The sequence below is a fragment of the Coregonus clupeaformis genome, chromosome 7 (assembly GCF_020615455.1).
Source record: "Coregonus clupeaformis isolate EN_2021a chromosome 7, ASM2061545v1, whole genome shotgun sequence".
In the NCBI taxonomy this organism is placed as follows: Eukaryota; Metazoa; Chordata; class Actinopteri; order Salmoniformes; family Salmonidae; genus Coregonus; species Coregonus clupeaformis.
This window is the reverse complement of record NC_059198.1, coordinates 7702122-7838674: the sequence shown is the minus strand read 5'-3', so window position 1 is coordinate 7838674 and position 136553 is coordinate 7702122. Positions and strand designations below refer to the sequence as shown.

Sequence of the window (136553 nt, the reverse complement as noted above, 5' to 3'; positions counted from 1 at the left end):
CTTCCTCAACACTTCAGTTAGACTGCAGAGAATCTCAATATCTTGTCTCCTCTGCCTGTCTCTCTGTTAGGACTCCCCTTTCTCTCTATCTCTTCTTGCTATCTCTCCATTTTCTCTCAACATTTCCACCTTTGTCATGTTTCTTCTCCTCTCTTCCCCTCTTTCCTTCTCTCGTTCTCTCTCTCCTCCAGACAAATGCCACCAGTGGCAGAAACAGCTCTGCTGGCCTGCTCTTAATTTGCATACTGCATGTAAATGAGTGCCAATGTTGTTCATAGATCTGTAATTAACCAAACAGCTGAAGCTTACAAACAAACGTCGGTCTCCATTACTTTTCCAATAATAGAGTTTCTGGTGCGCCGCTTTTAAGTGGCAAACCCGATTACCTTCTCTCTCCTGCCTCTCCACGATTGGTTGAAACTAATGTCCTAGACGGGACTGTAGGTCTTTGACTATTGGAGCTCGAGATTGTTTCAGGATGAAAAGAAGCTCCCCACTCTGAATGCCTGAACGGAGGCATTTATATTCACAATAGGCTCTAGGCCAGAACATTTATATTATTACATTTTAGTCATTTAGCAGACGCTCTTATCCAGAGCGACTTACAGAAGCAATTAGGGTTAAGTGCCTTGCTCAAGGGCACATCGACAGATCTTTCACCTAGTCGGCTCGGGGATTAGAACCAGCAACCTTTCGGTTACTGACACAACGCTCTTAACCACTAAGCCCCCTGCCGCCCATTATCATGTGATACTTTCATGTTTTTGATATACCACTGCCTGAGCATATGTGTCATCTATATGAATTGTGTGCTGTACAAAGAAGACTTAAGCCATTCCCAGTCTGTCAGTTGATATGAGGTAGGACACAGTTTGATCTGGTGATGCCATGTGAGAATGGCCCTAGGAGTGGTTCACCAGATAGGTGCAGTGAAATGTGCTGTTTTACAGGGCCAGCCATAGTAGTACCGCGCACCTGGAGCAAATTGGGTAAAATGCCTTGCTCAAGGGCACATTGACAGATTTTTCAACTTGCCGGCTCAGGTATTCGAACCAGCAACCTCTTGGTTACTGGCCCAACGCTCTAACCACTAGTCTACCTGCCGACCAACCAACCCTCTATTTGTCAGTAGCATGTGTGATGATGGGTCAACCCAGGTCCTGCTAGTCCAGACTATGCGTGAAGATTTGAGGTCAGTGTGACCTGTCCCATGTGTGAGGTCTATGAAGGTTTTCCAATAACACCTTGTCCCTGGATAACTCCACTACAGACTGGGATTTAAAGCCCATTTGTGCCTGGGGAGTCAACGTCTGAAGCTATCCAAATCCAGGTCATGCATTTCTGATCTCTCTTTCTCTCTATACATCAGTAATGTGATTGATGGCTGAGGTGAAAAGGGAGCGGTAATAAGAAAAGTCAGTATTGCTTTGGGAGATGATGAGGCATTACTAAGACACTGATAACAGAGACGTTAAATGTTTCTGTTTCGGCTCTTCTCTAAGACACTGAAATGAGAACACACTCTTCTCTGCTTCTCTGAACACACAACCGAGATAGGATGGGCTTTACTCTGTATCACTTGATAGTGCCTTAATGTGTGACGAGGTGTGAATGAAGGAGTCAGGCGCAGGAGGTAAAACACCGAAGTCCAGAGTTTATTCTGTTTACATATATCAAACGCTCCCAGCGTGAAAACGAAACTAATACAAGGGAAAATATTCCATCTTGGCAAGTACAAATAGAAGAGTAGCTCAACCGAGCTACTCGCTCTCACAATAAACAATCACTCACAAAGACAAGGGGAACACTTATACACATACTAATTAAGGGAATGAGCACCAGGTGTGTGTGATTGACAAGACAAGACATGACAAGTGGAGTGATGAGAATGGGATCGTCAGTAGCTATTAAACCGGTGACGACGAACGCCGAAACCTGCCCGAACAAGGAGGGGAGGCAGCCTCGGCGGAAGTCGTGACAGTACCCCCCCCTTGACGCGCGGCTCCAGCAGTGCGCCGACCCCGGCCTCGGGGACAGCCAGGAGGACGCGGAGCAGGGCGAGTCGGATGGCGAAGGTGGAAATCCCTCAACAGGGAGGGATCGAGGATGTCGCTCCTTGGGACACAGCACCGTTCCTCCGGACCGTACCCCTCCCACTCCACGAGATACTGAAGGTCCCCCACCCGATGCCTCGAATCCAATATGGTACGGACCGAATTCGCCGGGGCCCCCTCGATGTCCAGAGGAGGTGGAGGAACCTCCCGCACCTCAGACTCCTGGAGCGGACCAGCTACCACCGGCCTGAGGAGAGACACATGAAACGAAGGGTTAATAATCAGGGGGGAGTAACAACCTGTAAGTAACCTCGTTTATCTTCCTCAGGACTTTAAACCGCCCCACAAACTGCGGGCTCAGCTTCCGGCAGGGCAGGCGGAGGGGTAGATTCCGGGTCGAGAGCCAGACCCGAAACCCCGGTACGAAAACCGGGGCCTCCCTGCGGTGGCGGTCAGCGTTCGCCTTCTGACGACGCACAGCGCGCTGGAGGCGAACGTGGGCAGCGTCCCATGTCTCCTCCGCGCGCTGAAACCAGTCATCCACCACAGGAGCCTCGGTCTGGCTCTGGTGCCACGGTGCCAGGACCGGTTGGTAACCCAAAACACATTGGAAGGGTGTTAGGTTAGTAGAGGAGTGGCAGAGAGATTTCTGAGCGTATTCTGCCCATGGCAGGAACACCGACCACTCCCCTGGCCGGTCCTGACAGTAGGTCCGCAGGAACCTACCCACATCTTGATTCACCCTTTACACCTGCCCATTAATCTCGGGGTGAAATCCAGAGGTCAGGCTGACCGAGACCCCCAGACGTTCCATGAACGCCTTCTAGACTCTAGACGTGAACTGGGGACCTCGGTAGGACACTATATCCTCTGGTACCCCGTAGTGCCGGAAGACGTGAGTAATCAGAGCCTCCGCAGTTTGTAGGGCCGTGGGGAGACCAGGCAGCGGAAGGAGGCGGCAGGACTTCAAAAAGCGATCCACAACGACCAGGATGGTGGTGTTACCTTGGGAGAAGATCAGTAAGAAAATCAATGCTAAGGTGAGACCATGGTCGTTGTGGAACTGGTAAAGGTTGTAGCTTACCCGCTGGGAGGTGCCTAGGTGCCTTACTCTGGGCACACACTGAGCAGGAGGAAACATACACCCTCACGTCCTTAGCCAAGGTAGGCCACCAGCACTTCTCGGTCAGGCAGCGCATTGTACGACCGATACCTGGATGACCAGAGGAGGGTGACGTGTGTGCCCAGTAGATCAGACGATCACGGATAAGCGCAGGCACGTACTGCAGCCCAGCTGGACACTGCGGTGGGGATGGATCTGTGCGTAATGCCTGCGCTATATCCGCGTCCATCGCCCATACTACCGCCGCCACAATGCATGAGGCCGGGAGTATGGGGGTGTTGTCTCTGGGCCTCTCCTCTGTGTCATACAGCCGAGACAGTGCGTCTGCCTTCACGTTCTTCGTACCCGGAATGTATGAGAGTGTGAAATCAAATCGGGTGAAGAAGAGGGCCCACCTGGCCTGGCGAGGATTCAGCCTCCTCGTTGCCCAAATGTACTCCAGGTTACGGTGGTCTGTCCAGACGAGGAAAGGGTGTGTTTCGCCCCTTCGAGCCAATGCCTCCACACCGTCAAAGCTCGGACAATAGCCAGCAGCTCCCGATCACCAACGCCGTAGTTCTGCTCCGCCGAGCTGAGCTTCTTCGAAAAGAAGGCACATGGGCGGAGCTTGGGTGGTGTGGGGATCTATTTTCTTATAACTAGATGTGATGCCTAGCTTAGAAAGAATACATTAATGATTAAACATAATAGGTTTGTGCTGTACTGATATAGATTGTTTAACATAACAAGCTGTGATTAATGTGAGGAACCGTTATGGGGGTAGGCTGAGACAGACTTGTGACATACACACACACTGCCTCTTTGTTAAACCGCTCAAGGACAAACTGTGTCTGGGGTTGCTGACTCGAGACAAGTTGTGGAGATAACAACTAATGCCTGGCAAGAGTGAAGCGCCAAGGGGCTGGGACCAGCCTGTGCGCCAACGATAGGCTGAGTAAGTCTAAACCACGCTCAGTCTCTACTCTGATAGGCCAGCAGGGAGCGGGAACTATCTCTGTCAGAGTATTTAAAGAAGAACTTATAACAATGGCTCAGTTCTCTGACTGCCCTGCGTGGTTTTTCAGTGGGCCCGTATATACGAACATCATACTTACCATTCAAGTGTTTGCATTAATTAAAATACTAGAAGACGTGTATTGACCTCTTTTTGTTCCTATACCAGATTTGAATTGACGCAACTTAACAGTGGCGTGCCCGAGCGTTGGGATATGACAGCGCCTATCCCTACCTCGGACGCATCCACCTCCACTACGAACGGTAGTGATGGATCGGGGTGAGCCAGTACCGGGGCGGAGGTGAACAGATCCCGCAATCTACTGAAGGCAAAATCAGCCTCAGCAGACCAGCAGAGCCGGGACGGCCCACCCTTCAACAAGGAGGTAATGGGAGCTGTGACCTTGCCAAAGCCCCGAATAAACCTCCGATAGTAGTTGGCAAAGCCAAGGAAGCGCTGCACCTCCTTCACTGTGGTTGGAGTCGGCCAATTACGCACGGCTGAAATGCGATCTCCCTCCATCTCCACACCTGTGGTAGTAATGCGGTATCCGAGGAAGGAGATTGACTGCTGGAAAAACTCACACTTCTCTGCCTTGGCATAAAGATCATTTTCCAGCAGTCGGACCAGTACCTTGCGAACCAGGGACACATGCTCGGCGCGCGTAGAGGAATACACCAGGATGTCATCGATGTAGACCACCACACCGCGACCAAGCATGTCCCAAAACACCTCGTTCACAAAGGACTGGAAAACGGATGGAGCAGTCATCAAACCGTAGGGCATCACCAGGTATTCATAATGCCCCGAGGTTGTGCTGAATGCTGTTTTCCACTCATCCCCTTCCTGAATACGCACCAGGTTGTAGGCACTCCTGAGGTCTAATTTGGTGAAAAAATGGGCCCCATGCATTGACTCAATCACTGAAGGAATGAGTGGAAGAGGATAACTAAATCGTACCGTCACCTTATTCAATGTTCGATAATCAATGCACGGGTGTAAACCACCATCTTTCTTCTTCACAAAGAAGAAACTCAAGGAAGTATTTGAAGTGGAGGGACGTATATACCCCTGGCGCAGGGACTCGGTGACGTATGTTTCCATAGCCTCCGTTTCAGCCTGCGACAGCGGTTACACATGACTCCTGGGAGGTACAGCGTCTACCCATAGGTTTATCGCGCAATCCCTCTCCCGATGAGGTGGTAATTTAGTCGCTTGCGTCTTGGAAAACGCGAGCGCCAGATCATGGTATTCGGGAGGAATGCGCACGGTGGGAGTACCGTCTGGACTTTCCACTGTCGTCGCACCAACGGAAACACCTAGACACCTACCCGGACACTCACGCGACCACCCCGTAAGAACCCTCTGCGGCCATGAAAAGTTGGGGTTGTGAAGGGCTAACCACGGAATACCTAAGACTACAGGGTAAGCAGGAGACTCAATAATCAAAAAAGTGATCTGCTCAACATGCGTCTCCTGTGTAATCATGGTGACTGGTACAGTAACCTCCTTAACCAACCCGGACCCTAAAGGTCGACTATCAAGTACTCTGATGGGGAGTGGAATGGATAGGGGAACCAATGAAATGTCTTGACGGTGTGCAAATGCCCTGTCCATAAAGTTCCCAGCTGCGCCTGAATCGACTAGCGCCTTACACTGGGAAACTACCAGGTGATCGGGAAAGGAGATAGATAGGGTACAGTGCGCTGCAAAGGGCTCTGAACAAGTTTGGGTGTTCGTTACCTGGGGTGATGCGTGAGTACCCTGCCTACCGCCTCCAATTTCAAAAGAACGTTGACTGCGACGTGAGGTGGATTGTCCCTTTGTGCCACCAGAGTGGCACTGTCGCTGTCCTCCTGCGCTCTCTCGACCGGCAGCTCCCCCCCAGCTCCATCTGCTCGGGGTCAGAGTCGTCCGGAGTGGGAATGGGCAGACCCCTACCAGGACGTCCTCTGGCTGCTAGCAGATTGTCCAGCCGGATGGCCATGTCCACCAGTTGGGAGAACGATAGCATGGCATCACGGCAGGCTAGCTCCCGTCAGACGTCCTCCCTTAGGTGGCACCGGAAATGGTAGATCAGAGCCCGTTCGTTCCACCCGTACCCCGCTGCCAGCGTCCGGAACTCCAGCACGTAGTCTTGTGCGGTCCTCGTCCCCTGCCTCAGATGGACCAGTCGTTCGCCCGCCTCTCGACCCTCAGGCGGGTGATCAAAAATGGCCCGAAAGAGGCGAGCAAACTCCCCGTAGTCCTCCAACGCGGCACCTCTCTCGTTCCACACCACGTTGGCCCACTCCAGGGCTCTCCCACAAAGGCAGGAAACTAGGACGGATACCTTCTCCCACTCCAGTGGCGCCGGCCTGATGCTGGAGAAATACAGCTTGAGTTGGAGCATAAATCCCTTACATCGCGCTGCCGTCCCATCAAATGCCGGTGGCCGGGATATCTGGATCCCTCCAGGGGCTGGGGTGTAGGTGGCTGGATCCGGTTGACCAGCTGGTCTCGATAGATCGGGTCCTCTCCTCTCCAGGCGTTCTACTACCTGAAGAATCCGATCCATCGCTTCCCCCAAGCTGGCCAGCATCGAGGAATGCTCCTGGAACCTTGCCACAACTCCAGGCATGCGGTCTTCTCCTGCTGACTCCATTCAGCGGGTGAGTGATTCTGTGACGAGGTGTGAATGAAGGAGTCAGGCGTAGGAGGTAACACACCGAACGCGCCTGACCGAAACCTGCCAAACAAGGAGGGGAGGCAGCCTCGGCGGAAGTCGTGACATAATGAGACTTAATTAAAACGTAGATGGCATCTTTAATGGCCACAACAGTTTTTGTTTGTCTATAAGCACTGCTGCACTAATGGCCTAATTCGGGGATGGACGTCACACCCTGATCTGTTTCACTTGTCTTTGTGATTGTCTCCACCCCCCTCCAGGTGTCGCCCATCTTCCCCATTATCCCCAGTGTATTTATACCTGTGTTCTCTGTTTGACTGTTGCCAGTTTGTTTTGTGTCGTCAAGCCTACCAGTGGTTTTCCCCCTTGCGCCTGTCTTTTTCAAGTTCCCGGTTTGGACCATTCTGCCTTCCATGAGCCTGCCTGCCGTTCTGTACCTTGTCACACCACCCTGGATTATTGACCTCTGCCTGCCCTGATCCTGAGACTGCCTGCCGTTCTGTACCTTTTGGACTCTGATCTGGATTACTGACTTCTGCCTGCCCTTGACCTGTCGTTTGCCTGCCCCCTGTTTTTGTAATAAACTTTTGTTACTTTCGACACTGTCTGCATCTGGGTCTTTTCCTGAAACGTGATAATGGAAGAGAAGAAAAAGTGCATTGACCTGTGGCTTAGGGTCGCCCTTTCAGTGTCAGGAAAACAGATTGATAAAGACAGGTACAAACCCATACTGAGCTGATTGGTATCTACTGCAGTGAGCAGACATACAGTATGGGCTAAACAGTGTGAAGAACATTACTTGTGTGCCAATGTGTCTCAGTTGGAAGTGCAGCAGTGCAGGTACAGTATCTGGCATATAGCCCTGAGATTCACCTTGCTGAGAAGTCAATCATAGCAGAAAAAAATGTATTCCAGGCTTTATGAAGCAATTCTAATTCCAATTGCATAGTGCTGGCTACAGCTTAACTGTGTCCGAGCAGCTTTCATTTCAAATATTTCTCCCTCACTTTTCATCTCCTGGTAGCTAATTAAGATATCAATAATTGGCTCCTTTGACAAGCAATGTGGGGAGAAAACTAAAATAGCAAATAGGACATCTATCTGGGAAGCATTATATTAGTTGGATTGTGAAGAGATCCCCTTCCCATCATGGGCAAACTGAGAATCTGGTTCCCACAAATGTATGCTATATGTCTCAGCGCACACAAACTATCTTGTTATGCTGTCAGCCCTCGACGCCTTTCTGGAAATGTTCAAACTATCTTTTCAACGTAATAAGTTTTCCACCCGGCTGACTGATTGAGTATGCATTTCAAGCTTATTCAAGCTCGTCATAAGAGAGGTAGCAAGCACAAACAGCGCTGCTTTGTTCTCTTCAATAAAGAAAACGACCATCGTTTGGAATAGTGGGACAGTCTTTTAATGGTTGCCTCTAATTGGAGGAGAAAGAGTCCCTTTCTAACTGCATTGGGATTTTGAAAAAGTCAATTTGCCAGAGTAAGGAATCATTAAACACGCCATTAAAGCCCTCTCCTTTAATAACGTTGAAGGGAGTTTTTGCCCATTTAGTCTGTGGATTGGGCTTTGTGAGCTTTATCTATTAATATTTTCATTTCTCTGGTAAGGAATTCAAGGATACAAGCCTGATCAGGCAAACACACACACTGAATATTTAGTCTTGCAGCCTGCATTCTCCATTGAGTGTAGGCCTAAAGTCCAGCATTCATTTCCATACAAACCACAGTGAAATAAAGTAGAATACCATATGACAGTAGGCATCTAAAAGACAGACTCATTGATCCCAGACTAGCTGTGTTCCTTTGTCTGACTTTGCAGTTGATTTTTTTTCTCTCAGCGGTCTGACTTGGCCTGCAGCGAGCGGCTGGTGAGTCTCGGTGGATATGTCGGCCTAAGCAGCCGGGTCTGAAGTGATTATGTGAGTGCGGTGGGAGAGACTCCTTCAGGGCTTGTGGGAAGACTACACACAAGGCTACACGGGTCTATGTTGATGGTGGGCCTCTATGTTGACGAGAGAGAGATCTGATCTGATGTGGGCTCAAATCCCTGACTAATTAATATTATGCACAGCATGTGGACAATGGAAATATCATTTTAGGCCTATTACTTTCTAAATGAGTACAGGAGGCTAATAAGCTTCAAGTCATTCCTCTGTGTCTGTTCACACATTTTGTGTAGGCATATATAAAAAAAATCATGAATTATTATATATTATTATATAAGTTTGACTCTGTCTCAGATTTTTGCCACTGTATTGCCTCTGTTCAAGTTCTCCCTTTGAAATGTTTAATCTGAGTCTGTCTTGATTGTGCAAACAACACAAACAGTAATTAAGTAGTAAAAGCTTGTCATAATGACCTGTAACAATTCATTATTCATATTATCTCGCTTTGTCTTTTAAAGTGAAGCCAAGTAATGAAATTAGTTTATTTTTCCTTTTTCCATTGCCTTGTTTACTCTATAAACACGTCCTTCAACGTTCTCCTTTTCAGAACGGAGGAGCTAAGCAGAAGAAAGGCTGTCGTTTATCGCTGCCTAACAGACAAATCCACTCTAAATGGCTGGAGATATTCACTCATTGGCTCAATAATCCATTTGTGAATTTACCCAGGGACTCCGGCGCATTGTTGTGGTTGATGTTGTTGTTTACGCTCCTTTTTTACTGACTCCTCGGTATAGCCTCTTCAACTTGAAGGAGAACTATGTAAATAAACAGCATAGAAATGGAAAATGGGAAGATAAACACTTAAACAGGCAGAAAGTCATCACTGTTGGACTAAGTGGTTGGTATCCACTTGCTTTTAATAAAACCTAGAGAAGTGCACTGGGAATGTATTCAACCTTCCTCTCTGCTCAATGTTTCATCATTCTCTTCATTTCTTAGGGTCTTCCTTTTGCCTACCCCACCCATTCTTTATCCCCTTTTCACTCTCCTCCCATGTCCTCAGTCCAGTCCACTGAATGCCCTTAACTGCACCTCAGCGCCTCATCCTGTCATATCCAACCTTCGTCATTTCCTCCTGTACCTTCTCTCTCCTCACCCTAACCCTCCCGTTCCCCCTCCCTGCTGTCCCTCCTCCCATGGTGTGGTTGGTGTAGTAATTGAGTGAGAGCGGTGGCCCTGGAGTCCTACGTGTAATCCACACTCTATAAGCACTCTAATTGAAGTGCAAATTCAATACTCCCTCATCAACCTTTTACAGGCTGTGCATTTGCTCGCCTGACACCACTCAGGTAATTACAGGGAGACTGGCAGTTCAATCATTCACCAGAAAAAAACATGAACAAAGAAAAAATACAATGTGCTGCCTTTTTATGGTGTGGGGATAGGAGTGCACAACTAAGGCACACTGACTGTACCACCACTTGACTTGCCTCCCGGCCATCTTGTCTTCACTTTCTTCCCCATTCAGGTAATCTAATTCCTTTCTGTCTAATGATAATGATTACATTATCAAAACCAATGAAGTGATAAGTGTGGCCACATGAGAAGATATTCTCTAGATGTTACACATAATGAAAGTCCATCCATGAACACACAGGCACGTGCGCATGCACACACAAAGATTTTTCGCCAGCATGTGTTTGTTTGTGTGTTTCACTATGTGTGTGTGTGTGCTTGTGTGTGTGTGTGTGTGTGTGAGTAGGAGTATAGTTTTGCAGCTTTAATTAAACTTCCTCTATTTTCTCTCAGCTTGTCCCCAAAGGGCCCCGTCTTCTTCCCCGCCACATGCTTATTTATTTATAATTGCATTAAACTCCTTCAGAGTGGCGCTACCGGAGAACATGGTGCCAACCCTGCAGACTGAGCAGACACTGTCACAGGGTAATACACTACTATGTGGTGACTGCATTCTATTGGCTTGGAATAACAAGGATTTTGCATGAAAAAAATATAATATATAATGTATGCACTCACTAACTGTAAGTCGCTCTGGATAAGAGCGTCTGCTAAATGACTAAAATGTAAAAATAACTCATGATCATGTGTGTTACGATTGGTAGTGAAAACCACCAATAAAATATGTAATGGTATTGCTGTTCCCCTTGCTATGAGAGTGGGAAAGAGCGAACACATCCACTGTTTTGGGAACATCACTGATGTTCAAGCCAACGCCCAAATTCTGGTGCCAATGCACTTTGAAGTTTTAGTAAGAGTTCAATTTTACATTTCTTTACTGTATTTCTATGAACGTCTTCTGCCTTCAGAACCATATATCCCGGTAGACAACTGCTTCAGAACCATATATCCTGGTAGACAACCTCTTCAGAACCATATGTCCTGGTAGACAACTGCTTCAGAACCATATATCCCAGTAGACAACTGCTTCAGAACCATATATCCCGGTAGACAACTGCTTCAGAACCATATATCCTGGTAGACAACTGCTTCAGAACCATATATCCTGGTAGACAACTTCTTCAGAACCATATATCCCGGTAGACAACTGCTTGGAAGAAGATCACAGAAATAGAATCTAAGAACTTCAGTTTAAGATAAATAATCTATGAAAGATTAAAGTCCACAAAATAATTTGCAATTTGTCTGTGAAAATCACATCTTTAATTTCAACACTGTGATATTGTCACTTGCTGCTTATACAGTTTTCACCACCACGTTCAGGAGGACACAATGTTTTGGAACGTTCAGATAGAAATATACTATGTAGAACAAACATGCCTCTCTGACATGTAGAATAAGAAAATAACATCAGCTCTATTTGTGGCATTTCTATCTGCAACGTTTCGTAATGAACATGGCCCTGGAATGAGAACAAGACAAAAGTATAGGCACAAGAACAAGACAAACAGTTTTGTTTTGTAATTATATTTGAGTACACACACACACACACACACACCAAAGACATGATGTACCATGTAAATCCTCCGTTATAGTTTTTTTCGACTATTCTACTATTTTCTCTGTTACAGTTTGTAAGTGTTGAATGTGTCAGACTGTATCGCCAGGTTAATGGCGGGTGGAAATGGCGGTGAGTAGTACGGACGAAGTGGAGGAAATTGAGATAAGTTTGGAGAAGCAACAGCTGTACTGGAACGGGATCAAAATGAAGGACAGTTCTGATGATATAGAGCGGAAGGATGTCTGTAGTAGAAAGACATAGGAAGAAGAGAGATCATGATACAGAAAGCAGTGGAGCGTCTAGTACAGAAAGCATAAAGACCGCCAGGGTAGGAAGCAAGAGTAATAATGTGTCGGAGTGGAAAGTTGTGATAGTGTTTGATGAGACCACAGGGCCTTATTTACACCCTATCTGATTAAGCAATTCCGTAGAGAAAGAGATAGGTGAAGTCAAACTAGCCCGGTTCATTGGAAATGGTAGATTGCTAATATTTGGTGGTAGCCATGGTCAGCAAGGGAAGATTCTGCAAATGGAAAAGCTTAATGGGAAGAAGATTAAAAGCCATGTAGCTGGTGCTTATGCTAGTTTGAAGAAAATGTGAAAGTTAAAGAAAATGTGAAGGGAGGTAGACTGATTAAGGTCCCGTTTCGCTCAGTTGGTAGAGCATGGCATTTGCAACGCCAGGGTTGTGGGTTCGATTCCCACGGGGGGACCAGTACGAATGAAAATGTATGCACTCATTACTGTAAGTCACTCTGGATAAGAGGATCTGATAAATGATAAAACATGGAAATGTAAAAAAAGGTTGATCAGTAGGAAAGAGGGTCAAAGAAGTGAAAGCTTATCAGTGCTGCTGAGGTTTGAAAAGGTTTTGCCTGTAGAAGTACAGATATGATTCCTTAGTTTCAATATCAGACAATTTATCCCATCTCCATTGTGGTATTTTAAATGCCAAAGAATGGGACATGTAGCTGTTCAGTGTTAAGAAAGAAAAAGATGTGCCAAGTATGGAGGGGAATGTGAATGTGGGAGCGATGTGAAGGTTAAGTGTTGTAATTGTTGGGTGAACACAGTGCAGCATTTGGTGGATGCCAGGTGCAGAGAGAGGCTCAGAGATATAGAATCAGTCATGATGTATCATATACAGAGGCTGTAAGACAGATTGGTGGAACTACAGTGCGGACTGATGGAGCTTCCATGGCTGCTCCTGTAGTAAGTGGACCTACTGTCGGGGCTGGTGCTTCTGCTGGTCCTGGCATGGTTTCGAGACCTGTTCAGAAATCTTGCACTCATGAATGTGCTTTGTCAAAGGACACTTTAATGCCAGGTTGAAGGTTATTGTGAATACGGCAAAATAGTTATTGGGGGTAGCAGATGTTACTGTTGAAATGGTTGTTAACATGCTGAATTGTTTCACAATTGTTTCACAATTCCTCGAAGCTGAAAATGTCCCAGTTCTTCCATGGCCTGCATATTCACCAGAAATGGGACCCACTGATCATGTTTGGGATGCTCTGGATCGAAAGCGTGTTCCAGTTCCCGCAAATATTCAGCAACTTCGCACAGCCATTGAAGAGGAGTGGGACAACATTCCACAGGCCACAATCAACAGCCTAATCAACTCTATGCGAAGGAGATGTGTCGCGCTGCATGAGGCAAACAGTGGTCACACCAGATATTGACCGGTTTTCTGATCCATGCCCCTACTCTTCTTTTAAGGTGTCTGTGACCAAGAGATGCACATCTGTATTCCCAGTCATGTGAAATCCATAGATTAGGGCCTAATGAATTTATTTCAATTGACTGATTTCCTTATATGAACTGTAACTCAGTAAAATCTTTAAAATTGTTGTATGTTGTGTTTATATTTTTGTTAAGTGTATTTTCTTAGTAGTACAGAATTAGGCAAACCATGATTGATCGCCCACTCCAACACAGTAGGTGGCGGCATGCACCTTAAATGTTTGTTTGCAGACCGCCATGATAACATAGAAGAAGATGAAGAAGACTGTACCATCATGCTTTTTCACATACTGACTGTCCTTCTATTACAGCATGGCAATTATATATATATATATATATATATATATATATATATATATATATATATATATATATATATATATATATATATATATATCACACACAGTACCAGTCAAAGGTTTGGACACACCTACTCATTCAAGGGTTTTTCTTTATTTTTTACTATTTTCTACATTGTAGAATAATAGTGAAGACATCAAAACTATGAAATAACACATATGGAATCATGTAGTAACCAAATCAAAATATATTTTGTATTTGAGATTCTTCAAAGTAGCCACCCTTTGTCTTGATGACAGCTTTACACACTCTTGGCATTCTCTCAACCAGCTTCATGAGAAATGCTTTTCCAACAGTCTTGAAGGAGTTCCCACATATGCTGAGCACTTGTTGGCTGCTTTTCCTTCACTCTGCGGTCCAACTCATCCCAAACCATCTCAATTGTGTTGAGGTCGGGTGAATGTGGAGGCCAGGTCATCTGATGCAGCACTCCATCACTCTCCTTGGTCAAATAGCCCTTACACAGCCTGGAGGTGTGTGTTAGGTCATTGGCCTGTTGATAAACAAATGATAGTCCCACTAAGCGCAAACCAGATGGGATGGCGTGTCACTGCAGAATGCTGTGGTAGCCATGCTGGTTAAGTGTGCCTTGAATTCTAAATAAATCACAGACATTGTCACCAGCAAAGCACCCCCACACCATCACACCTCCTCCTCCATGCTTCACGGTGGGAAACACACATGCAGAGATCATCCGTTCACCTACTCTGCGTCTCACAAAGACACGGCGGTTGGAAACAAAAATCTCAAATTTGGACTCATCAGACCAAAGGACAGATTTCCACCGGTCTAATGTCCATTGCTCGTGTTTCTTGGCCCAAGCAATCTCTTCTTCTTATTGGTGTCCTTTAGTAATGGTTTCTTTGCAGCAATTCGACCATGAAGGCCTGATTCACGCAGTCTCCTCTGAACAGTTGATGTTGAGATGTGTCTGTTACTTGAACTCTGTGAAGCATTTATTTGGGCTGCAATCTGAGGTACAATTAACTCTAATTAACTTATCCTCTGCAGCAGAGGTAACTCTGGGTCTTCCTTTCCTGTGGCGGTCCTCATGAGAGCCAGTTTCATCATAGCGCTTGATGGTTTTTGCGACTGCACTTGAAGAAACTTTGAAAGTTCTTGAAATGTTCCATATTGACTGACCTTCATGTCTTAAATTAATGATGGACTGTCGTTTCTCTTTGCTTATTTGAGCTGTTCTTGCCATAATATGGACTTGGTATTTTACCAAATAGGGCTATCTTCTGTATACCACCCCTACCTTGTCACAACACAACTGATTGGCTCAAATGCTTTAAGAAGGAAAGAAATTCCACAAATTAAATTTTAACAAGACACACCTGTTAATTGAAATGCATTCCAGGTGACTACCTCATGAAGCTGGTTGAGAGAATGCCAAGCGTGTGCAAAGCTGTCATCAAGGCAAAGGGTGGCTACTTTGAAGAATCTCAAATATAAAATATAACACCTTTTTGGTTACTACATGATTCCGTATGTGTTATTTCATAGTTTTGATGTCTTCACTATTATTCTACAATGTATAAAATAGTAAAAATAAATTTGAATGAGTAGGTGTGTCCAAACTTTTGACTGGTATTGTATATATATATAAAAAAATTGTAAAGCAATTCAAAATGTTTCATATAGAACAACAAAGAGTTTACAACAGTATATACAACATTACAAACGACAGTCAGGGTAATACATACAATACATTATATAAACACCTTGTTTTGATTGCTTTTTTGTTATGAGAAGAATCTCAAATCTCAAACGACAGTCAGGGTAATACATACAATACATTATATAAACACCTTGTTTTGATTGCTTTTTTGTTATGAGAAGAATACATTGTGTTTATATATTATTCAATTTAATTCTCAAAAAGAATAAACAGAGGTTTTCTACTCATACATTCACATTAATAAATGTTTTAATAATACATTTACATTTATGAATAACACAGCATGGCAATGTTTTGGTATGGGCGTGCATGTTTTCGTCACAGGCATAACCCGGATGTAGAGTGCCAGTGCTGACAAAAAATCCTGTCCTGGAACAGACTGAAGAAAGGTGAGTTTTAAAACAAAAGAAAACCTTTCTTTGAACAAATACTAACTTTGCTTGTACTCGCTTAAATTCTGAGACCAAACACCAGTGAACGTGTGAGTTTGGTATCTGACAGGAATACGGAAGGCACTTAGCTAACTTGTATCTATTTTACTGTCTCGACTGTTGATGTTCAAGCTAGCAAGCTACACTTAGCTAGCGAGCTAATGTTAGCTAATGCTAGCTAGTTAACAAGCCAGCAAACTGCTAGCTAGCTCGTCGGAAGCAAGCCCTGTCAAATCGTTAACCAAACATTAGCTAATCGTGCTAAAATGTAGCAAACTACTTGGTGTAGCTTCCTAGTTAGCCAGTTTGCTAGCTAGTTAGCCAGCTGAGCTAGTTAGCTATCTAATCTACGCTGCCTCGCGCTTGTCTGACAATGGTTTGACAGCTGGTTTTAGTTTGACCGTTTGTGAAGGAAAAATGAATTTGATGCAGTTGGTGTGCGGGTAAAGAGTTGGGTTATTCGTAGAAATGAATACATGAGTAATTCTCACAGGGGCCCTGTGCGTCAGTAAAATATTTGTTTTGCCAGATTATGAACCCACTATTTGTTCTGAAGCCACCCTTCCACAGCTGCCTGTATCCTGCCAAATAGTAACCATCACTTGTCTCCCGTATTTGTTTGCATGAGCTGTGTCCTTTGCCAGAAACTGAGCAGTGTCCTTTGCCAGAAACTGAGCTCCATAGAGAATGTGAAGAGCCAGGCTGAGGGGTTGCTGCATTGCAGAATAAGGTCCTGCCTCAAGATGAGCAAGCAGTGACATTTTCGATAGGGTTACCACGCACAGACTGAGAGAATTACGGTGGCAGATGTCTTTTAAGTGGGTGTTTTGGGGCACAGCTGGTATTTCAGCAAAGAAAATTGACGGAAGATTAGTTTTAGTACATAAAGTGATGTGGGAATTCTCAATCATTCTTGTGTGGTCCTTCAGCATTTTTCCAGATTTTAAACACATGCAGGTTGAAACTGAGGGAGCCATGTTGGAGGAGTTTAGTTGAGCATCTGAGTGGTTTAGTGAGGAATGCTGTGAGACATCATAGATAACAACTACTGGGACACCCACTACAGTCCCAGTCCCAAAACTGCCTTCAAGGAGCAGCACTAGAAGTACTCACTCACCTGCCACACACCTGCTACCACAGACACACTATTTCAGTGTAAGTGAGAGTTTTGGCTCCATTGATGAGAAAAGGGGGCCTGTGAAAGCCTGAAGACAGGTGTTTAGTTGTGGCTTGAGTGCAGAGACTTCCTCTTGGCAGCTGTTTAACTGGAAAAGTCATTTTGGTGTGAGTGGAGTACTTGTCTGACTGGAGTACTTACCTTGATTTGACATGCTGGCCTCCTCAGTCAGTGTGGTTGTGCTGAGAGACAGCCATCTCATCACGGTAAGGAAAACCCTGTGGTTGTCAACAGGAATGTGCTTCTCTGTTTGAAGACTGATTTTGTACATGCTTCCAGACTGCGTTGACAGGAGAGGATCCTCAGAGCAGGCACAGAGTTCCATTGTTCCATAGTTAAAGTCAGGCTGTGGTCAGTGATTAGGCCAAAATGGTACAAGACAGGCTAGTCATTTTCCGTAGCACAACACCTTCATGACCATGACTGGCGATGGAACACTTCAACAGTTACCGGTACTGCAGTGCCTACCTACAGACGTTTCACTGCACACAAACTCATAACCAGCCATCACTTCCCAGCCAACTCCATCCATTCTATGTTATGTAATGTTATATTGGACTGCTCTGGATTTAGCGGAGATGCACTCTATACACCATCCCCCAGCCCGGCCCTCCTCACCCTCCATAGGACAGAGCCCTTTGGTTTATTTACGCCAGGTGCTTCTCTAACTTCTAGGAATAACAGCCAATCGAAGTGCATGGCGGAGGGCAAGCTAATGGAATCTGACAGCAATGGAGTGGTAGAGGCAGCTCAGGCATCGTAAAGCTGTCGCTGTTTAAGCCCCTAAATTTGTCGCTAATACCCGCCTGCCTCAGCTCCCAAATGGCCACAGAGCTGTGAGGAGAAGAGCTCCGGACTGTGCAACCAGGCAGTTTAGTTGTGTAACTGTGTCTCTCCACCTGTGTTAAGTATATATGTGGATAAGGGTGGTAATAGATGTGTGTGTATGTGCAGCTCCAGTAAATGTGTGTGTGAGTCAGTGTGACATTACAGGTGTAGCTTTAGAAGAAGCCCATTTCTCACATTGCTGATCGCTTGTGTGGGAATGCAACAAGTATTGAATTAGTTTGCTGAGAGGATGGAAATTGAAATATGGATTGGGGTTGCAAACACCTGCCTGTGCTATTGGTTGTTTCGGATGTGCGGGATGAAATGTATTTTGTGTGTGTGTCAGCATGTGACTGATGCAGACAGTGGCGGTATCTAATGGTTTTCCACTGCTCGTTCCTGCATTCCAATAACAGGATGGGAGCAGGAGTGACACAGACAAAGTGGATGTTTTCAGTCACCTTAAAGAGACGCCAGACTAACACCCAGCCTGCTGCTCTTCCATTACATTATGGCATCCATTTTAAAGTGAAACACAAACCAGGGCCCGGTTTCCCAAAAGCATCATAATGCTAAGTTCATCGTTAGATCCTTCGTAGGAGCATCGTTAAATCCAAGCTTTTTCCGCAAACCATCGTTATTAATGTTGCATTTGAAAATGCTCGTAATTTATCGCCAGCTAACAGCTAAGTGCGTCGTTTGATGCCCACCCACGTCACTTTATACACAGAAGATCTCCACTAAACATAGAATCAAATGGTTTATCTGTCTCTCTGTGACCGCTGATAACTTCAGAACAAAGTTGATTACAAATACAAAGTTGTCAATGTCTATGCAATTGATTACAAGCTACGTATAAAAAGATTATTCAAATAAAAACCGAGATGACTGCATTCAAATACAAACAGTAAGCTATAGGCTTATTTCAATCATATTGAAATACATTTAATGTTCAATTGAGTTCTATTTTGCTACTTGTAGGCTACTCTAATTTGTCTCAATATATTTCATGATGTGTAGACTAACGTGCGCAATGATGTGCCAAATCGGTGATTTAGCGCCTCAATATTTGCAGCCTTAGATGGTAACTTCTCTCTAGGAACTGATCCGTCGTCAGTATTGGGAATTCATTCTAATGTTAAGGCAAGATTCCAATGTTAAAGTTGATCCGAGAGCAGCACTCCCTTTCTATTGATCCTATCAGTATCGACACATGCTCCAACGACGCACTTAGCGACCGTTCTCTCTGCGTGGTGTTTTGCGAAACGCTTGTTACATCTTCGGCTGTTGTAGGAAAAATGCATTGTTAAAACACTCGTAAGCCTGAATTCCATCTCTATCGAGAAACCGGGCCCAGCTCACTCCATCAGCCATTTAGATGTATTTAAATGTGCTGCTGTGCTGGTTGCGGTTTAGTTTAGTGAGTGTGTGTCTGGCTGGCTGGGTGTGGAGAGTGTGGGCTGGAGGCCTGCCTGGTCTGGGGGCTGGAGGCCTACTTCTCCCTGGCCGGGTAGCCTTGCCACTGACCCCGGGAAGCTATCTGAATATCAATGACAATGCAGTGATTTAGAAGTGGCCGTGGCCCCAAAGTCAGATCTAATCCTGCTGGTATTTACTGCCATTTGAGCTTGGAAAGCAGCAGTAGACCATCTTGCTATTGTGATTCGAGGCCAGTTGAATTCTAAGTTAATTTCCATATGGCTGTTTGGTATTTGGGGAATGAATCACCCATCTAGGGGTAGTATCTCTGAGGATTGGGTGAGAGACGGGGTTTAAGCGCCGTGCAAATTCGAGGTCAAAGGTGAAATGATACAAAGAGAGGCCCAGCAAGACAGAGAGAGAGACAGATGGAGAGAGAAAGATAAAAGAATGAGACTTTACAGAGTGAGATACTAAACTATCGTGGAGTAAACTGGGAGTGAGAGCAATGGGTTTAATGCAGGAGGAGTGTTATGTGTAAAGATGGAGATTTAAAAAAAGAACATAATGAACAAATCTAGATGAAGATGGAATGAGAAAATGAGTTCTATAGTAGGTGAGGTGGAGGTATAGAGAGAGAGGGTGGAGAGAGCGAGAGAGAGGGTGGAGAGAGCGAGAGAGAGGTGGAGAGAGAGAGGTGGTGGAAGAGGATTGCGGTAGTGAAATCGATAGTTCATACGTTTCTGAAATGGAGTTTTTTTTGGGGTCAGAGAACCAGGTATGGAGGGTATAATATGAAATGGCTCTGGCTGAGGACCGTTACTCTAGCAGCAGTATCGATTCCTGGGCCGTGTTCCAATTATTGTTGGCTGTTTTTGTCCGAGGCCCTTGCTCTGTGGCCCTTAAAGAGCTGGGGACAAGGCCGGACAAAGTTTTTGGGTGCCGACTGACTCTGTCTTATCGCTTCCCCAAAGCGGCCCACTTTTTCCAGTCATCAAAGAAGCTAGCTGGGAAATATAATGTGCTGTCTCACTGGGTCTCTCAGAGGACATCACTAGAGAATGGAGATTTCCCCCATGGCTGTCCCTCTTCAGAGATTCACTGGCATTACAGCATAAAGAGAAAATAATCCTGTTTATGTGTTTGTGTGTAGGGTTGTCAGTGTGTGAATCTGTGTCTGTGGCTAAGTGGATTTGAGTATGTCTCTGTTGTGGGAGTGGGCTTGCATAGCCTATGTGCAGGAAACATACGTTCTTTGCACACTTGTGTGATTGAGTGTGTGTATTTGTGGGGGCAGGTTGGAAAAAGAACCCCAGGTTGCAGACTCTTTTCTCTGGCTGAATGGCAGTAGAATGACAGCAGATTGCTCTGTGGATTCCTCCACGCTGCACTTAGCTGTTCAGTGTGTGTTCAGCCAGACATGAGCAGAGAAATTGCAGCTGTTTGTAGCCTTTGTTGCAGGAGGATTTCGAAGGTAAAATGGCATGTAATTCCCAGCCTGCTGTCCTTGCCTCTGCTTCTGCTTTCAGAAAGCCTTCTCTGGGTTTGGAATTGGGGGACAGGGGGCTGCTTGCTCTTGGAATAATGTAGGACAACTTTCTGGTACTCCTTGAGGTTCAGTAAAGAGTTAGTGTTGTCTGTCTCTACTAGCAGACTCTCTCCTCCCCTCCTCTCTCTAGCGTCTGTCCCATCTGTATTTTCATCCTTCTCTCTCTCCCTCCATCCCATCTCTCCGTCTCTCCAAATAATGTCAGGCTCATGCAATATGTTGTTTCCCCACTTGTGTGTTAATGAGGTGGATGAATATTCATGAGGCAGAGCTGACATCGCTGTGGAGGTCTTGTCGAGGGAATATGGAGTGGCAGGGCTAGACATGTACTTTTTTTGCTTGTCATGTCACTAACACCATTTTTACATCATTGTATGATGCAAGGAACCACTTTACGAAATAAAATGCAATACTATCTTTTTTACCATAAAGAATCAGACAGAAATCTAGGCTACATTCTTGCTATTGGCTTCTTTGCATATTCAAGCCTGTCTCAAAATATAACACTTCCCCTTTAAGGCTGTCCTGGAGGATGGTTGGCCACCCTTGGTAGCCTATAAAATATTGCAACATTACAATTACAACCAAATAATTTTTTTGTCTTTATAAAAAAGACCGTTAGTAGAAAGAAAGCACTTCTAGCTACCCTACCATAAATAACAGCATAAACTACACAGCCGCACATCAATCAGCAACGTTTATTGTTGTCAGGGCAACAATAGAAGCTTTCATTTCTAAAACTGGAGCAGAATTCTAGTGTCTGAAAAGGTACAGATGACATGTTACTGTACTGTGTTTTATGTCTGTAAAGGGTCGCGGTAGATATAACTTCCTTGCCCGGCCCTAATGGTCATACATATGTAATAGGACCATTATTCTGCATTATGAATTAATTAATTTTTCTTATCATTTTAAACGGAAAACCGGCAGTTTAAACGTTAAGAAAAATTGTCCATTTGGCACATCCCTAAATAAAACTTTAAAATATTATTCCAATATTGGCCTCTGATCTAATTCTGATCAGAGTAATTGTTTTTATATTGTGATTTTGTGTGGATATTTTTTTTTCTTGTCGTTTCAGACAACTTGTCCTAATTGTTTTTTAAAACTTGTCCCGGACAAGAGGACACGCGTTAATGTCGAGCCCTGGACTGGTGTGCGTATTGAGATGGAAGGATTGATACTTTCACTTCATATTTGTTTTCTACATTGAGTTTTTAAGTTCTTGTTGCATGTTTTTCAGGACATTTGGCAGGGATTTTTTTGTGTTGTGTAGCGTACGTATTGTGTGTGTTTGTGTGATTGCAGGTTGAGTGTTGACCCCATGCCCCCCTCTCCTGTCCCTGCTGAGGGTGTCTGTGCTGGGGCAGAGCAGCCAGGTAGCAGAGGACATAGGGGTTACCACTGAATGGGCCTCAGTCTATCCCCCTCTCTTCTCCTGCCTTGGTCTCTAGACAAAATGACACCCTGGGAAGTCTCTCTCCAGGGAACCTCCACGCTTTCACCGTTCCTTCTTTCTCCTTCTCTCCGTCTTTCTTATTTTCCTCCTCCAAGGCTATTTTCTTTCAGAGAACAGATCGCGCTCAGTGCTGTGATGTTTGGAGCAGCTTTACCTTCTGAAGGACATGTGAGAAATACAGCGCTGCCCATTTTAGAAATGAAAGCTCAATGTATTTGATGTATGCTGTGCTTACATCTCTCCTCTCACACGTTGCCAACATACCTCTCACTTTCCCCTCCTCTTCTTTCATTATGTCAGCTTTGTTCTGCTTTTCATTTTAGAGATACTCTACCTCTTTCTTTTCCTTTTTCTTTTTGCTTGTCAGCCTTTCATTTGGATTATCTCTCTCTCTCTCATTCTTCCTCGCTCTCTTCCTTTGTCTCTCTCCTCCCTTGCTCCATACCTCTGTCTCCGTGGCAGGGGATGTCAGACCCCTGTAGCCCACCACTAAAGCAGCTCATACGATCTGTAAAATCTTTGATCTCACGCCATCCTTGCACTGAGCCACGACAGCGAAGTGTATGGATGTTGCGGCACAAGAAAGAAACATGTGACTGTGTGTCAATGTGTGTGTGCTCAAAAACCTTTCATTTGGCAGTGTGAGCCTGTCAGCATTTGTGGGAGAAACTCTTAATAAGAGGGAAGATATTGTCCTCTCTCTGCTTGTTCCTGTTGGTCTTTTTCCTAGTGTGTCCTTTCCTTTGTTCTCTGTCGTTCGATAGAGCAGTAGTTTTGTCAGATGATATTTAACCTGTCAGCTCCAGACAGTATGACAGATCTCCAGTCTCATTCTCCCAGACATGCTCCCTATGGTCAGGGAAGGGTGGGGGCTGGTCAATTCATCAACACTCTATTACAGGACCCCTCCATCTTCATAAATCCACTCACCAGCTATCTATAGGCTATACACAACCCACTGCTATAGGCTTTATACAACCCACTGTCACTTCACCTGTCTCATCACTCAATAAAACTGCTGCTGGGATCACTAGCAAGAGCATGTGTTGTTGCTCAAGTTGATGAGAGTGAGGATAATATTCAAGGCCATGGAATGGGGTTGCACCCTGACTTTGGGGGGTTGCACCCTGACTTTGGGGGGTTGCACCCTGACTTTGGGGGGTTGCACCCTGACTTTGGGGGGTTGCACCCTGACTTTGGGGGGTTGCACCCTGACTTTGGGGGGTTGCACCCTGACTTTGGGGGTTGCACCCTGACTTTGGGGGTAGCAGCCTAACTTAAGCCATTACAGTGTAATTGATCCAACCTTCTTGGGGGCAGCTATGGAGGCAGACGGCCCTTTGAATATGCCCCACTGTCATCTCCTTGGACACCTCAGGGTCCTGATGACAGGGAAGGACACTCATCTTGTCTGTGTGTCTGTCTCTCTGTCCCTCGCTCCTCTGACAGTGTGTGTGGGCCGTGTCCTCGCCCCCCTCTGTCCGTTCGCTCTCCTCGCCCCTCGACTGATCAAAGCCCCTTTGAGGGTCCTGAGTGGTTCTGAGCTAATAGCCGATAGTGATCTGATGTGTGCGTGTGTCTCCTTTAGTGATTAGACACCCAATGACAGGCTGAGCCAGCCCCATTAGGCCCCAGCCAGCCAGCCTGCTGTTTTTATCCTTTAAAGGGGCAATCTGCAGTTGCGAAATCCATTTAAAAAAACGTATTAATGAATGATAAGTACCCATTGATTCTTGAAGAATATAGCTTATAAATGCCTCATGAGCTTAGTTCAACTGTCGTAGCCTATCAAAACCCAAAATATAAGCTTGTTTTACTCCACTGTTTGTAAACTAAGTGTAAACAAACACTGTATAGCCTTGCATCCATAGCTCTGCTTATGAATTTGATAGTGGTAAAAATTTTCCAGCCCCATCCCTCAACTGCGTATTACCCCTTTAATGTTGCACCTTCCCCACCAGTCGAATCAATTATCAGTGATTAAGTTAGTGTCAGTCTTTAGCGCTGAGCCATACCTCTCCTCCCCGCCGTGTGGCACAGAGGCCCCGAGCAGAGCTACTGATCCCAAGCCAGCGCTGTGAAGGTACGTATGTAGACCGCTCTAAGTATAAGCCCTGTCCTCCACTCTGATCCCCAGACAGCAAGGTGACAGCGTACTGAAAGTTGGCAACACTCCCAAAGCCTTAACCTCCGCGAGGAGGAAGAGGCGTTGCATTAAGTTATAGGATAACTGTATAAAGCTATTCTTTTGCTTAGGTTCTTATCCAAGCTGAGATGACCCTGCTTTCAGAAGGAGATACAAGGACAGGGCCTTACATTGCAGAATGGTATTAGTGATTCTTATTATTCCAGTTAAAGAGATTTTGGACTTGCAGGGGGTTATAGAAGATGGCATAGAGATATATAAGATCTGAGCCCTTGTCGCTCAGTCCTCACACCCTTCTCTCCCCCCTCTCCACCAGCCTCTCTCTAGAGTAGAGGACTGGCCTTGGGGGTGGCACAGGCGTGTGGGTGTGGGTGGGTGTGGGTGTGGGTGGGTGTGGGTGGGTGTGGGTGTGTGTGTGTGTGTGTGTGTGTGTGTGTGTGTGGGTGTGTGGATTATTGTGCGGCAATACAGCGCAGTGAGGCGTCTTGTAAAAAAAAAAAAAAACTTGGCTGCAAGGTCACGTCTCTTCTCTGCCTCATCCCCTCATCCTGGCCTATAAATATGTAACACCCCCCACACTAACACCATAATACCTCCCCTCAGCTACACACACCCCTAACCCTCTCTGTTCTGCCCTGAAATCTCGGGAGGCACACCTCCCACACGCTCACATGTCTTTGCCTGTAGCATTTTGACAAGTGAATAAACATCAGCTGCTTCATTGCCCCCCTGCCTCCCAGCCTCTACCTAACGCATAATGCTCTCCTCTCTTCCACCTCTATCTTATCTCCCCCCCACTTGTCCTCTACTCTCCCTCTAACTCTACCATATCTGACAGGCTGTAAGTGGAAACCGATCTGTGTAGGCTGGTTATGGATCCCCACCATCACTGGGCTATTACCTCTACCCTGTCATTACATATAGATAAGACCCACCTCTAGTCTTTAGTCTATCTATAGAAAACCTAGCTAACCGCTCTCTCCTTAGGCTCTGAGACAGGTGTGGGTTGGACCGGTAGGGAGTTCTCAGTTTGGATTTAAATGTGTACACCTCTGAATTAGGATGTAAATACCTTTTGCAGATTTGGTGGGTGTAGCTCTCTCCTGGTTTGGGGCTCAAGCCACGATCTCCCTCCCTATGCCTCCCTCCCTGTGTTGTCCAGTGAGCAGCAGCAGTGTTCAGTAAGGAGAGATGGTAATCTGCCCTAACCTTGGCACTCTCTGGCTCTCTGCTCTCGGTGAAGAAGATAGATGGCCCTCCTGGAATGGCTGGTATTGTGGACGGGCAGAAAAAAAGAGAGGAGGGAGAGAAATGGATTTAGAATGGGAGATTTGAAGGAGAGGGATAGAGGGAGCTAGTCTGATAGTGGAAAAAGGGGAGAAAAAATGATGGAGAAAGAGATGGCGCTTGAGAGGTTAGGAGATGAAGGGAGGATGAGTTGGGAGTTTATGAAATGATGTGAAGGAGAACGGGTCAGGGGGACTGTGTTTATCTGAATGTGTGTATGTCTAAACATGGCCAAGGATTAGGCTTGGATTAGCACTCATCTCAGTCCTCACCCATTATCTGACTCCCACACACGCAGTAGTCGTACACACAAAATTGTCTGTTGGTTTAATCCATTTGAATTCAATCACTTTTTGACAGCATCCCTTTTGATTTAAACAAAACTTTCCATACATGTTTTCCCATGGAAGAAGTGGTCAGAAAGTGACTTTTTGGACCTGATTGCCAAAACATTAAGAAGATAACGGTGCTCAAAGTTGATCACTGGAAAAGATAAACGGTTGAGTTTAAATAATATCAAATGCTTACAAACAGGGTTGTCAAACTATTTAATAACTGTTAATAAAAAATGTAATTGACCAATTATCCAAAAATGCGCAAACTCCAATTTTTGGGATATTCCCGTATGTTGTAGTTTAGACCCTACTTTACATACTGGAGTTTTTGTGTTGTGCCGCCATCGGTTAAGACACAACATGCTCTTGAATACAGGCTGGTTGGTGTCATTTCAATCATAGAACAATTATTCATAGAATGGACCTATCACTTCAGACCACTGCAATTTAGCTTGTATACCATTGAAATGTAAATTTAATTGAAATTGTAACGTCTAATTACTACCACAAAGATGGCCGCTGGTCCACCCACCATCAAATGTCAACTTAAATGGTAATGTCTATTCTATTATCTATATTTCTATGATTTCAATAGGTTTCCTATGGAGGATTGACAGTATAATTTAAAACAACAGATATTCCCATTCAAGGCAACATTCCCTCTCCAACCATCTTTGTGGTACCATTTGTAAGTTGAAATGTCCATTTTATTCCCATTTCAGTACATTTAGAAGCCAAAACATGACACCTATTCAAGAACATGTTGTCTCAACCGATGGCGGGCACAACACAAAAACTCCAGGATGTAAAGTAGGGTCTAAGCAACAACATATGCGAATATGAAAACAAACCAGAAGTTTACGCGTTTTTAGATAATTGAAGTTTTAAGAAGAAAAAGAAAAAGACCCCTTGACTTTTCCCACATTTTGTTAAGTTACAGCCTTATTCTAAAATGGATTCAATTATGTTTTTTCCTCATCAATTTACACACAATACCCAATAATGACAAAGCAAAAACACGTTTTTAGAATTTTTTGCAAATTTATCAAAAATAAAAAAACAGATACTTTATTTACATAAGTATTCAGACCCTTTGCTATGAGACTCGAAATTGAGCTCAGATGCATCCTGTTTCCATTGATCATCCTTGAGATGTTTCTACAACTTGATTGGAGTCCACCTGTGGTAAATTCAATTGATTAAACATGATTTGGAAGGCACACACCTGTCTATGTACGGTGCCTTCGGAAAGTATTCAGACCCCTTGACTTTTTCCACATTTTGTTACGCTACAGCTTTATTCGAAAATTGATTAAATTCACTTTCTGAGCACTTCTACAATGGGCAAATATGTATGTAAGGTTTTGTTCAAATCAAAAGGGGTGCTGTCAAAATGATATTTTCACTAATAAACAGATTTGTACTACAGTTCCTGTCAAGATGCATATTTGCATACACAAAAGGGCTGTGCATAAGAACCATGTGTATCCATAATGTGTGTCTAGGTCTGTGAGCACATACTGTTCCATTCTACATGTTCCATTTTAGTCATTTAGCAGAAGCTCTTATCCAGAGCGACGTACAATTAGTACATTAATCTTAAAATAGCTAGGTGAGACAACAACACATCACAATTGTATCAAGTACATTTCCCTCAACATATTTCTTGCAGACGTTTTCGAAAGATGGGCAGGGACTCTGCTGCCCTGACTTTAGGGGGAAGCTTATTCCACCATAAGGGTGCCAGGACAAGTTGCAGGAGTTGGATGGCAGAAGCGGGTAGACCAGCCAAAAGAGAGTTGCAGTAGTCTAGACGTGCCTGGATTAGGACCTGCGCTGCTTCCTGTGTGAGGAAAGGTTGTACTCTGTAGAGCATGAACCTGCAGGAGCGAGTCTCTGCTTTGATGTTTGCAGAGACTGACAGAGTGTGGTCCAGGGTCACGACAAGGTTATTTGCACTCTGGGAGGGGGGCACCTTGGAGTTGTCAACTGTGATGGAGAGGTCTTGGAGCGTGCAGGCCTTCCCTGGGAGGAAGAGCAGGTGCTTTTTGTTGAGCTTGAGGTGGTGGGCCGACATCCAAGCTGAGATATCTGCCAGGCACGCAGAGATGCGTGTCGCCACCTGGCTGTCAGAAGGGGGAAGGAGAAAAGTAGTTGAGTGTCATCTGCATAGCAATGATAGGAGAGACCATGAAAGGATATGACAGAGCAGAGTGACTTAGTGAAAAGAGGTGAGGGCCTAGAACCGAACCCTGGGGGACACCAGTAGTGAGAGTACGTGGTGCAGACACAGAGAGTCCGCTTTGGCAGAGTGAAGAGCCTCCGTGACACAGAGGAGAGCGGTCTCGGTTGAGTGACCCAACTTGAAGCCTAACTGGTTAGGATCAAGAAGGTCATTCTGAGGGTGATAACGAGTGAGTATTTTATTTTACTTCTGCTCTTTTTTTCTCAAAACTTTTTTTGTTGTTGTTTTATTTTTACTGTTGTTTTATTTTTTTTGTTAAAAATAAATGCACTGTTGGTTAAGGGCTGTAAGTAAGCATTTCACTGTAATGTCTGCACCAGTTGTATTCGGCGCGTGTGACCAATAAAATTTGATTTGATTTGAGACAGCACGCTCAAGTGTTTTGGAAAGAAAGAAGGGATACCGGTCTGTAGTTGTTGACGTCAGAGGGATCAAGTGTTGGTTCTTAAGGAGGGGAGCGACTCTGGCCATCTTTAAGTCAGAGGGGACGCAGCCAGTGGTCAGGGATGAGGGAAGTGAGGAATGGGAGAAGGTCTGTAGAGATGGTCTGGAGAAGGGAGGAGGGGATGGGTCAAGTGGGCAGGTTGTTGGGCAGCCGGACATCACTAGTCGCAGGATTTCATCTAGAGAGAGAGGGTAGAAAGAGGTCAAGTAGTTCTGTGTGAGTGGGACCAGTGGACTAAGTAGGCTGAGTGAATGAGGAGCGGATGTCGTCAACCTTTTTTTCAAAGTGGTTGACAAAGTCGTCCGCAGAGAGGGAGGGAGGTAGAGGATTAAGGAGGGAAGAAAAAGTGGAGAAGAGTTTCCCAGGGTTGGAGGCAGAAGCTTGAAATTTAGCGTGATAGAAAGTGGCTTAAGCAGCGGATACAGAGGAAGAGAAGGTAGAGTGGAAGGATGATAGGTCCTCTGGAAGTTTAGTTTTCCTCCATTTCCGCTAAGCTGCCCACAGCCCTCAGTGTTTAAGTAGTGATGGGGGAAAAAATCAATACAGTTGCATGTTGGGATATTATTTTTGACGATATATTGTATAATTTTTTTATTAGTTACGATCTTGTCTCATCGCAACAACTCCCCAACGGACTCGGGAGAGGCGAAGGTCGAGAGTTATGCGTCCTCCGAAACATGACCTGCCAAGCCGCGCTGCTTCTTAACACACTGCTTGCTTAACCCGGAAGCCAGCCGCACCAATGTGTCGGAGGAAACACCGTCCAACTGACAACCGAAGTCAGCTTACAGGCAGCCGGCCCTCCACAAGGAGTCGCTAGAGCACGATGAGCTAATGAAATAACCCGGCCAAATCCTCCCCTAGCCCGGACGTCGCAGGTCCAATTGTGCGCCACCCCATGGGGCTCCCGGTCACGGCCGGCTGTGACACAGACTGGGATCAGACTGTAGTGGATGTAGTGGTGCCTCAGCACTGCGATGCAGTGCCTTAGACCGCTGCGCCACTCGGGAGGCCATATTGTATTGTTTTGACAATATCGCAATGTTATTTTTGCGCTAGTTGGCTGTACCTGCACCAAAACTCCCGTATTTTTCCTTCATATGTTGTTTTCTAACTTCTTTTTAAATAGGTTTATCAAAACTCATTTTCTCATGGCTCTCTGTTGTCCCTCTGCAGCAGAGATATGGTGAGCAATATGCTTGGAACATCGACTTGCAATAAAATCACATTATCGAATCGCAATACATATAGAATCGTGAGAATCGCAATACATATCGTATCAGCACCTAATTATCATGATAATATCGTATCGTGAGGTCCCTGGCAATTCCCAGCCATAGTATTAAGTAGCCGCCGGAGTGGCAGCTCACCTGGACAGGAAGCTAGTCTATCGTAGACGACCTCTTTGAATTACTCTAGGCATATTAGCTTAGTGGTTAAGAGCGTTGTGCCAGTAACCGAAAGGTCACTGGTTCTAATCCCTGAGCCAACTAGGTGAAAAATCTGTCGATGTGCCCTTGAGCAAGGCACTTAACCCTAATTGCTCCTGTAAGTCACTCTGGATAAGAACGTCTGCTAAATGACAAAAAAAAATAAAAAATAATATTACTCCTTTATGGCCGTGTGTGTGAGTAACCCAGAGCCTTCACTGTGTGTGTGAGAGTAACCCAGAGCCTTCACTGTGTGTGTGTGTGTGTGTGTGTGTGCAGTAGTACTAGTAGTAGCAGCACAGGGTTGACTGGCCCAGTTGGGCTCATAATTATGACAGTTATTCACGCTTAGTGGCTCTTTATAAACATAGTCAAGCGCTTGATGTGACCCCCTGGCAAGCTGCCACTCTCTAAATATTCCTATTTTTCAAGTCTTGGGGGGTTTCAGCAGCAGTGAACCTGTGAGGAACAGTCTTTTCTTCCTCTCTTTTTTTCTCTCCTTCATTTTCCCCGTATCATGGCTGACGTTTCTTTTTATGTCTATCCCCATCTCTCCCTGTCCCTTTCCGCCCTCTGCTTAATTTGTCTTCAATCCTTTCTCGTGTCGTTTTTTAAATCCTCTCCTTGTCTTGCCGTTTGTTTGAGCTGCTGCTCCCCTTCTCTGTCTCTTTTTCATCAGCCTGTAGTACATCCACCCATCTTTCATCCTGCCCCCTCCTCCATCTCCCATTCTTCCTCTCTCTTTGCCTTTTCTGCTTTCTATTTTTTTTTCTTCTATTTTCTTCTTACACTTTTGTTTCCCCACTACTCTCCTGTCTCTCTCAGCTCCATCTTCCGCTCTTCTCCTCCCTCTCCCTCATTCCCCTCCTCACCATCCAATCCCTGCTCTCTCAAGCTGAGGGATTGAGGAGATGTAGGGTGGCTCTGCCATGGAGTTTTGACAGGATGGATGGCAGTGGGTGTCTGTGTTGTCATCTCATCTCCCCTCCCCTCTCCAACCTGACTAAATGATCAGCCTCACTGGTGGACAGACAGACAGAGAGGCCGGGGCAGGGAGTACAGAGGCAAGGAGGGTGGCAGGGTTAGGCCCCAGCGTTTACCCAACCTGATTACAGGATCACACACTGCAGGTCAACCCTCATTTCCTGGAGTCACAACTCATTACCACACCGCTGACCAACGGCTATCAGTCAGGGAGGGAGGGCGGGAGGAGAAGAGAAGGAGGACGGGAGCGTGAAGGAGTAAGGCTGGAGAAGGATACATAGAGAATGAGTACAGGTCAGAGAAGGAGGGAGTGAAGGAGGGATGGCCAGAAGAGATTTGAGGAGGTGAGAGAAAGCACAGTCAGAGTAAATGATCATCGGTCATAGACAGGGAGAGGAGGATAGCTGTTTCAGTGAGCCAAGGTGATTTTAGTCTCTGATTCAGACAGTAGAGGTAGCAGTAGTAGGTCTAAGTAGCTGTGCAGCTGTTATGTAGGTCTGAAGGCTGGTTTGGCCAGATGACTTTCACTGTACAGACCAACCAGGCAGGCTCTGCCCACCACAGGAGCACAGAGACATAGCCTCTCCACCTCACACATTTGACACATTAATTTGTACACAGTCTGACTCAATCACAGCATACTGTCAGACCTAAGTTTCTCTCAATCCCCGTTTTGCCTGTTAAAACGGTGCTTTGAACCAGGAGGCATTAGAGGGATTTTGGAGACAAAAAATATCGATCGGACTCATGCCTCTGTTGTTGTCAGGTTTTGAATACACATCTGCTTGTCCAGTCAATAAGAACACTCACATATTCATTGCAGGTGAGCTATTGATCAAGCCTCTCTCCCCCCGACACACACACCTCTGAGAATAGCACTGCCTCTTTCACATTCTGTGCATGTATTTTACCTCTATATTTTGCATCTGATTGACATTTGTGACTGGTATGTGTAAACCTGAGGGTGTTAAGATGATTTCATTCATTCCTTCAGTCCAGCTCTCTTCTCTCTGTATTTCTTACCCAGGGGCTATGGCAGGGTCTGGATTAAAGAGAAGGGGAAAGTGTTCTTTATTCAGAACATGTCACAGAGAGAGATTGTTAGTCAGAATGGTATTGCACTTGGCTTTCTTCATGGTCTCAAGTTGGGCCTATTTGTTTTTGATGACTGCTCTGAAACAGTACTTTGTCTTACAAACCAGATGAGCTTGAAGTGACTCGCATCTCTCAGCTATTGTCTTTGTACAGTTTGTAAGTTATATAATGAAGCCTAATATGTGTACATATCTTAAAGGCACCATACACCCTGAAAAAGCCCATATCCTGTTCAGTTACATGGGCGTCTCTGTAAGAACTAGGAAGTGCTAGTGTGCATTATTATTATTACTAGACACATCCTCCCTGTTGAAGTGTTTAATAATTCTGTGTGGCATCGGTCTGGTTTCACCTCAAATCAGACACCTCACTAAATGAACCCCGCTCATCCTTGGGGGAGACGGGGCCACCTCTCCTCCACCAGAGACTGGAACTGTTCAGCCAGGGGGGAGAGAGAGTGCCAGACAGACAGCACTGTTATTGGAGTCTCACTGATATCATCTTCTCTGAGTGAACTACTGGGGCCCTACTGTGTATTGTCTGGCTGGACTTTCCTTGCTAAGCTAACATTACACATTCACAAAATTATTATTCTGTGCTTACACGTCAAGTAGAGGTACCTGAGCCCGTTCAGATACAAACAAACAAACAAACAAACAAACAAACAAACAAACAAACAAACACAAACAAACAAACCAACCTCCTTCTCTTTTTCTCTTTCTCTCTCTCAATCTCTCAATTAATCTCTTGTGTTTGTGTTCTCTCCCTCTCTGCAGCTGGACAGGAGGCCCAGGCAGACAGGGGGACACAGCCAGAGACAGACGGAGAGACGTACAGACAGAGGACCTCTCTCAGACTGACGGACAGAGGGCCCAGCTGGCCCAGCCATGGCATCAGCCAGCAGCACATATGTTTGAGGGACTTTGATCTGGGTGAGTACCAACTGGGGTGGAGATAAGGGGGGGGGCATTGGCTGGTGGCTAGTTTGAAGAGACTGAGGGAAATGTTGAGAGAGATAAAAATATATAGGGGTGGAAGAATTTTGTTGACAGAGAGGAAGAAGTTTAGATGGGAGAAGGTGTGAGATTTAGGGTTTGAATAAATGAATGACACAAAGAAATGAAAGAGGACGAGGATAGACAAAGGAGGAGAGGGAAGGGAGTGGATGCACAGAGACCACAATTAGATGTATGTGGCAGCATTTAATCATTTAGTATATGATTCAGATGTGTCTGTCTTAAAAGAGCTAAAGCTAATAAAGGGCTTAAAGGTGTGAAAAGGAGAATAATTATCAGTGTTGGAGTGAGAGATGAGGGAGGGGAGGATAATGCAGCTGTACAGTGGGGGGAAAAAGTATTTAGTCAGCCACCAATTGTGCAAGTTCTCCCACTTAAAAAGATGAGAGGCCTGTAATTTTCATCATAGGTACACGTCAACTATGACAGACAAAATGAGGAAAAAAAATCCAGAAAATCACATTGTAGGATTTTTAATGAATTTATTTGCAAATTATGGTGGAAAATAAGTATTTGGTCACCTACAAACAAGCAAGATTTCTGGCTCTCACAGACCTGTAACTTCTTCTTTAAGAGTACTCCTGAGTGGCGCAGTGGTCTAAGGCACTGCATCGCAGTGCTAACTGTGCCACTAGAGATCCTGGTTCGAATCCAGGCTCTGTCGCAGCCGGCCGCGACCGGGAGACTCATGGGCGGTGCACAATTGGCCCAGCGTCGTCCAGGGTAGGGGAGGGAATGGCCGGCAGGGATGTAGCTCAGTTGATAGAGCATGGCGTTTGCAACGCCAGGGTTGTGGGTTCGATTCCCATGGGGGGCCAGTATAAAAAAAAAGAATATATATAATGTATTCACTAACTGTAAGTCGCTCTGGATAAGAGCGTCTGCTAAATGACTAAAATGTAAATGTAAATGTAAGAGGCTCCTCTGTCCTCCACTCGTTACCTGTATTAATGGCACCTGTTTGAACTTGTTATCAGTATAAAAGACACCTGCAAAAATCCCTGAACCACACGGGGGGACCTAGTGAATGACCTGCAGAGAGCTGGGACCAAAGTAACAAAGCCTACCATCAGTAACACACTACGCCACCAGGGACTCAAATCCTGCAGTGCCAGACGTGTCCCCCTGCTTAAGCCAGTACATGTCCAGGCCCGTCTGAAGTTTGCTAGAGTGCATTTGGATGATCCAGAAGAGGATTGGGAGAATGTCATATGGTCAGATGAAACCAAAATAGAACTTTTTGGTAAAAACTCAACTCGTCGTGTTTGGAGGACAAAGAATGCTGAGTTGCATCCAAAGAACACCATACCTACTGTGAAGCATGGGGGTGGAAACATCATGCTTTGGGGCTGTTTTTCTGCAAAGGGACCAGGACGACTGATCCGTGTAAAGGAAAGAATGAATGGGGCCATGTATCGTGAGATTTTGAGTGAAAACCTCCTTCTATCAACAAGGGCATTGAAGATGAAACGTGGCTGGGTCTTTCAGCATGACAATGATCCCAAACACACCGCCCGGGCAACGAAGGAGTGGCTTCGTAAGAAGCATTTCAAGGTCCTGGAGTGGCCTAGCCAGTCTCCAGATCTCAACCCCATAGAAAATCTTTGGAGGGAGTTGAAAGTCTGTGTTGCCCAGCGACAGCCCCAAAACATCACTGCTCTAGAGGAGATCTGCATGGAGGAATGGGCCAAAATACCAGCAACAGTGTGTGAAAACCTTTTGAAGACTTACAGAAAACGTTTGACCTGTGTCATTGCCAACAAAGGGTATATAACAAAGTATTGAGAAACGTTTGTTATTGACCAAATACTTATTTTCCACCATAATTTGCAAATAAATTCATTAAAAATCCTACAATGTGATTTTCTGCATTTCTTTTTCTCATTTTGTCTGTCATAGTTGACGTGTACCTATGATGAAAATTACAGGCCTCTCTCATCTTTTTAAGTGGGAGAACTTGCACAATTGGTGGCTGACTAAATACTTTTTCCCCCCACTGTATATGACAGGTGACAGAACTGTAAAGTGGAGAGAATATAGGATTCCAAAGAAATAGAAAGTGTATGTTTGTAGACATTCTAATACACACTTTTAACAAATCCTTAAATATTATTTGAAACAACCCTCTAGATAGAACGAAAGGTCAACAGAATCCATTCTGTATAAATTAAACATCGCCCACACAGTGTTAATAATAAAACCAGTTTCTTTCTCAGATTAAATGAGAAGTATGTATGTTAAGATAGTTTTGTGTGTGTGTGTGAAGGCCCTCGTGCACGCTGGTGTGTGTATGAGTGACGTGCGGGGCTGACCCTGCAGTGAGAGCCCTAAGCAGTGATCACAGAGACCAGTGTCTCTTTATGGAGACAGAGTAATTAGTTCACTTGCACAAGTAAAGTGAAATGTCTTTCTTGCAAGCTGTCTTTGAGAGGAGGGGGTGGGGCATTAGAGGACCTGTCACTGGGTGTCTCTCATCCTTCAGCCCCCTTCCACCTCACCTCATCGGTCAGTGGCTCCATCCCCTGTCCCCCTCCCTCACGCACGGCTACTCCAGGTAATTGACGCCACTTCAGATCATTCAGTGGCTTTTTATTTATTTTTGTCATTCAGTGGCTTTGCTCTGCTCTATGCTTGCTGGCTTCACCACGCCTGACTCAACTGCGTCGCTCACCTGACTTGTCACTCACCCTTGGCTGGCCTGCCAGCCGGCTGCCAGGCCCAACGAGCTCCCAACGCTCTGCCTCTCCCATTCACAGCACAGCAGGGGTGACCCTGGAGGACCTGGCCTGGCAGCCTCCTGTCCAGCACAGTGGACCGGTCCACTCACAATTAATCAGAAGACACTGCATTACAGACACTTTAATGAGAACAACTGTTGTGATCTATGTGAAACAACTCATGCAAGACTGAAAATCTATGGTGGATGAAACCTCAAACCACTTTCATATGGACTTTATGCAAGCTGTCATTGATTGTGGTATACTTTGTTTAAACAATAAGGCACGAGGAGGTGTGATATATGGCCAATATACCACGGCTAAGGACTGTTCTTATGTACGACGCAACGCAGAGTGCCTGGTTACAGCCCTTAGCCGTGGTATATTGGACATATACCACAAATCCCCAAGGTGCCTTATTGCTATTATAAACTGGTTACCAACGTAATTAGAGCAGTAAAAATAAATGTTTTATCCGTGGTATACGATCTGATATACCACGGCTGTCAGCCAATCAGCATTCAGTGCTCGAACCACCCAGTTTATAATACTTTTTATACCATGGCATTGTTAAATACTTGTTTCTGATTGGCTTGAAGGGCATTCTAGAGTTAATTATTTCCCTATAACGCATGGTATATTTGCACGGTAGAATTAAATGGCTATAGTTAATTCTTACATGTCCTGTGTTTGAGCTGCTTTTGAAAGCAAAAGTCGAATTGAAAACATTATTGGCATTGTTGAATTCGATTTTCATAATAGCAAGGTAAGACTGATGGTTTGGTTAGCTAAACTAGCAAGTCTGTTTGTTTGGTTACCAAGGCAACTACTGTAGCTAACTTGCTAGCTACTTCAGTGGATGTTGAACATTTCTAGCGGCAAATGTGTTAAATTATAGCCAGGGTATAAAAGGGATAATCAACTAGGGGCTCTATGTGTTCTCTGGAAAATAATGCAACTCCGTGGAAGGTCACTTCCACTCTGCTAGCGTGTCGTGGAACATGCCTTCCACGTCGTTCATTATATTCCATAGAATACATAGCCCCTCGTTGATTATCCCTTACATGATTTGATCCTTTGAGACCACGTAACGATGAACCTATCAGTGCTGGGAAAGGAATCCTTAGGACTTGTCTGATATACACATATAACTAAGTCATTACTCCAACCATATTGCAATTACTCACTGACGCATATGCTAACAGATGGATGTGGCAGCTCAACGGCCATATGTGACAGTCCAGGTTTACATCTTAATAGGTATTTTCACAGTAATTATTTTGGGACGTATTACCGCCCAGCGGCCAACTTTGATCAACTGTGCTCTACATTCACTGACTGGCATCGCCTGTCGCTTGGCAACCTGGAAAGGGGTTTGATTCCTCTCCCTCTCTCTTTCGCTCCATCTCTCCCTCAATCGCTCTCACTTCTCTTTTACCTGGTTTCTGTCTCACACTCGGCCTCCTGGTTCTAATTCCAGTTGCTGCGGCAACCCTGCAGCTGTTCTGCCGGTGGATCCCCCAGTCTCAAACATGCTGCTTGTGTGGAGTTGCTTAATGATTGGGTTTTATTTCTCCTCCTGAAGGGCCACACTCCAACTGTGATCAGCTCCTCCACCACCCTGTGTCTATCCCTCTCCTTCTTTCCTTTCCTCACTTTCTTCCACCTATTTTCCCAGCCACGCCTTCCCTCATGCCTCTACAGGTACTTGCTCTGTGATGTGCAGTTGTTTACTTCTACTGGTTTGTGCATTGAGTCTCCTGTGAGTGGAGACTTTCTCACGCCATCACTCTCTCCAGTCTCTCTTTGCGTCATTGTCTGGTGTTGTCACCATGAGTCTCCTGTCTGCTGGAACTCAATCAGTCTCTGTGGTGCATTTGACTGGCCGGGTGGAGATTGGAATGTGCCAGACTCTAATGACTCCATTAGATTGTGTTAATCTGTGAGAGCTCTGTTACTAGGCAGTGCTGATTGATTTAGCACAGCCATGCTGAAAAAAGTGTGGCTGGGGGAAAGTTAACTTAATCAACTTCAGCACAGACTGACAGGATGGACTGGTAGACTAAAGGGTCTGGGCTGCTGAGAGTGATGGCTGGAGTATTATGTTGAGGATAAGCTGCAGTGAGGAGAATGGGTAATGTTAATCTAAACTGGTGTGTTTGGGCCTGCTCTGAGAAGCAGTGAGGACTTTTAAAATGTCACCTGGCACTGTGTGTGTGTGCATCAGTGCACGGCCCACACCAGAGCAGCCTTATCTGCCTGGCATTTCCAACCTCAGCGAATACTGCTGCAGCCGGCGCTATCTGATGACTCACCAAAAGGCCTCTCTGAGAGAACAATATTGAGAGGCAGCGAGCGCAGGTACACTTAACCTTAACATGAATTAGGAAAGGTCAGACGGGGAGGGTGAGGTACGAGGTGGGGACCGCCACTTACAGCACTGTTATTGTTTGGATCTTATCTTAACAGACTCTGGCTGGGTGGATGTGATGCCTGTTGTCCGCCAGGCAGCTTTGAGCAGCGCTCTTTGGCCAGGTAATACACTGATCCTGGATCAGATCAGTCTAGATGTTATTAAGTCGACAACATGCCTCAGCCTGAGATGGCCAAATGCTCTGGAATCAGGTTGTAAAAGTTGCAAAGCTTTACAATTTTGTATATTTTTCTCAGTCCCAGTCCTTCTGAGTCAAGGCAGTGTTGGGTCTGAGTACAGACTAAACACGGTGGCATTTAGAGGCCAGCCACCACTGAGACACCAAGGTGTCTAGATGCACTCATCATTCAGCCTAGTCTCAACACTTCATCACAACCGCAGGGCTTTAAAAATAGTTATTTTGCCACAGCTACGGGTGGTGGCATCTCTCTGTTAGTCTTTATGCACTGGTTTTACACCTTCAAGAGAGAGGAGCTGCTCATTCTCAGCCTTCACTGTATAACTAACTCACTGTTTAATTAATGAATGGCTAATATACATGTAGAAAGGAGAGATGGAAGTACTCACTTTGAAAAGGTGATCCATCTTATATGGATTTAATGGTAAGCATTTTAAAATAGCGCTGCAGAACTGTAAATGAGGGAAGGAGTGTGTGTGTGTATATATGCGGTGTGTATCAGTGTGCGTGCAGTACAAGGTGAAGTGTGTAAATGTGGTAATTGGGAAGCAGAGTGACGTCGGGACACCAGAAGAGTAGCCCCTGTCTCAGGGCGAGCAGCAGATGGATAGAGCTGAACTTATTAGTGCTGCTGCCTTCCCCTTCTTTCCCCAAGAGGAAAAGAGCAGCACAAGAAGACAGAAAGAGGGAGAGCACGGTGTTTCCTTCTTTACCTCCATCTCCAACCCCCCCCCTCTCTTTTCTCTCCCTCTCCTTTCTGCTTGTCTACTGTCGAGTGTTTGTCCAAAAATTGCCAAGAAAATGGCTGCAGTGTCCATGTTACTTTTTGTTGTATTGTCTCTGTCCATGCATTACCATTCACTTGGACCCTCCAGTATCTGACTAGCCCTTATATCTTATCCTCCATTACTGGGCACAGCTCTGGCGATGGTGTAGTACAGTGGTCCTGGCTGACATGCCTATTCCACAGGGGGTTTGTGGTGTTGAATGGTCCTGCTTAGTCTCATTGTGGGGGGTCCCACAGGTTCTTCTGGGAGGGGGGTGAGGAGGGCCAGGAAGGGAGGCTGTGTTCTTTCTGTTAGAAATGAGGGAGAATCTTCACAGAGGTGGGGTGAGGGGCAAGAGGTGTACCCCGTTATCTCCCTGTGGCAGGCGTTTGCCCTTGATCGCAGTGTCTCGGTGCGCCAGCATGACAAGTTCAGAGAAGGGTTGATCTTAATTGGCTCTGCTGAAGTGTGTGTGTGTGTTTGAAGCTTATATGCTGGTGGCAATTGCAGCTATAGGTGCTCACATTCTTCCATGACTGTATATTGCTCCTCAAGTAGTTTAGTCTCTCTCAGTGAGATGCCTTGTGGAGAGGCAGATGGGCAGTGGGTGGTCTGGGCCTTTGTGTCTGACCCTCACTGTCAGCCGTGTCTCTGTGTGTTAGGGTGTACATTTAGAAATTACAGGTTTCCGTATTTAATGAGAAGAAAAAAGCCTGTCCTCAGCTCAAAACGCTCGCCCCCTTGTCTTTCTGTTTCTCTATGCAGCAGTGGACCTGAGTAGACCCTCACACCCTCTTTCTCTCACTCTACTCAGTCCACTTTCTCTCTCTCTCTCTCCCTTTACTCAGTCCACTTTCTCTCTCTCTCCCTTTACTCAGTCCACTTTCTCTCTCTCTCTCCCTTTACTCAGTCCACTTTCTCTCTCTCTCTCCCTTTACTCAGTCCACTTTCTCTCTCTCTCTCCCTTTACTCAGTCCACTTTCTCTCTCTCTCTCCCTTTACTCAGTCCACTTTCTCTCTCTCTCTCCCTTTACTCAGTCCACTTTCTCTCTCTCTCTCCCTTTACTCAGTCCACTTTCTCTCTCTCTCTCCCTTTACTCAGTCCACTTTCTCTCTCTCTCTCCCTTTACTCAGTCCACTTTCTCTCTCTCTCTCCCTTTACTCAGTCCACTTTCTCTCTCTCTCTCTCTCTCTCTCTCTGCTCACTCTACTCTCTCTCCCTCGTTTGCAGACAGCATATCACAAATTCAGCGACTTGTACCGCTGCCGGCACGGTTCATCATTATAATTGTTAGAAGTGTGGAAAGGGCAGCGGGAGGGATGCATGCCGGGGATAGACAACTTTGATGGGGGTCAGGGCCACAAAATCTTAACTAATTTCATTAATATTTTTAAGTTGGTGTTAATTTCGTGCAATTCATTTTGCCATGGGGTACCAAAGAAAACAAGCGATAGAAAACAATACAATAAAAATAATGGTGCAGGTGTGTTCGAAAGCCCAAGGGCTTAAATGAAAACCACACCATAAAAAAACAACAATATACAATACATAAGTATTCAGACCCTTTGCTATGAGACTTGAAATTGAGCTTAGGTGCATCCTGTTTCCATTCATCATCCTTGAGATGTTTCTACAACTTGATTGGAGTCCACCTGTGGTAAATTCAATTGATTGGACATGATTTGGAAAGGCACACACCTGTCTATATAAGGTCCCACTGTTGACAGTGCATATCAGAGCAAAAACTAAGCCATGAGGTCGAAGGACTTGTCCGTAGAGCTCCGAGACAGGATTGTGTCGATGCACAGATCTGGGGAAGGGTACCAAAAAATGTCTGCAGCATTGAAGGTCGCCAAGAACACAGTGGCCTCCATCATTCTTAAATGGAAGAAGTTTGGAACCACAAAGGCTCTTCCTAGAGCTGGCCGGCCAGCCAAACTGAGCAATTGGGGGAGAAGGGCCTTGGTCAGGGAGGTGACCAAGAACCTAATGGTCACTCTGACAGAGCTCCTGGGCTCCTCTATAGAGATGGGAGAACCTTCCAGAACGACTACCATCTCTGCAGCACTCCACTAATCAGGCCTTTATGATAGTGCCCAGACGGAAGCCACTCCTCAGTAAGGCACATGACAGCCCGCTTGGAGTTTGCCAAAGGCACGTAAAGGACTCTCAGACCATGAGAAACAAGATTCTCTGGTCTGATGAAACCAAGCTTGAACTCTTTGGCCTGAATGCCAAGCGTCACGTCTGTAGGAAACCTGGCACCATCCCTACGGTGAAACATGGTGGTGGCAGCATTATACTGTGGGGATGTTTTTCAGCGGCAGGGACTGGGAGACAAGTCAGGATCGAGGGAAAGATGAACGGAGCAAAGTACAGAGAGATCCTTGATGAAAACCTGCTCCAGAGCGCTCAATAACTCAGACTGGGGCGAAGGTTCACCTTCCAATAGGACAACGACCCTAAGCAGACAGCCAAGACAACGCAGGAGTGGCTTTGGGACAAGTCTCTGAATGTCCTTGAGTGGCCCATCTAGATCACGGACTTGAACCCGATCGAACATCTCTGGAGAGACCTGAAAATAGCAGTGACGCTCCCCATCCAATCTGACAGATCTTGAGAGGATCTGCAGAGAAGAATGGGAGAAATTCCCCAAATACAGGTGTGCCAAGCTTGTAGCGTCATACCCAAGAAGACTCAAGGCTGTAATCGCTGCCAAAGGTGCTTCAACAAAGTACTGAGTAAAGGGTCTGAATACTTATGTAAATGTAATATTTCAGAGGTTAATTTTTTTATAAATGTGCAAACATTTCTAAACACCTGTTTTTGCTTTGTCATTATGGGGTATTGTGTGTAGATTGAGAGAAAAACTATTTAATCCATTTTAGAATAAGGCTGTAATGTAACAATGTGGAAGAAGTCAAGGGGTCTGAATACTTTCCGAATGCACTGTATATAGATGGATTTCAGAATTGACCTGGAAGAATCCATTGAAGGGTTTCGGTAAACTGTCTGGGAGGTATGAGTATTTGTAGATTAAAGTGCGTAATTGGCTTACATTAATATCGTAAATGGACAAGATATTGAGTTTCTTAAACAAAGGTGCAGATGGAGCCAGGTAATTAGAGGAGGTGTCTTGCAAATATATTTTGTATGATGAGTAATTTGTGTAGGTAGGAGGCATATGGGTAAATTTAATTTAAATTAAGCTATAGTGTAGAGTCAGGAAGCAAGCCTGGTGAACCAAACCACTAATCTTTCTGATGATACCAACAGATTTCATCACTTTGCTGCAGACAAATTGAATATGATATTTCCAGGATAACTTTTAATCAATTAAAACTGAGGAATCTAGTGGATGGTGACTTGTTCCATTTCATTCCCACTAATTGAGATTCTGGTCCTTTTTATTTTATTTTTATTTTTACAATATTTCTGGTAGATGCACAGCCGTTTGCATAAACAAATTGTTCTCTATCATAAACATAACCATATAGCCAATTATATGTATAATCATGAAAACTGTAATATTTCATGATCAGCTGTGTCAAACGCTTTGGATAAATCTAAAGAGATGCCAAGAGCGTATTCATTGATGTTCAGGGCTGTTAAGATTTTATCCACAATTTGCAAAAGAGCCATATCTGTGGAATAGTGTTTCCGAAAACCATATTGGTGCTCATATAGAATACAGTGTTGAAACCATATTGGTGCTCATATAGAATACAGTGTTGAAACCATATTGGTGCTCATATAGAATACAGTGTTGATTTAAATGTTTCAACATTCTCTTATACACCAAGTTTGATCAGGAGGATCAAACTGAAGCATGGAAGGGAAATGTTCCTTAATGTTTTCCAAGGGATTTCAATCAGTTTTCTCTATTTCCTTTGACAGAGAGGAACCCACATTCACAAAGTTAAATTCACATGAAATAACATCAGGATCACTATAGGTCTTATTTTCAACAGTAAATTGAGATGGGATAGTTGTAGATGCCTTTTTCTTATTCAACAGTTGATTGTTTACTTTATATTATTGAAGGATTCTTTGAATTTGTAAGTAAAACGTATTTTTTTGGGATATCTGAAGTAGGTGAGTAAATTTGTTCTTATACTTTTTGTAATTTGCAGAATTCAGGGGAGAGGGATTTGTGAGAAACTTTTTATACAACCTTTTTTGTAAACTGAGGATTTTTTGAGACCTGTTGTAAACCAAGGTTTCCAGAACCCTTTTGCTGCTCTCTTACGTGGTTTAACTAAGGGTAAGCAGTTGTGAAATACAGAATTGAAAGATGTGAGAAAAGTCTGGTAAGCAGACTCCACATCGGCCTGACTATAAACATTTCCCCATGAAATATCATCAAATAATTTTTTTATTAATATTTTTTATCCGAAATGTATCCGAGGATCTTCAAAAGGGGGGCCGCCAGTTGCCCATTCCTTCACTAGGCCAATGGGGAGAGAGCGAAGGGGTGAGGAGAAGAGAGCGGGAGGGGCTGAGTTGGACCAAGGGATGAAGGGGAAGATGGAAATGCCCCTCATTGAAATGGGCCTTTTATTGGGCGTCCAGGGAAATGCAGCAGTACCTGAGGCTACGTTCCTGTGCTAGAGCATACTGAAAGTGATTTAAACCACATTCAAATGGAAAACGATGCATGGAGGATTGAAGGAAGGATGGTGGCTGGAGTTTGGGGTGGTTTTGGCCTCATTATGAATATCATACAAATCATGATTATGAAAAGCAAATAGATTTAGTAGGAACTGGACTGAGAGGCTGCCATGATGTGAGTGAAGTATTATTTATTTGTGTGGGAAATGTGGTGATGTGTCCAGATTGGGGTTTATAACAAGGAACTGCGGATTGTGGACCGAGACTAGATTTTGAAAATAATTTATTTGAAGAGATAAGGCCTTGGGTTAGGCCTCTGTCAGAAAAACGGCATTTATAGTAGACATGTTATGTAATGTAGCCTACTACATTAGACCGTAAGTGAAGTCTGTCTTAGCTCTTGTATCTGTCAGTGTAGACCAGTCAAGTTGTCAGGGGCAGGAAGGACCGTCACAACAATGTTGTATTTCGGGAACAGAAAATAGGCCGAATGCCTGACAGCTTTGGTCAGCATATGTTAAAATAAAACATTTAGGCACATTGATTGTTTCCAGGCAACATGATTTGTGGGAGGAGAGGAATCAAAAGAGAGACAACTGGAGGGTATGGAGAAATGGAGTTTAAGACAGGCTTTGTTTTTGGTCCCTTTATGAGCAAGGACTGCTAATTACCAAGCTCTCTGGTCCTCAGAAAATGTGTTTGAAATCCACTGGATGCGGATAATTGAGGCGAAAGCGTGTTACCTGGCAAAGTCAAACTGAAGGACGTCTACTTCAAAAACATTCTCTAATTCTCCTCTTTTTGTTTGCTATTTCTTCTCATGCTCTCCTTTGAATTGTAAATTATAGAGCAGTTTAGAGTATCTCTCTTGGTTGTTTATCGGGTTGCAGTTTTAAGCTCAAAGGAGATTTGGGTCCACATTGAGACACCTTTTTGTTATCTGCAGCAAAAGAGAAAGGGTCGAAGAGGGAGCCTTGGGGATCCCCACTCTGTCTGAAAGCTCTCTTCTTGCCTTACTGATTGCTTGGCGCTTATTATGGAATTCAAGCGTCTCTTCACGTTTACAGATAGTTACATCTATGTTTACAGCTCATGTCCTCTGCCAGGTGTAATGATTGCGTTCACAGATACAAACATGGGCCTCGAAGAGCTGTTATATGACTATAGGAGTGTGGGTTGTAGAGGCTTTGTTGTAGAGACTTTGTACAGTAGACCGTCTGTGGGGATTTTTCCTGATGGTATGAGCCTTATGGTCCATGTTAAGTCTTACTTTTAATTGGGCTCATCCCACTTATGTCATCTGACCTTTTTGTGTGTTAGCCACATGAGTGAATACGTGTGCGAGGTTTTCTGTTTATGTTGCTATTCTTGTTCTTGTTTCTGGCAGTTTCTCTTTATTCACATTTTGCACCACATTTCTCTCTTGGCTAGTCTCTAACCAATGGAGTACCAGATACCAAGAAGGTCACTGTGAGGGAAATTAAATGGATGACCAGAGTTGTTTCCATAACCACCATTAGCAAGTAGCACCATCCATCTAAAATGTGCTGTAACACGGCAGTAACCAATCAGCAGCCTTTCAGGCTCCTCTGTAAGAGACTAATGGAACAATGGAGAAAAAAACATTAAAAAAATTAAACAAGCCGAAGAAAGACTCCCTCTCACTTCATTTGCATTTTAATTATAAATCGCATAATTACAGTGAGTAAGGTATCACACCAGCCTCTCTCTCTCCCTCCCTCTCTTCCTCCCAGCTTTGCTCGCTTCATAGGTTAGAAGAACTCTTAACTCCAAGTATTTCTTTAGGGTAGAAAAAGAAATAGGTGGAGGAGGAAAACAGCAGGCAAAGGTTAAAGCAGCATTACTCTTAGCTCTGCAGTTTGTTGGTTTATACACAATCCCTCCTGGCAACTGAATGTGGACGAGATGGATATATAGCTACGGTCTAGAGTTATGTCTGGTCAGAGCCCTTCTATGGCCACTGTCATCTTTAATCGGGAGAAGGTTGGCGCGTTAAGGGCCTCTAAAGCTCACAACCATTTGTCTTTGTCAGGGAATCCTGTCATGTTGGAAAAAGTTATACTTATATGTGGGGTTTGACTGTGCCTGTATGACTGTGTGTGTGAGCTTACATCTGTGTATATTTGTCTGCCATTACAATTGCACACAGTTAGGGCTTTGTATGTGTGTCTTTGCTTCAGAGGTGTTCTGTTGTGAGTGTAGCTCTAATTGATCCTACTGGAACTGTGTGAAAGGACAAACTGCCAGCAAGGCTTCAGATCTGTGACTTAATGAGAGTACAGATAGCAAGGCTTCAGATCTGTGACTTAATGAGAGTACAGATGTCACAGGTCTGAAGCCTTGCTTTAATGAGAGGGGACTGAGCCACACGGCAGCTGGCCAGCTCTGAGGGGAAGCAGGGAGGGGAGAGGGTTGTGATATAAGACGTGATAGAGCCAAAGAAGGGGAGAGTGTGAGATGTAGGTTTAATGCTATGGCAGCCTTCTGGGGGCTATAGAATGCCAGAGGAGAAAGGGGGATGAGGTGGAGGTATACTGAGCGAAGGTTGGAGATCGCTGGGTTGAGAGTCAGTGATATGGAGCCAGATAGTGATGTAGTGTCATTAGGGCTTTCTCCACGGCTCACATAGGGCTTTTGTCTCAGTGAGCGGCTCTTAATCCATCACGCCCCCTGGTCCTGCCTGCAGCTCTGCAGCCCTGGCTCTGACACACTCCAGTGTGTTCCCAGCTCGCCACCGCGCCGCACTGCTCCATGATGAGGTCATGCTCAGCCCTGTCACACGTGTGTGCTCACCTCTGCTCTGCTCTCCTTGCCTCTGGTCTTTGTGTCTGGGGTATCAGGGCTGCTCTGTGCTGAGCTGGCTGGACAGACACAGCTCAGTTTAAATACACCACGACCACCACCTCTTTTTGTCAGAGCTGGACATGTCTGTCAGACAGGTGCTGTACGTTACTCTTCCGACTGTCAAGCCTACCTGTAACTGCGCTCAATATATTTTGTATTCTCTTGCCGTTAAGGCCAGTATCTCTTCCTGTCTTTTATTTACTGTAACCATCAAAATGCATTATCCTCTCTCCAATCTCTCTTACCTTAGCCTGTTACTCTTACCTTATCTTTGATTCCTGTATCTGGAAATCAAGTTATCCCTTTACTCTTCCCTGTATGTCACCTCTTCCTGTTCCTTTGACCCCCACTGATGTTTGAGCAGATTATATCCCAGACTCAGTGAGACTCCTAGATCATATCAGAGCTAAGATCCCACTTCTATTGCTCACCACACAGCAGCCTGCTAGCCTGCAGATGAAATTATACATGCTCTAATAGCAGAGTGTTTCAGCGATCAGTTATGACTGGTCGGTATGTCTAATTGGTGTGGAACCTTCAGTCAGTACCGTGTGTGTTTTTCAAATGGGGTCAGAGCCTTCAGCTGATCGGTCTGGTCTGGTCTGTACACACTGCTTTAATACGCTCCCTTTCATCGCTCTACCAACCTAGCCGCTTTTAATTCAACCTGACCTTATAATTAGCAGACTTCTTTAACCCTCTGTCAGATGTCTCGCCAGAGCTGCAGGGAAGGAAGGGGTGGGGGAGAAGGGGGGCGATGTTAAAATATGGTAACGAGAATGTAAGTATTTTGATATGTGGCTGCACGTCATCCCCCTGGCCAGGTGGTGGCGGTGTCTGGCTGCACGGCGCTAGCTAGCGTGTGTCTTCTCATCCCAGCAGGAAGTGGGCCCGGAGGGAGAGGCTGGTGGGTGGTGCCGTGTATTTGATGTTTCTCTTTCATGTTGCAAGTGAAAGGGAATTTAAATGGATAGCCGTTACGTGTGTAATGTTGTATTTTTCATAATGAATGTTTTTTCTTCTTCTGAGTAGAGCAGTAGCCAGCTGTAATGAATTCCAGAAGGGGTTCCATCCTCTTCTTCTCTTGTCATCCAGCAGGACCTCCTATTTCACAGCAGGCCTGGCGTCTTTAAGTCCCTGCCATATGTTGTTCAGGCTATATTTAACTATTCTATATGGATGGATTTAGACCCTCACTAGTCCAGGGGTGGGGAATCATTTTGGCTTGAGGGCCACCCCGGGATTTCAAAATTCAGCGGAGGGAGGCACAGATTTTTTTCCGGACTGATTTGTTCGTCAAAAGCAATTTGCGGACCAGAGACATTTATTTGAAAACATATAGGTCCGTTATCATTTCTACGTACATTCTATCTAGTATTAGATGTTCCCAGGCCGGATTGAATGAGCTTGCAGGACGGATTCGGTACTAGAGCCGTATGTTGCCCACTCCTGCGCTTGTCACTACACAAATTGACTACACTTGCACTAGTGTAAGATTGTGTGTCTACAAATGTTCAACATATACCCAGGGCTTTGTTCATGTGGGTCGATTTTATTTATGTTTCTCAAAATAGTGTATGTTGTGGTTATTAAGAAGTGGACTGTTGAATCTGCAGGCTCTCTCCAAGCTACTGTCCAGCTGTATATCATGTCTAGGAGAGAGAGAATGGAGCGTCGTTCTGAATGCTTATAGATTGGAATCATGGCTGGTCTGCCATAAATATGAGTAGACTAAACCCCCACTGGACCGTTCTAGAGAGAAAGAGAACCACTTGAGGTGGGTGGGATGCCCCAACTGTCAGTTAGGCTAACTGAACTCACCTGAGATGCCTGAGAAACATTAATATCGCCCCAGGCTCTCCATGTCTCAACAACCTCCTCTGCATCCCTATCTTCTGTTTCTAATGGGAGGGATGGGGAGGACATGACATCATTCAGCTCCTTGGTTTCCTGGGAACTGTTGTCCATATGTCAATGTTTCAGTAACGCATGCACCTCTTAGTGGTGTGATGAAGACTGTGGTGGGAGTGAGATGTAGACCGTGGTGGGAGTGAGATGTGGAGTGAGATGAAGACTGGACTGTCAGAGTGCGAGAGGCCTGTCTATGTAGTGAATATAAATGTGCTCCAGGCGTCCTTTCTCCCTCATCCTGTCAGTCCCCACAGCAGCAGACTAGGATGTGATAGGGAACTGAAATGTGGGCGGTAGGCAATCACGCATACGCACATATACACAACCCGTGGGATCACACACAACACACTGACTTTATCTGTTACACACCGGTGCCATCCTTACCTCATACTTTGTCTAGGGATTGTTTTCGGGGGAGCACACAATCCACACAATCTCCTTAACTCTCTCTGACGTACTGCTGTTGTGACCATATTTATTTCCCCCTGCTGTGTGTGTTAGCCCCGGTTAGTCCTACTGTCCATTGGTGCTGACTGTCACCAGCTGAATCACCATGATGAATGAACTGTCTCAATACCTTTTAGTGAGGGAGTACAAGGATTACCACACACACACACACACACACACACACACACACACACACACACACACACACACACACACACACTATCTCTGAGTTGTTACTGTCATTTTTCTGCTGCTCAATGAATCAATCCCCAGCTTTATTCTGGTTAAGTGTCATCTGGGTGTATTTAGAAAAGCTGTGAAGTGGTTAGCGACACTGCCAGTATTGTCATGTTTTCTTAAAGTGGTTCCCTCGTGATAGCTGTTGGCAGCACACACGTTGGGAGACAGTAGCCTATACAGAGACAAGAGAGAACACACAGCTTAAGGAAACATACGGGGACACACATGCACACATTTATGCACCCACGCAACGCGCACACTCCGTCAAACAGCAGTTTGCATGTGTGCATGCATTTGTGCACTTAAGCTACATATTTGTAACACACATCAACACACACTAGTTCATTCACACAGACTATAATTCATTGTTAGGAAGTCTCAGGTAATTTAAATTGCAAATCAGTGGCGCCTTGTTCTCCATCTTTTGTGATTGATTGATTAATATTGTATTGTTTTACTGAGCAATAATGGCACCAGTGTTTTTCATCAGATACAAAAGAAGAAACCGGGGGAGGGCAGTGAAGATCAGATCCAACTGAAAGTTATCTCTAAACATTCATAAAGTCCTGTCTGCATCCGTGGAGGTCTGTCGGCTCCCCCCCTTCCACACCCCATTGCCCTTTTCTTATTTAATTCCCTCTTCCTTTCTCTCTCTCTCTTTCACTCACTCACACACACACACACACACACACACACACACACACACACACACAGTTTCTGGGAAGTTCTCCAGGTCCTGAACTTCCCTTTCAATCAGCCACTAATTAAGAAGCAAAGCGAAGGGATCGTCTGGCTGCGAGACAGGGGGACTTGCAGGTTGACTGAGAAAAGAGAGAGAACGAGAGAAAAGAGGAGACTTTGCCCTGAGACCCTGTGATAGCTTCAATTTGACATGCAGGATGAGTGAGAAAAGAGAGAAAGGGGCAGTGGAGGAAAGGGGCAGGGGAGAAATTAGAGAAAAGTGAACAGAAGATCATTTGTTGATTTTATTAAACCTTTATTAACCAGGCAAGTCAATTAAGAACACATTCTTCTTCTATTCCCAGGGGTCTTCTGTGGTTCTGTAAAGGTGATATTGAAGAGAAGTAATTGGATAAAGTCACAGTTCTCTCTCTACATAGATTGTAGATCTGTGGTTCAGCTGAAGTCAATGCTGTTTTTCTATTGTGGCTGTATTCACACATTTACCTTAAACAGAGTGAATAACTTGTGCACACACAGAGATTGGGAGAAGTTTGCACATTTTGGAATAGGCTATGACCTTCCCTAGTCAATGTGGTCTTTGAAAGTTTTATCTGACCTTGTGTAGGCTACTTGAGTGAGTGGAGATTGGCAGGTAGGCGTGGGATGAAAGTCTTAAGCCTTGCTCTTCACTCTCTGCCACGGCACACGGCGACAGATCAGCTGGCTGGCTGGCGCTCCGCTCAAAGCAAAAGAAAGGCAGACACACAGGCAGATAAACGAGGGCTTTTCTCACTGAAGCCAAGTGAGCGAGCAGCGTGCACAACTGCTGTGCTTTGAATGCAGAGGCCCTTTGAAAACAAATGAATTCAGAGCTGTTCTGTCCTACTTACTGAGCAATACCGCTCAATTACACTAACGGCTCAATTACAATTAGCCTTTTACAAATACTGTGTATGCTATGCATGCAAGCGCACACACACACACTGACTATAACACCTATGATAATGCCACTCTCTCTGGTTGTAGGTTATAGGGTGCTGGTGCCTGTGGCTGTGGGTTCCCTGGACGTTCCCCAGACATTCTCCTTGGCTGGACCCTGGTGCTGTGTGTGGAGGACTAGAGGTGTTAGTGTGTGTGGTGGTCTGGTTGAATACTTAGCCCATTCGGTGGTGTTGTTGGGCTCAGCCAACCCCCCCACGCTGCCCCCCTCCTGGCTGGTGCTCAGGCCCCACCCAGGCCTCCCCCGCCTCAACGCTGGCGATGTCAAGAGTCCCGAGTCCCCCTCCCCCCGCGGACATGTCCAGCGGCCCTGTTGCTGAGAGCTGGTGTTACACTCAGGTAAGGCTGGGTGTGTGTGTGTGTACATGTATCTGTTTTTCTATGTACATGTTTGTGTTTACTTGCACCTGTGTGTCAGTCTGGACTGCCAGTGCTGGTGTTTTTGACACGCCTGTTTAAAGAAGGATGTTTTGTTTTCTATTGATGTGTTTTTTCATCATCTCTCCTCTCTCTGTATTTGCAAAATCGTTTTTTGTTGCAGCTTTTTAATATCCTTTCTTCTCCCCCTGTTTGTTGTCAGTGTTTATTGAGATGAAAGACAGGTTTGATGTGTGGTTTTGAAGTCCAGGCTGACCAACCAGCCACTTAGCTACCTGTATGGAAAAGATAAATAAATTAAAGCCATTATGTCTGATTCCTGCCGTCTGTTTGTGTGTGTCTCCCCCTACCTCTGTTAGATCAAAGTGGTGAAGTTCTCCTACATGTGGACTATCAACAACTTCAGCTTCTGTCGTGAGGAGATGGGCGAGGTCATCAAGAGCTCCACCTTCTCTTCTGGAGCCAATGACAAGCTTAAATGGTGAGTGGAGGCGGGGCCAAGAAGTGGGCACTATGGATAAGCCGTAGGGGACTACAGGACCAGTAGCTTGTCCATGATTGATCTGATTTGAACTCCTAAGTATATTGAACTGGTATTATTCTATTGGACTGTTACTGAGCATAGTTGACTGACTTTGTCTCTGTATGACTGGGTCTGATGATCACTGATGCTGTTCCCTCCCTCTGTGTGTCCAGGTGTTTGCGTGTAAACCCTAAAGGTCTGGATGAGGAGAGTAAAGACTACCTGTCCCTCTACCTGCTCCTGGTCAGCTGTCCCAAGAGCGAAGTGCGCGCCAAGTTCAAGTTTTCCATCCTCAACGCCAAGGGAGAGGAGACTAAGGCCATGGGTGAGTCGCACTTGATTTGAGTTTAGTTGGATCCCCATTAGCTAACGCCATGACGACAGCTAGTCTTCCTGGGGTCCGACACATGACGAAAAAGGCATTACAGACGAAAATACTTTACAATTTACATACATTTAAATAATATTAACAAGTAGACATTACAGACATGTAAAATAACTGAAAGGTAACATTTAACAGTCAATCCAGGGGTCAGTATCTGTCCAGTCATATGGTCAATCTTAGTAGATGTACTTTTAATGTTTTCTTGAATGTGAAGACATTTTTGGCTTGGGAAATATTTATCCCCAACAACCCACCCTCTCTATAGGGTCAGTGGTGCTCTGCCAATGTAGTCCCATAGTGTACCTGGCTTGATATTATGCTGGTGTGAGAGAGGTCATGTGATAACAGAACAACATACTTATAAGAATCCACTCTTGAACCTCTCAGCCCAAACATGTAGCTTGGCAGTAGAAAATGGAAGACATGTTTCCGATGGAAACAAGGTTAGAAAGTTTCAGAGCTTTATTACCGGTGTCTCTGAGGTTTACTAAGTGAGTGTGTGTATAGGAGGGGGTCAGGGAGCCAAAGTGTGTCTAATTCAGTGTGTGGCCCGAGGTGTTAATAGCCATATGGGTGTGTATAATCACTGCAGGTGGGATTCGTCCCCCCCCACATATTTAATTCAAAGTAGCGTGAGGCAATATTTGATTTAAATTTAAAAATGACCAATTCATCAGCTTATCTGGCTGATGAATTGGAAAGGAAACGTGTTTCTTCCAATGCCTACTCTTTTTAATTAGGTTATGTTATGGGGAGGAAAAGCAAACTTGTGTGGAATTGAATTAGTGTGGGCCAGATGTGACCGCTTCCTGGTTATCAGGCTCTTTACCTGGTTGGTTGTCTCTCCTCCGTTACCCCGTCGAGCACAGGAAGTATGGAAGGAGGAGAGGAGAGGGGCAGAGGAGGAATGTTTGTATCGGAGGTGTATGCAGCAAGACTGTTTACAACCCCCCGCAGTGCAGGTCATGTAGAAAGGGAAATCGTTTTCCTGCTGAGAAACATCTACCGCGTGAACTCAACTCCTCACTCCCTCTTTCTCACACACTTTCACTCTCTCTGTTCTACACTCTCACTCCATCTTCATTGTGGCAGTGCTTTTTCACCCTCTCTCAACAACAACACGTTCACCAACACTACTGTTATGAAACAGGCCCTGTGTCTCAATGTAATTGTGCATCAAGCTCACTTGAGAGGCTCTTAAGGTACAGTTAATGCATAGTGGGCTGTGTCCATGTCGCTGTACCACTCTAAGGGGGACAGCAGTAGCCTGCAGAGTGGGTGGTAAACACCACCTGGAGCCGTTTCATTCCTTCACTCGGTCAGCTCACCTGAATCTGCCTCTCCACATGACCATTGAAATAGATTAAGGATGGAGAATGGTGAGAAAAGTGGAGAAAATGTCTTATCTTCTGTTCTCCTCTTCGTGTCTCTGGGGGGTTTGCTGTAAATGGTGTTCTTTGGTGGTACAACCCCCCCACCCCCCACCGCCACCCCCAGATGCACCCTATCTTCCCCTCAGCCTCCTGTGGAGTACAGGGCTCTCCGCTCTCCCTGTCACTGGAGAAAATTACCCGCAGCCACCGTATTCGTGACAAGGGGCTTCAGCGAGCACTCTGTCTGAGAATATGGCAGTAAAGATAGCTCTATCGGTTCTGGATCATTTAGAATCCAATTTAATCCCGGCCTCCTGAAGAAAACCCAGGCCAAATAAAAACAAAGTGCCTTAATTAAGAAGGCTCTGGCTCAGAGTGTGAAGACTATTTATGTGGCATGTCACTGCTGGGTCTCTCCACACAGTCTCACAGGGCTCCGCTGAAATTGATATTAAGACCAAGTACAGATTGGTTTGATACATAGCTAAATAGACAGATATATGGGTGGTTAGAAATATGGTTAGAAAGATTATTGTGAGTCATGTAAAGATGGTGCATATATAATTTCCTGCCTTAAACATGAACCGTTTCACAGTGGATTTAACCTTTAACCTCATACTGTTCATCCACCCCCACCTGAATAGAGAGCCTCAATCAGTAATGTATCTGGGCCCTCTGTTGGTCTCTGAGGGTGTTACTGCCTGCTAATGGAGATAGATTTGGGCTCCACTGGCAGCGCCCCACCTCTCTCTCTCTCTCTCTCTCTCTCTCTCTCTCTCTCTCTCTCTCTCTCTCTCTCTCTCTCTCTGTCTCTCTGTCTCTCTGTCTCTCTGTCTCTCTGTCTCTCTGTCTCTCTGTCTCTCTGTCTCTCTGTCTCTCTGTCTCTCTGTCTCTCTGTCTCTCTGTCTCTCTGTCTCTGTCTCTCTGTCTCTCTCTCTCTCTGTCTCTCTCTCTCTCTCTCTCTCCCTCCCTCGAACATCCGCCTCTTCTCTGCTCCACCACATAATTTCTCTTCCTGGTTTAAAGGCGCTAGCTAGCTGGCTCTCCTGTGGGAGTGTGGTTGAACGGTTTGTAACATGGGCGGCAGGTAGCTTAGTGGGTAAGAGCGTTGTGCCAGTAACCGAAAGGTCGCTGCTTCTAATCCCCGAGCCGACTAGGTGAAAAATCTGTCGATGTGCCCTTGAGCAAGGCACTTAACCCTAATTGCTCCTGTAAGTCGCTCTGGATAAGAGCGTCTGCTAAATGACAAAAAAAAAAAAAAAAAAAAATAACATAAAAAAAAAAACATGTCTCTTGGTACCCCCCCTCTCTCTCCTGTGCCAGATAAAACAGCCTGCTGGCAGACACACTGCTGCTCTGAGAACAGAGAGGGAGAGGAAGTCTCCTGCTATATGGCGGTGGTGGCTAGGGTTTATTCAAATGACCCAGAGCTTAGTGTTCCTCTCAGACAGTGGGCTTTGTAGTGCTTTTTAAGTGCTTAGGTCTAAGGAGAGGTTATGTCTCCAGTGTGTTTGGTCACAGGTTCAATTTAATTTGCTGTGTGTACACAGGTCTTCATACATTGTATATTTTAAAATAACTATCTCATTTGGCAGTACAGTGTTTGTGGTGTTGTGGTTAGAGAGTAGTGGGTGTGTCTTTAGTTCTAGATGGTGTCCTGGCTGATTGAAACCTCTGTCTGAATGCTTGTCTGTGGTTGTCAGAGCTGGTTGCCCGCGGTAACTGATGGGGGCGATCAGGCATTCAGTGTGGTTGTATTGTGGGAAGAATGGAAGAGTCATTGGACAGTCTTTACATAATCACATAGTATCGACACGGCTAGAAGGAACATCGTTACAGATGTTTGTGCTGACACTTGCTTATAGAGCTCATTCTTCAATAGAGATGAGATTTTCTTCGGGAATGGCGTGTGTGTGTGTATGTGCTCGTGTGCGTTTATGTTTGCCTGTGTATTTGTGGTGTGTGTGAGCGAGCAAGCATGTGTGCCTGCCTTCCTGGTTATATGTCAGCCTATGTAGATGTGTGTGTGTGTGTGTGTGTGTGTGTGTGTGTGTGTATAAGGAGTGTGGGGGTTGATGCAAATGCAGGTACTCCATTACATATATTGAAGCATTGTCTATCATGCTGTTAGACATTGGACTCTATGTGTTGTGTATAGTATAGAAAAGTAATCATTCTACCCCCCTCACCAACCCCCCAATAATATATATATATATATATTTTTAAAAAGTGGTTGTCCCACTGGCTATCATAAGTTGAATGCAGCAATTTGTAAGTCGCTCTGGATAAGAGCGTCTGCTAAATGACGTAAATGTATTTAATCAATGGGTTTTAGACTAAAAAACAGCAATTGAAGTGGAGGGAAGAAGTGGGATGGGGATGTAGGCAGTAATGGTTGGGAGGATGGGGTTGGAGTTGTGTGTGTCAAGGTCAGTGTGTGTGAATGTTTGAATGTGTTTGTGTAATGGGGGAAAATCTCCAGGCTCCTTTGGGATTCTCTAAACCTCCTTACGGAGAACAGATGATCGCCCACGGAGGGAGGGATTAGAATTGTGTTTTGAACTAATGTACATACTGTACATTACCCACACTTTCTCTGTCATGCCCACACACACACAATCTCTTGGTGTGACCCCCACTATTGAGGAGTGCTCCGCTGTTGGCCCAGAGTGTGTGTGATGTTTGCCAGCCAGTGTTCTGGGCGACCTTCTCACTGTGTGTGCCAACCAGGCCCCTGAGCCACAGCCTGAATATGTATGCCATGCTCTCTAAAACACCCTGGCACTCCTCTCTCGCTCGCTCTGACTCCATCTTTCCGTTCTCCTCTCTGAAACTCTGTCCCGGTGTCTCTCTCCCTTCCCATTTTTAAATCAGCATTTCTTTCCATCCATCTACATATTTCAACTCACATGCTACCCCTCTGCCTGCACTGTTTGAGTGACAGGCTTCCATCTCTACTCTTCTCACCCCCCCCTCCTCTTCTCCTATTTGTTATTCCTGGTGTGTTCCTCCCCTCCTGACTCGGTGGCCCCAGCCTGCTGTGACCCGACCGTGACCACATGCAGTCTGACCTGCGGTTGATCCCCTGCCAGGGTGAGGTTCTGGTCCTGCTCAGGAGACCCAGTGGAGGCTGCAGGGTCAGCTGAGCTCAGCTTAATACACACACACACACACAGGCACACACACACCTGCACACACATACACCTTAGTGTGGAGAGTGAGCAGGGACTTAGCAGTGAGCAGTGGAGGGGAAATCTCACCTCTCTCCCTCTTCCTGCCGTAGGACTCCTCTCACCCTTTCTCCTCCGTTCTCTGTGCTCCCGTTCTCTCCCTTCCTCTTCCCAGCTAGCCTTCTCTCTCTCCTCCCACTGTCCTCACACCTCAGTTTAGGCTGAGACCCAACCCAGTAGGAAGTTGTCACAGGTTGCTGGTCTTCTTCCATATACCCTGATAACACTGAGAACAATCCCACCACCACACAGGGAGAGGAGCTGCTGGCCAGGGGACCATGCCTGAGTCTCTCTCGCATATCAGAAAGGACGGAAAAGAAAGGAAATAGAAAAAAAGCAGACAGAAAGGTTTGAGACAAACAGGCAGACGAGGATGAGGCAAAGATGCAGTGCTTTTGCGCTGTGTGTTTGTGTGTATCCAACCATACACTACTTGGCATGTCATGACCACCGAAGTTTGACGTGGCTTTCAACAACACAGGTTTCAGATGAGAGAGAGTGAGAGACTGACACAAAGCCTTTAAATGAAACACTTCTGACATCAGTTCCTGTTATGCAGAGAGGAAAAGAGGAGAGTGACGATGAATAAAGAAGAGGAGAGAAAAGAGCCTTTGGAGTGTTTGGATTTCTGTCAGTCTGAGAGGGGGTGGCTGTCAGGGCCTGTTTGGAGCCCGTCTCCAGAGGAGGGATTAGAGGGGGAGGACTCCCTGATTGAGCACTGGGGTGGAGAACTGCATATCCACTCAACACCATCACTGCCTGCATGCGTCCAAAATGGCAGCATATTCCCTATTCCATATAACCCATAGGGCTCTGGTCAATATAGTGCACTATAAACGGAATAGGGTGCCATTTGGGATACGACATAGAGCTTACAGCAGAGCTGTTACCCCATCTGAATGACTCCCACTGGAATCTGGCAGGAGATCTCTTAAGGCTTGGACACACCAGCAGCGTTTGCTGGCCGATGGTACTTTGCACCTCTGAACAGAGTGCCGGCAAACCGATTCTTCATGTAGAATCACGCGAATAAGTCTGCAGCCAGACGTCCATCAGTGGGTGGTCCCTAAAACACACCACCCCAAACGAGCGGCAGACGAACGGCAGATCGACAATCGGCCTGGTGTGAGTGTGGTTCTTTAGGCCCCAGGGACCCTCATCCTATACTGCAGGAGATACATGCCCTACAGGAGCTTCTTAGGATCCTGTCATACTATACATGACGAGATATTTATGTGAAGTTTCATTGGAGGTCTTTGAGAGGGTCTTGGAGGAGTAAAATCTCTGAGCAGGGAATTCATTGTGATCTGACTTGGCAGACGCTTTGATCCAAAGCCACTTACAGTAAAGTGAGGCCATTATATTTGTAGTAAGTGATCCCTGAGGGACTTGAACCCATGACCTTGGCATTGTTAGCATTACACTCTTACCAACTGGGCCACCAGAACCACCATGGTACAGCAACGTCTTTGACTCTAGTCATTGTGATATGTACGGTGAGTATGTCCTCAGTGTTTGTGTCCCAAATGGCACCCTATTCCCTACATAGTGCACTACATTTGTAGTACACTATATGGGGAAAGGGGTGCCATTCTGGACGCAGCCAGTGTGTGTAAGTATTCCTGGTGAAGGACCGGATGAAGGCATTTCTCCTGTGTGTTTGTAGTGCCCAGAACCCTCCCTGCCTTTCCTCAGTCAGACATACGTGCAGTCCATAAGCACATTATAATGAGAGGCTTTGATCCCTGCTTATCCCACCTGCTTATCGTGCTTGTGTGCGTGAGTGCGTGCCAGAGATGAGAGAGTGTGTAAAAAATGTGTGGCATCGTTTTCTTATGAGGTGTTAAAAGTCCCCTGCAGGTGACACTTCCTTCATTCAACCTCCTGTCTTGTCGGGCTGTGCTCACTCTCTCTCTCTCCTTTCTCATGGTCATGACACACACACACACACACATGCACTAACTGTCTGTGTGTTGTTCCCCTTTACAGAGAGCCAGAGGGCGTACCGGTTTGTCCAGGGGAAGGACTGGGGCTTTAAGAAGTTCATCAGGAGAGACTTCCTGCTGGACGAGGCCAATGGGCTGCTGCCTGACGACAAGCTCACTCTCTTCTGTGAGGTAGGACACAAGTTCACATAACATAGAGATACAGGTAACTGCCAAAATAAAGGAAATAAGGTGAATGAGGGATTCAAGGTATATTGAAAACAGGTGCGGTTTCTGAGTTAATTATGCAATTAACATCCCATCATGCTTAGGGTCATGTATAAAAATGCCCAGTTGCCCATTATTTTGAGTACCATGGCTAGAAGAAGAGATCTCAGTGACTTTGAAAGAGGGGTCTCAAAGGAGCATAGGGGTTTAAAGGGTGTGTGTCTGTCACCAGATCTCAACCCAACTGAACAATTTATAGGAGATTCTGGAGTGGCGCCTGAGACAGTGTTTTCCAACACCATCAACAAAATACCAAATGATGGAATTTCTCCGTGTAGAATGGTGTCAAGGCGCATTGAAGCTGTTCTGGCAGCTCATGTTGGCCCAACGCCCTATTAAGACACTGTTACTGTTTCCTTTATTTTGGCAGTTACCTGTATCTCTATAGACTGGTTGGTTGTTTAGCAACAAAACCGACTTGTGCGCAACTATGGGGCAAAACAGACGGGTTGGCTTAGATTGTTGATAACATGTAAACTATATTTTGTCTCCAATGTTTATTGAAAACATAAATAAAGTTGCACAATGAGAACTTGTCTCTCAAATACATTGTTATGGTTGTTGGTTAGCTATCTAGCTAGCAAATTTTAGCCATATTAGCATAGATGTGACATCAGTCAAAACACCTCAAAACAAGAAATGGTATCAAGAACAAGATCAAATGAGCTGAAACAATGTGACCTGACCAGGAAAACCTCTGAGTCCTAGTGATCGGTCATCACTAGTTACCACAGTCACAAAGTCATAAACCCTGTCTATTGCTACAATTTCTCTTCGCTAACCCTAACCACACTGCTAACCTTATTCCTAATCCTAACCTTAAATTGAGACCAAAAGGAGTTACGATTTAGCCTATTTTAACTTTGTGGCTGTGGAAACTAGTGGAAACCATATTAATGGGCTATAACTAGGGCTCAGAGTTTTTCCTGGTCAGGTCAAATTATTAGGAAAAACGCCTGGCTCTAACTGATACAGTGGGGGAAAAAAGTATTTAGTCAGCCACCAATTGTGCAAGTTCTCCCACTTAAAAAGATGACAGGCCTGTAATTTTCATCATAGGTACACGTCAACTATGACAGACAAATTGAGAGAAAAAAATCCAGAAAATCACATTGTAGGATTTTTAATGAATTTATTTGCAAATTATGGTGGAAAATAAGTATTTGGTCACCTACAAACAAGCAAGATTTCTGGCTCTCACAGACCTGTAACTTCTTCTTTAAGAGGCTCCTCTGTCCTCCACTCGTTACCTGTATTAATGGCACCTGTTTGAACTTGTTATCAGTATAAAAGACACCTGTCCACAACCTCAAACAGTCACACTCCAAACTCCACTATGGCCAAGACCAAAGAGCTGTCAAAGGACACCAGAAACAAAATTGTAGACCTGCACCAGGCTTGGAAGACTGAATCTGCAATAAGTAAGCAGCTTGGTTTGAAGAAATCAACTGTGGGAGCAATTATTAGGAAATGGAAGACATACAAGACCACTGATAATCTCCCTCGATCTGGGGCTCCACGCAAGATCTCACCCCCGTGGGGTCAAAATGATCACAAGAACGGTGAGCAAAAATCCCAGAACCACACGGGGGGACCTAGTGAATGACCTGCAGAGAGCTTGGGACCAAAGTAACAAAGCCTACCATCAGTAACACACTACGCCGCCAGGGACTCAAATCCTGCAGTGGCAGACGTGTCCCCCTGCTTAAGCCAGTACATGTCCAGACCCGTCTGAAATTTGCTAGAGTGCATTTGGATGATCCAGAAGAGGATTGGGAGAATGTCATATGGTCAGATGAAACCAAAATATAACTTTTTGGTAAAAACTCAACTCGTCGTGTTTGGAGGACAAAGAATGCTGAGTTGCATCCAAAGAACACCATACCTACTGTGAAGCATGGGGGTGGAAACATCATGCTTTGGGGCTGTTTTTCTGCAAAGGGACCAGGACGACTGATCCGTGTAAAGGAAAGAATGAATGGGGCCATGTATCGTGAGATTTTGAGTGAAAACCTCCTTCCATCAGCAAGGGCATTGAAGATGAAACGTGGCTGGGTCTTTCAGCATGACAATGATCCCAAACACACCGCCCGGGCAACGAAGGAGTGGCTTCGTAAGAAGCATTTCAAGGTCCTGGAGTGGCCTAGCCAGTCTCCAGATCTCAACCCCATAGAAAATCTTTGGAGGGAGTTGAAAGTCTGTTGCCCAGCGACAGCCCCAAAACATCACTGCTCTAGAGGAGATCTGCATGGAGGAATGGGCCAAAATACCAGCAACAGTGTGTGAAAACCTTGTGAAGACTTACAGAAAACGTTTGACCTGTGTGATTGCCAACAAAGGGTATATAACAAAGTATTGAGAAACTTTTGCTATTGACCAAATACTTATTTTCCACCATAATTTGCAAATAAATTCATTAAAAATCCTACAATGTGATTTTCTGAATTTTTTTTCTTCTCATTTTGTCTGTCATAGTTGACGTGTACCTATGATGAAAATTACAGGCCTCTCTCATCTTTTTAAGTGGGAGAACTTGCACAATTGGTGGCTGACTAAATACTTTTTTCCCCCACTGTACATGTATGTGTGATGTGTGCATGTTCTGTGACAAAAGCACCTGTGTGTCTGTGTGACTCCCTCTATCCAGCTCCATGCTGATTCTTATTCTGTCAGTTTGTCAGTAGGGCTCAGATCAGATGCTGTTGTGTTGGGTGCTGTTGGGCTAGATGATATGATTAACTGTAAGTCGCTCTGGATAAGAGCGTCTGCTAAATGACTAAAATGTCAAAATGTCAAATGATATCCCCTGTCATTACTAGGCTGTAACAGAGGGGGCAGCAGAGGTCAACCTTCCCTCCCTCTCTCTGTGTCTCTCTCTCTCTCTCTCTCTCTCTCTCTCTCTCCTTCGCTCTCGCTCCGCTCTCGCTCTCTCTCTCTCTCTGTGTTTGTGTGTCTCTCTCTCTGTGTCTCTCTCTCAATTCAATTCAATTCAATTTCAATTTCAATTTAAGGGCTTTATTGGCATGGGAAACGTGTGTTAACATTGCCAAAGCAAGTGAAGTAGATAGTAAACAAAAGTGAAATAAACAATAAATATTAACAGTAAACATTACACTCAGAAGTTTCAAAAGAATAAAGACATTTCAAATGTCATATTATGTATATATACAGTGTTGTAACAATGTGCAAATAGTTAAAGTACAAATGGGAAAATAAATAAACATAAATATGGGTTGTATTTACAATGGTGTTTGTTCTTCACTGGTTGCCCTTTTCTTGTGGCAACAGGTCACAAATCTTGCAGCTGTGATGGCACACTGTGGTTTTTCACCCAGTAGATAAGGGAGTTTATCAAAATTGGGTTTGTTTTCGAATTCTTTGTGGATCGCTGTAATCTGAGGGAAATATGTGTCTCTAATATGGTCATACATTTGGCAGGAGGTTAGGAAGTGCAGCTCAGTTTCCACCTCATTTTGTGGGCAGTGTGCACATAGCCTGTCTTCTCTTGAGAGCCAGGTCTGCCTACGGCGGCCTTTCTCAATAGCAAGGCTATGCTCACTGAGTCTGTACATAGTCAAAGCTTTCCTTAAGTTTGGGTCAGTCACAGTGGTCAGGTATTCTGCCACTGTGTACTCTCTGTTTAGGGCCAAATAGCATTCTAGTTTGCTCTGTTTTTTTGTTTGTTCTTTCCAATGTGTCAAGTAATTCTCTTTTAGTTTTCTCATGATTTGGTTGGGTCTAATTGTGTTGTTGTTGTTGTTGTTGTCCTGGGGCTGTGTGGGGTCTGTTTGTGTTTGTGAACAGAGGCCCAGGACAAGCTTACTTAGGGGACTCTTCTCCAAGTTCATCTCTCTGTAGGTGATGGCTTTGTTATGGAAGGTTTGGGAATCGCTTCCTTTTAAGTGGTTATAGAATTTAACGGCTCTTTTCTGGATTTTGATAATTAGCGGGTATTGGCCTAATTCTGCTCTGCATGCATTATTTGGTGTTTTACGTTGTACACGGAGGATGTTTTTGCAGAATTCTGCATGCAGAGTCTCAATTTGGTGTTTGTCCCATTTTGTGAATTCTTGGTTGGTGAGCGGACCCCAGACCTCAGAACCATAAAGGGCAATGGGTTCTATAACTGATTCAAGTATTTTTAGCCAGATCCTAATTGGTATGTCAAATTGTATGTTCCTTTTGATGGCATAGAAGGCCCTTCTTGCCTTGTCTCTCAGATTGTTCACAGCTTTGTGGAAGTTACCTGTGGCGCTGATGTTTATGCCTTCTCTCTCTCTGTGTGTCTCTCTCTGTGTCTCTCTCTCTCTCTCTCTCTCTGCCTGTATCTCTCTCGCTCTCTCTCTCTCTCTCTGCCTGTATCTCTCTCGCTCTCTCTCTCTCTCTGCCTGTATCTCTCTCTCTCTCTCTCTCTCTCTCTCTCTCTCTCTCTCTCTCTCTCTCTCTCTCTCTCTCTCTCTCTCTCTCTCTCTCTCTCTCTCTCTCTCTCTCTCTCTCTCTCTCTCTCTCTCTCTCTCTCTCTCTCTCTCTCTCTCTCTCTCTCTCTCTCTCTCTCTCCCTTATGTTGGATGGGGGAACAGAGTAGAGGTAAAACTTTCTGGATATGTTAATGTCCTTGTTGTAATGCATGTGCCCATAAATGTTTAAAAAGCATGGCGGTGGCTGTTTAAAACAATCCTAATTAACCCTGCGGGGGTATGGTGCTGGAAACCATGTCTTGAAGTTTCCCCCTGTTTGTTACGAGAGAGAAGAGCGATGTGCAAGTATGTTTAAAGTGTTTCCAAACTGGGCCTATTGACTTATGAGTAGGAGGGGCATAGCAGCTACTACAGAGCTGTGTTTGGGGGTGGGGGTGGAGGTGTGTGTGTGTGTGTGTGACTGCGTGTACTGTGCCTGTGTATGTGAGAGAGGCTTGACATAGAGAGAGTACTTCAACACAGCCCTCTCCTGTGGTGTGAGGCTGCTGGGTGGTTGTAGTAATGGGTGGCTGCGCATCGTCTGTAAATCTCTGGTAATTACACCAGCTCCATTAATGAGGAAACCAATGTTGGTTACAGTGTGGTTTAGGGCTGGGCGGTATACAGTATTTTACTATATACCAGCATTGCTGCATAGACCGGTTTGAGTCTTTACTTTACCTTCTATAATGGTATTTGAATGTTTGGTTTGTGATATGCCGTGTGTAACGTCAATTTCTATTGTTTACACCGCTACTTGAGTCATCCCACTCCACCCTTTCTCTCTCAATTCCGTTTTTCTCAGACCTAGCCCCACCACCTGTCACTCAAGGAGCACATTTGTTGTTGCTTGGCCATGAGACACTTGTGTTAAGTCTGCATGGTAAATGCAGCACATGCAACAATATTAATGACAACGATGTTTCCACTTTGCTTCTTAATAATACATCCACAAGCGTTCTATAATTAATTACACTATTAGTTTGTGTTTCTTACATCTGCAAACAGCTAGTTTGTCTTTTCTTAGCAAGTTTTAGCTAAATCGTGTTAGCCGCTAATGCTAATCGCTAGTTAGCTGGCTAGCTAGCTAGCTAGTTAATAAATGTACTGAGTCAGAGCAAATTTAGCTGGCTAGTACAACCTGATATGAGTTTTGGTGTAGGCCTAAATATGCATATTGTTTGTGCAACAGTATCTTCTAAATCAAAGAGGAATAGGCAAAGCATGAATATGTTAGCTACATGAAGAAACATTGAATGTTGCCAAAGATGATGGGGTCCCCTAGGAAACACTGACCATCACTTTGGTTCCTACCCAGTCACAATAACTCCTCCCTGGTGTTTTCATTCGTTGTCATGTCAAACAACTCTGTATTCAAAGTGGCCAATAATATTTATATTCTAATTATAGAATTAGAATAAACAATATATTTCCATGATTCCAAGTGTTTTGATCTAATTCGCAAGTCAAATGACAATTGCAACATTTGGTTAAAAATAAGGCCTAGTGTTTTTTGCCCATATCGTGCAGCCCTACATGGATATGCAGGAAATAATTTTTTGTTTAATAAACCGTATAAAACAATCAGAATGGAGAAAGACCCATTGAAATCATCTAGGGTCACGCACTACTCATAAAGACAATATAGAATTTGTATTATTCAAAAACATAAAATGCCATCATACCTTCAACATAGAAAAAAATTAACTGTAATATGATACGCTATATATGCAAAAGTATGTTGACACCTCTTCAAATTAGTGGATTCGGCTATTTCAGCCACACCCCTTGCTGACAGGTGTATAAAATCAAACACACAGCCATGCAATCTCCGTAGACAAACATTGGCAGTAGAATGGTCTTACTGAAGAGCTAAGTGACTTTCAACGTGGCACCGTCATAGAATGCCACCTTTCCAACAAGTCAGTTCCTCAAATTTCTGCCCAGTTAGAGCTGCCCTGGTCAACTCGAAGTGCTGTTATTGTGAAGTGGAAACTTCTAGGAGCAACAACGGCTTAGCCGCGAAATTGTAGGCCACACAAGCTCACAGAACGGGACCTCCAGGTGCTGAAGCGCGTAGAGCGTAAATATTGTCTGTCAGTTGCAACACTCACTACCAAGTTCGGCCATGGAAGCAACGTCGGCACAAGAACTGTTAATCGGGAGCTTCATGAAATGGGTTTCCATGGCCGAGCAGCCGCACACAAACATAAGATCACCCTGCACAATGTCAAGCGTCGGCTGGGGTGTTGTAAAGATAGCCGCCATTGGACTCTGGAGCAGTGGAAACGCGTTCTCTGGAGTGATGAATCATACTTCACCATCTGGCAGTCCGACGGACAAATCTGGGTTTGGCGGATGCCAGGAGAAGGCTACCTGCCCAAATGCATAGTGCCAACTATAAAGTTTGGTGGAGGAGGAATAATGGTCTGGGGCTGTTTTTCATGGTTCGGGCTAGGCCCCTTTGTTCCAGTGAAGGGAAATCTTAACTCTACAGCATACAATGACATTCTAGATGATTCTGTGCTTCCAACTTTATGGCAACAGTTTGGGGAAGGCCCTTTCCTGTTTCAGCATGACAATGCCCCCGTGCACAAAGCGAGGTCCATACAGAAATGGTTTGTCGAGATCGGTGTGGAAGAACTTGACTGTCCTGACCTCAACCACATCGAACACCTTTGGGATGAATTGGAACGACAACTGTGAGCCAGGCCTAATCGCCCAACATCGGTGCCCGATCTCACTAATGCTCTTGTGGCTGAATGGAAGTCCCCGAAGCAATGTTCCAACATCTAGTGGAAAGTGTTCCCAGAAGAGTGGAGGCTGTTATAGCAGCAAAGGGGGGACCATCTCCATATTAATGCCCATGATTTTGGAATGAGATATCGCCCAGCCCTAGTGTGGGTTACTGTAGTGAGTTAGTGACCCTGGAATAAATGATGAGGGTGCTACCACAAGGTCTAGTAGTGTAAAGTACTTCAATATTCCTGGTCCTTGTTCTCCCTGTGATGCAGTCTTTATTACCATCAGAGACCTGGCTCCTTGTTCTCGCCTCCTCTCATTCTGTTTCCTTCTCTTTTTCTCTCTCTCTCCTTTCTCTCTATCCACTCTTTCTCTCTCCTTTTGTGAGAATGCTGTTCATTGACCACAGCTCAGTGTTCAACACCATTGTCCCTTCCAAGCTCGTCACCAAGCTTAGGACCCTGGGACTGAACATCTCCCTCTGTATCTGGATCCTGGACTTCCTGGTGGGCCGACCCCAGGTGGTGAAGGGTAGGCAACATCACGTCTGCCACACTGACCCTCAACACGGGGGCCCCAAAGGGGTGTGTGCTTAGTCCCCTCCTGTACTTCCTGTTCACACACGACTGCATGGCCACACACGACTCCAACACCATCATTAAGTTTGCTGACGATACGACGGTGGTAGGTCTGATCACCGGCGACGATGAGACAGCCTACAAGGAGGAGATCGGTGACCTGGCAGTGTGGTGGCGGGACAACAACCTCTCCCTCAACGTCAGTAAGATCAAGGAGCTGATCATGGACTGCAGGAAAGGGGGGGGGGGCGAGCACTCCCCCATCCACATCGACGTGCTGCAGTGGAGCGGGTTGAGAGCTTCATGTTCCTCTGTGTCCAAATCACTAAGCACTTAGAATGGTCCACGTGCACAGTCGTGAAGAAGGCGCAACAGTGCCTCTTCCCCCTCAGGAAGTTGAAAAGGTTTGGCAATGGGCCCTCAAATCCTCAAAAAGGTCTACAGTTGCACCATTGAGAGCATCTTAACTGGCTGCATTACTGCTTGGTATGGCAACAACACCGCCCTCGATCGCATGGCGCTACAGAAGGTGGTGCGGACAGGCCAGTACATCATTGGGGCCGAGCTCCCTGCCATCCAGGACCTCTATATCAGGCGGTGTGAAAGGAAGACCCAGAAAATCATTAAAGACTCCAGCGACCCAAGCCATAGACTGTTCTCTCTGCTTCCGCACGGCAAGTGGTACCGTTGCATCAAGTATGACACCAACAGGGTCCTGAACAGCTTCTATCCCCAAGCCATAACACTTCTAAATAGCTAACAGAATGGTTATACGGAATATCTGAGTTGGCCCTTGTATTTATTTTTTATCTCTTTGCACACTCACGGGACTCTACACACACACACTGACACTCCAACACACACATAACATGCACACAAATGTATACGGACTCTACAGAAACGCACAAACACTCACATACTATCATCATTTACGCTGCTGCTACTCTGTTTATCGTACACTGAGCAAAATTAAGGACACCTGCTCTTTCCATGACAGACTGACAGGTGAATCCAGCAGACGTCATTTAGCAGACGCTCTTATCCAGAGCGACTTACAAATTGGTGCATTCACCCTATAGCCAGTGGGATAACCACTTTACAAATGTTTTTTTATTTTTTTTATTTATTTATTATTTTTTTGTTTTTTTGGGGGGGGGAAAGGATTACTTTATCCTATCCCAGGTATTCCTTAAAGAGGTGGGGTTTCAAATGTCTCCGGAAGGTGGTGAGTGACTCCGCTGTCCTGGCGTCGTGAGGGAGCTTGTTCCACCATTGGGGTGCCAGAGCAGCGAACAGTTTTGACTGGGCTGAGCGGGAACTATGCTTCCGCAGAGGAAGGGGAGCCAGCAGGCCAGAGGTGGATGAACGCAATGCCCTCGTTTGGGTGTAGGGACTGATCAGAGCCTGAAGGTACGGAGGTGCCGTTCCCCTCACAGCTCCATAGGCAAGCACCATGGTCTTGTAACAGATGCGAGCTTCAACTGGAAGCCAGTGGAGTGTGCGGACGAGGGGGTGACGTGAGAGAACTTGGGAAGGTTGAACACCAGACGGGCTGCGGCATTCTGGATGAGTTGTAGGGGTTTAATGGCACAGGCAGGGAGCCCAGCCAACAGCGAGTTGCAGTAATCCAGACGGGAGATGACAAGTGCCTGGATTAGGACCTGTGCCGCTTCCTGTGTAAGGCAGGGTCGTACTCTCCGAATGTTGTAGAGCATGAACCTGCAGGATCGGGTCACCGCCTTGATGTTAGCGGAGAACGACAGGGTGTTGTCCAGGGTCACGCCAAGGCTCTTCGCACTCTGGGAGGAGGACACAACGGAGTTGTCAACCGTGATGGCGAGATCATGGAACGGGCAGTCCTTCCCCGGGAGGAAGAGCAGCTCAGTCTTGCCAGGGTTCAGCTTGAGGTGGTGATCCATCATCCATACTGATATGTCTGCCAGACATGCAGAGATGCGATTCGCCACCTGGTTATCAGAAGGGGGAAAGGAGAAGATTAGTTGTGTATCGTCAGCGTAGCAATGATAGGAGAGGCCATGTGAGGATATGACAGAGCCAAGTGACTTGGTGTATAGGGAGAAAAGGAGAGGGCCTAGAACTGAGCCCTGGGGACACCAGTGGTGAGAGCACGTGGTGCGGAGACAGCTTCTCGCCACGCCACTTGGTAGGAGCGACCGGTCAGGTAGGACGCAATCCAGGAGTGAGCCGCGCCGGAGATGCCCAGCTCGGAGAGGGTGGAGAGGAGGATCTGATGGTTCACAGTATCAAAGGCAGCAGACAGGTCTAGAAGGACAAGAGCAGAGGAGAGAGAGTTAGCTTTAGCAGTGCGGAGAGCCTCCGTGACACAGAGAAGAGCAGTCTCAGTTGAATGACCAGTCCTGAAACCTGACTGGTTTGGATCAAGAAGGTCATTCTGAGAGAGATAGCAAGAGAGTTGGCTAAAGACGGCACGCTCAATAGTTTTGGAAAGAAAAGAAAAAAGGGATACTGGTCTGTAGTTGTTGACATCAGTGGGATCGAGTGTTGGTTTTTTGAGAAGGGGTGCAACTCTCGCTCTCTTGAAGACTGAAGGGACATAGCCAGCGGTCAAGGATGAGTTGATCAGCGAGGTGAGGTAGGGGAGAAGGTCACCGGAGATGGTCTGGAGAAGAGAGGAGGGGATGGGGTCAAGCGGGCAGGTTGTTGGGCGGCCTGCAGTCACAAGTCGCAAGATTTTATCTGGAGAGAGAGGGGAGAAAGAAGTCAAAGCATAGGGTAGGGCAGTGTGAGCAGGACCAGCAGTGTCATTAGACTTAACAAACGAGCTATGATCCCTTATTGATATCAATAAGGGATGCAACTCAATAATTAGGATGGTGTTCCTAATGTTTGGTTTACTCTGTGTATATCCTGATGCCTAGTCACCTTACCCCTATACATACAGTGCATTTGGAAAGTATTCAGGCCCCTTGACTTTTTCCACATTTTGTTACGTTACAGCCTTATTCTAAAATGAATTAAATATTTTTTTTGCCTCATCAATCTACACACATTACCCCATAATGACAAAGCGAAAACAGGTTCTTAGAATGTTTTGCAAATGTATTAAGAATAAAAAAATGGAAATAACTTATTTACATAAGTATTCAGACCCTTTGCTATGAGACTCGAAATTGAGCTCAGGTGCTTCCTGTTTCCATTGATCATCCTTGAGATGTTTCTACAACTTGATTGGAGTTCACCTGTGGTAAATTCAAATGATTGGACATGATTTGGAAAGGCACAAACCTGTCTATGTAATGTCCCACAGTTGACGGAGCAAAAACCAAGTCATGAGGTTGAAGGAATTGTTTGTTGAGCTCTGAGACAGGATTGTGTTGAGGCACAGATCTGGGGAAGGGTACCAAAACATTTCTGAAGCATTGAAGGTCCCCAAGAACACAGTGGCCTCCATCTTTCTTAAATGGAGGAAGTTTGGAACCACCAAGACTCTTCCTAGAGCTGGCCGCCCGGCCAAACTGAGCAATCGCGGGAGAAGGGCCTTGGTCAGGGAGGTGACCAATAACCCAATGGTCACTCTGACAGAGCTCCAGAGTTCCTCTGTGGAGATGGGAGAACCTTCCAGAAGGAAAACCATCTCTGCAGCACTCCACCAATCAGGCCTTTATGGTAGAGTGGCCAGACGGAAGCCACTCCTCAGTAAAAGGCACATGACAGCCCGCTTGGAGTTTGCCAAAAGGCACCTAAAGGATTCTCAGACAATGAGAAACAAGATTCTCTGGTATGATGAAACCAAGATTGAACTCTTTGGCCTGAATGCCAAGCGTCACGTCTGGAGGAAATCTGGCACTATCCCTACGGTGAAGCATGGTGGTGGCAGCTGTCGGTATGTTTTCAGCGGCAGGGACTGGGAGACTAGTCAGGATCGAGGGAAAGATGAACGGAGCAAAGTACAGAGAGATCCTTAATGAAAACATTTACATTTATATTTTAGTCATTTAGCAGACACTCTTATCCAGAGCGACTTACAGTTAGTGAGTGCATAACTTTTTTTCATAATAAAGGAAACAATTTGAAATGCAGCACATCCTGTAAAGTAATCAGATAACTTTTAGAATGTGTTAAAGACCTTGTTTCCCTACCAAAATCCATATACAAACAGTTGTGTAAACAGTTATGCAACTGTATGCAATAGTAGAATGACAAGGGAGCCTTAAAAACAGGTTATTGCAAGGGCAGTGTATTCCCAGGTGAATCAGCTACGTGGCCTAATCAGCTAAACAAGATGATAACGTGAAAGTATACGAGGGTTTCACTTTCATATCAAAACCACTCAAGACTATATCACAGACCAAAACTACTTGTCCTAAAATGTAATAGCCTTATCACTGCATTCTCCATTTCTGCAATTTTGAGATCACATGATATTGGAGTGGAAACCAACAAGACCACACAATGAACGTATATATCAGCGGTTCTCCAAGTGGGTTCCGCAGAGGTATTGCAGGGGTTACACGGCCAGATCTCAAAATGTATATAAAAAAACAGTTAACAGATTTTGGCCAAGAGATCTGTAGAACAAGTTTAGAGAGTGTAATATAATACAATGTAATATTATGAATCAACAATTTATATTCTTAACCCTGGGCAACATGGGCCTGGGAGGCTCACAGGGATATTGGTAGCAACAGTAATCCACCAATTAGTACTGTAATACAAAACTAAGTCAGAAACACATTCATCTTTAACTGTAAACACAGGTTTTTATTTTATGTTGTAGATTTTGATTGTGAGATACCACAGTAAGTTACATGGAAAGATATGTTGAGGAGAGAGAATGCTGAGGGAATCAGACAGAAGACCTGAACTGGGTACTGGATATGGAAATGCACCACATGAAGGCAGTGGTGTAAAGTTCTTAAGTAAAAATACTTTAAAGTACTACTTAAGTCATTTTATGGGGTATCTGTACTTTACTACTTATATTTTTGACAACTTTCATATTTTACTTCACTACATTCCTAAAGAAAATAATGTTATTTTTACTCCATACATTTTCCCTGACACCCAAAAGTACTCATTACATTTTCAATGCTTAGCAGGACAGAAAAATTGTCCAATTCACGCACATTTTCTATTAAGGTATCTTTTACTGTTACTCAAGTATGACAATTGGGTACTCTTTCCAACATTTTATTTTTATTTTATTACAATCAATATTAAAATAGTACAACAAGGATGTATGCTGGCGGGCTTGGGTTACCACAAAACACAGCTCTCAAAAATTAAATAATCTGAAAAAAACTTTGACTCAACATTTATATACACACTGTGTCATCCTCTGTCGCCCTAGGCTCCCTGCCTACAAGCGATCTCACGCCACACTCAGTTACAGAGTGCTCAGGACCTCAGATTGGGGCAAAGGTTCACCTTCCAATAGGACAACGACCCTAAGCATACCAAGACAACGCAGGAGTGGCTTTGGGACAAGTCTCTGAATATCCTTGAGTGGCCCAGCCAGAGCCCGGACTTGAACCTGATCGAACATCTCTGGAGAGACCTGAAAATAGCTGTGCAGCGACGCTCCCCATCCAACCTGACAGAACTTGAGTGGATCTGCAGAGAAGAATGGAGACATTCCCCAAATACAGGTGTGCCAAGCTTCTAGCATCATACCCAAGAAGACTTGAGGCTGTAATCGCTGCCAAAGGTGCTTCAACAAAGTACTGAGTAAAGGATCTGAATACTTATGTAAATGTGATATTTCCGTTTTTTAATTTTTTAATGAAAACCTATTTTTGCTTTGTCATTATGGGGTATTGTGTGTAGATTGAGTAGGGGAAAAAACAATTTAATCAATTTTAGAATAAGGCTGTAATGTAACAATGTGGAAAAAGTCAAAGGGTCTGAACACTTTCCGAATGCACTGTACATGCCTCTATCACTCCAGTATACCTGCACATTGTATATATGGTGTTGGAACTGACCTTGTATATACAGTGAGGGAAAAAGGTATTTGATCCCCTGCTGATTTTGTACGTTTGCCCACTAACAAAGTCATGATCCGTCTATAATTGTAATGGTAGGTTTATTTGAACAGTGAGAGACAAAATAACAACAAAAAAATCCAGAAAAACGAATGTCACAAATGTTCTAAATTGATTTGCATTTTAATGAGGGAAATAAGTATTTGACCCCTCTGCAAAACATGACTTAGTACTTGGTGGCAAAACCCTTGTTGGCAATCACAGAGGTCAGACGTTTCTTGTAGTTGGCCACCAGGTTTGCACACATCTCAGGAGGGATTTTGTCCCACTCCTCTTTGCAGATCTTCTCCAAGTCATTAAGGTTTCGAGCCTGACGTTTGGCAACTCGAACCTTCAGCTCCCTCCACAGATTTTCTATGGGATTAAGGTCTGGAGACTGGCTAGGCCACTCCAGGACCTTAATGTGCTTCTTCTTGAGCCACTCCTTTGTTGCCTTGGCCGTGTGTTTTGGGTCATTGTCATGCTGGAATACCCATTTACGACCCATTTTCAATGCCCTGGCTGAGGGAAGGAGGTTCTCACCCAACATTTGACGGTACATGGCCCCGTCCATCGTCCCTTTGATGCAGTGAAGTTGTCCTGTCCCCATGGCAGAAAAACACCCCCAAAGCATAATGTTTCCACCTCCATGTTTGACGGTGGGGATGGTGGTGTTGGGGTCATAGGCAGCATTCCTCCTCCTCCAAACACAGCGAGTTGAGTTGATGTCAAAGAACTCAATTTTGGTCTCATCTGACCACAACACTTTCACCCAGTTCTCCTCTGAATCATTCAGATGTTCATTGGCAAACTTCAGACGGGCCTGTATATGTGCTTTCTTGATTAGGGGGACCTTGCGGGCGCTACAGGATTTCAGTCCTTCACGGCGTAGTGTGTTACCAATTGTTTTCTTAGTGACTATGGTCCCAGCTGCCTTGAGATCATTGACAAGATCCTCCCGTGTAGGTCTGGGCTGATTCCTCACCGTTCTCATGATCATTGCAACTCCACGAGGTGAGATCTTGCATGGAGCCCCAGGCCGAGGGAGATTGACAGGTCTTTTGTGTTTCTTCCATTTGCGAATAATCGCACCAACTGTTGTCACCTTCTCACCAAGCTGCTTGGCGATGGTCTTGTAGCCCATTCCAGCCTTGTGTAGGTCTACAATCTTGTCCCTGACATCCTTGGAGAGCTCTTTGGTCTTGGCCATGGTGGAGAGTTTGGAATCTGATTGATTGATTGCTTCTGTGGACAGGTGTCTTTTATACAGGGAACAAGCTGAGATTAGGAGCACTCCCTTTAAGAGTGTGCTCCTAATCTCAGCTCATTACCTGTATAAAAGACACCTGGGAGCCAGAAATCTTTCTGATTGAGAGGGGGTCAAATACTTATTTCCCTCATTAAAATGCAAATCAATTTCTAACATTTCTGACATGCGTTTTTCTGGATTTTGTTGTTGTTATTCTGTCTCTCACTGTTCAAATAAACCTACCATTAAAATTATAGACTGATCATTTCTTTGTCAGTGGGCAAACGTACAAAATCAGCAGGGGATCAAATAGTTTTTTCCCTCACTGTAGCTTCTTACTTTCTTGTGTTCTTCTTTATTTTTATTTCTTGTGTTTTTGTTCTACCTTATGTTATTTTTAGTGCTACATTGATATTGATTACTGCATTGTTGGGTTTGGAGCTTGCAAGAAAGGGATTTCACTGTACTTGTGCACGTGACATTAAAACTTAAAACCTCTCCTTTCTTTCTTTCTTTCTCTCGGTCTCTCTCTCTCTCCTTCCCTCACTCTCCCCCTCTCTTTCTCCTTCCCTCTCTCTCTCCTTCCCTCTCTCTCTCCTTCCCTCTCTCTCGCTCTCTTCGCTCTCTCCCTCTCTCTCCGCTTTCTCTCGCTCTCTTGGCCACATGGTCCTGTCCTGCTTCTGAGAGAGAGGGAACTCCCCAGAGCCCAGTGCTCTTCCATCTTCTCTTGGCTCTCTTCTCAATGCCACCCCTCATCTCTTCCCTCTCTCCTTGCTTTGCTCCTCTCCCTTCTCTCTATTTTCCTCCTCTGCTCCCTCCTCTCCCTTCCTCTGCTCTACGCCTCCCCTCTTTTACGTCTCTCCCTCTCCTCTACCTGTAGGTATTTAATGAGAAGATAGTTCCCATTAAAGGTTCTGTGCTGGCTCTCATAAGAGGTGCTCTGAGAGGAGGAGTGAAGGAAAGGAGAGGTCCCTTCAGAGGAGGATAGAGAACAGGAGGTGGCAGGAGGGGAGGGGGCGGAGGAGGAGAGACGGAGCGAGAGAAAAGGAAATGTGGATGACAGGAAAAAGGGGAGCTGATGGGCAGAATTGGATGCATATAAGTTTAGGAGAAATGTGGATTCAGGCAGACAGATTAATGGGTTGGTATCTGGAGAAGTGGTGTTTCTTTATTTTCCACACTTCTCTAATGAGACACCCTGGTAAATGACTAAATGGCTGCGCTCTCGACCTCGCTCTCTGTCTCTCTCTTTCTCTCTCTCTCTCTCTCTCTCTTTATCTCTCTCTCTCGTTATCTCTCTGTCTCTCGCTCATGGCCAGATGGTCCCGTCCTGCCTCTGAGAGAGTGGAATCGCCCCAGAGCCCAGCACACATCTCTTCCCTCTCTGCTCCATGCCATCCCTCATGTCTTCCCTCTCTCCTGGCATTTGTTCTCCATCTCTTATCCTCTCCTGTGGCCCCCTTCCCTCTCCTATCCTCTCTCCCTCCCCTGGCCCCTCTCATCTTCTCCCCTCAGGCAGAGATGTATGGATGTAGAACAGGGTGTGTGGTGGAGAGGAGACATGTACCAGTGTGAATAGGTGCCAGCTGAAGGCCCTACTCTAACCCCTCTGTCTATCTGTCTGCTCCTTAGGCATTAGTTATTTAAACACCGCACCAGGGGTCTGTGGCTGTGTGTCATGTAGGAAAGGGCCAGAACAAACCTTGCCATCCTTTCTAACCATCTTTCTTCTTTTTCTTCTCTCTCTCTATATGTATATATATAAAAAGATCTCCCTCCCTCCCTCCCCCTCTCTCCGTCTCTGCCAAAGCTCCAGACACCTGCAGGTATTTAATGAGAAGATAGTTCCCATTAAAGGTTCTGTGCTGGCTGTCATAAGAGGCGCTCTGAGAGGAGGAGTGAAGGAAAGGAGAGGTCCCTTCAGAGGAGGAGAGAGAACAGGAGGTGGCAGGAGGGGAGGGGGCAGAGGAGGAGAGACAGAGCGAGAGAAAAGGAAATGTGGATGACAGGAAAAGGGGAGATGATGGGCAGAATTGGATGGATATAAGTTTAGGAGAAATGTGGAGGCAGACAGATTAATGGGTTGGTATCTGGAGGAGAAGTGTTTCTTTACTTTCCTCACCTCTTCTCTAATGAGACACCCTGGTAAATGACTTTCTCTCTCTCTCTCTCTCTCTCTCTCTCTCTCTCTCTCTCTCTCTCTCTCTCTCTCTCTCTCTCTCTCTCTCTCTCTCTCTCTCTTCTCTCTCTCTCTCTCCTCTCCTCTCCTCTCCTCTCCTCTCCTCTCCTCTCTCCTCTCCTCTCCCTCTCCTCTCCTCTCTCTCCTCTCCTCTCCCTCTCCTCTCCTCTCTCCTCTCCTCTCCCTCTCCTCTCCTCTCCTCTCCTCTCTCTCCTCCTATCTTATCTTTGACAGGGCTCATAGTAACCTCACTAAGGTCACAGTTTAAATACACTGTATGGTTCTAGTTTTAAAGCAGTGTACTGTATGGATCTCTAGCTCCAGTCCTGGAGAACTGTGTATGCAGGCTTTTTTTCCAAAACAAGCTGGGATGGAGCAAAACCTGCACACCAGTAGCTCTCAAGGACCGTAGTTTACCACCCCTTACATACGTTACAGTTGGAGAACTTACTCATAAAACTTACTTTGTGTCTCTGCCTAAGGGGTTTTGTTTACTGTTAAGTGTGGCTAGGTCTATTCAGACAGTCCAACAGAGGTGTTTTTTGGATACCCATCTATCTGTCAGTCATCCTAAATTGGTAAGTCAGTGGTCCACCTTTAGGCAGCCAGAGGTAGTGTCAGAGAGCATCGGCTGGTGGACATGATTGGCTTGTTTCAGGGAGCCTCCGTCTTTTTCACCCACTCTGTTACCTCAGGGAGAGTGAATGAACCACTGAAGGGTTTTCTCATTCTACCCCAGCATAACTCACTTCATAACAGTGAAGATACAATAGTGCTTCTAGTCTCATCCTAACCACCCTACAGCTTCTTTGCATCCAAAGAGCTTTCTATCTATCTTTCTCTCACTCCTCCGTATCCTCTCCCCTCCCTTCCTCTCCACCGTCTCCTCCCAGGGATGGAGGGATGAGTGTGTGTGTGAATAAATGAGGTGGGTGCTGATGTTCAGCTGTTTCCTCCTCTTACTCCTGGTGTTTGAGCTGAGCTCCTCTCTCTCGCTCGCTCTTGCTCTCCCCCTTCTTTCTCCTGGCTGTCTGTGGGTAAGCACTTTGCCGGGTGACAGCGCCCATCCTTCACAGGGCCCTGCCATATGCCGCGCTGCTGTCAGAGTAGACTGCTGCAGATGCTCCAGCTGCCCCCCACCTACCTACACACCTCCCTCTCTCGCCTCACACACCTCCCCAAAACTGAGACGGAGAGAGGGGGGAGATGTGTAGAGGCTCAGTGAGACTGAGACACAAAGTGAGAGACTTCGTTAGGAAGGATAGACAGAGAAAGAATGGGATGGATGGAAGATGAGTATAAGAAAAGGGTGGAAATGGTTTGAGAGAAGATGTAAGTAACAGGGTTTGGAGTAGGTTTGGGTGGTATCCAGATTTTCATATTGTCATATCGTCCTTCTCTCATACTGGGATTTACGGTATTTCCGGCATAGCACACAAGGGGGTGCTAAAAACACATTACCAGAATGCTAACAAAATTAGCACAAACTAATTGCAAAGACTTGCAACCCAAGCTCATAAAGTTATACAAGCATAGCTAGTAGCTACCGAATGTCATTTTCGGTCAGTGTGGACATTTACAAGCGAAAGTGGACAAGATAAATTGTGCAAATGAACAAAGTTTTGATGCATGCTTTTCTGAAGGAAGAGCAGCATGTGTACATGGACCAGATGGGAGAAGAACGGAGGAGAAAAAAACACTAGTAGGAAGCACAGGGGAAAATGGCAGCTGTACAGAACTCATCCAGAACTCTTTGACTTCTGGCAGAAAGCCATACTAAGATATCTAACTTCATCACCTCATGTGCACTGCACAACAGAGACTCGCAGATAGATATAGAACGCTATGGACTCACCAGCTCGCTTTCTCCCGTTGTGCAATTTATAAACAAACCCATGACTGGCGCAACTGTTTTTGGGAACTATGGTAAGCCTCATAATTTAAAATGTGACAGGTGAAATGAAGAAAGCAATCTGCTTTATCTCCTAAGGTATTGCACAAGTTGTCTGCAGGTAACAACTTAAATAGTAGCTACAAATATTCCAATTTATTGAAACACTTTTTGCCGGTATTAAAAAACCATCCCGTGGCTTTTTCCAAATACCCCGGTATACTATATATACGATATACAGCCCAAGCCTAGTTTGGAGTAGGTAGAGAGCGAGGGGAAAATGGCGTAGAAAGGAGTTGGTGACAGAAAGAATAAGTGAGAAGAAAAGTAGGATGACCGTTGAGAGAAAGAAAGAGGGTTAGAGACACAGTAACTGAGATGGATAGATGATTAGTGATAGATGGAGAGAAGGTGAGAAAGGAGAAAAGTGCCTTCGTTTCATGTTGATCTTCATCTACTGGGTTTTCACCATGGCGCTGTGCCCCCAGCCTCTCACCTTTTGACTTCACGTGTATCTGTTTCTAGTAGGGTTTGGCAGTATCCAGATTTGCATAACTTCATACCGTGCTTGTGCCTTCCCAGGATAGACAGTCTTACCGGTAGTGCAGATAAGGGGCACAGTTTTGGTTTCAAAACGTAAAAAACCTGCAAAAAACCTAACTTACCAGAATAGCGGATGTTAAGTAAATGCTAACGAGCGCTAAGACAGACAACCCAGCTCATACAGGTCTGCAAGTATCTCAAAACGCACAAAACAAATATCAGACAGCAGGGATCTTAATCCAGGAGGGGATTGTCTCTTCTGTTGTTACCAAGAAGCTTTATCTTTCAAGCTAACGTTAGCCACTTAGCAAGTTAGCAAAACTTAGCTGGAGAGAATGTATTTGGCACATCTTAGATAATTTACTTAATAGTTACAAGATGTATAGCTGGCAAACATTAGTAGTGAATTTCAGACAAGTGTAACTTGATCACCTCACTTCAGTTGCGCTGCAGGAGTGACTCGCATCAAGAAGCTCCCGTTTTGCTCGTTTTGCTTTGTTCGCTTTGTAAACAAACAAACGTGACTGGCTCAAACAGCTGTTTTTGGAAACTAGTACTGGTAAGCTTCATAATGAAAAATAATGTAACAGTCGAAATGATGAATGCAATCTGCTTTATCTATTACCTAGTGCACAAGTTGACTGCAGGTATTTATTTAAATTAGCTTAAAACGGTATTAGCAAATCATATGAGGGTATTTCAAAATGTATATGGTATACCGCCCAACCCTAGTTTCTAGGCCACCTCATTCGGTTGAGAACAAGTTACACCTTGACACAACAACATCAACAGTTCTTTAAACCCAATCAAAAAGCCCTTTTAGTTCTTCTCATAAAAAATGAAGCAGCAAGTAATTTTCTCCCTCGCTCCTCCAGATTGTTTCCTTCAAGCGCCGTTAAATCGGGCCTCTGAGTCTCAAAGCTATCAGTTTAGTGTCTCTGTGATCTTCCAGCAGAGAAAACACAACTAGTTTAAAGGGACCTGAATGGTTGGCCTGCCTGTTTGCCTACATCCGTCTGTCTGTGTCTGCGTCTGTCTGTCTGCACTGCTCTCTGCCAGCCAGACAGTTGTTTGTCTCTGTGGAAGAACAAGGCCGGCGAGACAACAGCAACTCTTGGCTCCGAAACAATGGGAAACTGGCTGCTGTGGCTTGGGTCCGCTCTCTCTCTCTCGTGCGCGTCGTTCACCAGCTTGACTTCAAATCATGCATGAAATATGCCTCTGCCCCTGTCTCTGTCGATCCACTCAAAAACCTCTGTGGCAGACGGGTGCAGGTGCAGGCTGGTCTGCTGAAATACCAGCTGTAGATCTAGTCCAGTACCCTGGTGTGAATGGTGTCTCCACGGACTCAATGGAATACTCATCAGTAGTGGTAACTGTCACTCACTATCTAATAAAGTAGGGGAATAATTTGGCTCATCCACTATGAAGCTTTAATGGGTTGCCAACAGGGTTGACTGGTATGTTTTTCCCCAGTTAAGCACCTAGATTGAAGTCATTTGGTTTAATGTGTGAGTGTGGGCTTTTAGATGTGTGTGGCCTTATTTTGGGGTTTGCTGATACCTCTGAGGAAAGTGTGTTTATATAGATAGTGTGTGCATGTGTCTGTGTATTCAATATAGTTGATGTGTGTCTTGAGCAGCGCTGTTTACTCTGGTTGAGTGGAGAGCGGCTGGAGAGAGAGCGGAGGGAGGGCCAGTCATGCAGTATAAAAAGCTGCTGATGAGTTCTGCGCTCGGGGGTTCAGACGACAAGTTTAAAAGATCACACACCTATTAAGGCAGAACTGAGGAAAGGTGTGCGTGCGAGTGTATGCGCTTGGGTTTGTGTGTGTGTGTGCGTGTGCGTGGGTGTGTATGTGACCCAGTATGCTCTGGATTGATTAGAGAAAAGTGGAGACACTGGAGGGAAAAAACAAATGTTCCATAACTTAATTAACTTTATTTGATTTGATGATTTTTTCAGGACTATTTCACGCATGAGGTACTGTAAATCTATAAACTGACACATAGACGGGTAAAAGAGACTGATGCATAAATTAATTAATCTTCTGGGCTCTGAGATTCCATAGCAACTGGCTTGTCTGCAGAGATCAAGAGGGCTGCTGTGAGTCATTAATAATGAAACCAGCAGGTCAGGGGTTAAGGCCATTAATGAACATCGCCACCATAATGATACAGTAATATACGGCCTAGCTGACGAGGAGGATGATGGTGGTGATGATGATTGTTGAACATGCTGATGATGAAGATGACAGGAGAACACGACAGTGAGGTGAAGACAGAGTAGTTCAGTCGGTGTGTGTAAATAGTCAGGAGCTAGCTGCAGAGCTACAGCATAGTGTTTAGTTGGTGGAATAATGGGCCAGGTTAGCCAGTGTGATTAGCCTAGCGTGGCTAGCCGTGCCATACAGCGGCTGAGTGCATGGCCATGCTTATTGGTCTATATATACCTACAGACACACCTGAAACTGAAACGCCCATCTGCATTTACTACTGTAGATAATGGGTGCGGCCCAATTGGCACCCTATTCCCTGCAGTCAAAAGTTGAGCACTATATAAGGAATAGGGCGCTATTTGAGACGCAGCCATACAGAGTGCATCTCAACAGACACAGTGCTGCCTGTGTTGACTTACCTGTTCCCTCCCTCTTACTCAGTCTCCAGTTTACCTCCTTTAATCTGCCTCTCTTCTTTCTCCTCTCTCTCTCCATCTCAATCTTCATCTCCCCGACACACATGTCCCTCTCTCCCAGTCCTTGTTGCTAATCAGTGTCTTATGAGTGCCTTGCGAGTGTACTCTTGAGTGAATGTGTGTGTGTGTGTGTGTGTGTGTGTGGGGAGATGGATGTACGTCATTCATACTGAAGTCCCCCTGGAGTGTGATTTATGGAGCCAGCTGTGGGGACCAGCCTGTGCCACCAGCCTGTGCCACACACCCACACACACGGTGATACGCAATACACATGGCCACAATGCCCTCCTCCTCTCAACAGCACCATTTTCTTTGTACTGTGCCCCTGTAATGTCATCACAGGAAATGAGCTTGTGTTTATGAAAGTCTATTTCCTCCTTAGGATCCTATACCGTCCTATTATTTCTCTCTATCTGTCTGTCACCCTGTCCTGCCTTTTATCTCCCGGTCTTTTATTCTCTATCTCTCTCCATCCCTCTGTCTAACCCTCCCTCCCTCTTTCTCTCCCTCCAGGCTAACACTTACACCTCCATCAGGAGCAAACAAGGGTCCTTGACATTCAATTTCCTGCTTGCCACACACTTTTTCATTGTGTGTTTTTCTCCCCTTTCGTCTCTGCCTGAGTTAGACGGGCAGACAGAGGGACGGGCAGACAGAGGGACGGGCAGACAGAGGGACGGGCAGACAGAGGGACGGGCAGACAGAGGGACAGAGATGAACAGATAGAGAGGGGGACAGTGGGTGGAACTGGGAGGGTATTTTTCATGGGGGGCAGCCTCCATCCCTCCCTGTCTGAACAGCCCAGTAGCAAGGTCACCTTACTGGGATGCATTTGGGAGTTTCAGTGGCCATGACACAGCTTTTTCTGGGAACAGTTTCAGTGGCATTGAAACATATTTTTCTGGGAACAGTTTGTGTCTTAAACCTTTTTCAAAGGAATGGTGCTTGAAAATGTTTGAATTCTTCTTGGAAATTGTTGGGTGATGTTTGGTTCTTTACTTCTGTGGTTTCAAAGGTTGCTGATAACCTCAGAGGAGTGTGTGTGGACATCTGTGGACGTGTGTGTGTGTGTGGACGTGTTTAACTATACTTGTGGGGACCAGAACTCCCCACAAGAATAGTAAACAAACAAAAAGTGGGGACATTTTGTTAGTCCCTTCAAGGTCAAATGCTATTTCTAGGGGGTTTAGGGTTAAGGTTAGAATTAGTGTTAGGGTTAGGAGGGAAAATAGGATTTTGAATGGGACGGAATTTGGTGTTAGTTGTACAAGACTGTGTGTGTGGCGCGCTCGCTGTCCTGTAGTGAGATAAATTAGTATTGTCGATGTTGTCTTGAACAGGTGGCTAAGTCAACATGGAGTGTATATATACAGTATCTCACAAAAGTGAGTACACCCCTCACATTTTTGTAAATATTTGAGTATATCTTTTCATGTGACAACACTGAAGAAATGACACTTTGCTACAATGTAAAGTAGTGAGTGTACAGCTTGTATAACAGTGTAAATTTGCTGTCCCCTCAAAATAACACAACACACAGCCATTATGTCCAAATTGGGCCCAAAGTGTCAATATTTTGTGTGGCCACCATCATTTTCCAGCACTGCCTTAACCCTCTTGGGCATGGAGTTCACCAGAGCTTCACAGGTTGCCACTGGAGTCCTCTTCCACTCCTCCATGATGACATCACAGAGCTGGTGGATGTTAGAGACCTTGCACTCCTCCACCTTCCGTTTGAGGATGCCCCACAGATGCTCAATAGGGTTTAGGTCTGGAGACATGCTTGGCCAGTCCATCACCTTTACCCTCAGCTTCTTTAGCAAGGCAGTGGTCGTCTTGGAGGTGTGTTTGGGGTCGTTATCATGTTGGAATACTACTCTGCGGCCCAGTCTCCGAAGGGAGGGGATCATGGTCTGCTTCAGTATGTCACAGTACATGTTGGCATTCATGGTTCCCTCAATGAACTGTAGCTCCCCAGTGCCGGCAGCACTCATGCAGCCCCAGACCATGACACTCCCACCACCATGCTTGACTGTAGGCAAGACACACTTGTCTTTGTACTCCTCACCTGGTTGCCGCCACACACGCTTGACACCATCTGAACCAAATACGTTTATCTTGGTCTCATCAGACCACAGGACATGGTTCCAGTAATCCATGTCCTTAGTCTGCTTGTCTTCAGCAAACTGTTTGCTGGCTTTCTTGTGCATCATCTTTAGAAGAGGCTTCCTTCTGGGACGACAGCCATGCAGACCAATTTGATGCAGTGTGCGGCGTATGGTCTGAGCACTGACAGGCTGACCCCCCACCCCTTCAACCTCTGCAGCAATGCTGGCAGCACTCATAAGTCTATTTCCCAAAGACAACCTCTGGATATGACACTGAGCACGTGCACTCAACTTCTTTGGTCGACCATGGCGAGGCCTGTTCTGAGTGGAACCTGTCCTGTTAAACCGCTGTATGGTCTTGGCCACCGTGCTGCAGCTCAGTTTCAGGGTCTTGGCAATCTTCTTATAGCCCAGGCCATCTTTATGTAGAGCAACAATTCTTTTTTTCAGATCCTCAGAGTTCTTTGCCATGAGGTGCCATGAACTTCCAGTGACCAGTATGAGGGAGTGTGAGAGCGATGACACCAAATTTAACACACCTGCTCCCCATTCACACCTGAGACCTTGTAACACTAACGCAGTCACATGACACCGGGAGGAAAATGGCTAATTGGGCCCAATTTGGACATTTTCACTTAGGGGTGTACTCACTTTTGTTGCCAGTGGTTTAGACATTAATGGCTGTGTTGAGTTATTTTGAGGGGACAGCAAATTTACACTGTTATACAAGCTGTACACTCACTACTTTACATTGTAGCAAAGTGTCATTTCTTCAGTGTTGTCACATTAAAAGATATACTCAAATATTTACAAAAATGTGAGGGGTGTACTCACTTTTGTGAGATACTGTATATGTGTATATATATATATATATATATATATATATACACACATACACACACTAATAAGTAATAGACTGAGTCAAGTCCCTGTGTTGTCTTGTTTGTGAGTGGATGTGGTAAATGAGTAGAGCACACAGTTAATTATTGGAGGTGTGTCTTTGCATGGTAGCTTTATTTAACAGTTGATGTATTGATTAGTGTGGCAGAGATAATCTGTTCATGGCTGGTCTTCCTGTATATGATTTGATTGTGTGTGTTGTCTGTTTTGTCAGGTAGAAGGTCTCTGTCCATTGTTTGCATAAGTGTAAGGTGATAGACGGTCTAATTCACTGATGTTTCTGTCTGTTGGTTACTGTGATGTATACAGTGTGAGTAGACTGACTGACTGATCTTCCCTGTCTCTGTCCCTCTGTCTCGCTCTCTGTCTGTCTCTCTCTCTCTCTCTCTCTCTCTCAATCTCTCCATCTATCTCTCCCTCCCTGTAGGTGAGTGTGGTGCAGGACTCTGTGAACATCTCAGGTCAGAACACTATGAACATGGTGAAGGTGCCGGACTGCAGGCTGGCTGATGAGCTGGGAGGGCTGTGGGAACACTCCCGCTTCACTGACTGCTCCCTGTGTGTGGCGGGGCAGGAGTTCCAGGCACACAAAGCCATCCTGGCAGGTAAGACTACTATTGTCACGCACACACACCACACTGAACACCCGACCAACCGACTTCTTACAGGTATTGACAGATCAATGACAGAAACACAGACTATGGGCTCTATTTTAACAAACCTAACGCAATGTTAAACATTAGTGCTGCAGGTTCGGGGGGTGTCAGAAATATTTTTGCAATTTTCACAACCAGAATTATGGGCGCAGTAGCTGGCGGTGGAGCAAAAGGTCTGGACTTTGATGAATAAACAAGTTATGGGTGTGTTGAGGCTTGACCCCTCAATTACCAATCAGAACGTGCTCCATGGCAAAATATGTAGTTGTTTAATTACGGTCTTTTATGTATTGCATTGTCATCAACTCCAATTTGAATATTAGTCCGTTGTAGCCTAGCTCGATAGAACAGCGCCGGAGAAGATGGCTGCCGTTTTACAGCCCTCTAACCAATTGTACTATTATGTGTGTTTTTCCGCGTTATTTGTAATTTATTTTGTACATAATGTTTCTGCCATCGTCTCTTATAACCAAAAAGAGCTTCTGGATATCAGGACAGCGATTACTCACCTCGCATTGGACGAAGATTTTTCTTCAACGAGGCGGCCGCGGAGGATATCCTACAGACACCCGACAAGGCCCAGATCCCCGTCATTCGCGTGAGGAAGAGACGGAGATATCGCGGACGCAGATCCGGTGCCTTGTAAGGATCCGACGGCGCAGCGAGTAAACTGCCTCTTCCATCAATCCTATTAGCCAACGTTCAAGCTTTTGAGAATAAAATGGACGATTTAAGATTACGGTTATCCTACCAACGGGACATTAAAAACTGTAATATCTTATGTTTCACGGAGTCGTGGCTGAACGACAACAATGATAACATTCAGCTAGCAGGCTATACGCTACATCGGCAGGACAGAACGTCTGACTCTGGTAAGACAAGGGGGTGGCGGTCTCTGTATATTTGTAAACAACAGCTGGTGCACAAAATCAAATACTAAGGAAGTCTCGAGGTTTTGCTCGCCTGAGGTAGAGTATCTTATGATAAGCTGTAGACCACACTATTTACCAAGAGAGTTTTCATCTATATTTTTCATAGCTGTCTATTTACCACCACAAACCAATGCTGGCATTAAGATTGCACTGAATGAGTTGTACAAGGCCATTAATCAACAGGAAAACGCTCATCCAGATGCAGCGCTCCTAGTGGCCGGGACTTTAATGCAGGGAAACTTAAATCCGTTCTACCTAATTTCTACCAGCATGTTAAATGTGCAACCAGAGGGAAAAAAACTCTAGACCACCTTTACTCCACACACAGAGACGCATACAAAGCTCTCCCTCGCCCTCCATTTGGCAAATCTGACCATAACTCTATCCTCCTGATTCCTGCTTATAAGCAAAAACTGAAGCAGGAAGCACTAGTGATTCGGTTAATAAAAAAAGTGGTCAGATGACGCAGATGCTAAGCTACAGGACTGTTTTGCTAGCACAGACTGGAACATGTTCCGGGATTCTTCAGACAGCATTGAGGAGTACACCACATCAGTCACTGGCTTCATCAATAAGTGCATCGATGATGTCGTCCCCACAGTGACCGTACGTACATACCCCAACCAGAAGCCATGGATTACAGGAAACATCCGCACTGAGCTAAAGGGTAGAGCTGCCGCTTTCAAGGAACGGGACTCTAACCCGGACGCTTATAAGAAATCCCCGCTATGACCTCCGACGAACCATCAAACAGGCAAAGAGTCAATACAGGTCTAAGATTGAATCATACTACACTGGCTCTGACGCTCGTCGGATGTGGCAGGGCTTGAAAACTATTACAGACTACAAAGGGAAGCACAGCCGCGAGCTGCCCAGTGACACAAGCCTACCAGACGAAGCTAAACCACTTCTATGCTCGCTTGAGGCAAGCAACACTGAAGCATGCATGAGAGCACCAGCTGTTCCGGATGACTATGTGATCACGCTCTCCGTAGCCGATGTGAGTAAGACTTTTAAGCAGGTCAACATTCACAAGGCCGCAGGGCCAGACGGATTACCAGGACGTGTACTCCGAGCATGTGCTGACCAACTGGCAAGTGTCTTCACTGACATTTTCAACATGTCCCTGACTGAGTCTGTAATACCAACATGTTTCAAGCAGACCACCATAGTCCCCGTGCCCAAGAACTCTAAGATAACCTGCCTAAATGACTACCGACCCGTAGCACTGACGTCTGTAGCCATGAAGTGCTTTGAAAGACTGGTCATGGCTCACATCAACAGCATAATCCCAGAAACCCTAGACCCACTCCAATTTGCATACCGCCCCAACAGATCCACAGATGATGCAATCTCTATCGCACTCCACACTGCCCTTTCCCACCTGGACAAGAGGAACACCTACGTGAGAATGCTATTCATTGACTACAGCTCAGCATTCAACACCATAGTGCCCTCTAAGCTCATCACTAAGCTAAGGATCCTGGGACTAAACACCTCCCTCTGCAACTGGATCCTGGACTTCCTGACGGGCCGACCCCAGGTGGTAAGGGTAGGTAACAACACATCTGCCACACTGATCCTCAACACGGGGGCCCCTCAGGGGTGCGTGCTCAGTCCCCTCCTGTACTCTCTGTTCACCCATGACTGCATGGCCAGACACGACTCCAACACCATCATTTAAGTTTGCCGACGACACAACAGTGGTAGGCCTGATCACCGACAACGATGAGACAGCCTATAGGGAGGAGGTCAGAGATCTGGCCGTGTGGTGCCAGGACAACAACCTCTCCCTCAACGTGACCAAGACAAAGGAGATGATTGTGGACTACAGGAAAAAAAAGAGGACTGAGCACGCCCCCATTCTCATCGACGGGGCTGTAGTGGAACAGGTTGAGAGCTTCAAGTTCCTTGGTGTCCACATCACCAACGAACTATCATGGTCCAAACACACCAAGACAGTCGTGAAGAGGGCACGACAAAGCCTATTCCCCCTCAGGAGACTAAAAAGATTTGGCATGGGTCCTCAGATCCTCAAAAAATTCTACAGCTGCACCATCGAGAGCATCCTGACTGGTTGCATCACCGCCTGGTATGGCAACTGCTTGGTCTCTGACCGCAAGGCACTACAGAGGGTAGTGCGTACGGCCCAGTACATCACTGGGGCAAAGCTCCCTGCCATCCAGGACCTCTATACCAGGCGGTGTCAGAGGAAGGCCCTCAAAATTGTCAAAGACTCCAGCCACCCTAATCATAGACTGTTCTCTCTGCTACCGCACGGCAAGCGGTACCGGAGTGCCAAGTCTAGGTCCAAAAGACTTCTCAACAGCTTCTACCCCCAAGCCATAAGACTCCTGAACAGCTAATCATGGCTACCCGGACTATTTGCACTGCCCCCCACCCCATCCTTTTTACGCTGCTGCTACTCTGTTAAGTATTTATGCATAGTCACTTTAACTCTACCCACATGTACATATTACCTCAACTACCTCAACTAGTCGGTGCCCCCCGCACATTGACTCTGCAACGGTACCCCCCTGTATATATAGCCTCCCTACTGTCACTTTATTTTACTGTATATATAGCCTCCCTACTGTCACTTTATTTTACTTCTGCTCTTTTTTTTCTCAACACTTTTTTGTTGTTTTATTCTTACTTTTTCTGTTTAAAATAAATGCACTGTTGGTTAAGGGCTGTAAGTAAGCATTTCACTGTAATGTCTGCACCTGTTGTATTCGGCGCATGTGACCAATAAAATTTGATTTGATTTGATAAATAGCCTGCCCCATATTTGCTAAATATTTCGAACATTGTTTTAATTGCATTGCTTCAATATGGAAATACATGATTAAACATAGGCTATAGCATTCACACTGATATAGGGGCTAGGCCTACTGTAAATTGCAGCCTGGACATGCCAAACATAGTCAATAAGCAAGATTAAATTCACTAGGCTATTGATAAGGCCTAAAAAGAAAGTGTATAATTCGAATCAAATTCTAATAATTAACTAAACAGCAACATGTTTTAAATAAGCTATGTCTAAATAGTTCCAGGAACCATAATTGCTCATCGTGGGCATATAATACAGACAAGGAAACTTGGACTATGTAGGGTTTTACGCACATCCAAACTTTTTAAAGGAGCTGCATAAAGATCCAATATAAAGAGAAAGGGCGAATGTCCACTCACTCCTATACTGCTCACAACATTGATTTTGTTAGTCAATCTCACTCAGATATCATGTTAAGCACGGCAAACATTTCTCTCCGCCCCATGGCAAAATGAGTAGAATTCCAGCAAACTTGCTTTAAATCTGCAATATGTAAAGTTTTGGGTGACCTGACCAAATTCACATAGAAATCTGAGTTATGTGCGCTATTTCTATGCTTCCTGTTCATAAGTTTCATTTTTGCGTCTTTTACTTTTGGTTTTGTACACTAGCTGAAAATACAATATTTTTGGTTATTGAAAGATATTTCACACTGCTTGTTTTGTCACAAACTGAAATTAGGCGAACTATTAGAATTTTAGCAACCACCTTTAAACTGCAACATTTTCTCTACACCCCATAGCAAAATGTGTAGAATTGCACGAAATGAACTCTAAAACATAAAGCATTTCTTTCCACTGTCAACAGGGGGGCCACCAAAATGTTCTACTCGCAATGTGTGTGTGTGTGTGGGGGCAACTACGGCCCATCATGATGAGTTTAGATTTTTTGTGGCCCCCCCACCCCCATAAAAGTTACCCATCCCTGCCATAAACCCATAGATGGTGAATCTTTCTAATGCGTTTTTTAAAAATGCGAAAAACTATCAATCTGTTTTTTAAACTAACAACAATATTTCTAAATAGGATCGGGCCATTTTAATTGTGCTCTCTCTCCTCTCTTTCCCTCCTCTTTTTCCCTATTTCCCTCTCTCCTCTCTCTCTCTCTCTGGGACTCCTCTCTGATTAATTGAACAACACTGTGGTTTAGTGGGGTATAATTGCAGATACTGTGTGTCCCAAATGGCACCCTATTCCCTAGTGCACTATATAGGGAATAGGGTTCCATTTGGGGCACATCCTGTTTCTCCTGGATCATGGCCCTGCTAGTCTTCAGTGAGAACTGGTGCTGCTTGTCAAACTCACTGAAGAGGGCTTCATTAGGCCTAGGCAATAGCAGCAGCAGGACGGTGTGTACAGGAGGATTTTATTTCTTTCCACTGCCTCTGTGGCAGACAGACAGATGGGAGACTTTGGGGGTGTTTAGCACATCAGCCAACTAAACTATTCTATCTCTTGCTCTCTCCTCCTCCCATTCTTCCTCTCTCTCTCGCTCTCCCTCCCATCCATGTACAAATTGCCTCGATTAACCTGTACCCCCGCACATTGACTCAGTACCGGTACCCCATGCATATAGCCTCTATTGTTATTTTGTGTTACTCTTTATTTTTTTTACATTATTTTATTTAGTAAATATTTTCTTTACTCTATTTCTTCAACTGCATTGTTGGTTAAGGGCTTGTAAGTAAGCATTTCACTGTAAGGTCTACTACACCTGTTGTATTCGGCGCATGTGACAAATAAAATCTAATGTCTCTCTCATCCCCCAGCCCGATCACCAGTGTTCAGTGCCATGTTTGAGCATGAGATGGAGGAGAGCAAGAAGGTGAGTGAGTGTTGGAGACGGTGTTGTGACCTGAACACTCATGTGTCTCGGTGGGGAGGATTTTCACATATCTTTCTCTCTGTTGCATCATCACTAGTTCAGACAGGGATGTGTCTACACGGTTACTGTACCCTTCCAGAATGTTGCATCTGTCTGCATGGAGTTGGCAGGCTCACTATAAGAGCTGTAACTGTAGGATTTGTGGGAGTTTGACCAAAATAGATCCTTGCTAGGTATATGTTTGAGTGTTGCTTATTATTGTGTGTGTGTGCATGAGTGAGAGCCCCGTGTCATGGTGGGTCCTGCTCATCTGATAGGGAGGTGGTGAGATTGAACCTCAGTGATTTAGAGGCCGTGTCAGCGGAATATTGAATGCATGCCCCGCTCAAATGGGGAAATTATAAAGCACACAGCTAGGAAATGCATCTTAATTGCTATTTAAGTTGGCGTCTTCATCAGGGAGAGGGATATGTCTCCATATGATAGAGAAAACAGATAGATTCAACAGTCTATAGAGGGAGGATTAATGAGTTTGTAAAGAAACACACTAATAGCCAAGCTGTGTGCCTGTTTGTGTGTGTTGGTAGACTCTGTGTGTGTCTGTGATGAGGTGAGTGTGTGCCTATAGACCATAAAAGATCACGTGTGAACTCTCTGTACAGCATGAGTGTTTGTGTTTGTTGGTGATAAACAAACACGTATGTGTTTGTCTGTGCTAATGTGTAATCGGGTGATTTGTAGTGTGCTGTTTTGTTGTTAGTGTCCAAAGTGGAACATTAATGTGCTATGAGCTGTCTGTATACCCGGCCTGACCCCGCTGAAATACCTCAGGTCGCCGTGGCGAAAAGGGTTCAGGTTACCGTTACCGTGCCGACGAGCGATAAAGAGCGTCTGCCGTTGGCTGCAGGCACCGTGCGTTGGAAACGAATGCTCCGGATTAATTCCAGGAATCGACTGGGGGAAAAAATATATATCTCAAATGTTGTTTTCAATTTTGGGGTTGAACGTGTTCAGACTGTTTCAGAGGTGTTTTGGTGTGCTCGTCTGCTCACAACTATTTGGTGTGTGTGTGTTTTATGGGGTTAGACATGGTGGGTTTGTGACATGAATGATACAGTAGATAGTAAAATTAGCTATACTGAACAAAAATATAAACACAATAATTTCAACAATTTTTACAGAGTTACAGTTCATAAAAGGAAATCAGTCAATTTAAATAAATTCATTAGGCCCTAATCTATGGATTTCACATGACTGGGCAGGGGCGCAGCCATGGGTGGGCCTGGCTCTCAAGTGGGTGGGCCTATGCCCTCCCATGCCCAGACAAACATGATTAGTTTTTCCCCACAAAAGGGCTTTATTGCAGACAAATACTCCTCAGCATATAGGCTCTGAGCACTGACCTGGGTCTGTTCTCTTCTTCTCTCCTCTCTTCTTCCTCCCTCTCTTCTGCTCTCCCTCCTTCTCTTCTCCTCCTCCAGAACCGTGTGGAGATCAACGATGTGGAGCCCGAGGTGTTCAAAGAGATGATGTGCTTCATCTACACGGGCAAAGCCCCCAACCTGGACAAGATGGCTGACGACCTGCTGGCTGCAGCTGACAAGGTTAGTGTGGGTGGTGGAGGAATGAGGAGGTGTGTGTATACCGTATCTGATATCATATTTTATGGATGAGTGATTGAGTATATCATATGTTATAACGTTCCCTTACGTACAGTATGTTATGTTCATGTGTGTGAGGTGTATGTGATGCTATGTGTACCATATGTAGTGGTCCTGTGTGTGGTGCAGAATGATGGTACCATATGTAGTGGTCCTGTGTGTGGTGCAGAATGATGGTACCATATGTAGTGGTCATGTGTGCAGAATGATGCTATATACCGTGTAGTAGTCCTGTGTGCAGAATGATGGTACCATATGTAGTGGTCCTGTGTGCAGAATGATGGTACCATATGTAGTGGTCCTGTATGCAGAATGATGCTATGTACCATATGTAGGGGTCCTGTGTGTGGTGCAGAATGATGCTATGTACCATATGTAGTGGTCCTGTGTGTGGTGCAGAATTATGCTACAGTGGGGAGAACAAGTATTTAATACACTGCCGATTTTGCAGGTTTTCCTACTTACAAAGCATGTAGAGGTCTGTAATTTTTATCCAGAAAATCACATTGTATGATTTTTAAGTAATTAATTTGCATTTTATTGCATGACATAACTATTTGATACATCAGAAAAGCGGAACTTAATATTTGGTACAGAAACCTTTGTTTGCAATTACAGAGATCATACGTTTCCTGTAGGTCTTGACCAGGTTTGCACACACTGCAGCAGGGATTTTGGCCCACAATACGGACTTTCAGCTCCCTCCAAAGATGTTCTATTGGGTTCAGGTCTGGAGACTGGCTAGGCCACTCCAGGACCTTGAGATGCTTCTTACGGAGCCACTCCTTAGTTGCCCTGTTTGTGTGTTTCGGGTCGTTGTCATGCTGGAAGACCCAGCCACGACCCATCTTCAATGCTCTTACTGAGGGAAGGAGGTTGTTGGCCAAGATCTCGCGATACATGGCCCCATCCATCCTCCCCTCAATACGGTGCAGTCGTCCTGTCCCCTTTGCAGAAAAGCATCCCCAAAGAATGATGTTTCCACCTCCATGCTTCACGGTTGGGATGGTGTTCTTGGGGTTGTACTCATCCTTCTTCTTCCTCCAAACACGGCGAGTGGAGTTTAGACCAAAAAGCTCTATTTTTGTCTCATCAGACCACATGACCTTCTCCCATTCCTCCTCTGGATCATCCAGATGGTCATTGGCAAACTTCAGACGGGCCTGGACATGCGCTGGCTTGAGCAGAGGGACCTTGCGTGCGCTGCGGGATTTTAATCCATGACGGCGTACTGTGTTACTAATGGTTTTCTTTGAGACTGTGGTCCCAGCTCTCTTCAGGTCATTGACCAGGTCCTGCCGTGTAGTTCTGGGCTGATCCCTCACCTTCCTCATGATCATTGATGCCCCACGAGGTGAGATCTTGCATGGAGCCCCAGACCGAGGGTGATTGACCGTCATCTTGAACTTCTTCCATTTTCTAATAATTGCGCCAACAGTTGTTGCCTTCTCACCAAGCTGCTTGCCTATTGTCCTGTAGCCCATCCCAGCCTTGTGCAGGTCTACAATTTTATCCCTGATGTCCTTACACAGCTCTCTGGTCTTGGCAATTGTGGAGAGGTTGGAGTCTGTTTGATTGAGTGTGTGGACATGTGTCTTTTATACAGGTAACGAGTTCAAACAGGTGCAGTTAATACAGGTAATGAGTGGAGAACAGGAGGGCTTCTTAAAGAAAAACTAACAGGTCTTTGAGAGCCGGAATTCTTACTGGTTGGTAGGTGATCAAATACTTATGTCATGCAATAAAATGCAAATTAATTACTTAAAAATCATACAATGTGATTTTCTGGATTTTTTAGATTCCGTCTCTCACAGTTGAAGTGTACCTAGGATAAAAATTACAGACCTCTTACATGCTTTGTAAGTAGGAAAACCTGCAAAATTGGCAGTGTATCAAATACTTGTTCTCCCCACTGTATGTACCATATGTGGTGGTTCTGTGTGCAGAAGGATGCTATGTCTGTGTGAGGTGTATGTGACTCAGTGTGTGTTGTGAAATCTAACTGACTTTTTATGGAGTTCAATTTCTACCAAAAAATAAATTAACTGAATGTGGCAGAATTCAACCTCCATAAATTCCTCGGTTTTCTGTCAACATTTTTGAATAATTGCTAGGACCTCCGATCTGTTGAAGCGGGCGCACACACACACACACACACACACACACACACACACACACACACACACACACACACACACACACACATTGTTTGTGTTAAGTGCTGCCCTTCGCTCCTCAAGGATTCCTATTGTGACACTCCCTCGTCTTCACTCTGCATTCATCCACTCCTCCTCTCTCCTTCCATTAATTTCCTTCCCTCTCTTTTCTCATGCAGTGTGTGTGTGTGTGATTTATTTAATAAAGGTGCATGTGTGTAACTCTGTAGGGAGCTGCTGGAATAAGAGGAGGCCAAGGCCAATTCTCACTAAGGTCCTTACCCCTCTGATGCTATCCCAGCAGCCTCTCTGGCAATAGTACAGCTCTTATGTAATCCACACACACACACACACCTGAATCGCCAGCCTCAGTCCTCCTGGCCGCAATCTGAAGATTAGCAATGTTGTGGGGCTTTGTGTGTGTGTGGGTACGTACACTATACAGTGCTTTTGGAAAGTATTCAGACCCCTTGACTTATTCCACATTCTGTTACGTTACAGCCTTATTCTAAAATGGGTTAAATTGTTTTTTCCCCCTCATCAATATACACACAATACCCCATAATGACAAAGCAAAAGCAGGTTTTTAGAAATGTTTCCATATTTATTCAAAAGATTAATAATGAAATATGACATTTACATTATTCAGACCCTTTACTCAGTACTTTGTTGAAGCATCTTTGGCAATGATTACAGCCTCGAGTCTTCTTTGGTATGACGCTACCAGCTTGTCACACCTGTATTTGGGGAGTTTCTCCCATTCTTCTCTGCAGATCCTCTCAAGCTCTGTCAGGTTGGATGGGGTGCGCCGCTGCACAGCTATTTTCAGGTCTCTCCAGAGATGTTCGATCAGGTTCAAGTCTGTGCTCTGGCTGGGCCACTCAAGGACATTCAGAGACTTGTCCTGAAGCCACTCCTGTGTTGTCTTGGCTGTGTGCTTAGGGTCGTTGTCCTGTTGGAAGGTGAACCTTCGCCCCAGTCTGAGGTCCTTAGCGCTCTGGAGCAGGTTTTAATCAAGGATCTCTCTGTACTTTCTGCTCCGTTCATCTTTCCCTCGATCCTGACTAGTCTCCCAGTCCCTGCCGCTGAAATACATCCCCACAGCATGATGGTGCCACCACCATGCTTCACCGTAGGGATGGTGCCAGGTTTCCTCCAGACGTGACAATTGGCATTCAGGCCAACGAGTTCAATCTTGGTTTCATCAGACGAGAGAATCTTGTTTCTCTTGGTCTGAGAATCCTTTAGGTGCCTTTTGGCAAACTCCAAACTGTCTGTCATGTGCCTTTTACTGAGGAGTGGCTTCCGTCTGGCCACTCTACCATAAAGGTCTGATTGGTGGAGTGCTGCAGAGATGGTTGTCCTGGGTTTGGCGGATGCCAGGAGAACGCGATCTGCCCCAATGCATAGTCCCAGCTGTAAAGTTAGGTGGAGGTGGAATAATGGTCTGGGGCTGTTTTTCATGGTTTGGGATAGGCCCCTTAGTTCCAGTGAAGGGAAATCTTAACGCTACAGCATGCAAAGACATTCTAAACGATTCTGTGCTTCCAACTTTGTGGCAACAGTTTGTGGAAGGCACTTTCCTGTTTCAGCATGACAATGCACAAAGTGAGGTTCATACAAAAATGTTTTGTCGAGATCAGTGTGGAAGAACTTGACTGGCCTGCACAGAGCCCTGACCTCAACCCCATTGAACACCTTTGGGATGAATTGGAACGCCGACTGCGAGCCAGGCCTAATCGCCCAACATCGGTGCCCGACCTCACTAATGCTCTTGTGGCTGAATGGAAGCAAGTCCCCGCAGCAATGTTCCAACATCTAGTGGAAAGCTTTCCCAGAAGAGTGGAGGCTGTTATAACAGCAAAGGGGGGACCAACTCCATATTAATGCCCATGGTTTTGGAATGATATGTGTGACGTGCAAGTGTCTACATACTTTTGGTAATGTAATGTACAATTACAGAGAGGCCTGTAATTTTCATCATAGGTACACGTCAACTATGACAGACAAAATGAGAAAAAAAATCCAGAAAATCACATTGTAGGATTTTTAATGAATTTATTTGCAAATTATGGTGGAAAATAAGTATTTGGTCAATAACAAAAGTTTCTCAATACTTTGTTATATACCCTTTGTTGGCAATGACACAGGTCAAACGTTTTCTGTAAGTCTTCACAAGGTTTTCACACACTGTTGCTGGTATTTTGGCCCATTCCTCCATGCAGATCTCCTCTAGAGCAGTGATGTTTTGGGGCTGTCGCTGGGCAACACAGACTTTCAACTCCCTCCAAAGATTTTCTATGGGGTTGAGATCTGGAGACTGGCTAGGCCACTCCAGGACCTTGAAATGCTTCTTACGAAGCCACTCCTCCGTTGCCCGGGCGGTGTGTTTGGGATCATTGTCATGCTGAAAGACCCAGCCACGTTTCATCTTCAATGCCCTTGCTGATGGAAGGAGGTTTTCACTCAAAATCTCACGATACATTGCCCCATTCATTCTTTTCTTTACACGGATCAGTCGTCCTGGTCCCTTTGCAGAAAAACAGCCCCAAAGCATGATGTTTCCACCCCCATGCTTCACAGTAGGTATGGTGTTCTTTGGATGCAACTCAGCATTCTTTGTCCTCCAAACACGACGAGTTGAGTTTTTACCAAAAAGTTATATTTTGGTTTAATCTGACCATATGACATTCTCCCAATCCTCTTCTGGATCATCCAAATGCACTCTAGCAAATTTCAGACGGGCCTGGACATGTACTGGCTTAAGCAGGGGGACACGTCTGGCACTGCAGGATTTGAGTCCCTGGCGGCGTAGTGTGTTACTGATGGTAGGCTTTGTTACTTTGGTCCCAGCTCTCTGCAGGTCATTCACTAGGTCCCCCCGTGTGGGTCTAGGATTTTTGCTCACCGTTCTTGTGATCATTTTGACCCCACGGGGTGAGATCTTGCGTGGAGCCCCAGATCGAGGGAGATTATCAGTGGTCTTGTATGTCTTCCATTTCCTAATAATTGCTCCCACAGTTGATTTCTTCAAACCAGGCTGCTTACCTATTGCAGATTCAGTCTTCCCAGCCTGGTGCAGGTCTACAATTGTGTTTCTGGTGTCCTTTGACAGCTCTTTGGTCTTGGCCATAGTGGAGTTTGGAGTGTGACTGTTTGAGGTTGTGGACAGGTGTCTTTTATACTGATAACAAGTTCAAACAGGTGCCATTAATACAGGTAACGAGTGGAGGACAGAGGAGCCTCTTAAAGAAGAAATTACAGGTCTGTGAGAGCCAGAAATCTTGCTTGTTTGTAGGTGACCAAATACTTATTTTCCACCATAATTTGCAAATAAATTCATTAAAAATCCTACAATGTGATTTTCTGGATTTTTTTTCCTCAATTTGTCTGTCATAGTTGACGTGTATCTATGATGAAAATTACAGGCCTCTCTCATCTTTTTAAGTGGGAGAACTTGCACAATTGGTGGCTGACTAAATACTTTTCCCCCCCACTGTATATGTGGTGTGCCCATTTGCACGCAAGGACACACTCACCTATCTGTTAGTGTGTGGACGGTGGCCAGGCCTTTTGTGAGTGACTTTCTGCCTCAGAGTTGTGTGCATTTGTCTACACTGTGGGTGTACTGTAACATGGTGTATTGAGTTGGACACCCAGGGCTTAACAGGATGTCAGATAAATCACCTTTCAGTGTTTACACACTACCATGATCCCTGCTCTATCTCTCTCCCTGGTTCCTGCGCTCCGCTCCTCTCCTCCACCTCCACCACTCACTGTCATCACTCCTTTTCAAACCCTCTCTCCCTCTCTCTCAAAGTCAAACTAGCTTCATTGACGTGACAGGAGCAATTTGATGTTACGAAAGCATTACACAGTCCAACATTTCCTATTGTAAATGGTGATAGATAGCAAGTACAAATAAATGAGTTCTCTCTCCCCCCCATCTCTCTATGTCAGTATGCTCTGGAGAGGCTCAAGGTGATGTGTGAGGATGCTCTGTGCACCAGTCTGTCTGTGGAGAACACTGCAGAGATCCTCATCCTGGCAGACCTGCACAGTGCCGACCAGCTCAAAACACAGGCTGTGGACTTCATCAACTAGTGAGTGGCACACACACACATACACACACACTGCACCCCTCTCTCATTCTATACTCCTCACTCAAACACACTCACCGTTACTGTACCCCTCACTCAAAACACTCACTATATACCTAACACACACGCACACAGTAACTCTGTCAGACAGTCTTTGGCATTTGAACAGAAATATCGTCATTAATTTTCACTGGGAGCTCGATTACTCTTTTTGGAAATAGCATTTTACTTCTCAGAACAATTTTATGCCATATGAACAGGGGCAATTTAGCAGAAAACATGTTTTGACAAATCTGAACTTGTTTGTCAGGGATTAAAGGGATACTTTGAGATTTTGGCATTGAGGCCCTTTATCTACTTCCCCAGAGTCAGATGAATTTGTGGATACCATTGTTAGATCGCTGTGTCCAGTATGAAGGAAGTTAGAGGTAGCATGCTAGCAGATACCTATAGACTTCCAGGCATTGCGCTAATGCTAGTTAGCATTGGCTCGCAAAACCACCTCTAGCTTCCTTCATACTGGACACAGAGACGTAAAAATGGTGTCCACGATTTCATCTGACTTTGGGGAAGTAGATAAAGGACCTCATTGCCAAAGTCCCGAAGTATCCCTTTAACTAGAGCGATTCTCTGACAGAGGCCATAAACGGCATTAGGTTGCTCCTCAATGTGCTGGTTGTTTATGATTCGTCAACATTAATGTGAACACTACATTACTGTTCCCTTTAGTCAACACTGACGAAGGCCATCCATTGAACTTGCCATACAAATAAAGGCATTTTAATTAATTATATGAAGAGGGACTTGGTCCTCCTTTCTTTTTGATGACTAAGATCTATATTATTTACTCCCTTCAGTCCCTACCCCTGCACACATCCACTCTCTTTTCTATGAAGAGGGACTTTCTTCTTCTCAGTCACTCTCTCCCCCGTTACCTCACGCTCCAACCTCAATGTCTCCTACTCCTCTGTCCTCTCTCTCTCTCTCTCTCTCTCTCTCTCGCTCTCTCGCTCTCTCGCTCTCTCTCTCTCCTAATCCTGGTCATTAATTATGGTTATAGGTTTTATGACATTTTAATTTGTGACAGTATTGTTGTTGTGGAAATTGACCACGGGGGACTCTGGCTTGCAAAGCGCTATCAACCATCCTCCCTCGGACAACATCGATAACAATTAAAATCAATAAAAGAGGACGAATATAGAAAATAAACTACAAAGTGTAACCAATAAACCCCAGACCACCCTCCCCTCGGCCAACCTCTAGACCCCCCCGCCGCCCTGCCATCAACACCACAGTTAGCCCCCACCTATCTTCTCCTCCCTCCCTCCCTCCCTCCCTCCCTCCCTCCCTCCCTCCCTCCCTCCCTCCCTCCCTCCCTCCCTCCTCTCACCTTCTCCTTCATCTCCCCCTCCCTTCTCTCTCCCTCCTCTCCTCTCCCCCAGTCCCCTGGGCATGGCCTGCTCTCCAGCTGTGGCTGCTCTCTCAGTGCCCTTTGCTGGTCTGCTACCCCAGGCACAGCTCATAGCTCACAGCTCATTGGCCGTTAGAGGGAGCAGGGGGTTCATGTCCCTACCAGGGAACTGGGTCAGAGGTGGGCTGGATGTCTGGGAGGTATGCTCCTAGACACACAGACACACACTTTCATTAACACACACTAATACACATAACAAATGTCATTAAAGGCCATGTATGTGTGTGCGTGATAGTGCAGTACAGCACCCTGAGGGTGTGAGGAGGCTGGGGATTCCCACAGGGCCTAGTGGTGTGCAGTCTGTCAGGCCTGTGGAGGATGGAGGGGCCAGGAGAGGGACAGTGCTAATATCTCTCCTTCTCGCGCTCTGCCTCACTCTTTCCTCCTCTCCTTCTGACTTTTTTCTCTTTGTCTCTCCCTCCCTCTCTCTCTCCCCCTCCCAACTCTCTCTCTCCATCTCCCTCCCTCCCCCCTCTCTCTCTCGCTCTCTCTAGCCATGCTGCTGAGGTGATGGAGACGTCTGGCTGGAAGTCCATGGTGGCATCCCACCCCCACCTGGTGGCTGAGGCCTATCGCTCCCTGGCCTCGGCCCAGTGCCCCTTCCTGGGCCCCCCACGCAAACGCCTCAAACAGTCCTAGTGTCCCTGGATCCCTTGCCCAGCTCTGCTCTGCCCTGGGACCACAGAGGGCCCTACTCTGATCTCCTCCTCCTCCAGGCCTCCTCCAGAACCTAGAGACGCCCAGATTGATACCAGAGCTCCTCCCTCCCTCCTCCCTCAGCTGAAAAGACAGGGGGATGGTATGGATTTGGTACAAAGACGATGACAAAGGGATGATCCACCCTTATAACTGTTATCAACTGAATATGGACATTGACCAGTGACTGCCTTGTCTTACCCTGTACACCTGTAGAGAACAGAGTGTTTGGGTAGAGAGGGAGGGAGGGAGGTAGAAGTTGTACATTGTTTTTGTTTTTTTACATTTAATTTTTTTAAAGACCTCCTTTCTTGTAGCATTGTGTTAAAAGCCAAGCTTTATGTATGAAATCAGAAAAACAAACAAAAAAGACAATGGTTGAAGAGACAGTTTTGGGTAATGAGGAAGTGCCACCATGTCCCCTCCATCTTCCCTGAGCAGAAAAACACCCCTGTAGTTCATGTTTGACATCCATCTTGTACAAAAGAAGAACATTGAAGCATTTTTCTCGCCGAAGGGCAAAAAGAAAAGTGATTTTTGCAAGAAACAAGATGGAGATGAACACGTTTTAATGTTCAAAATGTCCAACCTTTTTCTCTAAGAAAAACGACACACCAAAAAAAAAAAAACTGTTTTTACTCCAACCCTTTCAGGACTACTTTCCTCATTGGTGGAATTAGAATTCACTCCTACATGACTGTCACAACACAAACAAATGTTTAGTCTCTCAACTCAACATAAAATACAGCTATTTTGCATTGTAAAAGCCTTGTTGTCTTTCAATATCTACTGAGTTCTCATTAGTGTGTGTGTGTGTGTGTGGTGACCATGTCTGCTAACGATTGACTGGTTAAACACCTGTTTGAAACTGCTGCACTCAGCCCTATTTACATCTCATCCACACATGATCAAAGTCTCTACTTGATGTTAAATCCCCTACACACACATCTTCCTACTGTGCTGTAACTGCCAGGATACCTCTGGTGTATAACCTTCCTATTGGCACTGTCAGTTCTAGTTGTGTTTGACTTGGTCTTAGTGTGCTTCCTCTCTGTGAGTACAGATGTAATCTCCTCGGTCCTCTGGGCTAATGGTATGTATTTTAAAAGGATTTGTCTCTGTTGACTGAGGTTGTAGCCCAGAAGGACTCCTATCAGGACTCCTATCAGCACTCCCATCACCCTGAAGTCTGTAGAGAAGCTGTTTCCACACCACAGTCTATCAGTCATCATCTGCCAGGTGTCCCAGCTACCTCTGTCCATTAGCTTACACACCGTCCAGACTACAGTAGCTACGATTGTGCCCCAAATGGTACCCTATTCCATGTTTAGTACACTACTCGTGACTAGGGCTCATTCCTATATGGGGAATAGGGGGCCATTTGGGACGCAGCCTACATCTCTTTCAGGATAGGATGGAGTGATCCCTGGTATTAGTGGTGTAGAGAGGAGCATGTAGGAGATGGACATCTGAGTGGTCACAGGCAGGGCTAGCCTAGTGGGAGGGAAAGGGGGGGGAGAGAGTGCAGAGGGTCAGCTAACTTGGGGGTATGGGGTTTAGAGGCCAGAGAGAAGACAATATGACATTCTGATATAGTACTGTTTGCATAACATTCTGATATAGTACTGTTTGCACAACAGGCTCTGAGTATGCCTTCCAGACACTACAACGATGGCAGAGACTGCCGTCAAGATCAAGGTGTGTGTGTGTGTGTGTGTGTACATGTGGGTGTCATCACGAACCACATTAATGAGTATTTCTATACATATGGTTTAGTCACACTTCCTCTTACTAAGCTTTGTCCTTGGAATTGTTGTTAGTTCTCCTTTATAATACCAACAAGACTGTCTTTGAGGAGAGAAAAGTCTGGAATTCATCTGAGCTGGCTTCTTTACATTACATACTCATGTCCTAGCTTCCCTTGAGTCTATGTAACGTGTGTGTGTGTGTGTGTGTGTGTGTGTGTAGGCGCTGTACGCGGATGAGAACGTCGGGGAGAGATAGAGGGATAGATGTGGAGAGGCGTGTGCTATTGTCATGCATGCTGTGTAAGTCTGTCGCTCTCTCCCTCCTTCCCCTCCTCCCTCTTTCCCATGCCACCCCATCACTCACTCTCTCTTTATGGGAGTGTGAGATGAGCCGGCAGGTCAGTGCTGTAAACTGGGTGACAAGCTCTGTGTCAACCCGCCACAGCTAAAGATGAGGAGGAGCCGGCCTTACGATTGATGTCCGCTGCTCTGCTCCGCTCTGCCCTGCAGCAGGAAGAAGAGGGAGAGGGAGGGGAGGAGGGAGAGGAGGAGGGGAGGGGAGGAGAGGAAAAAGGAGGGAGGGGAGGAGAGGAAAAAGGGAGGGAGGAGGAGGAGGAGGGGAGGGAGGAGGGGAGGAAAAAGGAGGGAGGAGGAGGGGAGGAAAAAGGAGGGAGGGGATGGGAGGAAAAGGAGGAGAGGAGGAGGGGAGGGGAGGGGAGGAGAGGAAAAAGGAGGGAGGAGGAGGAGGGGAGGAAAAAGGAGGGAGGAGGAGGAGAGGAAAAAGGAGGGAGGAGGAGGGGAGGAAAAAGGAGGGAGGAGGAGGGGAGGAAAAAGGAGGGGGAGGAGAGGGAGAGCGAGAGGAGGGGGGAGTTTAGGAGGGGAGAGGAGAGGGGAGTGGTTGTGAAAGGGAAGGCTTTGGTTTTCCAGACAGCAGTGTAAACCCTGACAACTCCAATGGCAAAGCCTGGAGATGGATTATAAACATGCACACGCTCGTCTGCCCCCAATGTGTTCACATACGTACACTCAGCATATCTACTAATATACTGTAAACACTACTAATGTCGCATCCACATGGCTGATATTTTCAATAGTATACTATTGATACAACATTATACTATTGTACAACACTGTCTGTACACTCACCAATCAATGTATACAAGGTCATATCATATCCCTTTGGTCTATTTCTGTACAGTATGTAACAGGCTTCACTGTACTGCTGAGCGGTATTGTTTCCTCTCCCACAACATGCTTGATCTCGTGCTCCCTGCCACACCAACACATCTACCTCGCCGCCATGCTTGACAACGTACTAACCAGTTGTGCCACTGAAAAATATGATTAAATGGCGCCATTTCAAGCTGTGGGTGACTATCCGGTACGATCTGACTCTGTTACACATACATACACATTACAACGCGTATGATAAGTCCTCTACTCCATGAACCCTGCCTCTCCTGTGACAAGTGAAAAAAAACTGAGGCCTCAGGGGAGAGATGTGGTCCTCTGTAGCTCAGCTGGTAGAGCACGGCGCTTGTAACGCCAAGGTAGTGGGTTCGATCCCCGGGACCACCCATACACAAAAATGTATGCACGCATGACTGTAAGTCGCTTTGGATAAAAGCGTCTGCTAAATGGCATATTATTATTATTTATATTATTATATATGGAAGAGGAGACAGATGGGATAATAGCTAGATGAAGAGAGGGATGATCAGGTGACAGAGAGATGGGACAAGTCAGATGGAGTGAGAGAAGGAGAACTAGACAGAAAAGGCATTGATCCTCTTGTACAGATCTGTCTGGTTTATTGACGGATCTTGACAAAATAAATCACATAAAACTTTGTTTTGACAACAAACTTTTTCCCATTGTGTCTGTTTAGTTTCGGAGTAAAAAGCAGGTGTTAGGCTGATTCCACCATAGTGCTCTGAGAGGATAGTCTGCAGCATACAGTCACGTTCTCCCCCAGATATGTGAAATGAACCGGCTGCTAACAACGGATGGAGAAATTAGAAAAGGGAATGAATTAGACCAGAGAGTTGAGCGCACACCTACACACCAATACACAAACACACTAACACGTAGACACATACACACCAATACACACTGAAACACGCACACACACACACATATATAAACTGCTAATTACTTTGTGAGCTCCAATCCATGGTGCGAAGGAGCAGGAGCAATATTGTGCTATTGTGGGTGTTTGCCTGGCTCATAACAACAGACCAGTGAGGGGGAGACAAGCTCATGTATTAAGATAACCCTGAAATGGAATTGTATTTCCCTGGTGGTTCAAACGACTTCTGTGGTTGTGAATTGATAGTGGATGAGATTTGGCTTTAATGAAGCAAGACTTATTATGCACAGTGCAGCAGAGGTAGGTAGGTGGGGTGTGTGAGCGAGAGAGTGTATGTGAGTGTGTGTATGTGTGTATCCCATTTTCAGACTAGGTGCGCTGTTATCAGTGTGTTTGTGTTGCCACAGAGACTTTGTGTTGCTATTATTCAAGTGAGGTTGGAGTGTGTGTCTGAGCGCGGTGATTCATTTGACTTGAAATAATCAAGTGAAAGGGTTTTATTTTCCATGAGTGCCGGGCTCATCCCTGGCTTAATCTTTCTCAAGATCCCCAAAGACGTGTGCGAGTGTGTGTTAATTTGTGTATGCATTTGTGTGTGTATGTGTGTGTTTGTGTGTACCCACTGTTGAGGCAGTGTCACATTCATCTATTTATTAAAATGTTCCCTCCTCCCCTGGCCCGTCCCTAATGAGACCTGTGGAGCAGAGGAGTGATGGAGCTGAACTCTGCCTGGGAGGACAACTCACACCTCGAGGAGAGGAGAGGGAAAGGCAGGTAGGGGGAGAGCAGGAGCGAGGAAAGGGAGCTGGTGGAAGGAAGGAAGATGCACTGTTGGTTAAGACAAGGAGAAGAGGTAGGACAGGGAAGAGGCTGAAAGGCTAGAGGAGTAGATGACGAGAGACTGAGAGAGGCGGAAGAGGATGAGACCAGAAGACAGGTGGGATGAAAGACAGGCAGAGACGGGAGGAAGACAGAGGGAGGACGTGAGAGTGGGGAGGGAGGAGAGGAGTGAGGGAGCACGCTAACACAGAGGGGAAGAGACAGAGTTGGCATGAGCTGGAGGGAAGGAGACAGACAGTGTGTCATGATAGAGTGAGAGATTGAAGCACAGCAAGGGAGGGGGGTTGTCTTGCGAGGGGCCCGGTCCATTTGTTACCAGCGTATGGGTAAATTAAAGGCTTCTCTCAGCCTCGTTAAGCTTGATGCACTGCCCCAGCCATCCTAGCGCAGCGCTGATTAAAATTCATGGTCTGCAGCGGCAGGGCTGGAGGAGCTAGAGGAGTGGGCAGCAGAGCAGGGCTGAGGCTGCACACCTGTCCTCCTGCTGCGGTGCCACAGCAAATGGGCCAAAAGGTCACGCCTCAGCCAGAGGGGTGGGGGAAGGGATGAGGGGAGAGGGAGGTCCTTTGGCTCATTTGTCCATTGTGAGGACAAGTGATTTACAGGTTATACAGAAGCTTGAACTTGCGACTCCTTGTGAGTTATTGGTATAGTTGAAATCCATCTTCTTGGAATAATCAGTTCAGCCACACACTCACACTGGCTAGCACTAAGGCTCACACTCATACCATTGACGCAGGCTTCTCAGAATTATGTCTTCACACACACATACACACACACACACACCTGCCCTCTCCCCCTCTTCCATTCACTCAGTGTATTGAGCCCGTACCTGAGAATGAGCTTGAAAGACAGAGGAAGTGCACTCGTTTAATCTCCTCCTCGTTTCATCTCTCTCTCTCCCTCTCTCTCTCGTCTCTCCTGCTTGCTCATGTTTGTTGCATCAAACTCTTTGATAGTTACAAACACCAAGTGTATAATCTCTGAACAGTTTTGGCGGCTTGGGGGGAAAAAGGAAAATGAGGAAAAAGATTTGAGAAGATTTAACCTGCTTCTGTCTGCCCACCACCTCAGCCCAACCTTCACTCTCCATGTGATCTGTGGCTGCCTGCTGTGCTGTTCTCTGTGAGCTGATGACGGAGGCTAAAAGGAAGGAATTAGGTTAGAACCTTAAACCACTATACTGCTAGTAAACCAACAATAGCTGGGACTAGGATAGAAGACAGATCTATAGATCTGGCACAGTTCCTTATTCAGTTGAAGGACAAGGCATGGATAGTGACAGGATTGGTCTGGAGACAGTGGGCACTTCCCAATTGTCACCCTTTTCCCTTTATAGGGCACTACTTTTGATCAGTGCCCATAGTAGTGCACTATGTAGGGAATAGGGTGCCATTTGGGACACAACCATACTGTTGAAGGGCAAGGCATTGGGTAGCGACAGGAAGTTACTGTACTGTCAGTCCAGCCATGCTGATATATTGTCTCGTTATAGAGGTTTTTAAAGACTTGGCTGTTTGATCTGTGGATTCACCTGGCTGCACACGTTGGGTGGTGTGACAGGCTTTCGTTCATTTGAATTCCTCCATATTTGTCTCGTTCCGCTCTCCCTTCTCTACCCCCCTCCTTTTCTCCCTCTATTGCACCCTTCTTGTTTTTCCTCTCCACCACCTTCCCCTCTCCTGCTTTCTCTTGAACCCCCACTTTGTTTGTTTGCTCCCTCTCTCTCCTACCTCTCCAGCTTCTCTACCCATTCTTGCAAACACTGGTCTATTTCCCCATCTTCCTTCCTTCCTTCCTTCCTTCCTTCCTTCCTCACGCTCTCTCGCTCTCCCCCCTCTCTACCTCTCCACTCTCTCTGTGGTCTGTGGTGCAGGTCCAGAGAGGTATAATTGGGCTGTGCTCTGTTAGAGAGCTGCTGGGAGAGGAGCTTTAATCTTTAGTCTCGCTCAAAATGCAAAGTGAAGGCTGGAGGCTACTTGCTACACCACGGCCGGGATTTTACTCTACTTTACGCACACACACACACACACACACACACACACACACACACACACACAAATATATACAGACACACACGTGCGCACACATACACACACATATTAAGCATTTCACTATTAGTCTACACCTGTTGTTTACGAAGCATGTGACACATACAATTTTATTTTATTTACATATAAATGCACATACACGAACACACATGCTCACATGTACATGCACGCACGTACGCACACACACACACGCAGACACTGCTGTATGTCTGTCCAGCTGTCCGTTTTCCATATGTTGTTGGGAGCTATGAATATTGATTAGGTGTTTGTACAGAACATGTCAAAGAAGCCATGTCTCATTTTAAATAAAGCCAAAATCAGACTCAGATCTCATGTCCACACTCAGACCTTAGCTGTACCTTATCCTCAACCATAACAACAACCAGTAAACCACAGTGGGGCTATGGAGGATATAGAGATGTCTTGGTGTTGTGTTGACTGGGTAATGCTATGGAGGATATAGAGACGTCTTGGTGTTGTGTTGACTGGGTAATGCTATGGAGGATATAGAGACGTCTTGGTGTTGTGTTGACTGGGTAATGCTATGGAGGATATAGAGACGTCTTGGTGTTGTGTTGACTGGGTAATGCTATGGAGGATATAGAGACGTCTTGGTGTTGTGTTGACTGGGTAATACTATGGAGGATATAGAGATGTCTTGGTGTTGTGTTGACTGGGTAATGCTATGGAGGATATAGAGATGTCGTGGTGTTGTGTTGACTGGGTAATACTATGGAGGATATAGAGACGTCTTGGTGTTGTGTTGACTGGGTAATGCTATGGAGGATATAGAGATGTCTTGGTGTTGTGTTGACTGGGTAATGCTATGGAGGATATAGAGATGTCGTGGTGTTGTGTTGACTGGGTAATACTATGGAGGATATAGAGACGTCTTGGTGTTGTGTTGACTGGGTAATACTATGGAGGATATAGAGACGTCTTGGTGTTATGTTGACTGGGTAATGCTATGGAGGATATAGAGATGTCGTGGTGTTGTGTTGACTGGGTAATGCTATGGAGGATATAGAGACATCTTGGTGTTGTGTTGACTGGGTAATACTATGGAGGATATAGAGATGTCTTGGTGTTGTGTTGACTGGGTAATGCTATGGAGGATATAGAGATGTCGTGGTGTTGTGTTGACTGGGTAATACTATGGAGGATATAGAGACGTCTTGGTGTTGTGTTGACTGGGTAATACTATGGAGGATATAGAGACGTCTTGGTGTTGTGTTGACTGGGTAATGCTATGGAGGATATAGAGACATCTTGGTGTTGTGTTGACTGGGTAATACTATGGAGGATATAGAGATGTCTTGGTGTTGTGTTGACTGGGTAATACTATGGAGGATATAGAGACGTCTTGGTGTTGTGTTGACTGGGTAATACTATGGAGGATATAGAGACGTCTTGGTGTTGTGTTGACTGGGTAATGTGTGTGGAGGTAATTGATTGGAGGCTGTAATTAGTAGTTTTCTTTCATTGATATATCACAGCCCAGTAGAGCCAACAATATCACCTGTTGTTGATGTTATTCTGAGCATGTGTGTTTGCTCTGGTGAGCAGACTAGCTATATTCATCCCTCTCACAACGTGTACCAGCACTGGAGACCTTCTGTCTTCCTTTCAACAGGCGAGGACACAGAACAGTCTGTATTCTTTTTCCTATGCTCATTCACTATCTTCTCCTTTTTTGCGTCCTCCATTTTACCCATCATTCCATCCTTCTTTTCTACTCAGTTTTCTGTCATCCTTTCCTCTCTCTTCATTCCTTGCTCCCTTTCTCACCCTCTATTTCTCACTGTCTTTTCTCCCTCTCTCCCCCTCTCCCCCTCTCCCTCTCTCCCCCTCTCCCTCTCTCCCTCTCTCTCTCTCTCTCTCTCTCTCTCTTCACTGTTCGTTAGGTCTCAGGTTCTGCCGTTGTCATTTTGGATTAGTGCTGATTCGTCTAATTATTCTAGTTTGAATGCTAAAATGATTTCTTCATTGCTTTTTGGCCATAGTATCAGATGGAACTTTTCTAAATGACTCGTGTATTTTATCACTTGTTAAGTCACTTTGCTAATAGGATAATTATTCTGCTAATCAGCATGTTTCCTTGAGATACTAAAAGTATAAGGATGTTCTGCCACATCTCCAGATTCTTGTCAGATAGTGATAGATTAATTTGTATTTTAAGAATAATGACTAAAGGATTTCACCCCAAATACAGTATAAATGTGTGAACGGTGTTAGAGTTATAATGTAGTGTCAACCCACTAACAGAGGGGGGAAGAGGAGTAGGATTTAGAAACTGCCGAGAAAACATTCCAGGGTGAAGGGGACTGAGAAACTGTTTAAAAAAAGCCTCCTAAAGGTGGGCCTTTGTGTGTCAAGGGGTATAAAAGCTGTATGTATGTTTTTTGGCGGCAGAGCTCTCCATGATTAAACATGCAGATCATTCTTGCAGGTTGTGGACCTTCATTTAATTCATGATTAAACCAGAGTCTTACACCCTCTGGGAATTATTCAAAGCATTAAGTTTGATTAATTAGAAATAGAAATTCTCGTGACAAATGGTCCTTCGAGCCGGATCTCAAAATACGTCTTTATCGTTCATAAGATTCATCACCGGCCTGTTTATAACCTTAACGTCGAAGGCCAGGTCTATTCTATATGGATGCTATCATCCGCCCGTGCACGGTTTTCGGTGTCCTCAGAACGATAAAGACGTTGACGAGATCTGAAAAAGCATTTAAATCCCAACTGCAAGGATGAGGTCAGTAATTTTTATTCATGGCGTTTGGTGAAATGATTTGGACTTTAAGAATAGTAATTCTTGTGAAGGGCAGAGAATAGTTACCAAAATCTCATAAGGGTATAAAGGAAGGAAGGGGGGTCTGAAAATGACTCTAGGTAAATGGTTACCAAAATAAACTAGTTAATTTTGAGATTGTACGAGATACACTCTTTACAATATAAACAGGAAGGGAGATAATTATCATCGTGTGAGATAGATACATTAAACAAGTCAAGAGTCATAAACAACTGGGGATTTGCTCTAACTCTGTCTATTTCATAAAACGACCTCTTGGTTACGGATAGTGTTAGTAAAAAATCGTATAAGGTTGTATACGTGTGAGACCTAATGATCCATCGAAATACGTGATAATTGTTTCAAGGAAGGGACTAAAATAGGTAGCGTGAGAAAAAATGGTGATCCCATCCGTTTCATGAAACTGGTGTCTTAAAAAACTCTGGGTTACAGGTTGGATCATTTAAATGGTTGATTACAAAAGCAGATCATAAACATTTGCTCAAAAGTCACACCAAATAATAAGTCCCAAAGAAAATGATTCTTGATTGAATTATTACTAAACAGGGGGATTTCTACCATGGGAAATAAATATTCTAAAGAGGTCCGAGAATTAACGGGGGATGAAAGATATATGTTAGGAAGGGATCTAATAAATATGTTTTATGGATCCATTTGGGAGAAGAGGTATGGATTTATTGGGCATCTCGATGTGGAGAAATTAGAGGCTATGATTAGGCAGACGCATATAAACTGTGGAACGGATTTGAAGAAACAGCAAGGGGAGGGGCTAGAGACAGTGGGAGTATGGCTTTCGGAGGCTCGGAAGAGAGAGGAAGGACATAAAATAAATAGTTAGGCAGAGAAAAAATGAAGTAAAAATTGAGGTTTCAGTGCCTCCCCCAGAGCAGAGGGCAGAAAGGTTATATCGAGTTTTAGCAGAGCAGGCTTGGAAAGAAAGCCCAGATGATAACGTTGTCATGTGTAGGAGAAAATTAGGACTGGTCCCCGCCCCTCCCCCACCATATGACGGCCAAGCCGGAATGTTGGAAGAAGGGAGGTAGAGGAGGGAGGCCAGTAAACAGAAGAAAGAGGGGGAAGTATTACAGAAAGAATTTACAGAACTCAGGGAGAGTAGAGAGGAAATAGGCAGGCTAAGAGTAGAACTGGATAGGGAGAAAGAGTTGAGAAGGGCTAAACACAGAGAGTTGAAGAGATTAGAGAGCTATAATAAATTAGGGAGGCAGAATAGGGGAGGAGATAAGAGGAAGTGCTTTAACTGTAACAAGGAGGGTCATTTTGCCAGAGAGTGTGAGGCCCCGTGTAAATACTGTAACAAAACAGGTCATAACCATCGCGACTGCAGAGATAAAGGAAAGGGCAGTGTCCGGGAAATGACAGTCTATTTTTTGGTTCCACGGGTAAAATGTTTGAAGAAGTGATTTGTGTCGATTTAAGAATTGGCTAAAAACACCACGAAGCGATTATTTGAGAGGTACCTATACATTTCTAACAATATATTCTGTGATGTCACGAGAGGCTACACAGCTTTCAGCGGGATTGCTCAAGTAGTGCAAGGAGACCAGGTTCAACCAAAACAAGGATTTTATTAAAGGTCTTGGGAAACTAACGAAAGTATAACACAATACTGTTCTCTGGTGGCTCTTAAGGGTTAACAGTTCAGGGATGTCTCTTCCACATCCAAAATCATAACTCTCCCTCGCTCAAATAACTTTTCCCCAGTCTTACTGTCTTCCACGTTGCAGCTAGTGGCCAACCCAGCAAAACGTCCTTCCAAATGTCCCACACGTATTTCCACAGGTGCATATATCCAAAGGTGAGTATTTCCCAAAGGTAAGTATCTCCAAATCCTTATATTCCTCATGGAAGTGGACGTGCAGCACTCTTGTCCTCCAGAGAGCCCAGGTTGGAGACCGTGTCTCTTCCCTTCAACAAACCTTCAGCTCATCAGCTCCTGATTGGTTTCAGCTGCGCGGGAAGATTGGCCATAGAGGGTTGGAGTTCCCGACCATACCAGCAGATGGAGCCACAGCTGTCTGGGTTTGCAGCCATCTCAGGGGGATGTAACGTCCCTCCAGGACACAGCCTCTCGTGACATCACAATACGTATGAACTTTCTCACCCAAACGTAGACGTACGTCATGGGTGAGAAAGTAGAGAATATTTACATTTGCATTTTTGGTCATTTAGTAGACGCTCTTTTCCAGAGCGACTTGCAGGAGCAATTGGGGTTGGGTGCCTTGCTCGGGGGCACATCGACAGATTTTTCGCCTGGTCGGCTCGGGGATTGGAACCGGCCATCGACCTCTCAGTTGCTGGCACGGCGCTCTTGGTCACTAAGCTACCTGCCGCTCCATATGAGTTTAAGGTTGTGCCGTTGTTTGATCATGTGATAAGGTTTAATGGGTAATCGGACCATAACTAATGTGGTTATAGAAGTAATGTATAAATAGTAGAGAGCCAATAGAGGGTTCCATTGAACTATTATGGTTTATTGGGCATTTCAATGGCATAAGGTGAAATCGGTGTGTATGAGTGAATTCAACGGCTGGTATGGGTGGTAACCGGATACTGCTGAGTATTTGGTTTGGTGATGTTGAATGGAAGATTTGTAGCGTGGTTTGGGTTAAATGGAAAGACTCACTTATTCAACGGGAATAGGTGGAGGGAGAGAGAGTTTTTGTGTTGCTGAATGAGGTGAGAGCTAGTGCGGTTTTCATTTGGTGACGTCACTTGCTCTATGAACTGGAAGTAGTTGCTTTGAAAGAATCGCGGATTTTGTAGAGTGACTGGCAATGTATGTAGAGGGTCCCTGGATCGAACCCAGGTAGGGACAGTGGGTAAAGCTTTCGCATTGGGGCTATGGTCCTAGATTACTACGTGGATTGAGAAATGTGAAAAGTTGAATTAGATAGCTTTAGAAGTATTCTAGAAAGGTCTATGAAAATATGTTACAAGTACGAATGACATTATTTCCTAAGAATGAAGATGATTAGGGCAGGTCCCCGCGCCTCCCCCGTTGTGTAGGAAGGAGCAGGGAGGGGGGGAAGGGGTGAGAGACAGTACATAGTTCAAATGATAGGAATATAATTAAATGTATGCTTATCAACGATAGCAAGTATTTGTTTTATTAATTAGGGCCTAATCAGAGAGAACAGTTAAAGAAATTGAATAGCGAACTGAAATTGCGATAGAACTGTGAAAATTATTTCAGTTGAGGAAAAAGGAAAATAATTTATGGTTCTAGTTCCCGGGTAAAAGAGTTGTACTTGCTTGACTAAGATCGAGCAGAAGTTTTAATAGTTGAATGAAAAGCATTTCTTTGACAAAGTCTAATGGTTATTACTTTATTGTATAGGTTGGGTAACACCAGTGGTGTATGAAAATAATTGGTAATTTCTAAAACGATAATATTTTTATGGTACGCTGAACAATGGGATATAGTTGTGACTATTAGGATGATGGATTGAATAAACATTGGTTATAAGTATGAAGTTATTAAAGAATAGGTTTATATTTTAAAAACATCAATGCAACAGGTTGCGATGATCAAATGAATAGAAAGGGGTTATAGGGTTATATTAGAAGGTGTAGTGAACTTAATGAAACAGGGTATTATATAGTGTCTTCCAGGATTGATGGAAGTCTCCTATAGCATTATGTTAAGGGGATGCCTGGAATAAAATATAATGTCTTACTTACACGGAGTGTGATTGTATTGGCTAATGAATGAAATATGACATTTACAGGGGCGAAAGGAACAATAGAAGGGGAGACAGATTTTCCTATGGTGTTGGTAAAATAATTGATAATGGATCATTTGAGATGAGATCACATGGAGCAGATTTAGGGGTTCAATAATCATTGTGAGATTAGTTATGAGGAATTAGATTGATACAAATGATTATTGATGAGTTAGGACTGGGGATATCTGTATCATGTTTTGTGTGTACTTACCATCTTTAGATTACTGATGGTAACTGAAGGTTAACAAAATGTATAACCAGGAGAAAGAGATTAGCTTATCTCATTGGAATGTTGCCCAGGGCTAGGGGGAGCAGTGGTGAAGTTAGGCAGTATTTAGGTCGTAAAAGGGAGCTACCAAATTAAGTGAGGCCTGGCTATTTTTGGTTGTTGTTTTTCAATTGGGTTTTTCAAATAAAAAACAACACACCTAGTATGATGGTTATAAAGGGTTGTTATGTTGAATTTAGGGGGTTTTCAACAGTTCATAGGTGATACGTCTTAAAGGAGCACACACTGTGAGTTTTTCGATTTTTGACTGAGTTTGGGGTATACATGATTTCTTATGAGAATAAATGTCATGAGGACTTAATGAACACTTGGGATAAGTAACATTTATGTTGAACCATAAAATAACAGAAGAGAGAGAGAGAGCTTTCCCTGAATGAGGGATACCTGTTGCTAGTCAATTGTACTAATCTTGGATTACTTTACGGGATAGAAGTAAGTTGAGATATTATCAAATGTTGTCATTTAAATTTCATTTTTATTATGTTTTAATAAACAACAAGTTGGTATTTGAAACTAAATTAATGCAATGAGCTGCAGTAATCAGAGGAAGGCACAATCTAATGCGAAACAGCAATTTCTTAGATAATTGATTTAGTAATGAGATCAGGAAGATAGTAATAATAGGAAGCTGGATAGGATAATTTAGGATAGGGACTAGCTGTCCAGAAATATTTAGAAGAAACATGGTGATGAGGGAGTTTTTTTAGTGGACTATTAGATATAACTGGGTTAATCACGAACATAGAGTTTTTTTTATTCTTTGTTGCTAGGCGGAAGGCTTAGTTGGGTTATTTCAGTGTGTGGGTGAAGTGAAAGGTGACCTAGGGTCGACCTATGGCTGTTTTACGTTATCAGTGAATGAAAGCAGAAGGGAGCCTTTTGCTTCTCTCCTCAAACAGAGAGGAAAAAGCTGCCAGGGTTGAGCAGAGTTCAGGCTAAAACCTTTGTCTCTCCTTTGCTATCTTCTTGATTGATTACAGCATGAAGGGGGGTTTGTGTTAGGTTTGAAAGATTTAAGTACGGACCTGTCATGTCCAACCATCAGTCTTCAGGTCAAGCCCGGGAGAGCCGGGGTAGAACAGAGTTTGAACTAAACATGAGTGTTTTTACAAGATAAGGGATTGATTGATTGGATTACTATTGATTCTGAACTGAATGAAAGTCGAATTTAGCCGCCATAAGAGACAAAGGAAGTGGGAGGAGCAATAAAGAAGCATGGGACAGTCTCAAAAATAAATAAGGGATGGCAATTGAATGATAAATTGCCAATATTACCTAAGTGATTGTTTAGGTAGGTGGTAATATTGACACATGAGCAGAACCATGTGTCAAAAGGGGGGAAGATGGTAGTGGTAGGATTAAATAATAAATATACGAAGGAGAGGACAAAATACTTTTAAAAAACATTTTTTTTAGATACAGTCTAGAAAGAGAATACTGATGTGAACGGTATGATTAGAGAGGGGTTAAGGAAAACACACAGGAGAGCAGGAAGAAATGGGGTACAAGGTCTACCGATAGTATTAATGACGATCAGGAGAACTCCAGATGAAGAAGGGTTATTGCCATTGGAGAAGGAATTTGGTAGACCATATAGAATGCCCGAGTTAGGAGGACCGGAGCAGACAGAAATAGAAATTAAGAGCACCCTAGCAGAAAACGTGAGAAGGTAGTTTATTAACCACACCGGTATGTCAGAGGTTTTGTGCCCCACAGGTGAACTAAAGGAGAAGGTGACCCACTCTATCTAACCAGGTGACTGGTGAGCATCCAGTCCCTAAAGAAGAAAGACTGGAAGCAGGCCTGTTGGGAAGGGCCCTATCAGGTTATATTGGTCACTGCCTTTGCCATTAGAATAGCCGAAAGAGCAACCTGGGTCCACGTTACCCACTGCAAAAAGGTAAGAACACATACAAGCACCACTGAACACATGCAGAGTTAGAGAGAAGAACTAGACCAATAGGTTCTGGGGATCACCTCTGTTAACGAAGATCTCCTACCCCAACCTATCATCACTGTAGTGTGTTCTCAGGGTGTGAGTATGGGATAATACCAAGCAGAAAGACTGAGGACAGGAGAGGGTTGGCGGTTTTTGGGAATAGGGGTGACTTGAACTGCATCATAGTCTCGGCAATGGTCTTGATATGTCAAGATCCACCACCAATTACTCTATGCCCTTACCATTGTTAAGAAGTAAAAGAGAAGAGAAGCGACCCGACATACTGACCGTCAAGGACGAGTGGCCTACAAAATGGGAGTCAGAGAAGGGCAGACTGTAGGATTCAAAATAAATGTTAGGGACGTAGCCAGCGGGTGGGGTACATGTCAATAAGCAACTTGGGATTATAAAATCCCATTATATTCGTGTTCGGCCCCCACTGCGGATTGTTCCTAGACTCAAGTGTTTAAACACACTTGGAGACGGGGATATGAGACCGGGCGGGACTGAACATCCAGATGGGGGGTAAAGAGAAACAAAGACATCACCAATTATCAATTGGAGATAGTAGTAATGTGATTGACTTAAGTTCAGAAGCACAGGAGAGAATTCTGAACCTTACAGCCCCTGTAACCGATGGGTGGTGGGCGTGTGCCAGTAAAGGCAGTATAATGCAGAGAATACCAAAAGGGTGGCTAGATACGTGCGCCCTGGTTCTACTGATTCAGCTAGTTAGAATTAGTCACCAGGAACCAAGGAAAGGGTTAAACAGACGTAGGAGGAGTTTTAACAAGAAGGAGAATAGCCCTATTTAAATGGATGCGATTGGGATACCAAGGGGGGTATCGGATGGATACCAAGCTATGAAAGAATTAGGGGAAGGATTTACTACCACATTCTTTTGGTGGGTGACAATAAACAAAATTGTGGATTGGATTAATTATATCTATTACTACCAACAATGATTTATTGGCCAGACTAGGGATGCAGTAAAAGGGATCTCTGAACAATTATCCGCCATCTCACTCATGACTTAGGAAAAGAGGTTGGCTCTAGATCAGACAGAAAGGGGCGGTGTCTATAGAATGAAAAGCCATTGTTGCACATTTATCCCTAACAACACCACACCGGATGGGACAGTCACCAGAGCTCTTGCAGAATGAACTGCACTAAGTGAAGAATGAGCTGAGAACTCAGAAGTTTGTACATCGTGGATAGGGTGGTTTGATGAAATGTTTGGTAAATGGAAAACCATAGGAGCCACCATCTTAGGGGCGGTCAGCGTTTGTATGGGTATTCTTGTATTATGTGGTTGTTGTCTTGTTCCCTGTGTCCGAGGATTGGTGAGTAAGGCGTTGGTGAATGCAGTATCTCAACAAATGATGAGAGATGGACCGACTCCTGACTCTGACCAGGGGAGTGGGAAAATCGATCCTCCAGGCTTGGTGGATGACGAGGATTTTGACCCTGAAAGACTGCAATTGGATGAAATGTTTATTAGTTCTGACGTAATCTCTGAGATTAATCATGCTTGTAAATACATTTATCAGGGATAAAATTGTAGACCTGCACAAGGCTGGGATGGGCTACAGGACAATAGGCAAGCAGCTTGGTGAGAAGGCAACAACTGTTGGCGCAATTATTAGAAAATGGAAGAAGTTCAAGTTGACGGTCAATCACCCTCGGTCTGGGGCTCCATGCAAGATCTCACCTCGTGGGGCATCAATGATCATGAGGAAGGTGAGGGATCAGCCCAGAACTACACGGCAGGACCTGGTCAATGACCTGAAGAGAGCTGGGACCACAGTCTCAAAGAAAACCATTAGTAACACACTACGCCGTCATGGATTAAAATCCTGCAGCGCACGCAAGGTCCCCCTGCTCAAGCCAGCGCATGTCCAGGCCCGTCTGAAGTTTGCCAATGACCATCTGGATGATCCAGAGGAGGAATGGGAGAAGGTCATGTGGTCTGATGAGACAAAAATAGAGCTTTTTGGTCTAAACTCCACTCGCCGTGTTTGGAGGAAGAAGAAGGATGAGTACAACCCCAAGAACACCATCCCAACCGTGAAGCATGGAGGTGGAAACATCATTCTTTGGGGATGCTTTTCTGCAAAGGGGACAGGACGACTGCACCGTATTGAGGGGAGGATGGATGGGGCCATGTATCGCGAGATCTTGGTCAACAACCTCCTTCCCTCAGTAAGAGCATTGGGTCGTGACTGGGTCTTCCAGCATGACAACGACCAGAAACACACAGCCAGGGCAACTAAGGAGTGGCTCCGTAAGAAGCATCTCAAGGTCCTGGAGTGGCCTAGCCAGTCTCCAGACCTGAACCCAATAGAAAATCTTTGGAGGGAGCTGAAAGTCCGTATTGCCCAGCGACAGCCCCGAAACCTGAAGGATCTGGAGAAGGTCTGTATGGAGGAGTGGGCCAAAATCCCTGCTGCAGTGTGTGCAAACCTGGTCAAGACCTACAGGAAACGTATGATCTCTGTAATTGCAAACAAAGGTTTCTGTACCAAATATTCAGTTCTGCTTTTCTGATGTATCAAATACTTATGTCATGCAATAAAATGCAAATTAATTACTTAAAAATCATACAATGTGATTTTCTGGATTCCGTCTCTCACAGTTGAAGTGTACCTATGATAAATATTACAGACCTCTACATGCTTTGTAAGTAGGAAAACCTGCAAAATCAGCAGTGTATCAAATACTTGTTCTCCCCACTGTAGGTGTGTGTGTGTGTATATTCATGGCTCTAGTGGAAGTGTGTAGGGAAGGCTCCCTGATTGATAGTCTGGTTGTGTAGGAGAGGCTGGATGGACTCCAGACAGGCAGTGTCATGGTAATGGACAGTAACCCACAGTAGCATGTCCATCTCAAGCTGAGGTGTGTGTGTGTGTTCATATCATGTGTGTATGGGTGCGTATCGTGTGTGTGTATGCACATGTATGCGTGTGTGTATTTCCGCACGCGAGTGTGTGCATGTGTTTGTGCGAGCAGGGGGGAGAAAATCCCTCATTTCACTGAGGCCAGCAGAGTCCCAGGGTGATGTATGAGGTCACTCAACCGTCAGAGGCTCAGCCTTCTCCAGAGTTATCTAGTCCCATGTCCTTCCAACACACACACACACACACCTGAAAGGTCACACTGGAGAGTGTTTGTCGTGTCGCCTTGAGCTATTACCCCATTATTACCCTTACTGGATATGTCTCTGTCACCTTCTATCTCACTACCTTCCTATCTCACTACCTCCCTATCGCACTACCTTCCTATCTCACTACCTCCCTATCGCACTACCTTCCTATCTCACTACCTCCCTATCTCACTACCTTCCTATCTCACTACCTTCCTATCGCACTACCTTCCTATCTCACTCCCTTCTACCTCCCTATCTCACTACCTTCCTATCTCACTACCTCCCTATCTCACTACCTCCCTATCTCACTACCTTCCTATCTCACTTCCTTTTATCTCACTACCTCCCTATCTCACTACCTCCCTATCTCACTACCTCCCTACCTTCTCTCACTACCTAACTCACTACCTTCTATCTCACTACCTCCCCATCTCACTACTTCCCCATCTCACAATCTTCCCATCTCACACTCTTCCCATCTCCCTCTGTGTTTCTCTGTCCACTTGTCTGTGTCGATAGATGCTTTCATCTAAGCATCCGTACTCATTATCTATGCACCTTTTAAGAAATATGAATAACACATGTTTACCAGCCTAAGCTAGCACTCAGTAAAGTGGCCAATAGCACCATCAGAGGGTCCTTGAACAGCCAATTAGAATTGCTCCAGACACATCTAAGTGTTCAACCAATCATACAGTCCTAGAGTGGCTTATGAAAACATCATCAATTCTTCAAGGGACCCATTGCCTTTCTCCTGGACTGGAGACTCTAGTCCCACTTCTTCTTCTGATGATTCATGTGTTGATGGGCTTAAGCCCAAGTCATAATGCATTCTCATCACTCTGGCTAAGGTGAGTGTGTGACTGCTCCACATCACGAGTGTGTGACAATCACTCAGTCAGCCTCGTTAAAAATTCCATCAAAACCCAACGCTGATCTTGTTGTGCTGCTTTTTTGTTTACATATGGTTGTATTATTTCCTTTATTTACATTCCATTCAAAATTTTCATTAAAATGCAAAGGATTTTCTCCCCCCCTCACTTTTTTTTTCTTTAATCTCCCGAATCCCTCAGCACTTGAGAATTATCTTGACTTGTAAGGCTTTGTTCTCCTCTCCTCTCCTCTCCTCTGCTTTCGCTCTCTCTCTCTCTCGCTCTCTCTCTCTCTCGCTCTCTCTCTCTCTCTCTCTCTCTCTCTCTCTCTCTCTCTCTGTCTGTCTGTCTGTCTGTCTGTCTGTCTGTCTGTCTGTCTGTCTGTCTGTCTGTGTCTCTGTGTCTCTGTGTCTCTGTGTCTCTGTGTCTCTGTGTCTCTGTGTCTCTGTGTCTCTGTGTCTCTGTGTCTCTGTGTCTCTGTGTCTCTGTGTGTCTGTCTGTCTGAGGACTCCCTAGTGTTTGGGGGGTTCTGTGTAGAGGGGTAGAGACTCTCTTTGCTGTACTGGGGTGATTGCTCACACTTTGACTGTTTCTGTGAACTTTAGAGTTTACAACAGAGGATTAGAGAGTGGAGTTGCTTTGTAACCCACTGTAACACAGTGTGTTAACCAGGTCTGATGGACAGAACACCTGCCATCAACACTATAATAACCAGCCGCTTGTTTACATCTGATAATTGTGTTTTCTTCGAGAAATGTAATTAAATCATTTAATCTATTAAACTCAAACAATATAACCGTTTTCTGACGACTTACAAGGTACTCATTTGAATTAGTGCCGAAATAATGTATTAATGATGGGGAAGTGTAGCAGGATAGAAAGTCATATAAACTTAAAAACAATGCTATTACATTGCAGATTGTTTGCACTCCCCTTTTCACGTTCTTTATTCTAATGTTCTTCTCATCTCTCTCAGATCACTTCACTTCTGGTAGGACTGTTCGGCTCTTTTCCATTTGTGTTAACATGATTTACTGTATTCTCCTCTCCTCTCTTGTTTGGTTGGGCTTGGTTACTGTGCCAAATTGAGCTGGAATCCAATGTCCCCTGAAACTATTCCAGCAAGGTGTACCGATAGGGATGTGTGTTTTTGTGTGTGCGGTACAGCTTGCACAGTAAGTTTGTAGGTGTGTGTGTACCTGCGCAGCCTGTAAAACACAGAGGGCATGTGTTGGTGCTTCAACGATCTGCGTCATCACTACATTTAAAATGAATGAATGAATTAGCCTCATAAAGGTGCGAGTGCAATGACGTGAAAAATAATCATCATTACGCTGTCGCTCTGGCTAATGAGTATTACCGTGATGGCTGCCTAGTACACTACACACACTATTTGATTATCTTACAGAAATCAGATTTAGCTGGTGCCTAAAGATAAACATTGCATATCCTCTACTGTACCTCTACCCAGATTTATAGGTATATTAGGTTTGATGCATGGAAGAATTACACTGAAAATAGATACTAATTTGATGCCAGCTCACTAAAGCAATATTTTTTCAACATAAAGCAAGTGAGGGCTATCACTTTTACTACTCATACAATCACATGAAGTTCTCTCAATTTAAATGTACTGTAGAGCTGTGTTGAGTCTGGATGGGTTTTCAAACCGACAGGTGTGTGCTTGGTGCTTGGGGCTGACATCATTCTTCTCTTAGACAGCAGATATGTATGCTCGTGAAGTTCCCTGTCCTTTGTTAAATTACTCTACTCTCCTCTCCTCCATCTAGCTGAGGAGCTTGGATATCTGATCGACAAACATCTGTTCCCAGCCTTGAAAAAAGTTGGATGGTGTGACAAGTAATAGCACCTCTTACTCTGTCTGTCTGTCTGTTGTGTAAGTGTGTGTGCGCGTGCATGTCTGTCTGTGTGACCAATCACGTTTTGTACTGTAGTGTGTACACATGAAGTCTCAACAAACACATACGTTTTGTGCAACACTCACCTACTGCAAAGTATTAGGCTGACTTGTTTATCAGATTATGGTGGGGGCATATAGCCAAGCAGGTAAATTGGCTGTGGAAAGATAGGGAGAACAGTAATCCATATGACAGAGGGGAAATGAGACCAAAACAGATAAACTGATGACATATGATGGGACTTTTGTTTCACTGCAACTTTGCCTTTGTGAAAATAACCTAATTCCAGCAGTCTGGGAGTAAGTTCCATACCTGAGTCAATACTTGATTTTGAAGCAGTTTTTTTATTGTTTTTAAGATATGACGCAGCACACGGGCAGATGGCGGATGTTACTACTTTACAGGAGAGGCATTTGAAACAAAAAAATGTTTTTGTCAGAAATAATGCCTTCTTGAACATGAACTTTCATGTCATGTCAACTTTAATTTCTATTGAGCACAAAATAATCCGAAACACAACCAAAACTAACAGCAAATGCATCCAACAAAGCTTGATGTAATCATTGCGTGTTAGGAATATGGGACCAAATACTACACTTTTGACTACTTTAATACACATATAAGTGAATTTGTCGCAATACTTTTGGTCCCCCTAAAATGGGGGGACTAAGTACCAAAAGTGCTGTAATTTCTAAACGGTTCACCCGATATGGATGAAAATACCCTCAAATTAAAGCTGACAGTCTGCACTTTAACCCCATAGTCATTGTATGATTTAAAATCCAAGGTGCTGTACAGAGCCAAAACAACAACAAATGTATCACTGTCCCAGTACTTTTGGAGCTCACTGTACTGCATATACACACAGTACAAAGATGTTTAAAAGTGAATGAGATTGCACAATACAGTCGGGGGCTTATTTCCATTGTGGTTCCTATTTTTTACTAAATACATATACAATGACATACTGTAGGTACAGACACATTACAGAGACAAACAAAAGGTTCTGCTGTTCACACATTAGCCAGCTTTTGACATTCTTTTAAAAGTGGTTTTGGTTGGTAAGGCTTTGATTTGCAGTGGTTGTTTTTTCCACTCAACAGCACTGGTATATAAACGTGGTCTTACCAAATAAGACTCTTATATTTTAAACAGTGAGTATCTGGCTCTGGTATTATGCTGGTGGACATCTGTAACAAATGAAAAATAGTTGGTACCTGGGGGCTGAGTCCATGATAATTCTGTGGACCAGACCAAGTTTAATTTACATTTACATTTTAGTCATTTAGCAGACGCTCTTATCCAGAGCGACTTACAGTTAGTGCATACATTATTTTTTTTATTTTTTTCATACCCCCTGTGGGAATCGAACCCACAACCCTGGCGTTGCAAACGCCATGCTCTACCAACTGAGCTACATCCCTGCCGGCCATTCCCTCCTCTACCCTGGACGACGCTGGGCCAATTGCGCGCCGCCCCATGGGTCTCCCGGTCGCGGCCGGTTACGACAGAGCCTGGATTCGAACCAGGATCTCTAGTGGCACAGCTAGCACTGCAATGCAGTGCCTTAGACCACTGCGCCACTCGGGAGTACCACTAATTGATACTACTTTTCCACAGATAGCCAGCCTAGCTGCTTAAAATGTTTTATCTCCAGATGAGTATGAGGGGGGTGTTTATGTACAATTACTTGTTTTGGCTGGTCTGTACAGTAGCTTATTCTTTAGATGTTTGGGGCTGCTGGTGAACCATAATGTGCAGATATCATCAAAGTGACACTGGACTAGCGCACTTGCCAGTCTTTAGGGGGTCTATAGCTAGGTTTCCATCCAATTGGCGACAGATTGTCATGCAAATATTCCAAAATCTGCATAAAAACAATATGCACATTTTCCCATCAGAGTTGTGTTTCCATCAAATTGACTTGTTGCGGAAAAAGTCTGTGCGTAAATAGGTAGTCCACCTAAAAATAACTAGTCCACCTAAAAAAAAGAATTTCTATGTAGCAAATAAAAAAATCAAAGTTAAATGGATTTCCATAGCATTTTCAACTCTAGGCCTACTTCGATGGTTTTGTCACAAAAAGTGTTGAGTAGGTATAGTGAATGTGGCCACTCTGGTATTGGCACCTGTGTTCTAGCCAGCAGCTCACAGATACAGTGTGGGTATAGCCTACATGATGAGATTATTATGGACAAAAGAACAATATTATTTTCATTTGTCAAATAGCAGCAAAGCATCGATCATCATGTCACCAGAATAAGACCCTTGATATTTATTGAAAGTAGCATCAAGCTCATCACCGTGCACTTTCACCACCCTGTGAAGTTCATCGTAACTTATTTCATCTGTAGCCTAATTAAAGGCATACTATCAAATCAAATGTTATTTGTCACATGCGCCGAATACAAGCATAGACTTTACCGTGAAGCTTCATTGCTGTGTGTTGCATTTTGTTGAAGGGTGTTTCTTCTCACCAACATTTGTATGCATATGTTTACACTTATATATGATTTACGTATTTAGCATCCTGATGTTATGTTGCTCTTCTTGTACGCTGCATGTTTGTGTGTGTCTCCTGCTGCTTTGTTACTTGTCTCTGTATTCTTCATGCTGTGCAGTAGGTGTTCTTTGTTGGTCTCTCTCTCTCTCTCTCTCTCTCTCTCTCTCTCTCTCTCTCTCTCTCTCTCTGTGTCTCCCCCCCCTCTCTCTCTCTTTATGATAGTGCGTCATGTGTTGATATGTAATATATGACTGGGGCCCAGTGACCCTGAAGCCAAAGCGATATTAGCCCACTCTGGGTTCTTTAGTGATATGGATGTGATAAAATAAAGATGAGACGGGGCCCATGATATTTACAGAAGGACAACGTGATTATGTGAGCCTTGTTTGTTCTGCTATGGAGAGCTCAGGTTGTGATGAAAAGCAAGAGAGGATGATATTAAAGCTCAACCATTTTGTCAACGATTGGAAGATGGACAGACAGAAGGAGGGAGAGTGAAGGACAGACGGAGGAGCGGGAAAGATGGTAAATGATTGGAAGATGGAGAGAGGGAGGAAGCGAGAGGGAGGGAGAGCGAGGGATGGAGGGAGAGTTTGTTTGCTGTCACTGGGGTGTTGCTATTTCAAACCTGAGGTGGCTACATTGCGTTTTTCCCTTTGAGGCTGGCACTAAAGCTGAACTGCTCTGCTGTGTACCAAGCTGCTTTAACATCATTTGTATAATCATAATCCCCAAGGTACTGTAAGTTTATGTGTGGGAGGCAAAGAAAAATCTGTAAACATTAACAAAATGGGTCGTCTGTGGTAACAACTATGTAATAACACCATAATAGTAGTATTAACGCTGTGATCATAACAGTTATGCTGATGCTGACAGTCTAGATTGGGATCGAGGTGCAATATCATGGACAGTTTGGATGAGATGTGTTGATGGAGGGAATATAATTTGAGTCTCCAGCCTCCCAGTGGCCTAAAATGTAATTCAAGTTCTGAAGATGGTGCTTCTCTTATACTACATCTGAATTTCCGAATGGGTGAATCTGATTTACGACAATTTCACAGACTTTCACATTGAGCTCCATGTGAGAGGACGGTGTGAATGCACTGTGTCCAGTGGCTTGACGTGACAGGGTTTTTGGACTGAGAAACCCCTGAATTGAAGCTAGTGCTGCAGGCCTCGTCAAATCGGAAGTGGAAGTGGAAAAGTGGGAGGTCAGTGAAAGTATGGTGGTGATAGTTTTAGGGGTCTGAGCAGCGGGCCAGCTCCTGTGGCTTGAAGGTCGCGAGGCTCGGCCAACGCTAAAAGCTGCTCGACCATTTCTTCCCTGCTAATAGAATTAGTGCACCATCTGTTTTCTCGCGGCGTGCCAGCCCAGAACCCCTGCTAATTATGATATAATATCCCGTTCTGCGGCGGTCCGACGTCTTTTTAATATTCCCCGAGCAAACACACCGGGGGCGGCTGCAGCAGCACGTAGACACACAGAGACAGAAACCTCCACACTACCAGCTAATAAAATAACATTTCCATACCGAAAGAATATATCTTACCCCAAGTAGAGCCAGGAAATATGTTTAGAGCCTTAACGATGTTGCCAGGCGACTGTTGCCTGGGCTCTGGGGTCCAGGCTGGTGGCAGAGCTGAGGCTTTGTACACAGTGTCTAAGGGAGATTTTTGCTGCTCGGCTGTCATCACCGTGACTATGATAGGTCTGTTTACAATGTCACACTCTAACAGGGAGCAGGAAGGCCAACACTTCCCCTGTTCACTCTCTCTTACTCTCTCAGGGGTTTTTCTTTTGAAAATAGCCCACTATAAACTGGATATGTATCCAGGAAAATAGCATTTTTGTTATCTCTACTTCAATTTGAACAATTTTCTCTGGCCATTGTGTCTTTTGCTGCATTTGTTGTAATGCAAGACCATGACCTCAATATGAAATCTGTGGTTCAGCTCATTTCAGTGAAGCCGTCCCTGTTTATGCTGGGTTTTAATCTGGCTACTTGACTCTCCCAGGTCGCCCTGGCTCTGTCTTGTTGATGTTTTCCCTACATTGTTTTCACAGATTAACCTTGCTCCAGACAAAGTGAGACGGCGACTCGACAGAGCACGCAGAGTGTGCCTCATTAAATTAAAGCACTGTCAGAGGGGAATTGAAGTAATGCTGTTACACCCATCGTCTAGCCCTCTTTGTCACCTCAACGAGGCCTCTGTTAGATTATTTTCTCGTGTCATCTCTCCATGTGTAGAGGTGTTATGAAGCATGACTACAATAAACTTGACAACAAAAGGGAATACTGGTGCTGTTGTGTGGAACTGGGAGTTCTGAATATAGGAATAAAAGAGATAAATATTTCTGAAAAATAGTTCATTTCACCACATGCTCCCTTTGCTAAGACTTTACTTATTATAACCCTAAGTCTCACCTAGCGATCTTAAGATTAATTCACTTACTGTAAGTCGCTCTGGATAAGAGCATCTGCTAAAGGACTAAATTGGAAATGTAATGCAAATATAAATGCTTGCTATGGTTACTGTGTTTGTAGTTGTTACATTCACTGTCTGTCTGTCTAATGTGTATTCTGGTCTGGTTACCAGATATATCCCTTTTGTGCTTTGGACAACTCCTCCAAGGTTCGTTGTCATGCCATATGTGTATGACAGGACAACATGTACATGTATAGCATGACAACAAACTTCACATGAGATGGCTAGAGCACAAACAGATCTAGAGACCAGATATGTATCCACTGTCTATCATAGCATGAATCTGGTCATGGTGTAGAAGATGCTATGAGGACCGAGGGATTTGAAAGAGCTATGGAAGTGAGAAAAGGAACATATCCCTTTGGAGTTGGAAGCGTACATACAGTGTGGAAAAAAAGTATTTAGTCAGCCACCAATTGTGCAAGTTCTCCCACTTAAAAAGATGAGAGAGGCCTGTAATTTTCATCATAGGTACACGTCAACTATGACAGACAAATTGAGAAAAAAAAATCCAGAAAATCACATTGTAGGATTTTTAATGAATTTATTTGCAAATTATGGTGGAAAATAAGTATTTGGTCACCTACAAACAAGCAATAATTCTGGCTCTCACAGACCTGTAACTTCTTCTTTAAGAGGCTCCTCTGTCCTCCACTCGTTACCTGTATTAATGGCACCTGTTTGAACTTGTTATCAGTATAAAAGACACCTGTCCACAACGTCAAACAGTCACACTCCAAACTCCACTATGGCCAAGACCAAAGAGCTGTCAAAGGACACCAGAAACAAAATTGTAGACCTGCACCAGGCTGGGAAGACTGAATCTGCAATAGGTAAGCAGCTTGGTTTGAAGAAATCAACTGTGGGAGCAATTATTAGGAAATGGAAGACATACAAGACCACTGATAATCTCCTCGATCTGGGGCTCCACGCAAGATCTCATCCCGTGGGGTCAAAATGATCACAAGAACGGTGAGCAAAAATCCCAGAACCACACGGGGGGACCTAGTGAATGACCTGCAGAGAGCTGGGACCAAAGTAACAAAGCCTACCATCAGTAACACACTACGCCGCCAGGGACTCAAATCCTGCAGTGGCAGACGTGTCCCCCTGCTTAAGCCAGTACATGTCCAGACCCGTCTGAAATTTGCTAGAGTGCATTTGGATGATCCAGAAGAGGATTGGGAGAATGTCATATGGTCAGATGAAACCAAAATATAACTTTTGGTAAAAACTCAACTCGTCGTGTTTGGAGGACAAAGAATGCTGAGTTGCATCCAAAGAACACCATACCTACTGTGAAGCATGGGGGTGGAAACATCATGCTTTGGGGCTGTTTTTTCTGCAAAGGGACCAGGACGACTGATCCGTGTAAAGGAAAGAATGAATGGGGCCATGTATCGTGAGATTTTGAGTGAAAACCTCCTTCCATCAGCAAGGGCATTGAAGATGAAACGTGGCTGGGTCTTTCAGCATGACAATGATCCCAAACACACCGCCCGGGCAACGAAGGAGTGGCTTCGTAAGAAGCATTTCCTGGAGTGGCCTAGCCAGTCTCCAGATCTCAACCCCATAGAAAATCTTTGGAGGGAGTTGAAAGTCCGTGTTGCCCAGCGACAGCCCCAAAACATCACTGCTCTAGAGGAGATTTGCATGGAGGAATGGGCCAAAATACCAGCAACAGTGTGTGAAAACCTTGTGAAGACTTACAGAAAACGTTTGACCTGTGTCATTGCCAACAAAGGGTATATAACAAAGTATTGAGAAACTTTTGTTATTGACCAAATACTTATTTTCCACCATAATTTGCAAATAAATTCATTAAAAATCCTACAATTTGATTTTCTGGATTCTTTTTTCTCAATTTGTCTGTCATAGTTGACGTGTACCTATGATGAAAATTACAGGCCTCTCTCATCTTTTTAAGTGGGAGAACTTGCACAATTGGTGGCTGACTAAATACTTTTTTCCCCCCACTGTACAAAATTACCATGCTGCTGCTATGTCTGTCTGACCATTTGTGTTGATTGGGATTTCCCCCCTGAGGTAAAGGGCCCTCTGTCAAGATTCGGGGCATTAGCCGTCCGTCAGATGCCTGTCTGTAATTTGTGATTACAGAAGGGGTGGCAGAGATTAATTCAATCCAACAAGCAAATCTGATTGCCTGTATTTGCATATTAATGAGAAAATTTTTGGAGTGTTTTTTGGCAGGTGGCAAGGCATAAGAATTATTAAAAGCTGGGAAAATTTGATATTTACTGCTTTCGTCTGGCAAGTTGAGGTTAGTGTCTGGTTGTGCATGGATTTGCATATATTAGCATACCAAATGTAGGAAGGACATGAGAAGATTCCAGTGGCCTTCTCTCTCTTTTGTGTGGTAAGTTTTTTAAATGTAACAGAGGCGTTGACCAACCACTTGTAAGCATCATTTTGAGAGACATTTTTAGTCTGCTTGAAGACTAAAAGTGTCATGGAAATGTCCTTTTAGCAAACTGCATTCATTGTGGGAAAATCCCCTACCCAAAGAACAACCAAAATATGTATTTCACAGACTTCTTGATATTGTCTGAACAGAAATCTTGATTTCAACCAGGTTATGATATCCCATGCCAAATGATCCCTGCTGGGTCTCAACGGTTCAATCAGCCATTTGATATGCAAACTTGTTTTCATGGTTGTGGTAGTAGTGTATAGCTCACGGTCTCTTTAGTCAGGTGTGGTTGTGGTAGTAGTGTATAGCTCACGGTTTAGGCTGCTGCCGGGTGCGGCTGTGGTTTATGAGCCTCGCAGCTAGCCCATTAAAATCGCCGCTCTTTTGTAAAGGTTGTCTGGCTCTTAAATGGTGTCGTCTTTATTGATGTTTCTCTCTCCCCCCTCCTCTCATGTACAGAAATATGCTGGATGGCCCTGGTTTAAATTCAATTCCCCAACACAAGCCTGAAATGATACAGCAAATTAATGTCTTCCTTTCACAGACACACAGACACACACACACCTCGCTCCACACACCACGTCCCGCTTAGCCCTGACGATATAGCGGCCGTAAATGTGGCTGCCTGCGTGAACGGGTCCACAAATCACGGCAGGGGAGATGAGATGACCGTGTACCGCCGTCCCCAACACCAGCGCCAGGAAGGGGCACGGCAGAGGACACGCTGTCAATCTCCCGCCAAGGAGTAAAAAAAAAAAAAAGAAGCGAAGCATTTCCTGTAACTGTCTTTTCTGCATCATCGTAATGTTCTACTGGCTCGCTTTTCCACCTAGTCACTTTGCTGCTGTTTATCAATAACTCTGGTATGTTCTTGTTGCTCAGACACTAAAACACTTCTGTAACAGCCACTTACGGCGTCTAGCTTCAACATCTTCTCTCTGTATTTCTTGACGTATACAGTAGATGCTCTGGAGCTGTATCTCTGAGCTAAGGTCCAAATCTAAATGTGATGCACAGAGGACTAACAGACAGACAGTGCCTAACTATTGATCTTCTGAGACGTTCATGCTCTCTTAACTACTGTACCCTCGAATGCTTCTGTCTTTACATGACACAGTCGGTCTCTCGGTCTGTGGTTGCTTTTGTGGTCTGGGATCTGAAGAGTGTGTGCAGAGATGTGTGCTGTGGGATGAGCGGAGACGGGGGACGGAATGAAAGGCGGACCTGATTAGCACTGTCTGATCTCTCACCATGCTGTCTGAGGCGAGACCCCCCCTCCCCCGACTCACGCCCTCCCTCCCACTCCCCCCCCCCGTGCTGCTAATGACTGCTAATTGTGGCACGGCAGGGGGAGAGATGCTATGAGCTGAATATTGCACCCTCACTGCCTGGTCTGGTGCTGCTGGGGACACTGGAGGAACCAAATTCCATTAAATCAATCAAGTCGATCGATCAGTAAATCCATTAATCAATAAGAGTATTAACTCCTTCTCTATCCATTTTGGTTTATAGTCACTCGATTATCCCACTAACCACTCCCTCCTCTCTGTATCTAGACTGCTGAATTGCACCCTTGTTTTTTGGAGTTGAAAGATGGTGTTAAAGAAGTATCCCTGGGAGATGCTCCTCTCAATTCAGCTGAAATTAGGAAATGTTTCACGGTGGAAGGCTGATCTTAACAGTGCAGGGAAGTTCCAAAGGGAGGCCTGTGTTCTCCTATCTATTCCTAGTGTCAGGCACTTACCGAATTCACTCTCATTTATCCTTTGACAGATGAGTTTCTCCATTTGTAAATCTACTCCTAATCTCTTTCCATCCCTCTGCCCCTCAGTAGCCGAAGCTTGCCTTCAGCTTTCTCTCCCTTTCAATCTCTTCCTCACCTCTTCTTCCTCCCCCTCTCTCCTTGTTAGCCTAGTAGGAGAATGTTGTCTGGCCAGTTGAACTAGACTGAGGAGAGCTTAGCCATGATAGACAAGCAGGGATATATCCTCAATATCCTGTAGCTGCTCATTGTATGGATCCGAGCTGTGAACGGTTAAGCCACAGAATGAGAGAACAGGAGTCTAAACTAATGCATGCATTGCAACGCCACAGTTCTTCCCTGTAATAAGTTTCCTTGGCCTGGGCTCCGCTCCGTATTTCATTTGGAATGGGATTTGTCAGAGGAGAGAAAGTAATGTTCAACTGAAGTGCCTGACCTGTTTCTTTGTCCTGAGATAACTCGCCCGTATCGCTCCATCTCTCATTTCAGCAAGGAAATGTCCCTCTTGTTTCAAACCCAATTTTCCTAAAACTCCCGACGTCAGCAGGTAGCAGCAGGCAGTGTCTGCCTCTCTCCGCCCAGCCTAACACACTTTGTGCCAATTAAACTCTCTCTCACCCTCCATCTTTCACTCTCTCACTCCTTCCCTGCCTCCTTACTTCTCTCTGTCTCTGTCTATCACTCACTCTACCTTGTTAAACACAACCACACCAGTCCAATTAAAGGTTTAGATGCATAACAGAAATAAAGAGCCTGGATTTACACCTTGTTTCCTCTTACTTATTCATTACCTTTCCCTCTCAATCTCAAACTCCTCCCTCTCTCAAACTCCCCCTCCCTGTCTTTCGTTACTTCTTCCCCCTCTCCCTCCCACTTCCCATTCCTCCTTTCTTTCGTCCCTCCATCCCTCCCTCTTTCTCCACTCTCTCTCTTTATGGCCTTCGCCCCCCACTGCTCCACCTCTCCGTCCCTGTAGCAGATGGTGGTTGTCAGAGGTGGACAGGTAACAGACGACCCAGTATCCCTCCCAGGCACACAGGCCCTGCCCTGGCCAGTCCCCTCCAACCTGCCCACCACCCCCTTCCAACTTTCTTCTCCCACCTCCAAACCCTTGCAACCCACCACCAGCCCCTTCCTCCCACCTCCAACCCCCTGTAACCCACAACCAGCCCCTTCCTCCAACCCCCTGCAACCCACCACCAGCCCCTTCCTCCAACCCACTGTAACCCACCACCAGCCCCTTCCTCCCACCTCCAACCCCTTGCAACCCACCTCGTTCCCCTCATCTCCTTCTTTCCACCTCCAGCCCCATCCTCCAGCTCTTCCTCAGTCTCCTCCTCTCCCCTCCCTCTCCTCTGGGTTGGTATCTGGCGGGCCGTCTCTTCCCCCCCAGTGGCGCGGGCCTTCTGGACAGAGCAGATGGTGAGAGCGGACCGGGAGGAGACGTCCTCTAACCTGGGAGTCTGGCCAGCCCGGGCCCACGGCGAACGCCTGATGCCAGCCTAATGGACCTGGACAGGGCTTGGTGTGGGTGTGTGCGGATGTGTGTGTGTTTAAGTGTGTGTTTAAGTGTGTGTTTACGTGTGTATTTACGTGTGTATTTGTAATTTTCGGTTGTGTTGCTTGGTTCTTTATGTCTCTGTCTTTCTCTGCAGCTTCAACCTTCAAGATTGTTGTATAATATAAGTATTGTGTGTGTTTGGTGTGTGTGACTGATTCTTTCTATTTCTAATGGTGTAAATTCAGCTGAAAACATCACTAATTTTTGGGTCAAAGGTTAGGGATCAGCGGACTGTGGACCAATCAAATGGTCACAGGGATGCTGCTGATGTGTGAATGTGAGGTTTGTAAGGGTCAGCAGTTCATATTCAGGCTCAACACTGAAACCTTAAATGAACAGGCTTATCACAGGCTTAGAGTAGTCCAGGCTCACTGTTAAATAAGCGTAGCTTAGACTCACAGAGGCATGGGCTTGGATCTGTCCAAGCAGCACACACTCACAGTAAGCTCTCCAGAGGCTGAGGATTAGAACCCTTTACTAGGGGTGTGTGTGTGTTCAGTCCATGTGACATATACTGTATGAGCAAGCTATAGTGTTCAGAAGAAGAGCATTTGTATGTGACAGATAATTAATGTCTCTATTAGATGTACATCAGAGAGGGGCTGATAACAGAGGTGTCTGATTAGATTAGCCGCTATCTTTGTGTGTGTGTTCACCTGCACTGTAGAGGGAGACATTCTGTATGAGCAGAGAAACATTTTCCACTCTCCGTTGCTGAAGTGTATTCATGGCTATTCCCCAAAATTAATTTAAAATGCATTAATAGCAGAGAGAGCAACTCAATGAGCTCAGCCTAGTTTCCCTCATTTGCCTAGCGAGTCCAAACGGATTGATGTTCTCCCCTGACACAGTTCCTCTCCAATCCCTTCCTGTTATTAAATATTAAAATCACTGCAATCACTCTGTTTAGCAAACACTCAGCAGACCAGGCAGCCAACACAATTACAGCACTGATGATTGCAATGCTTTGTTTTTGTTTAGTTAAATTTTTTTAACACAGTTGACATGCTAATCGCTAATGGAACGGAGCCTAAATGTTGACCATCGGTATCCATATCATGCTGGTTAGATGTTACATGTTCATTAACATGATTACCAACAGATATGCACATGTATACATGCAGGCATATACACACATACACACACATACTTTCATGCACGCATGCACACACACGCACACATACAGGCATGCAGATTCTAAAAGACTTCACACTCTGACACTTGTCCTCTTCTGATCTTTTCTTCTCAGGTCTGCACCTGGCTCTCACAAACAAATGAGTCAGAGGAACATGTTGCATGGGTGAATGATGCGTCTTGTATTAGAGATCCGGCATTTACAAAATTACACTGATTGGTCAGATGGTGGCGCTATAACGAGATTGAACATGCACATTTTGAAAAGGTCACTCAACTCCCCCATTTGTCCTAAAGTCATGAAATTCGGTGCATAAGTCCCTCTCCTCACAAGGAACAAATTTGCCTCGGGACCCATAAGGTCTACCATGATGGATTTTCCGCTTTTTAGAATTTTGTGAAAAACACTTACAACGCTACTCTTCTGGCACCGAATGACCGATCTGCACGAAACTTGATATCTCTCTCAATGCAATATTTACCAGACTAGTACCTAAAACAACATGGCTGCTATTGACCAATAAACATTCACGTGGGCGTGGTCTGGCACATAAATGCATATAAATCAGTCAAGGATGTTCGTATTGTAACAACATTTGGTATACATGTTGCAAACACTGTCAAGACTCAACATATGCAAGAACATTCATATTGACCACACAGTGGCGCTATAATGAGCACATGTTTATACAGTGCCTTTAGAAAGTATTCATATCCCTTGACTTATTCCACATTTTGTTGTGTTACAGCCTGAATTCAAAATTGAATAAACATGTTTTTAGAAATGTTTGCACATTTATTGAAAATTAAATACAGAAATATCTAATTTACGTAAGTACTGAGTCAAAACTTTGTAGAAGCACCTTTGGCAGCGATTACAGCTGTGAGTCTTTCTGGGTAAGTCTCTAAGAGCTTTCCACACCTGGATTGTGCAACATTTGCCCATTATTCTTTTCAAAATTCTTCAAGCTCTGTCAAATTAATTGTTGATCATTGCTAGACAACCATTTTCAGGTTTTGCGATAGATTTTCAAGTAGATTTAAGTCAAAACTGTAACTCGGCCACTCAGGAACATTCACTGTCTTCTTGATAAGTAACTCCAGTGTAGGTTTGGTCTTGTGTTTTAAGTTATTGTCCTCCTGAAAGGTGAATTCATCTCCTAGTGTCTGGTGGAAAGCAGACTGAACCGGGTTTTCTCTAGGATTTTGCCTGTGCTTAGCTGCATTCCATTAATTTTTTTTTATCCTGAAAAACTACCCAGTCCTTAACGATTACATGCATATCAATAACATGATGCAGCCACCACTATGCTTTAAAATATGGAGAGTGGTACTCAGTAATGTGTTGTGTTGGATTTGCCCCAAACATAACACTTTGTATTCAGGACAAAAAGTTAATTGCTTTACCACATGTTTTGCAGTATTACTTTAGTGCCTTGTTGCAAACAGGATGCATGTTTTGGAATATTTTTATTCTGTATAGGCTTCCTTCTTTCCACTCTGTCATTTAGGTTAGTATTGTGGAGTAACTACAATGTTGTTGATCCATCCTCAGTTTTCTCTTATCACAGCCATTAAACTCTAACTGTTTTATAGTCACCATTGGCCTCATGGTGAAATCCCAGAGTGGTTTCCTTCCTCTCCAGCAACTGAGTTAGGAAGAACACCTATATCTTTGTAGTGGCTCTGTGTATTGATACACCATCCAAAGTGTAATTAATAACTTCAACATGCTCAAAGGGATATTCAATGTCTGCTTTTTTTTATTTTCACCCATCAACCAATCGGTGCCCTTCTTTGCGAGGCATTAGAAAACCTCCCTGGTCTTTGTGGTTGAATCTGTGTTTGAAATGTACTGCTCGACTGAGGGACCTTACAAATAATTGTATATGTGGGGTACAGAGATGAGGTAGTCATTCAAAAATCATGTTAAAGGGATACTTTGGGATTTTGGCAACGAGTTCATCTGACTCCGAGGAAGTAGATAAAGGGCCTCATTGCCAAACTCTTAAAGTATTCCTTTAAAAAAGATTATTGCACACAGTGAGTCCATGCAACTTATTGTATGTTGTTAAGCACATTTTTACTCCTGAACTTATTTAGGATTTCCATAACAAAGGGGTTGAGTACTTATTGTCTCAAGAAGAAATGTCAGTTTTCCATTTTTAAAACGTTTGTAAACATTTCAAAGAACATAATTCAAATCAAATCAAACGTTAGTCGAGGTAAATGAGATAAT

At 44.9% G+C, this 136553-nt stretch overlaps 1 protein-coding gene and 1 long non-coding RNA gene across 2 annotated transcripts; one reads left to right on the top strand and one right to left on the bottom strand.

Moving 5' to 3' along the window:
- Nucleotides 1-15817: 15817 nt before the first annotated feature.
- LOC123491192 (speckle-type POZ protein) lies at nucleotides 15818-101749 on the top strand. The gene is made up of 11 exons (XM_045221086.1): nucleotides 15818-15895; nucleotides 33113-33268; nucleotides 51234-51545; nucleotides 51944-52065; nucleotides 52281-52432; nucleotides 59085-59212; nucleotides 85082-85259; nucleotides 90844-90899; nucleotides 92381-92503; nucleotides 98677-98819; nucleotides 100782-101749. The coding sequence occupies exons 3-11, from the start codon at nucleotides 51468-51470 to the stop codon at nucleotides 100924-100926; spliced, it is 1125 nt and encodes a 374-aa protein (XP_045077021.1). The 5' UTR covers nucleotides 15818-15895; nucleotides 33113-33268; nucleotides 51234-51467; the 3' UTR covers nucleotides 100927-101749.
- On the bottom strand, nucleotides 101583-103238 carry LOC123491193. Its single transcript, XR_006661166.1, has 2 exons — nucleotides 103096-103238; nucleotides 101583-102477 (listed from the first exon to the last, which is right to left on the bottom strand). It is a non-coding gene; the product is annotated as an uncharacterized LOC123491193 (long non-coding RNA).
- Nucleotides 103239-136553: the final 33315 nt, after the last annotated feature.

What these genes read in the sequence shown, in the direction of transcription:
- LOC123491192 (XM_045221086.1), top strand. Translation starts at nt 51,468, where the DNA reads ATGTCAAGAGTCCCGAGTCCCCCTCCCCCCGCGGACATGTCCAGCGGC. An exon ending in AGAGGAGACTAAGGCCATGG is followed by an intron (nt 52,433 to 59,084) that starts GTGAGTCGCACT and finishes TCCCCTTTACAG; the next exon opens with AGAGCCAGAGGGCGTACCGG. An exon ending in GCTGTGGACTTCATCAACTA is followed by an intron (nt 98,820 to 100,781) that starts GTGAGTGGCACA and finishes CGCTCTCTCTAG; the next exon opens with CCATGCTGCTGAGGTGATGG.